The sequence below is a fragment of the Thalassophryne amazonica genome, chromosome 8, assembly GCF_902500255.1.
Source record: "Thalassophryne amazonica chromosome 8, fThaAma1.1, whole genome shotgun sequence".
Taxonomy (NCBI): domain Eukaryota; kingdom Metazoa; phylum Chordata; class Actinopteri; order Batrachoidiformes; family Batrachoididae; genus Thalassophryne; species Thalassophryne amazonica.
The window spans coordinates 109,454,909-109,558,324 of record NC_047110.1 but is presented as its reverse complement, the minus strand read 5'-3'; the positions used below and the strand labels follow the sequence as shown (position 1 = coordinate 109,558,324).

At 40.5% G+C, this 103,416-nt stretch overlaps 2 protein-coding genes and 1 long non-coding RNA gene across 3 annotated transcripts; 1 reads left to right on the top strand and 2 right to left on the bottom strand.

Annotated features, from left to right (window-relative positions):
• Positions 1-1,481: 1,481 nt before the first annotated feature.
• On the bottom strand, positions 1,482-69,569 carry slc7a5 (solute carrier family 7 member 5). The gene is made up of 10 exons (XM_034177244.1): positions 68,820-69,569; positions 64,739-64,864; positions 35,927-36,032; positions 18,785-18,829; positions 18,556-18,679; positions 9,299-9,402; positions 9,099-9,195; positions 6,165-6,314; positions 2,972-3,149; positions 1,482-2,885 (listed from the first exon to the last, which is right to left on the bottom strand). Exons 1-10 carry the CDS (start codon positions 69,370-69,372, stop codon positions 2,830-2,832), a joined length of 1,539 nt encoding a protein of 512 aa, XP_034033135.1. The 5' UTR covers positions 69,373-69,569; the 3' UTR covers positions 1,482-2,829.
• Positions 69,459-73,532, top strand: LOC117516301. The gene is made up of 2 exons (XR_004562357.1): positions 69,459-69,580; positions 73,050-73,532. It is a non-coding gene; the product is annotated as an uncharacterized LOC117516301 (long non-coding RNA).
• A 17,790-nt stretch (positions 73,533-91,322) lies between these two features.
• LOC117516299 (carbonic anhydrase 5B, mitochondrial-like) lies at positions 91,323-98,955 on the bottom strand. Its single transcript, XM_034177243.1, has 3 exons — positions 98,862-98,955; positions 96,214-96,372; positions 91,323-93,346 (listed from the first exon to the last, which is right to left on the bottom strand). The coding sequence occupies exons 1-3, from the start codon at positions 98,928-98,930 to the stop codon at positions 93,176-93,178; spliced, it is 399 nt and encodes a 132-aa protein (XP_034033134.1). The 5' UTR covers positions 98,931-98,955; the 3' UTR covers positions 91,323-93,175.
• Positions 98,956-103,416: the final 4,461 nt, after the last annotated feature.

Below are 103,416 nucleotides of genomic sequence, written 5' to 3'. Positions count from 1 at the left end.
CTGTTGCTATGGTGAGGGGACTGAAATCAAGACCATCGAAACAAAACCCAACATGGAACGGCCCATTTCTGGCAAAAAAAAAAAAAAAAATTGCATTAGTCATGAATTTGGATTTAGGGATGGTTCCATGAGGAATTAAACTTGAGATGTCAAAATGTTGTGGCTGATGTTCCCTTAAAATGCAAGTGGCAACCATTTGAGTGACATAAAGTCAGTCCAGCTGTAGCTAAGGCTCCTCCAAAGAGACAAGGTACCAAGGACATCCAGTTGTCTTCTTGGATCACTGGTCTTACAATCATACAGTAAGACAGGCAGCACCAAGACCCAAAAGTCTTGGACTTTAGTTACTGGCACCACCAAACACCTCTATCCAATGATCTCATGAGTCCATAATCTTTTTCCAGGCATCTCTCGATCTCAAAGGCTGAGGACCCCAAAACATGAACGTCACTGCAGAGATAAGTCAGTATCTCTACATACAGATGGCCGAGTCCAGGAAGTCACTAAAAGCTTGGATCTTCATCTTGAGGCAGGACAATCTCAAACCCAGACTGTGCAATACTTCACTTAACTTTTCAAGTGCTGCAACCAGGGTATCCACTGAAACCACAAAACTGTGGACAAAACTGGGAGTTATGGTTAGAGTTACAAATAGTAAAAACAAACCCAAAAAAATGCATCACAAAAATGTGACTAATTTCGTAACGGGAGAACGAAAAAAATGTGTGAGACTAGGCTGGATATTCACACTTGCATTCAAAGAGTACTTACAAAGATATTATATGGTACTTTTTGGGCATAAAACTAAGTTGCAAATAAGTGAGACTGAATTCTATTAAGAACAGTCCTTGCAAGCACCTTTTCTGGCAGAGAGCACCCTCTCCTTCCCAGTGTGGGACATAAAGTCCTTTCTTCTCCTCTGTGGGTATGATACCTTCCTCCCAGATTGAAAGAAAAAACTGTTTGCAATGGCAGGTGAACATAATTTCCATCCACCTTGAAAAGTTCAGCTCATACCATGGATCCCTGGAGCTTAGCCTATTCTCAGCTGTTTCACTACCTTTGGAGTTGCACTAATGATTGATGGGTTGCAACTGACTGGAGGAATGGCCACTAGAACCACACCTCTGGTCAGAGGTGGGACAAAGCACCATCAAGTCACTCTCAAGTCATAATGACCAGCAACTGTTTACAAGCTGACTTGAGACTTTACTTGGGACTTGCAGATTGATGACTTGAGAATGACTTGACAGTGACTTTGTCCCACCTCTGCCTCTGGTGATACCCGACAGTCATCTGTCAGAGCCGAGCCATTGCCCACAATGCTTTGATTCCCCTGTAAACAGACTGAGGGTCACTAGACCACAGGTGGTGAGAGACATGATCACAGATACCTCTAACAAAACTGACAACTTTCAAGGGTCTGTCACAGAAGAAGTCCAAAATTCCATTGGGTGACAGCTGTGTCCATGTGTGCAAGTCCTCCAAAACAGCAACTGACCACAAAGTCTGTACTCACCGGATACTTCTGTCTTTACAGTTCTGCATAATGTAGAGGTTACAGCTTTAACTCTGCACACCCACGTGGCTAATACATTCTGCCACAGCGAAGTCAACCCCATCACTATAGCCTCCAGTCTATGGAAACCTGCCTGTCACCATGGCCACTACAAGGTTTCAAATAAGGCTAAATGTGGTTGAAATGGTTTTCAGAGGTCTAGGGCTACAGTTACATATCATGTCTTGTTGACCACTTCTGATATTGTGCTGACACCTGATTTTTTTGTACAGTATTTACATTCTACAGAGTATAATAAGATGGACAATTTCATAAGGTTTTGCACGCCAGAAACAGACTGGCAGTTCTGGAAGGGTGGCAAACACCTGCATTTGGAACAAGGCTCTAATCCAGGGATGTTCATAAAGGGTCAAAACAGCACAGGTTTCCTCGCTACTGGTCAGCTCACCAGGTGATTCCACAGATGATCAAGACTTTAAGTTGAAGACAGGAGTTCATCAGTAAAACCACCTGAGGAGATCAGTTAGAAGGAAAACCTGCATTGTCTTGACCCTTAGTGGAATCCTGTGGCCCTTCCCTGGTCTAATCGGCTGCCTGTCTCTCTCTGAAATGGTTTAGGGTTTGGGTTTATTTTGAGATGTTGGCTGTTAACACCATTTAACGGACACAAAGTAGTAAGACTGGCAGCATGACTTTTAAGAAATGACACTCATGGTGGATCGCCAACATGAAGTGCGTCTGAAAGTGGCTACAGCAGCGCAGACGACCTGAGGTCAAAAAACACAGCAGGACAAATGGGTCCATGCAAAAACTCAGACGATCATGAAATCAACCCGAACCCAGAGACCAAATCTATCCCCACAGATTTCCATGCTTCTGTGTATAAGTGGCAGCTTGGAGGCTTTTTTCAGAAGCTACAGGTTGTAAAAGTCCCACATATTTGAAGACTATAGCTGTTAGCAGGTCAATACTAACAGGAAGTTGATGGCGGCCTCAGAAACAGAACAGGAATCAGTTCCATCTTCATTTGCCAAATAAGGCACAGTGTTATAAATAGAAGAGACAGTATGTGAACGTATTCATAACGGAAACGACCAAAATTCAAAGAAAGACATCAACAAAACTACAAAGAAAAGTTAATGACTGTACAAATACAAAACAAAAACATTTACTCTAAACAACGGCGAAGACGAGGTGAGCCCAGGTGTGTGTCTGTGTTGAAAAAGGCTGACAGAGGTCAAGCCTGATCAGGAGTGATGTCAGAGATCAGGGTTGGTGTAATCTGTTTGGCTGATGGCCCTCACATCTGTTTAAGTCTCCTGAGGCACTACCTCCATCACCTTCTGGCAAAACGTTGTGGTGGAACCTGCAAAACACACAATGCACAGGAGTGACAAATACCTAAACAAAAACCGTGAAATAATGGCAGCAACCATCAGGCGCACTACTCACAGAGTCCCTGTTGGAGCCACTGGGGTTTGTTCTGCCACCAGACACCGAAAAAGTAGACGGGCAGTCCAGTGCTGATGATGGCGAAGCCGATGCCGCATTCAATGGGAGTCTTCCAGAAGGAGACGATGATGAGGAAGAGGCAGGCGAGCACAAAACTCACGGGTAGAAGGATGTTCACCTGCAGAAAAGACAAAATTGTTTTTAACTCCCCTGTGCTGGGTGTCAAAATCCAACCCCTTGTCTACATTGTGACATCTGGGTAAGGGATCAGTTAGGAGATTGCCTGTTGAGGTGAAGTACAGTGGAGACCTTGTGTGCCCTGTGGCCACAACAGTAGCCATGACAGCCCAACAAGAACCCTGAACACGAGACAGCTAAAAGGGCTCTGACGATACAAGAAGTCCTCAATGGTGGAGGAGGTGATGGCTTGTAACCCAATGGCTGTGAAGGCAAATGAATGCTACAGCAGGTCTTCAGACCCCAATCGTTTGGGATTTCCCAGCCATTAATACAGGCGAAAGATCTGTCAAGGACCTTGTGTTTATCGGTGTGCAACCACATTCCCACGTTAAACATACCCACGCACAGGCTTCTCTGGATCAACCCTGGAGAATTCCACTATCCTGTCCAGCAAACAACCAAGAGAATCTTCCTTGCTACTGAGGGATTGCGGGGTAAAGCGTGTTGTAAACCCATACATAAGTCGTGTCTGAATATAAAACTCTGTACTCAACGTTAGACCAGGTTTTGGGTGGTCTGCCGTAACTTTCTGCTACCTCATGTCTTCTAAAAAGGATCTTTGTGTCATCGGTCATGCTTAGTTATAATACAGGGTAACAAATGTCATACATTTCAATGGACGCTGACTTTGTTTGACCGTTAGTTTGGAGAACAAACATTCAACAGTCAAAACTATTCCACTTATTAATCCTATGAGCCCACCAATAATTTTCCTCACTTTTTTACCAAACTTGGAGCATCTTTAATTTTTAACCACTGTACTTTGTCACCATGTTTGCAGTTTTTATCCGATACCTCCATAACATTTAGTCACAGACGGTCCAAAGTATACCCTTTTGGAACCTTTATCATCAGACAAATAATATGGTATACTTTTCAATATGATTTGATGATTTTAAAATTTTGACCGTGTCCCTATGTAATCCTTCATTAACCCACCTGGCTACAGCTGCCTACTTTTTTCAAGTCTGTATAGAAATGTGACTAAAATGGCATATCAGATGTTTTGCCACCCTGGCTGGTAGTGACCAACCTATCTGGCCCGGGGACTAACACCAGTAATGATTGCACTGCTTCATGCTGGGTGTAGTATCGGGCACTTGGCGTTGATCAAAGGCTAAAAACTCTGAATTGTGAAATGGTCATCTGGTCAAACAAAACTACTGATGTATCTCTAAAATACTGTGATAAATTAGTGACATCTTTTAGAAGCTCTGCTCCAAATCTGCTGCCCAGCAGGAATGTGACGGTCAAAGAAAGCAGAGAGAGAAACAAAGTGGGACAGAGAAAGAGAGATGTCGAGGTGTCGAGGTCAATAGACACACACACACACACACACACACACACACACACACACACACACACACACACACACACACACACACACACACACTGTTGTTGTGCCAACAAGCTCCGCCTCCTGCCAGCTGGCAGATGAACGCAATCAGGACAAACATCACAATCCAATAAGGGACAATCAGTGCTGCACACACTCAAAAATACAAAAAGCAAAACATATAAACACACACTGTTGTGTAGTTTTCTTCGATTCCTCGCGTGACGAGTCGTTGTGCAGCCACCGTTATAATCAGGAGCCTCAAGGTGCCTCCTTCTCTATAAACAACTTCACTACCAGCTGACACACACCCAGCCTCTCATGTCCTTTAAACTCTTTTCTGTTCATCTATTGAATAGATCTTTGTTGGTCGGACTGAGATATACAAGGAACATTTCATGCTACCAAAATGAAGCTGACTGGGAGTCAGCGGTGACATCATCAGACCTGAAAGCACAGTGTATCTGGAAAGTATTCACAGCGCTTCACTTTTTCCACATTTTGTTATATTACAGCCTTATTCCAAAACTAGTGCGCTACTAGTGGGGATCCATGGTCTTGAGATTGGGTCGTGTTTATAAAATAAGTACAGCTTCCTAAATGCATTTTTCTTAGCTTTTACCACTTTTCTTTTCATCTTACACCGCACCTTGTACTCCTGTCTATGTTTTATCAAGGAAATACATAAGCCTGGTACTTGTGATTCCCCGTAAATCATTCGGTGCCTTGTGGCTATAACTAATCCGTTACAAACATTAACGGAGTTTGTCCGTTTTATACGTCTAATGGATTTTGTCCATTTTATACAGATTTTGTCTGTTTTATACATTTAACAGATTTAGATTAAAACGGATAAAATTCCACCTGAATCCATTATATGTGAGTTTTACTTTATAGTTCTGGACATGACTAGATTATTGCCATGGACAAGGCCTGAAGTCCCACCTGGCCTGTTGCTCTCGGAATGAAGCCAACTGTTTATTTTCTCCAATTTTATAATAAGAATATGCTTGTGTTGTTTTTGCTGCTCAAATTTCAGTTAGAGAGATTTTATCCAAGTAAAGACAGCAGTGTGGTGGCATCACAGCAGGAAAAAGGACTCTGGGACAACTGAAACAGTAAATAATTGTCTACTTATTCTGTGTTTTGAAAGTTTTATGCTGGTTCTTGTGGTAAGTTTGTTAAAGTTTAGTCCATAAGTGACATTGGTCATTATGAATGTTGGCGGTCAAAACTACTTGTCGGGTCGTCACCACCTACTGTTGCTACTCGCTGCATTTATTGTTTTTAATCATGGCACTGTTAAGACCACACACAAGCGCGTTGATTTCTGTTTCAGAAATGTTTCTTTTCCTGCTCTTTTCGGATGCCATTATGAGGTGTTATATTTTTATTCCATTATTACCTTTACTAGTGGCTCATTTTCAAACTCTCATCATCCCCTTTGCTTTACATTAGTAATGTTTTCCTTGTTCCACTTTTTATCAAAAGAAGACTTCAAATTTGCCTTAAATGCGTTCCAACCGACTAAACCCATTTTTCGGTGTAAACTCGAGAAAAAGAGGAACCTGGTCAGTCCGTAATCCTGAATGTTTGCTCTTTAATCTGATTGCTCACCTTGATTGGCCTCTCCAGTTCAGGCTTCTTATAACGAAGCCACATCATTCCGATGATTGCCAGGGCGATGCAAAGCCAGTTGAAGAAGCTGAAGAAGTTTATGACGGAGAAGATGTCGTTGGAGAAGGCATAGAAGAGTGTCATCAAACACTGGAGAGAGAGGAAGAGGTGGGAAGAAAACAACAACAATTAGCTGACACTGGTTCAACTTTTCACCATGTTTCAAGACGACTGACTACCAAATTGTACAAAGGTCCCTCCCAAATCCCAACAGTATCAAATCAAATCAATTTTATTTATATAGCGCCAAATCACAACAAACAGCTGCACCAAGGCGCTTTATATTGTAAGGCAAAGCCATACAATAATTACGGAAAAACCCCAACGGTCAAAACGACCCCCTGTGAGCAAGCACTTGGCGACAGTGGGAAGGAAAAACTCCCTTTTAACAGGAAGAAACCTCCAGCAGAACCAGGCTCAGGGAGGGGCAGTCTTCTGCTGGGACTGGTTGGGGCTGAGGGAGAGAACCGGGAAAAAGACATGCTGTGGAGGGGAGCAGAGATCAATCACTAATGATTAAATGCAGAGTGGTGCATACAGAGCAAAAAGAGAAAGAAACACTCAGTGCATCATGGGAACCCCCCAGCAGTCTAAGTCTATAGCAGCATAACTAAGGGATGGTTCAGGGTCACCTGATCCAGCCCTAACTATAAGCTTTAGCAAAAAGGAAAGTTTTAAGCCTAATCTTAAAAGTAGAGAGGGTGTCTGTCTCCCTGATCTGAATTGGGAGCTGGTTCCACAGGAGAGGAGCCTGAAAGCTGAAGGCTCTGCCTCCCATTCTACTCTTACAAACCCTAGGAACTACAAGTAAGCCTGCAGTCTGAGAGCGAAGCGCTCTATTGGGGTGATATGGTACTATGAGGTCCCTAAGATAAGATGGGACCTGATTATTCAAAACCTTATAAGAAGAAGAATTTTAAATTCTATTCTAGAATTAACAGGAAGCCAATGAAGAGAGGCCAATATGGGTGAGATATGCTCTCTCCTTCTAGTCCCTGTCAGTACTCTAGCTGCAGCATTTTGAATTAACTGAAGGCTTTTCAGGGAACTTTTAGGACAACCTGATAATAATGAATTACAATAGTCCAGCCTAGAGGAAATAAATGCATGAATTAGTTTTTCAGCATCACTCTGAGACAAGACCTTTCTAATTTTAGAGATATTGCGCAAATACAAAAAAGCAGTCCTACATATTTGTTTAATATGCGCATTGAATGACATATCCTGATCAAAAATGACTCCAAGATTTCTCACAGTATTACTAGAGGTCAGGGTAATGCCATCCAGAGTAAGGATCTGGTTAGACACCATGTTTCTAAGATTTGTGGGGCCAAGTACAATAACTTCTGTTTTATCTGAGTTTAAAAGCAGGAAATTAGAGGTCATCCATGTCTTTATGTCTGTAAGACAATCCTGCAGTTTAGCTAATTGGTGTGTCCCCTCTGGCTTCATGGATAGATAAAGCTGGGTATCATCTGCATAACAATGAAAATTTAAGCAATGCTGTCTAATAATACTGCCTAAGGGAAACATGTATAAAGTGAATAAAATTGGTCCTAGCACAGAACCTTGTGGAACTCCATAATTAACCTTAGTCTGTGAAGAAGATTCCCCATTTACATGAACAAATTGTAATCTATTAGATAAATATGATTCAAACCACCGCAGCGCAGTGCCTTTAATACCTATGACATGCTCTAATCTCTGTAATAAAATTTTATGGTCAACAGTATCAAAAGCAGCACTGAGGTCTAACAGAACAAGCACAGAGATGAGTCCACTGTCTGAGGCCATAAGAAGATCATTTGTAACCTTCACTAATGCTGTTTCTGTACTATGATGAATTCTAAAACCTGACTGAAACTCTTCAAATAGACTATTCCTCTGCAGATGATCAGTTAGCTGTTTTACAACTACCCTTTCAAGAATTTTTGAGAGAAAAGGAAGGTTGGAGATTGGCCTATAATTAGCTAAGATAGCTGGGTCAAGTGATGGCTTTTTAAGTAATGGTTTAATTACTGCCACCTTAAAAGCCTGTGGTACATAGCCAACTAATAAAGATAGATTGATCATATTTAAGATCGAAGCATTAATTAATGGTAGGGCTTCCTTGAACAGCCTGGTAGGAATGGGGTCTAATAAACATGTTGATGGTTTGGATGAAGTAACTAATGAAAATAACTCAGACAGAACAATCGGAGAGAAAGAGTCTAACCAAATCTCCACAACGTTTTTGTGAGACTCTGAACTTGATCTTCTGGTGCCAATGTGGGAACTGGGAGTCATAGATGCAGGTTTCTCCCCCAGCCAAGGGCAGTACCCATTTACAGCTGGGTGTACTGGGATGATGCAGATGAAGTGACTTGTCCAACAACAGACAGGTAACATGACCGGGAATCGAACTGAGGTCTACTTATTAGTAGCCAAATTCCTATCCCATTGACCTACCTGCTCTACCAACTAGATCACACTTGTTCATGAATTTTAATCTTTCCATTCTGCACAAGGAGCTACATACAACTTGTCATTTGTAAGTTGCTGCATGTTCGTGTCAATCTCGTCTTGCACCTTCTGGATTCTGTTTTGTTAGACATGAAGTCTGCTCTGCTGCAGGTTTCCTCCTGTTAGATGGGACTTTTCCATGCCATTATCGCCGGTGTGGGGTGGGTAAGAGCTAGACCTTAAACTCTTTATGCACAGGGACTTTGGGACTCCTGCTCACTGTGACCTTCATGCTCTGCAGATCCATGAGTACTTAGCGTTTACTGCTTGGGGGTTAGTGACCCGCAGAAGGTTGCAGTGTCATGCATACATATAGTTTTCTGGTTTTGCATCCTATCTTTACTTATGAGAAAAATTGAAATGAACACATACAGTGAACAGAAGCGAGGGAAGTGGGGTCAGGAGTTTAGGGTGGATCATTGACAGCAAACAGGGCAGGTGTCCTTCCCGGGCACCAACGAAGAATAACCTGAGAGTCAGAGAAAGGAACAGGACTAAAAGATGAATCATGTTCTTATGAGCTCTTTTAACAAAAACACCTGAATCCGAATGTCTGTCTGTGTGTGTGTTACCTGGATGATGTGAACAAAGAGCCATTGACTGATCCAAAGCAGGAGAGACCGACAAACACGGGAATGATCCAAGCCATAACGCCCAAATGCTTATTTCCAAAATCCTGTAGGACACAGAAATCTGTACTCAACATTCTATACTGAAGCAATTCAATACATGTACTATACTTTGAGGGAAGACAAAGAGATTTAAACAACAGACCGACAATGTCCAATGTCCTATGTGTATCAGGTGTGGTTGACGGATAAGGCTGGACGCAAATGCAGGACTCAAACAAAAGGCTCTGTATGTAAAAATAGTTTACTGAGGTAGTAAACGGGGTCTGGTACACAGAAAAGCAGTCCAACAAGAGCAACAAAACAAGGAACATCAGGTTAAAGTGTGATACAGGCAGGTGGTCGTAACACACATGAGGCAAGCAGGTCTAGAATACAAAAACAGAGGTGGAGAGAAGGCACTAGGTGCATCAATCTGGTGAAGGAGCAGAGCAAAATGAGCAGTAAATATACACCCAGATGATGAGATGCAAATTGAGAACAGGTGTGTGTGGAAAGCACCAGAACGAGGGCGTGGCCAGAGAGAGAGAGAGAGAGAGAGACTCACCACCAAGAAGTGCACACATTACAAACACAGAAACCACCACCAGGACAGGTATATAAATAATTACGACAATACCTACATACGCAATTACATAACAAATAATGAAAATGAATAACCACACAACACAGAGTGACACGTTGGTCTGGGTGCTGAACGGACGGGGGGCGTGTCCGCTCACAGCTTCTGTTGTTGTGATATCTGCTCCTGGACATCCCAGATGGAGAACACATACTGTGTTTTGAAGGACATGAGCTTACGACATTCCTCCGTGAGGCGCGTGTCTCTGCCTGCTGTCCTCACGTGGAAATACATAAAACATCTTTTGCCTTTGCACCAGGCTGCAGTGGCCTCACACAGCACACCTCCTCCATGTCCTTGTTGAGGCATTTTTCTGCACCATTTACAGACTAGCAATGGTAGTGCAGTGGTAAAGTTTCTGGCGGAATCAATCACCCACTCACCTGGTGGAGTGGGTGGCTGCAAAGAAAACCTGCACCCTCTTGGCCCTTTCTGGAATCAGTTTGAGACCTCTGATTTCGACAAACCTGTGAAATACTGTGAGACACCGCTGGACTGATAGTATTGCACACGGGGCATTTGCCCAGTGGCCTGATGGCCTACAGATTTTTTTTTTTTTACGAAGTAAAGCGAGCTGTGAGCTTTTCATTCGCTTTTTTTTTTTTGTAGCAGCTACGACTCGTCCTCACCTCTTAAAGCGCGGTGATAACAGCACAGCTGTACTGAGCTTTACAAAGACATTTTTATGCTTTTTTTCCTCCTTTATTTAGAGCTGAGCTGAGCCGCTCCGTATCTGCACGTTAAAACAGCTGATCCTCCGCGACGCGTCAACAACTAACATTATTTTCCACTCAAATGCACCTAAACTCTCTTTCTGGAGAGCGCATGATGTGAAAATGCAATAAAACTTTCTGACCTGTAAATCTGGTCATGTTTTCTGCATAAATAAATGTTATCCATTCTTTGTGCTCAAACGCCAAAGCAGGGGCGAATCCAGATGGAATGGGGGCGTGGGGCAAGGATGCCCCCCCCCCCCCCCCCCCCCCCACCACCACAACACCGCCTAGATTAAAGGTCCAGTTTTGAAGCCTTTTTTACTACAACTACTAATACTACTTAAAATAATAATAATTTCGACACATAAAATGTTTAGAGAAAATTTAAATGTTAGAAAAATGTTAGAAAGAATTTAATAGTTACATTTATTAACAATGTAGGTTAGAAATTACACGTTTTACTGTTACAGTGCTGTCAACAGTTAAATATGAGGTCAAGAAAGAGGTCTTTATTTTACTTTTTATAAAACAAGTATATATTTTCATTGAAGTCAAGAAAGGGTGACTATAAAGTGAGGCGGGGACCACTACGGCCATGACGGTAAGTGAAGGTTAACTTCAGCTATTAATTGATGAACAGCAACCTAACTTGTTCATAAATCAGACATCTGTGTGTGAGACAGACATTCTGATCTTCTGGTCCGAAGTAAAGTGCTGTCTAACTGGGTCACTCAGATATGAATTAAGGTTGGATATTATTTTCGTTTGTGCTAACTCTGCCAGTCACGTAACCTAGCCTAGCAATGTAACCTGTGCAAATGGTGTGCATGGCTAACTACCATGCTGTCGCCGCCAGGTTGTTTCTTTATTCTATCTGTGTGACAGTCGTGCGTCGGTCATACGAAGTATGCTGTTTTGCATAGTCTGCGGTGTGGTGGCGTGGTATAACGGTGTCCCTGTCTAAAATGTATTTTCCCAAGTCCTGGCATAATTTCACATACCTAACATTTTACTTTAAATTGAGAGTCATTCTCTAAGTTGATTAGCAACACAAATTGGTAATAAAAGAAATCCTTGATGTTACTTGTAGCGAGATAGACAACTGTCTCCATCTTGTGGCCTTTTTGTGTATTGCAGTTTCAAAAGTTCAACCTTTGTATCCAGTCATTGGTCCAGTCATCCAGTCATTTCTTGCTTTATATGATGAATTGTATCACACAAGTAATGATATATTATTCATAGTATAGCCTACAGTATTTATATAACAAATGTTTTTATATAATTTCTATTTCTAAATTTAAGTAACAAGGCTGAATGAAATGACGGCTTATTATGTCTAAAAAATAATGTGACCTACTGTCAATAGATTGTACTTTTGATAAGCCTATGATAACTGTATTTCAGGAGAACTTTTCATAATGCTTCTTATAGTGTTAAAATGTATGTGTCTCCTGGTGCACATTGATCGGTTAAGGGACCAAAAAAAAAAAAAAAAAAAACACTGTCACAGCAGGGTAATTTTTTTCCCCTTCGAAACCTGGTGGTGGCCTGGTCTTGGTTAAAAATGCCCGGCCTGAAAAATTTCCCCAGTCCAGCCCTGCTGTGAGAATATAGTCCGGTCAAATGAGACCAAAACTGAACTCTTTCACACCATGTTTGGAGGTCAAATGTCCCCAAAAACACCAACAGTGAAGTTTGGAGGTGGAACATCATGGTGTGGGGCTGTTTTTCAGCAGATGACACAAACTTCATATAACTGAAGAAAGGATGAATGGAAAAAATGTACCGAGACATTCTTGATAAATATCTACCAGAATGATGACAATGAAAGGAGGTGGACATTTCATTAGGACAATGATCCCAAACACACAGACAAGGAAACTCAACTGGTTTCAGAGGATGAAAATAAAGCTACTAGGTCCAGCCAATCAGCTGACTGGAATGCAACTGGAAAGAACTAAAGGTCAGAGTTCACAGAAGAGCTTCATGGAACTTTCAAGATTTGAAGACTGTGTGTGTGAAAGAACGGACCAAAATCACACCTGATCAATGCATGTGACTAGTTTGTCCACACAGGAGGCGTCTTGAAGCTTCATTAAAACAAAGGCTTTTGTACAAAGTATTAAATACATTTCAGGAAGGGTGTTCAATACTTTTTCCACTGTCATCCCATTTTATTACACATAACTTAATTTCTGTACTTATTTGTCTTGGTTTCTTTGCATGTGTGGATTACTTTGGATGTTACAGACATCTGGTGAAAATTTCATGTTGGTAGCACATTTAGAAAGATATTTACTGAGAAAAATGGTGACGTGTTCAATACATGTTTTACCCGCTGACAGATGATGCAAACTATTCCTTTTTTGAAGGAAAAAATGAAAGAAAAAAAAGGTGAAAATGCATCTTGTGAAGAAGTGAAGTTATTATATGACTTTATGCCAGTAGGGGGCGTCCACTAATGTAGAGTTGTCACATGCCAGGAAGGATTTTTCAGTTGTGGAAGAAGGAAATACTGGCATAGTACTTTCAAAATAGTGTCAAGAGAACCTGAAGTCCATTGAACAAAAAAGGAAAAAAAAAGTTATTTTGACCAAATATAGAGAAAGTGGCTTTAAGAAAGTCGTTTGGATTTACTGACATGAAACTATTTACCCTTCTGGGGAGCAGGGATGGACACAAGACCACCTGTATCAGGTACACATCAAGACCAAGACATTAAAGGGTCGAATGTGAGTTAAGACCAAGACTTTTGGCTTTCTGAGTGGTTGAGACCAAGTCTCTGGAAGAGTCCAAGACCTAAACAAAAACCTATATCTGAACGTGCAGAACTTACATTCTATACTATGGTTCATCATGAAATATGTGCTACAAAGGATATTTTTGTGACAGGTGAAACCAGATTTAATGACAGCAGACTGTTCACTTATTCTTGGTGCTCAGTGGGACTAAGATTGAAGAGGGCACTGCATTATGGGATCTCCTATCAAATATACCACCAGCTATTTCAATTTTCAATTTATTTACCTTTATATAGCGCCAAATCACAACAGAGTTGCCTCAAGGCGCTTCACACAGGTAAGGTCTAACCTTACCAACCCCCAGAGCAACAGTGGTAAGGAAAAACTCCCTCTGAGGAAGAAACCTCAAGCAGACCAGACTCAAAGGGGTGACCCTCTGCTTGGGCCATGCTACAGACATAAATTACAGAAACAATTCACAGAACAATTCACGGACGAACATACAAGAATTGCTGTTGGTGCACAGGACAGGAGGGTCGCCAACACGAATACAACTCCCACCTCTGGATGGAGCTGCACCTTAAACAGAGAAAAAACAGAATCAGACATCAGAAAGACAAGAAATACGGTATAATTTGCCAGCATTAATCAACAAGAAAAACAGAAGAAATACTAAGGTGATCGCCGGCTGCTACCCTAAGCTTCACTAAAAGACCCAGAATTTAGGTGAAGTTGAGGCCGCGGCCCACTCCAATTACTAATAACATGAATTAAAAGAGTAAAAAGTGTCAAACAAAACTGTACCAGTATGCTAGCCATATGAAAGGGAAAAGAAGTGCGTCTTAAGTCTGGACTTGAAAGTCTCCACAGAATCTGACTGTTTTATTGACGCAGGGAGGTCATTCCACAGAACGGGGGCACGATAAGAGAAAGCTCTGTGACCCGCAGACTTCTTATTCACCCCAGGGACACAAAGTAGTCCTGCACCCTGAGAATGTAAAGCCCAGGCCGGTACATAAGGTTAAATTAGGTCAGCTAGGTAGGGAGGTGCCAGTCCATGAATAATTTTATAGGTTAGTAGCAGAACCTTAAAATCTGATCTCACTGGGACAGGAAGCCAGTGAAGAGACGCAAAAATGGGTGTAATGTGGTCGAACTTTCTGCTTCGTGTCAAAAGTTAAAAGTTAAAACTTAAAACTTTCCTTTTTGCTAAAGCTTATAGTTAGGTCTGGATCAGGTGACCCTGAACCATCCCTTAGTTATGCTGCTATAGACTTAGACTGCTGGGGGGTTCCCATGATGCACTGAGTGTTTCTTTCTCTTTTTGCTCTGTATGCACCACTCTGCATTTAATCATTAGTGATTGATCTCTGCTCCCCTCCACAGCATGTCTTTTTCCTGGTTCTCTCCCTCAGCCCCAACCAGTCCCAGCAGAAGACTGCCCCTCCCTGAGCCTGGTTCTGCTGGAGGTTTCTTCCTGTTAAAAGGGAGTTTTTCCTTCCCACTGTCGCCAAGTGCTTGCTCACAGGGGGTCGTTTTGACCGTTGGGGTTTTTACGTAATTATTGTATGGCCTTGCCTTACAATATAAAGCGCCTTGGGGCAACTGTTTGTTGTGTTTTGGTGCTATATAAATAAAATTGATTTGATTTGAAAAGTCTGGCTGCAGCATTTTGAATCAATTGGAGAGCCCTAATGCTAGACTGCGGTAAACCAGAAAATAGAACATTGCAGTAGTCCAATCTAGAAGAGATGAACGCATGGATCAGGGTCTCAGCATCAGCCATAGACAGGATGGGATGAATCTTCGCTATATTTCGCAGGTGGAAGAAAGCAGTCCTAGTAATATTTCTGATATGGAGGCCAAAGGACAACAAAGGATCAAAAATTACCCCAAGGTTCCTCACTTTGTCAGTGTGATGTATGACACATGAGCCTATGCTGAGTGTTAACTGGTCAAATTGATGCCGATGTCTCACTGGACCAATAACCATCATTTCAGTCTTATCAGAGTTTAAAAGTAGGAAGTTTCTAGACATCCAACTTCTCACTGCTGCAAGGCAATCTTCTAAGGATTTTATGTGAACAAGATTACCAGCAGTTATCGGCATATATAACTGAGTATCATCTGCATAGCAGTGAAAGGTAATCCCAAAACACCGCGATATGTTCTCAAGAGGTGCTATATAAAGGGAGAAAAGCAGGGGGCCTAAGACAGACCCCTGTGGAACCCCAAATTTCATGTCACTAAGGTTAGAGGTAGTGTTACTGTACAAAACACAGTGAGAACGACTGGTCAAGTATGATGTCAGCCATGCAAGGGCACTCCCAGTAATTCCAAAATGTCAGGATGTGAGGTTCTGCCTGGTTGTGTTTTCATGCTTTTGCTATGTTTGCCTCGCTGTTGTCTTATTCTCTTGTCTGGGTTTTTCCTTGCTTGGGTTTTTCTGTCCCTGTCTCTCTTGGTTGTATCTCCTGTCTCTTGGTGGTGGGTGTTTCCCTCTCCCTGGCCACACCCGCATTCTGGTGAGTTCCACGCACACTTGCTCCCAATCTACACTTCATCACTTGGGTGTATTTAAGATTCTCTTTTTGTTCTGTTACCTCGCCAGATTGATGTGCTCTATGCCTTCTCTCCAGCCTTCTTTGTCTTGTTCTCGACCTGCTTGCTTCCCGTGTGCTTTGACCTCTTGCTTGTATTTTAGACCATGCACCTGCCTGATGTATTTGCTCTTATTCGCTTTGTTGGATTGCCTGCCCGTGTACCAGACCCTGCTTTTTGCCCAAGTAAACTGTTTTTGCCTACCAAGCCTTGAGTTCGAGTCCAGCATTTGCATCCTGTCACACCCGTTTTCCAGTCTTGATACAAAATGATTTTCTAGCCTATCAAGTAGAATATGATGATCCACAATGTCAAATGCAGCACTGAGATCTAACTGCAACAGAACTGTAGTGGTGTCTGAATCCATTGTAAGCAGAAGATCATTCACCACTTTAGCGACAGCCGTCTCTGTGGAATGATATTTTCTAAAAGCAGACTGCAATTCTAATTTTTAATTACTGTCTAGTCAGAGACAAGGTCAAGACAGAGTTACTTTCCATTCTGAGATGAGACCGAGGTGGCCGTGAGAACAGTCTTACCTTACATTGACATGGTACAGTGGGTACTTACATTTACACTCTTTCGCTCGGTGTTAAAGTGTCTGATCAGCTCTCTGCTGCTGCAGATTTTTGAACAAAGCAACAAACGCTACATCCATCCAAGATCAACTTGTTTTTAACTTTATTTAAGACTAATATAAAACAAATGACATGAAATATAAAAAATAATGAAATATAAAGTGTGCATCATATTTAAATTAAATGGGCTCAAGTTGTGGATCTTACAATAGCTAAATATGAGGCAATGCTAAAATACCCTCAGCCATATGAGCATAAAAATAGGAAACAGAATATGACCTTTGGACCTCTTAAAATATGTCAAGGTTAGCCACCCTTTAACTTGTCCAAGGTCTGTGTCCCAGGAATGTCTCCTGTGAATTTTAAGACTCTGGAAGTAACAGGACTGAACTTATGCTGAGCACAGACAGACAGACAGACAGAAAGATGCAAAGACTTCACAATACATAATTGTATGGCCTTGCCTTACAATATAAAGCGCCTTGGGGCAACTGTTTGTTGTGATTTGGCGCTATATAAAAAAAAATTGATTGATTGATTGATTGAATACCCGATGAGCATATTTTAGCCTTGAGTAAAAACATTACAAGTCTTGAATTATTTATTTTATTTTATTCTGCTTTGCTTTAACATATTTCCAGACAATTCTGAATGTGCAAATAGAATAATAACTAGAGTCAACAAATGTTTCATTTCAAAAGATCTGTGGATTTACAAGAAAACCGAATGTCTAATTATATCTGAAGGGAAGCTTTGCAGATTTAAAATATTGGAGAAAAACACCACAAACCTTCAATAATTCAGCAAGTGTATTTTGTCAGGTAATGATAACATGGAATGGATATAGTGCTTTTCCATCTATATCGGAAGCTCAAAGAACTTTACAGTAATGCCTCACATACACCCATTCATAACCGATGTCAGGGTGCTACCATGCAATGTGCTCACTACACACCAGGAGCAACGTGGGGAGTAAGGGCCTTGCCATTGTGATTTTCTAGCCAGAAGGGGGTTTGAACCGAGGATTATTTGGTCTCAAGCCCACTGCTTAACCACTAGACCATCACCTCCACCATAACATTCACTACTTCAGATGTGTGAAACACTATATTGACTGAAATGTAATCAGGAATAATCTAATGTGTTTTTAACAAAAATATTAAAACGTCTCGACTGAAACAAGACTAAAATACATTCAGTTCTCTTTTTACTAAAACTAGAAAACATGACTAAAAACACTAGGTGAATGACTAAATAAGAGTAAAACTAAAAAGAACATCTGGCATACAACTAAGACTAAATTAAAAAACAGGTGACAAAATGAACTTAAATGAAACCAAAGAAAAGTTGCACCTTTTGTACCAGACTTCAACAGTGACACCCTGAGTCATGTGATATTCTGACCAATCACAGCTCGGTGGGAGACCAAAGGCGCCATAAAATAAAATGACTTCATTTAAAATATTGCTCAGAGTTCTTGACTGAAAGGCGAAAAAGACTACATTTTCTGTGTCAGAGACAAAAAGAAAGGAGCTTTTAAATGGGAAATTTAAAATTTGATATGGTTGCACATTACTGAATCGTCCAGCAGGTGGCAGTAAACTCTTTGCTATTTCACATACCCAAAGATGGTTTTTCGATTGATCTGGTGCATCAACGTTAATGTCCATCTCATCACTTCATCCTCATTGTGTGCTCTTTAAATCTGGTGAATTACAAGACGAGCGCGTTTATTGATTTTGAGTTATTGCTTAGGCAGACTGGTTGAGATGGACTCACCCACTCACCCATAACATATCTGTGAGTCCAACGGCAAAGCCGTCTTGAGTCTCAAATAAAAATAAAGATCAGAAATAAGATGTTTATGTGCTGCAAATTAACACCTATAAGATGTTAAAGGTAAAGTGATCGACGCCTGCTCCGTAATACACCGAGCACTCACCACAGCCACGGCCTTGGAGTGGATTATATCTTCAGGCGAGAGCGTGGTAAAATATGCCAGGTTGGTCAGAACGTACACCGACGTCACTATGGGCAGAGAGATAATGATGGCACGAGGAAGATTTCTGCAGAAAACAAGCAGAAAGACTGTAACATTCTGAAAGAAAGGCTCCACCCCCACATTCCGACTGTTGACACACGTGCAGACTTCCACTAAAATTGGCACTCACTTGTACGGCTCGATCATCTCCTCGGTAACTAGGTTTAAGTAATTCCTGGAAGTAAATAAAAACAAATGACATCATCGACAGCATGGCATAAAACTGATTATAAAAATCACAAATTATTTATAGTCAGTGTGCAAACTTTTTTAAAATAAAGAAAAGTTACTAATTATTGCATATTTATCAATAAATTCAAATAAGTAAAATGCATGAACACTTGTCTTGACTGCCTAAATTAACCAGTAATGGCAGAAAATTCTTTTTTAAGAGATCTAATACTGGTTTCTTCTTCTTCTTTTGTATTTGTAAATAATTGAAAATGTATTTAAATGTCTCTGATTTTCAATTTTGTGATAAAGTTTAAAATTACTCCATACACACACACACACACACACACACACACACACACACACACACAAGTTAAATGCATTAATGCAAGTTCAGTAGAACTTGCATTAATGGTAAATGTCCACCAGGTGGAGATATTGCTCCATTTCAAGAACGTTTGAATTACAGACTTCTGTGGGACAAGATGAACCTGTTGCTTATTTTATATATATATATATATATATATATATATATATATATATATATATATATATATATATATACGAGGTCTGTCCATAAAGTAACGTTCCTTTTTATTTTTTTCAAAAACTACATGGATTTCATTCATATGTTTTTACGTCAGACATGCTTGAACCCTCGTGCGCATGCGTGAGTTTTTCCACGCCTGTCGGTGACGTCATTCGCCTGTGAGCACGCCTTGTGGAAGGAGTGGTCCCGCCCCCTCGTCGGATTTTCATTGTCTGGAAATGGCGGAATGAAAAGGACTTTTTTTCCATCAGAATTTTTTCAGAAGCTGTTAGAGACTGGCACCTGGAAACCATTCGAAAAATTTATCTGGCTTTCGATGAAAATTTTACGGGCTTCACAGAGAATAAGGACTTTAACTACAGCTTTAAGGACCCCTTTAAGGACGGTCGGTGCGCCGCGCTCCGAGCTACGACGTCGCGGCACAAACCACTGGATCATTTCTAAGCTGATGGCTCTGTGGATACGAGACCGTCGTGTGCGCTTTCTCTGGTTATCACAAGAGTTGGACATCAGCCATTTTCCAGCAGATTTCACTTTTAACAAGAGATTTTGTCATGGAAAGCTGCGCGGAGGCTTCGTGCGTCACGAACGATTCGAAGCGAGACAAAGGAACACCTCCGTTTCGGAGTGTTAGAAGACAAGTTTGGACATGCCTCTATTGAGCCGAGTATTCCTTTAACTTTAACTAGTAATGACTTCATGACTTTCTTTGCTAATAAAATTTTAACTATTAGAGAAAAAATTACTCATAACCATCCCAAAGACGTATCGTTATCTTTGGCTGCTTTCAGTGATGCCGGTATTTGGTTAGACTCTTTCTCTCCGATTGTTCTGTCTGAGTTATTTTCATTAGTTACTTCATCCAAACCATCAACATGTCTATTAGACCCCATTCCTACCAGGCTGCTCAAGGAAGCCCTACCATTAATTAATGCTTCGATCTTAAATATGATCAATCTATCTTTATTAGTTGGCTATGTACCACAGGCTTTTAAGGTGGCAGTAATTAAACCATTACTTAAAAAGCCATCACTTGACCCAGCTATCTTAGCTAATTATAGGCCGATCTCCAACCTTCCTTTTCTCTCAAAAATTCTTGAAAGGGTAGTTGTAAAACAGCTAACTGATAATCTGCAGAGGAATGGTCTATTTGAAGAGTTTCAGTCAGGGTTTAGAATTCATCAATCAATCAATCAATTCAATCAATTTTTTTATATAGCGCCAAATCACAACAAACAGTTGCCCCAAGGCGCTTTATATTGTAAGGCAAGGCCATACAATAATTATGTAAAACCCCAACGGTCAAAATGACCCCCTGTGAGCAAGCACTTGGCTACAGTGGGAAGGAAAAACTCCCTTTTAACAGGAAGAAACCTCCAGCAGAACCAGGCTCAGGGAGGGGCAGTCTTCTGCTGGGACTGGTTGGGGCTGAGGGAGAGAACCAGGAAAAAGACATGCTGTGGAGGGGAGCAGAGATCGATCACTAATGATTAAATGCAGAGTGGTGCATACAGAGCAAAAAGAGAAAGAAACAATGCATCATGGGAACCCCCCAGCAGTCTACGTCTATAGCAGCATAACTAAGGGATGGTTCAGGGTCACCTGATCCAGCCCTAACTATAAGCTTTAGCAAAAAGGAAAGTTTTAAGCCTAATCTTAAAAGTAGAGAGGGTGTCTGTCTCCCTGATCTGAATTGGGAGCTGGTTCCACAGGAGAGGAGCCTGAAAGCTGAAGGCTCTGCCTCCCATTCTACTCTTACAAACCCTAGGAACTACAAGTAAGCCTGCAGTCTGAGAGCGAAGCGCTCTATTGGGGTGATATGGTACTACGAGGTCCCTAAGATAAGATGGGACCTGATTATTCAAAACCTTATAAGTAAGAAGAAGAATTTTAAATTCTATTCTAGTATTAACAGGAAGCCAATGAAGAGAGGCCAATATGGGTGAGATATGCTCTCTCCTTCTAGTCCCCGTCAGTACTCTAGCTGCAGCATTTTGAATTAACTGAAGGCTTTTTAGGGAACTTTTAGGACAACCTGATAATAATGAATTACAATAGTCCAGCCTAGAGGAAATAAATGCATGAATTAGTTTTTCAGCATCACTCTGAGACAAGACCTTTCTGATTTTAGAGATATTGCGTAAATGCAAAAAAGCAGTCCTACATATTTGTTTAATATGCGCTTTGAATGACATATCCTGATCAAAAATGACTCCAAGATTTCTCACAGTATTACTAGAGGTCAGGGTAATGCCATCCACAGTAAGGATCTGGTTAGACACCATGTTTCTAAGATTTGTGGGGCCAAGTACAATAACTTCAGTTTTATCTGAGTTTAAAAGCAGGAAATTAGAGGTCATCCATGTCTTTATGTCTGTAAGACAATCCTGCAGTTTAGCTAATTGGTGTGTGTCCTCTGGCTTCATGGATAGATAAAGCTGGGTATCATCTGCGTAACAATGAAAATTTAAGCAATACCGTCTAATAATACTGCCTAAGGGAAGCATGTATAAAGTGAATAAAATTGGTCCTAGCACAGAACCTTGTGGAACTCCATAATTAACTTTAGTCTGTGAAGAAGATTCCCCATTTACATGAACAAATTGTAATCTATTAGACAAATATGATTCAAACCACCGCAGCGCAGTGCCTTTAATACCTATGGCATGCTCTAATCTCTGTAATAAAATTTTATGGTCAACAGTATCAAAAGCAGCACTGAGGTCTAACAGAACAAGCACAGAGATGAGTCCACTGTCCGAGGCCATAAGAAGATCATTTGTAACCTTCACTAATGCTGTTTCTGTACTATGATGAATTCTAAAACCTGACTGAAACTCTTCAAATAGACCATTCCTCTGCAGATGATCAGTTAGCTGTTTTACAACTACCCTTTCAAGAATTTTTGAGAGAAAAGGAAGGTTGGAGATTGGCCTATAATTAGCTAAGATAGCTGGGTCAAGTGATGGCTTTTTAAGTAATGGTTTAATTACTGCCACCTTAAAAGCCTGTGGTACATAGCCAACTAACAAAGATAGATTGATCATATTTAAGATCGAAGCATTAAATAATGGTAGGGCTTCCTTGAGCAGCCTGGTAGGAATGGGGTCTAATAAACATGTTGATGGTTTGGATGAAGTAACTAATGAAAATAACTCAGACAGAACAATCGGAGAGAAAGTGTCTAACCAAATACAGGCATAATACGATAAAGATAACGATACGTCTTTGGGATGGTTATGAGTAATTTTTTCTCTAATAGTTAAAATTTTGTTAGCAAAGAAAGTCATGAAGTCATTACTAGTTAAAGTTAATGGAATACTCAGCTCAATAGAGCTCTGACTCTTTGTCAGCCTGGGCTACAGTGCTGAAAAGAAACCTGGGGTTGTTCTTATTTTCTTCAATTAGTGATGAGTAGAAAGATGTCCTAGCTTTACGGAGGGCTTTTTTATAGAGCAACAGACTCTTTTTCCAGGCTAAGTGAAGATCTTCTAAATTAGTGAGACGCCATTTCCTCTCAAACTTACGGGTTATCTGCTTTAAGCTACGAGTTTGTGAGTTATACCACGGAGTCAGGCACTTCTGATTTAAAGCTCTCTTTTTTAGAGGAGCTACAGCATCCAAAGTTGTCTTCAATGAGGATGTAAAACTATTGACGAGATACTCTATCTCACTGACAGAGTTTAGGTAGCTACTCTGCACTGTGTTGGTATATGGCATTAGAGAACATAAAGAAGGAATCATATCCTTAAACCTAGTTACAGCGCTTTCTGAAAGACTTCTAGTGTAATGAAACTTATTCCCCACTGCTGGGTAGTCCATCAGAGTAAATGTAAATGTTATTAAGAAATGATCAGACAGAAGGGAGTTTTCAGGGAATACTGTTAAGTCTTCTATTTCCATACCATAAGTCAGAACAAGATCTAAGATATGATTAAAGTGGTGGGTGGACTCATTTACTTTTTGAGCAAAGCCAATAGAGTCTAATAATAGATTAAATGCAGTGTTGAGGCTGTCATTCTCAGCATCTGTGTGGATGTTAAAATCGCCCACTATAATTATCTTATCTGAGCTAAGCACTAAGTCAGACAAAAGGTCTGAACATTCACAGAGAAACTCACAGTAACGACCAGGTGGACGATAGATAATAACAAATAAAACTGGTTTTTGGGACTTCCAATTTGGATGGACAAGACTAAGAGTCAAGCTTTCAAATGAATTAAAGCTCTGTCTGGGTTTTTGATTAATTAATAAGCTGGAATGGAAGATTGCTGCTAATCCTCCGCCCTGGCCCGTGCTACGAGCATTCTGTCAGTTAGTGTGACTCGGGGGTGTTGACTCATTTAAACTAACATATTCATCCTGCTGTAACCAGGTTTCTGTAAGGCAGAATAAATCAATATGTTGATCAATTATTATATCATTTACCAACAGGGACTTAGAAGAGAGAGACCTAATGTTTAATAGACCACATTTAACTGTTTTAGTCTGTGGTGCAGTTGAAGGTGCTATATTATTTTTGCTGGTTATTGGTAGTCTGGGAGCAGGCACCGTCTCTACGGGGATGGGGTAATGAGGGGATGGCAGGGGGAGAGAAGCTGCAGAGAGGTGTGTAAGACTACAACTCTGCTTCCTGGTCCCAACCCTGGATAGTCACGGTTTGGAGGATTTAAGAAAATTGGCCAGATTTCTAGAAATGAGAGCTGCTCCATCCAAAGTGGGATGGATGCCGTCTCTCCTAACAAGACCAGGTTTTCCCCAGAAGCTTTGCCAATTATCTATGAAGCCCACCTCATTTTTTGGACACCACTCAGACAGCCAGCAATTCAAGGAGAACATGCGGCTAAACATGTCACTCCTGGTCTGATTGGGGAGGGGCCCAGAGAAAACTACAGAGTCTGACATTGTTTTTGCAAAGTTACACACCGATTTAATGTTAATTTTAGTGACCTCCGATTGGCGTAACCGGGTGTCATTACTGCCGACGTGAATTACAATCTTACCAAATTTACGCTTAGCCTTAGCCAGCAGTTTCAAATTTCCTTCAATGTCGCCTGCTCTGGCCCCCGGAAGACAATTGACTATGGTTGCTGGTGTCGCTAACTTCACATTTCGCAAAACAGAGTCGCCAATAACCAGAGTTTGATCCTCGGCGGGTGTGTCGTCGAGTGGAGAAAACGGTTAGAGATGTGAACGGGTTGGCGGTGTACACGGGGCTTCTGTTTAGGGCTACGCTTCCTCCTCACAGTCACCCAGTCAGCCTGCTTTCCTGGCTGCTCGGGATCTGCCAGGGGGTAACTAACGGCGGCTAAGCTACCTTGGTCCGCACCGACTACAGGGGCCTGGCTAGCTGTAGAATTTTCCACGGTGCGGAGCCGAGTCTCCAATTCGCCCACCCTGGCCTCCAAAGCTACGAATAAGCTACACTTATTACAAGTACCGTTACTGCTAAAGGAGGCCGAGGAATAACTAAACACTTCACACCCAGAGCAGAAAAGTGCGGGAGAGACAGGAGAAGCCGCCATGCTAAATCGGCTAAGAGCTAGTAGCTACGCTAAGCTAGCGGATTCCTAAAAACACGCAAAGTGAATAATGTGTAAATAATTTAGAGGTGATTCAGCAGAAGGAGTGCTTTAGTTAAGGCACGTAAAGATTACACTGGGAAACAAATCGTAATCTAGATAACTAGATCAATCTAACTGCGCAGATTAAACAGCTAACAGATACAGAAAAACACCGCTGTGCTCCGGAACAGGAAGTGATACAATACCGCAGTGAGAGCCAACCACCAGTAGAGGCAAGCAAGCAAACAATGTATATCATAGTACAGAAACAGCATTAGTGAAGGTTACAAATGATCTTCTTATGGCCTCAGACAGTGGACTCATCTCTGTGCTTGTTCTGTTAGACCTCAGTGCTGCTTTTGATACTGTTGACCATAAAATTTTATTACAGAGATTAGAGCATGCCATAGGTATTAAAGGCACTGCGCTGCGGTGGTTTGAATCATATTTATCTAATAGATTACAATTTGTTCATGTAAATGGGGAATCTTCTTCACAGACTAAGGTTAATTATGGAGTTTCACAAGGTTCTGTGCTAGGACCAATTTTATTCACTTTATACATGTTTCCCTTAGGCAGTATTATTAGACGGCACTGCTTAAATTTTCACTGTTACGCAGATGATACCCAGCTTTATCTATCCTTTCAGTTTTCAAATTGCCTTTTTATGGCCTTGCCTTACAATATAAAGCGCCTTGGGGCAACTGTTTGTTGTGATTTGGCGCTATATAAATAAAATTGATTTGATTTGATTTAGAAAGTGTTTAACCCTATGTAATACAGCTATTATTTGTGCTACCTTAATTTTCACATAGTAAATATGTGATTTCCAGGTCAAATGCTCATCTAAAGTAACACCCAAAAACTTTACTTAATGTGCTCTTTCGATCTGTAATCCTTCAGTAAATAATGACACATCTATATCTTTTTATCTACTGCAAAAAATCATAACTTTTGTCTTGTCTATATTTACAGACAAACGACTTGAATTAAACCATGTTAATATTTTTTTAAATTTTCACTACAATTCCAAAAACATCTTTAATATTTTCACCGGAAAAAAATATAGTTGTGTCATCTGCAAATAATATTATCTTTAATAATGGAGACACTGCACAAATATCATTTACATAAATTAGGTAAAGTATGGGTCCAAGGACCGACCCTTGGGGCACTCCACAAACTATATTACAGTATTTTGATTTAATGTTATTTATTTCAACATACTATTGTCTATCTTTTAAAGTGTGCCACACCTCGAATACCATACTTGTATAGTTTTTTTCAATAATATTTTATGGTTCAGTGCGTCAAAAGCTTTTTGAAGGTCGACAAATATACTTACTAAATACTGTTTTTTCTCAAAGGTATTTGCAATTTCTTCCGTTAATTCCATGATTGCTGTAGCAGTTGAATAATTTGGGCGAAATCCATGTTGACTGTTCATTAAAACATTATATTTACTGATAAATTGAGTAAGTCTTACTACAAATAATTTCTCTAAAATCTTTGATAACTGTGGTAGAAGCGATATAGGTCTATAATTTGTGAATTCATGTTTATTTCCTTTTTTATAAAGTGGAATTATTATAGCTATTTTCATGCAGTGTGGAAATACCCCTTTACTAATTGATAAATTGCATATATGGGTGATTCTTAGACTACGGGCACTTATTATGTCCTTTGATCATATTGTATGAAAAACAGAAAAAAGGGGAAATTTCACACTTTTATAGTTATCTTTACAATGAAATTGTTTTAAGAAATTTGTTCTAGTAGTCTATGATGACTTTTTCACCTTTTTTCAGCATCATTATATGCAAATATTGCCGTTTTGTGCTTGTCCCACACCCAGACTTTTGATCTTCAATGATAAAAATGAATGGTAAAAAAACGTTTTTTTCTAATGTTTTAAAATATCTCTGAATAAAATATCAGTAAAATAATCAAAACATAATTGGGGTATTCAATGTCATACAACTGTTGAGTGTGATTTTTTTAACAAAATGTAGTTGTCCCACACTATTGCCGTAATTTCCACCACAACACTGTAATGTCCCTTTAAACAGTTTGTATGAAAGATTGTTTGGGTAGTTTCTATGGAGATAATCAGTGACATCAGAGCACATGTATATAGCGCCAAATCACAACAAACAGTTGCCCCAAGGCACTTTATATTGTAAGGCAATGGTGTGGTGGAAATTACATTTACAAGGCCAACAGTGCCCGTAGTTAAAGAATCACCCATATACCCACCACCCATTGAAAGGTTCAATTATTACATCTATAATTTTCTTAATTACCAACATGTTCATATTTGCATAGTCATTAGATTTTTTATTTGCATACTGCTGGACAATGTTTAATATTTCATTTCTATTTTTTCAAGAAAAATACTGTTGACATTGTCTTTTATAGTATCTAGATCAATGTTGTCATTTGGAATTTGTTGGGCCGAGGTAGGGTCAATGTTTTTAAAATAATTATTGAATTAATTTGCTATTTCTAATTTGCTACTAATTTCAACTTTATCTTTAATAAAATGATTTGGAATATTCTGTGTTGTCTTGCCTTTTTGCATGACTGTGTTTATTACACCCCATGTAGCTTTTGTGCTTTCTTTATTTTGATCTAACAATTTGCTGTAATAATCCCTCTTTTGTCTTCTTATAATTCCTAATAGTTTGTTTTTATATGTTTTATACCTAGCTTCAGCATCTTTTGTTCTTAGTTTAAGAAACATTCTATAGAGGAAGTTCTTTTTCTTACAGGCATTTTTCAACCCATTTGTCATCCATGGATTATTGATACTTTTTTCCTTTGCTTGAGCACTTATTTTTACTTTTTTACAGTGTTTGTCATAGAGGCTGACAAGTATGTTCAGAAATATGTTGTAAGATGTATCAACATTGTCAGTATACACCAAATCCGAATTCTGAATTCTAAGAGCTTCTCTAAATGCTTCCACTGCCTTGGTTGATCTATCTCTTACAAATATTATACCTTTATCCTGGGCAATAGTGCAAAAGGTATTTTTAAAAATTGCAAATACTGGAAGATGATCACTCACATCTGTCATGAAAATACCGCATTTTAAATTACTTAACGTATTTGTAAATATATTATCAAGGGATTTAAACCAACACTTTTCATATATTTGGAAATTCATTAGATGCAGTTGAGTTTCTGAAATCTATGTTGAAATCTCCACATAGAAACACTGATTTGTTGTTAATTTGGTCAAACATCTCTAGTATCTTATTTGTAAATATATTCATACAAGATCCAGGCGTTCTATAAACACAACTTACTATAGTATTCTTATCCCTTTCATTACAAATTTCTACAGTAAGAATTTCCATCAAACAATTCACTGTAAATGTTTTCTCTTCGATAACTTTGCATTTTATATTTTTATCTATGTAGAGGGCAACACCTCCTCCTTTTTTGTTTATTCTATTTAAATAAAACATATTGTACCCTTCTATCTGAACAGTATTAATATCATTATGTTTCAACCAAGTTGTTGTGGGCTGGGGTGTTTGGCTGGCTTGGTTTTTGTTTTCTGTTTCTCCCACCAGGTGGTATGCATTCAGGACTGAGTGGCTGAGCATTAGGACCTCACCCTGAACACCTGAGGCTTGTTTTCACATGCAGGTCATCAGGACTCACAGCTGTGGTGTATTCTGTCTTGATCAGAGATTGCTGCATTTAAACCTTGAATGCACAGTGTGTGATGGCCAGAGACTCGACCTTGTGAGCAGACGTGTGAGATCGACGTCAGGAGAACAATCTCACCATCACGGACGCAGAGACCGCTCCAGGTTTGACGCCACAGTCTGTGAAGGAGGATTGGGTGAGGTCTCACGCTCTTCAGCACACTTCCTGAGGTAATTTGGTTTTGGTGACTTTTATGAAGTAATGACAGTGGATTTGGTGTCCCTCACACCTTGTTGTATCGAGCTGTCACGTTATGCTAATTGTCTAATCAGCTTCTGCTGCAGTGGAGATTTGAACTGAGTTGTTCCGTGCCTGCAGGGTAAGAAGCTGATGTATAGATTTAAGCCAGGAAGTGTTTGCTGATTGCGTGCACCTTTGAGTTGTGTCTCTCTGTGTGGAGTTGGACTCACCTCCATGTTTTCTTTCTTCACAGACTTGGTTTGTCGCGGCCACCTGGGGGGTGTCGGCGGGGTCCCTGGGTCCAAACTGCTGTGGCTCCGGACCGTTTGCGCTGTTGAGAGCGCGCCGTGTTTCCACCTCACCAGACCGCGGACTTTTTAGTTGTTTAGCACTTCACTCACTGTTATGTTTATTAAATTCTGTTACCTTTTGAACCGTGCTCTGCTTATTTTATGCTGGGTCCTTTCAAACGCTGGGTCAGTGCTCCGACCGCGTCCGACACATAACACAAGTTTCTGTAACTGCATTAACTTCAAAATTTCTTTTTAACTGATTCAGATACTCAGTTATTTTTGCTAAATTGCATTTTAAACTTCGACTATTGAAATGAATGACGGACAGTGCTTTGTCCTCATTTTTACCCATTTCAGCATTATATTTTTGAGCTGTATAATATTCACACTCATTTTTGACCTTACACAGCAAAATGGATTCATCATATTTCTCTAAATCATAAATTGTGTCATCATCTATATGTATTATTCATGTATGTGTCCATAGGAGTGACTTTCCAGCCTGTTATTCGCTAATCAATTGTCCCAGTCCATTCCAGAAGCAGTCTTTTCCTCACTCAAGGCATTTATTGACCAAATTTAAACCTCTCGAGTTCTTTTATGTCATGTATCAGCTTAATAGATTCGTCCAGATCCTTCATGTACACATTCCCATTTCGTGTCCAAGTCCCAATGATTTTCTTCTGCTTTCGTAGCAGCCTTGCCTCCCTTGTGAGAGCTCCTTTTTTTTTTGTAAGGTGTTCGTTTATAAACACATTTGTTCCTTTCAGATTTCTTGCTTGCATTAAAACATTATTCCTCTGTTTCCTGCTAATAAAACGAATGACAACAGCAGGCCTTGATTTCTCAGTTTTTCGTGGCAATGTATGGCAAACAGATATTGCTTCCTTGCAGATGTTTATACATTTACTATTTAGGAAATCCACCACCTGTTGCTCCAGCGACTGCAGTTCTTCCCTCGGCGCATCTTCTGTTGTCTCTGCGTTAGCTGCCGCCCTGGCGTAGGAGTGGTGTCTCGTTTCGAGCCCAGAGATCAGTAGGTCGTCTCGCCTCGTATACTGCTCCAATTCATCAACACGTTGTTCCAGCATATATATTCGTTGGTCCCTTTCTCTTCTCATAGCTTTCAGTGTGGTTACTTCATCCAGAAGCTTGAGCAGACTCTGCTGTTGTGTCGTTAACTGTGTTAACTCGCCAGACATAAAGTTCAACGATCGTTTGATTTCCTCCATATCTTTAACAGCTGGCATGGTTTCACTTCTACCTTTATGTCCAGTTTATTTGTACTTCCTGTCCACAATGTTTGGGCTAACAGGCATCAGCGTTAGCCCAAAAGTGGCGATGTTGTGTACAAACCGGCAGTGCCACAGCGTAATCCAAATCCACAGGGGTAGAGCCCTGTGGAAATACTCGAGTGTACCTCTCAACGGATTTGCTGTTAGACAAAAATCACAGCTGCCTTGTTACTTTTCACAAACCCATCCAAAATCTTTCTCCTTCACGCTCACCGTGCCGTGCTGGCAGCCAGCCAGCACTCCACTTATTATTCCAAATTAAAAACACCTATTTGAGGTTGTTAGCTGCATAAAGACACCTGTCCACCCCACACAATCAGTAAGACTCCAACTACTAACATGGCTAAGACCAAAGAGCTGTCCAAAGACACCAGAGACAAAATTGTAGACAAGGCTGGAAAGGGCTACGGGGCAACTGCCAAGCAGCTTGGTGAAAAAAGATCAACTGTTGGAGCAATTATTAGAAAATGGAAGAAGCTAAACATGAGTGTCAATCTCCCTCGGACTGGGGCTCCATGCAAGATCCCACCTCGTGGCATATCAATGATCCTAAAAAAGGTGAGGAATCAGCCCAGAACTGCACAGGAGGAGCTGGTCAATGACCTGAAGAGAGCTGGCACCACTGTTTCCAAGGTTACTGTGGATAATACACTAAGACGTCATGGGTTAACATTACCGGCATCTTACCTGTCAAACGAAAGAAGAGACGTCGAGGGAAGCGTGGGGGTACACTTGTCAAGCTGAAGCTTTGGCTGACACATTCTGCAGATTTGTACAATATCCCCATTGAATATATGGACTGTTTTCGTCGTTTCACGTCGTGCCGCACCTTGATCTTTTCTGGCGCCTGGCTGGTTCCTGTGGTTCCTCCGATTGATGTGGAGCCCTGGACGCTACGTACCACCAAGCCACGTCAAGCTGAAGTCTCTCCAGGCATAAACCACGCCAACCTCTGAGGCCTTAGCCAGGTAGCTTCGGAGGCTAATACACAGATTATCAACTGTGCGCTAGTTAATGCGCGTTCCGTGATGAACAAGACTTTCATTTTGCAGGATTTCTTCTCCACACACTTTTTGGATGTATTGTTTGTGACTGAGACTTGGATCTCTGCGGGTGAGTCCTCAGCTGGTTCCTTCGAACTGCTCATTCATTAATGTTCCAAGAAGCAGTGGTCGGGGTGGTGGCATTGCTACTATTTTCAGAGACAGTTTGGCATATAAAAGTATTGTGCCTGGATGTTTTTCATCATTTGAATTATGCTGCTTTGAACTGGGACACCGCAATCCTGTGTTGTGCGCACTTATCTATCGCCCACCCAAGCACAACAAAGATTTTTTTAAATGATTTCTCTGACTTGCTTGCAGCTGTTATTCCACAGTATGATCGAATCTTACTTCTGGGTGATTTTAATGTTCATGTTTGCTGTCCGTCCAAGCCTTTGGCTACTGAGTTTTTAGAATTGATTGATACCTTTAATTTTATGCAACATGTTACTGAAGCAACGCACATATTTGGTCACAGGTTGGACTTGCTTTTAACTAATGGTTTTGATGTCAGTAATGTTCAGCTTTTGGATGCAGTGTTCTCTGATCACCGTTAGGTGTTATTTAATTTTATTTTGGACAGCAGTAATAAACCCAGTGTTTCTGCATGCTATCGGCGGCAGCTGAGGCCAGGAGCGGGAGATCATTTCTCCTCCCTTTTTGTGGCCTCAAAAAACAATGTAGCTGTCACATGCCAAAACACAGAACAAATTGCATCTACTTTTCTTTTGGCATGCAATACCATTATGAACACTATTGCTCCACTCAAAGCTATGTGCCCTAAACCCAGGCAGGAGCCCTGGTTGAATGAAACTGTGCGACAGGCCAGACGTGAGTGTAGGAAGGCGGAGCGCAAATGGAAGAAAGATGGACTGACCGTCTCCTATCAAATTCTTAAAAAAAGTTGGAGAAAATTCCAAAATATGGTCAGGTCTGAAAAGGCAAAATACTTTTCCAATCTAATTTCTGATAACTGGGACAAATCTCGTGTTCTTTTTAAAACTATTGGATCTTTGTTAAACCCTGGCCAATCCACCACTTTGGAAGCAACTCAAGTTGTTTGTAATCGCTTTTTAAATTTCTTTAGTGATAAGGTCGCCAGTATTAGGGCTGGGATGACTGTCACTTTGGCCGGTTCAATCATGGCTCACACCTGTTCTGCTGTGTTAGACCGGTCTGAACCTGTGTTATTTTCAGATTTATCAAATATTGTTAAAATCTCAAACCTTCATTTTGTCCCTCAGACTATATCCCCCCACGACTCTTTAAAGAGGTCTGGGGAACTATCGGCCCTGATGTTGTTGTTTTGGTCAACAGCAGCCTTATGTCAGGAAAAGTTCCTGCATTTTGTAAGCAGGCTGTAGTTGAGCCTCTTTTAAAGAAAGCGAGTCTTGATAACTCTGTTATCTCTAATTATAGGCCCATATCTAAGCTTCCTTTTATTTCAAAGATTTTGGAAAAAGCTGTTCTTGTACAACTACAAGAGTTTTTAGAAACGAACAACATTTTAGACAGTTTTCAGTCAGGTTATAAATTATTTCACGGCACGGAGTCTGCACTTTTAAAGGTTTTTAATGACCTGTTTTTAATCACTGATTCTGGTGATTCCGCCATTTTGGTGCTTTTAGACTTGACTGCTGCCTTCGACACAGTTGACCATGCAACTCTTTTATCTCTTCTTGAGAACTGTGTGGGTGTCAGGGGGACAGCCTTGGACTGGTTCCATTCTTACCTTACAGGCCGTTCATTTACTGTCAGGCTGGGGGAGTCCACCTTGTCTTCTGTTCCTCTGAACTGTGGAGTCCCCCAGGGTTCTATTCTTGGGCCTATTCTCTTCACCCTATACCTTCTCCCGTTAGGTCAGGTGTTTAGAAAACATGGCATATCTTATCATCTTTATGCAGATGATACTCAAATTTATTTGCCTATTAAGAAGAACGCTAGCAGCCCCCTGACACCCTTGCTTGTGTGCCTGGAAGACATCAAGGCTTGGTTGGCTCAAAATTTTCTTAGCTTAAATGAGAACAAAACCGAGGTGATGGTGTTTGGGCCCAGTGTTGGTTCCACAGTTCGATTAGACCTGGGGCCTCTCAGTCAACACATGAAGCCCACAGCCACCAACCTTGGCATCATTATGGACTCTGATCTTAAACTGGACAGGCAGGTCAAGGTGGTTGTTAAATCCAGCTTTTATCAGCTTCGTCTTTTAACCAAAATTAAATAAATTTTATCCTTTTCTGACTTGGAGCGCGTCATGCATGCTTTTATTTCTTCACGCCTGGACTACTGCAATTCACTTTTTTTTGGAATTAATCAAAATACACTTCACAGATTGCAGTTAGTCCAGAACGCTGCTGCACGCCTCTTAACTGGGAGCAAAAAACATGAACATATTACACCCATTCTTGCGTCTTTGCACTGGCTCCCTGTTAATTTTAGAATTGATTTTAAAATTTTATTATTTGTTTTTAAAGCTTTAAATGGACTGGCTCCACAATATATTGTAGACCTCCTCCAAATTTACTCCCCAACACGTGCTCTGAGGTCTGAGGGCCAGCTCCAGCTTGTGGTGCCTAGGACGAGACTTAAGACCAGGGGGGACAGGGCCTTCTCTGTGGCTGGGCCCAGACTCTGGAACGCTCTGCCTCTCCACGTTCGAACAGCCCCCACAATGGAGTGTTTTAAGTCTCATCTGAAGACCCACTTTTATTCTCTGGCTTTTAGCTCTGCATGAGTTGTATGGTCCTCTGTTGTCTTTGGCCTAGTGTTTTATTTATTTATTGTTTTATTGTTTTTATGTTTATTTATTTATTAGTATCTGAGTGGGTTTATTGTTTTGTACAGTTGTATAATCATTTTTATGTGCAGCACTTTGGAAACTGTTCTGTTGTTTAAATGTGCTATATAAATAAAGTGGATTGGATTAAAATCATGCATGGCACGGAAGGTTCCCCTGCTTAAATCAGCACACGCCCGTCTTAAGTTTGCCCATGACCATTTGGATGATCCAGAGGAGTCATGAGAGAAAGTTATGTGGTCAGATGAGACCAAAATAGAACTTAATGGTCTTAATTCCACTTGCCGTGTTTGGAGGAAGAAGAATGCTGAGTACCATCCCAAAAACACCGTCCCTACTGTGTAGCATGGGGGTGGAAGCATCATGCTTTGGGGGTGTTTTTCTGCACATGGGACAGGACGACTGCACTGTATTAAGGAGAGGATGACCGGGGCCATGTATTGCGAGATTTTGGGGAGCAACCTCCTTTCCTCAGAGCATTGAAGATGGGTCGTGGATGGGTCTTCCAACATGACAATGACCCGAAGCACACAGCCAGGATAACCAAGGAGTGGCTCCGTAAGAAGCATATCAAGGTTCTGGAGTCGCCTAGCCAGTCTTCAGACCTAAACCCAACAGAAAATCTTTGGAGGGAGCTCAAACTCCGTGTTTCTCAGCGACAACCCAGTAACCTGGCTGATCGAGAGAAGATCTGTATGGAGGAGTGGACCAAAATCCCTGCTGCAGTGTGTGAAAACCTGGTGAAAAACTACAGGAAACGTTTGACCTCTGTAATTGCAAACAAAGGCTACTGTACCAAATATTAACATTGATTTTCACAGGTGTTGAAATACTTATTTGCAGCAGTAACATGCAAATAAATTATTTAAAAAAATCAGAGATTGTGATTTCCGGATTTTTTTTTTTTTAGATTATGTCTCTCACAGTGGACATGAACCTAAGATGAAAATTTCAGACCCCTCCATGATTTCTAAGTGGGAGAACTTGCAAAATCGCAGGGTGTTCAAATACTTATTTTCCTCACTACACACTATAAGGTCATGTGATTTAACTTACATGCTATTCTTCATTTAGATGACGTTTAGCTAACATGTAATCTAATAATGTCTTAAGTCTTATGTGTCCATCATTATTGTGATTAAAGGGTTGTGGAGACTCAAAGTGGGCCACAGCAGTCTTATGTCTGGAAATGGCTGCTTGAGGGGAATCCCCAGTGACCTCATGGGGGAACCCCAACAATAAAAACAAATATGTCTGCTGTTGGTGATGACTCGTGTGTGGTTAAAACACTGAAACCACGCCCACTGTGTGTCACAAAAACAGTATGTTGTGTGACGATTTCTGTGCCAAATGCAAAACAGGTACTTTTCTTGGCATTTGTTACTTTTAAGTCTTAACCTATCAACTGTCATTATGCAAATGTTGGGGGTCGTGTGATGCACAACTGCTCGAAAAATATAGTTATAGGAGCTTAAAATGATTTTACATTCATAATTTAGGCGAATGTCTTCTACTGCTGAACTGCATGTACAGAAAATGTTTCTTAAATTAAACAACAAGAAACGGTTTCTTAGAAGAACCTTCCTTGAATTCACACATCAAAAAGTATTATTTTGATATTGGACCCATGTAAAATAGACAAATGAGGGCTGAACTTACCAGCCACCGTAGGCAAACAATCCGCTGTACAGGGCCAGACCAATGCTACCAAACTCGTATTTGGATTCTTTGAAAGAATTCTCTGGCAGAAGACCGTCAGTGCTACCTAGTGAAGATGAGGAAAGAATGTCAAAGGGCTGGTGTAGAACAAAGAAAACCCCAAAACCCTCTACAGATTAAAGCATCACTGCTTTGAGTCTGCACGGACATTAACCGACCTGCACAATCTGCACAGAAACTCAGACAGTTAATAATCAACAGGCATTGTGGAAAGACTCTGGAGAACAGCCACAGGCACTTAGCAACAAACAGACTCCTTTCCAACATGGAACAGGTTACACTTCCAGAAATCTCCTTAGCAATGGCTAAATTTTATTTACACACAAGTTTACAAGTTTTCTTCTTCTTCTGTATTAGTCTGTTTCCATTTTTCAACTGCAATCTGTGAAATCTAAGAGAGTACAATCTGTCTATCTTCCTCTTCTTCACCTCTGAAGTCATCCTACAAACCACAGTCCTGTGCTGCCTAGCTACACTTTCTTCTGCCACCACTTTACAGTCTCCAATTTCTTTAAGCTTGCATCTCCTACAAAGGATGTAGTCCACCTGGGTGCACCTTCCTCCACTCGTATATGTCATCCTGTGCTCCGTTTTCATCATAAAGTAAGTTAGTAAAGCTAAAGCTGCTTTAATAAGATAAGGGAAGCTGAATCAAGTCTCACAATTGTATCGGGCAGTGATCAATGCCTTGCTCAAAGCCAAGGGACTATTAGTTGATGGAAATGGAAGAATTCCGATCTTGGGGGACTAGGGTTAGGTTAAGAATGACTGATTTGGCATCAACACAATCACAGACTTAATAATTGCAGCCTATTTTATAATTTTTTTCTATTTATAATTCTAAAAGCCCTCTATGGACAGGTGTTGAAAATTAGCATATTTTGCTATAACACTTAAAACATTGCATCTGGTTTGTCCAATGTGAATGTTATGTCCATATTAAATTAATTTTTTTTTTTTTTACTGGGATTCAAACCTTCACCTCCTGCTTGTATTTTCAACCATGTGTCATCATGAACACTGTATTGTATATGGTTACTTAGTTACAGCATTTCTGTCTCTGCATGTTCTGACTCTGTGTTGTGTTTTTCTTCTATTTTGTTTGTATGATGAAAGCAGATGGTCACCCCTCTGAGTCTGGTCTGCTTGAGGTTTCTTCCTACAACCCCAATTCCAATGAAGTTGGGACGTTGTGCAAAATGTAAATAAAAACAGAATACAATGATTTGCAAATCCTCTTCAACCTATATTCAATTGAATACACCACAAAGACAAAATATTTAATGTTCAAACTGATAAACTTTATTGTTTTTGTGCAAATATTCAATCATTTTGAAATGGATGCCTGCAACACATTTCAAAAAAGCTGAGACAGTGGTATGTTTACCACTGTGTTACATCACTTCAAAAAAGCTGAGACAGTGGTATGTTTACCACTGTGTTACATCACCTTTCCTTTTAAAAACACTCAATAAGCGTTTGGAAACTGAGGACACTAATTGTGAGTGTCATGATTGGGTATAAAAGGAGCATCCCCAAAAGGCTCGCCCATTCCCAAGCAAAAATGGGACAAGGATCACCACTTTGTGAACGACTGTGTGAAAAAAACAGTCCAACAGTTTAAGAACAATGTTTCTCAACATTCAGTTGCAATGAATTTATGGATTCCATCATCTACAGTCCATAATATAATCAGAAGATTCAGATAATCTGGACAACTTTCTACCCTTAAGCGGCAAGACTGAAAACCAACACTGAATGCCCGTGACCTTCAATCCCTCAGGTGGCACTGCATTAAAAAACAACATCATTGTGTAAAGGATCTTACCGCGTGGGCTCAGGAACACTTCAGAAAACCATTGTCAGTTAACACAGTTCGTCACTACATCAAAGCGAAAGCCATACATCAACAACATCCAGAAACACCGCTGCCTTCTCTGGACCTGAGCTCATTTGAAATGGAGAGGCGCAAAGTGGAAAAGTGTGCTGTGGTCTGATGAGTCCACATTTCAAATTGTTTTTGGAAATCATCGCAGTTGTATCCTCCAGACAAAAGAGGAAAAAGACCATCCAGATTGTTACCAGCGCAAAGTTCAAAAGCCAGCATCTATGATAGTATGGGGGTCTGTTAGTGCCCATGGCATGGACAACTTACACATCTGTGATGGCACCATCAATGCTGAAAGGTACATCCAGGTTTTGGAGCAATGCTGCCATCCAAGCAACGACTTTTTCAGGGACATCCCTGCTTATTTCTGTAAGACAATGCCAAGCCACATTCTGCACGTGTTACAACAGCATGGCTTCGTAGTAAAAGAGTGTGGGTACTAGACTGGCCTGCCTGCAGTCCAGACCTGTCGCCCATTGAAAATGTGTGGCGCATTATGAAGCACAAAATACAACAACGGAGCCCCCGGACTGTTGAACAACTGAAGTCGTACATGAAGCAAGAATGGGAAAGAATTCCACCTACAAAGCTTCAACAATTAGTGTCCTCAGTTCCAAAAAGTGTTGTTAGAAGGAAAGGTGATGTAACACAGTGGTAAACATACCACTGTCCCAGCTTTTTTTAAACGTGCTGCAGGCATCCATTTCAAAATGAGCAAATATTTGCACAAAAACAATAAAGTTTATCAGTTTGAACATTAAATATCTTGTCTTTGTGGTGTATTCAATTGACTATAGGTTTAAGAGGATTTGCAAATCAATGTATTCTGTTTTTATTTACATTTTACACGTCCCGACTTCATTGGAATTGGGGGTTGTATAATTAAAAAAAAATGCTAAGGGAGTTTTATCTTACTGCTGTCACCATTGTGCTTGATCAGGGGGTGGGTGACTCTAGACCTTGCTTGAGTAGCACCTTGAGATGACTTACATTGTGATTTTGTGCCACATAAATAAACATTTAACATTTGGGTCAAATCCATACTCATGACCCTCGTGACCCTGCTGGTTACAGCAGCTCCTAAGTGTAGCTTTGTGATCTACATTCCTGTTGGTGCTGTTCCATACAACAGTCACATTCTCAGACATGGTGATGGTTACTAAACCAACAGCCCCAAGCAGTGTTGGTAACAGACTTAGCCTTAATCCACTGTACAGCGTGAGAAACACCCTGTTGCAGTTCAGTCCTTCTTTATGACCAGCTCGCACACCGGCCTCCCAAAAATCGAAGAGGATGCAGACAGCCCTGTGAGGTCACCCCACCTGGACTGTGCTGCCCGACATACCAGCCCGGCAGGGGATCTGGCTGGATCCAGGTGCATAAGATTGTCTTTATAGCCAAGGTTAACTGTTATTTATTCCACGTCTGGAGCAAAACTCCCAAATGAAGTCTGCAGGCTTGAGCCTCCACGATCTGCTTTTTCATCTGTCTGAAAATCCCCAAATTTTAATTTAAACATCAAGAAATGCACCTGTGGGCACAAGTCAGCTAATTAGCTAACAGCTAATTGACAAAAGTAACTATTTCATTCATGGATTATCTTTTCTGAAAACTTTGAAAACAATGAGCGGATTAATTCAGCTAAATTTACTTCTGCTTACATTTTTGTGTTTAACAGCCAACAATATTTGTAAACTCTAAAATCATACGTTTGTTCCTGTTGGAGCTCATACATTAATCCAATAAGCAAAACTGACATTTCTTATTTTTTATTACATTTTGATCATTATCTGATTTTAACATGTTAAATGTTTTGGGAACCTTCACGTTTACGCTACAGCATATTAACTTCAGCTCTTTCACTCTGTTTATTCAGGAGTTTAGATCCAAACAAACAGACAAACTGAAAAATCCCAGTCACAGCTCAATTCATACGATAAAAGTTATCAGTTGAACTTTATCAGAGTGAATTTCTTTCCAGTTAGCAGATCAGCCTGTTATTGAAGCTAACTTTTAGGCTAGCTGTGCCCACCACTAGACAAATTTATGGAATTTCAGGGAAACATATTAAAATTTCAGCTATTTGGGTATTTTTCAGGGTTTTAGCGAAAAGAAAGCTTAAGCCAAATGTTTAGCATTGTCACAGCTAACTTCTTTTCAGTTTGCAGATAAGAGGTTATCCAGTTGTTAAGCGCTGACATAACGCATCACATGATAAATCTGTTTCCGAGTCCAAAGACCTCCAAGTTTACAATTAAAGTTACTGTTGTGTGGGCCGCTGAAGAGGAGGTACTGCTGGCCCACCACCACCAGAGGGTGCCCTGCCTGGAGTGCGGGCTCCAGGCACTAGGGGGCGCTGCCGCCTTGCAGGAGCAGCCAGAGTGACAGCTGTCACCCCTCACCTGCGACAGCTGTCATCAATCATCGGATCTGCAGGGGTATATCAGCAGGACGGCATCTCCACCTCATTGCCGAGATATCGCTCTACCAAAGAGGTAACGTTCTCAGCCGATTCTATTGTCTTCCTGACAGTAATACTTTGTTGCTTGTGTGCAGACAGTGAGTAGTACAGCTGGAGACTGTATTGGACTTTTTGGATAAGTACTCACATTCTTACACTACAGTATTTTTCTGACGAGAGGTGGAGGTGGTGTTTCCACCCTACGTGTTGCTGGGTGCTGCCGCACCCACACCTGACTGTTTCTGTTCCTCGCCAGCAGTACCGGATCCGACGAGCGGAGGCAGTGGCCACCTGGGAGTTCGGGACTTGGCGGCTCCAGTATTCCCGGGGTTCGGTGGCGGAGGAAATCGGGTGGTTCCGGTTCGACTTGGACAGACGTCTCCTATCTTCGAGCCTGCCCACACGACACCGTTGACATTTGGCTTATTTCGACATTGTAATCAGTTGTGTGTGTTGTGCGTGTTTCACAACAGTAAAGCTTTGTTATTTGACTTCCTCCATTGCCCGTTCATTTGCGCCCCCTGTTGTGGGTCCGTGTTCCTACACTTTCCCAACAGTTACGTTTGTTTGATCCTTTTAAGGATCTACAGTTTAAGTTTAGTTTGTGTTTACATTGTGCGCAAACCTCCGTCCCTCCCTTCTCCACCTACGTTAACCACATTCGTCTGGTTCTATGGTCAGAACACTTAATAAAACTTTTTTTTCTTTTACTTTACATATTTTATTATGCACAGGTAAAATATACATGTCTGTTTGTTAATAAAAATTATTTATTACAATAAACAGGACGTTAAAGTGCAAACTTCACTTTCTCCCCGAACGACATGAACAGGAAGCGATCACAGCTCGCAGCAACTCCCATTGAAAATAACGGCGAAACAACCTGAGCGTCTGACATTTTTACATAAAACAAATGCAATAACAACGTCTAAAAACCCAGTTAATATATCCAGGAGAGTTTTAGGCACAATATACAAAGAGTTTTATGTTGCAATGTTAATGTTGTTGTCCATGTGCAACGGTGTAAGTGCAGCCTGATCAGATCGTCTCAGTGCAGTTCTCAATGTTAATGACAGCGCGCCTTTTTTGTTTGGAGCCGGAAGTCAAAAATCACATGATGTGTTACGTCACACTTAACAACCGGATTGAGGCTAACTTTTAGGCTAGCTGTGCTCATCACTAGACAAATTTATTGAATTTCAGGGAAACATATTAAAATTTCAGCTATTTGGGTATTTTTTAGGCTCATAATCAGTGAGCACAGCCGGGTCCTGAAGATCAGTTACGATTAAGGAAATGGTGTGTTCAGGGCTTGAGGTGTACGACCCCATACTCTCATGCGTGCCACTAGCTCAGGCAGTGGACGCTCTCATCTTAGCCGAACAGTGATATACAGTTTCAGTATATTCTGTGTTATACCATGGTCAGTGAGAATTCCATGTCTAACTGGCGTGCATTATTTTTGTGTATACGCACACGTAGTTCGGCAAGTTAAGTCACTGTAATATAACTCCGCTATGGTCGTCACCATAGCAACGCGCAAATACTTTGGCACAGATCAGCTGTGTTTTGACAGGTGAATGACAGAAACACGATAAAACATGGATTTCCAAGTGAATTTTAATATTTTTGACCAAAATAAAATGTTTGAGGAATGGAAAGAGGAGGACAGCAAACGAGAAGAACAGTAAACGCAACGGCGTAAAGATTTAACATCGGACGAACTGGACAAGATTGAAGACGGGAAAGAAGAAGAGAACGGTTCTATCCTTGCGGGCTGCCGGCGCGCTCCGCATCAAAACAGCGAGCGTACTTTCTGGACCTGTTGCCAGAGTTGGCCGCAGCTCCACAAAGCAAAGGGGGGGGGGGTGGTGTGAGTGGCCCGCTGCAGCGCTTACCGAGCCCGCAGACACGGTAAGTGTATTGGTGGCAAAATGTCTTGAGACTGGCATAAAATAGTCCCAAATACGAGGTCTGTTAGAAAAGTATCCGATCTTTTAATTTTTTTCAAAAACCATATGGATTTGAATCACGTGTGATTGCATCAGACAAGCTTGAACCTTCGTGCACATGCGTGAGTTTTTTAACACCTGTCGGTTGCGTCATTCGCCTGTGAGCAGGCTTTGTGTGAGCAGTGGTCCACCCCTCTCGTCGTTTTTTTGTGATTGTGCATGAGCTGGACATGCCAGAACATGTCCTGGAAGGCTTCATCACGGCGTTGCTTTGTGCCATGCAGCTCCACCGCGACGCGCGAAACTCCTCCGCACGTCTGTCTCAATGTGCCGAAAAAATGCTGATGTCCACGTCTTTTCACAATTCCTGTGCTAGTCAGATGACATACCGGATCAAGACAGCGTCCAGTTTAGAAATGAACAGCACATTCCACTGTTACAGGAGTTTTTGTCATGGAAAGGGCAGCATGGCACAAAGCAACGCCGTGATGAAGCCTTCCAGGACATGTTGGGGCAGGTCCAGCTCATGCACAATCACAATCGGATAATCACACGACTGTAAAGCAACCGACAGCCATCTGAAATCCACCTGAAAGCCGTCCTGTGAGACCAACACCGAGGTGGTTTTGTCCCGCGTAATGAACGGCTCCGTGGCGCGTCCCTCCGCTCCTCTTTCCATGACAAAAACTCCTGTAACAGTGGAATGTGCCGTTCATTTCTAAACTGGACGCTGTCTTGATCTCGTATGTTGTCTGTCTAGCACAGGAATTGTGAAAAGACGTGGACATCAGCATTTTTTCGGCACATTGAGACAGACATGCGGAGGAATTCCGCGCGTCGCGGTGGAGCTGCATGGCGCAAAGCAACGCCGTGATGAAGCCTCACAGGACATGTTGGGGCATGTCCAGCTCATGCACAATCACAATCGGATAATCACACGACTGAAAAGCAACCGACAGCCGTCTGAAATCCACCTTTAAGCCGTCCTGTGAGACCAACACGGAGGTGGTTTTGTCCCGCGTACTGAACGGCTCCGTGGCGCGTCCCTCCGCTCCTCTTTCCATGACAAAAACTCCTGTAACAGTGGAATGTGCCATTCATTTCTAAACTGGACGCTGTCTTGATCCCGTATGTTGTCTGACTAGCACAGGAATTGTGAAAAGACGTGGACATCAGCATTTTTTCGGCACATTGAGACAGACATGCGGAGGAATTCCGCGCGTCGCAGTGGAGCTGCATGGCGCAAAGCAACGCCGTGATGAAGCCTCACAGGACATGTTGGGGCATGTCTACAGCCGTCTGAAATCCACCTTTAAGCTGTCCTGTGAGACCAACACGGAGGTGGTTTTGTCCCGCGTAATGAACGGCTCCGTGGCGTCCCTCCGCTCCTCTTTCCATGACAAAAACTCCTGTAACAGTGGAATGTGCCGAAAAAGTGCTGCTGTCCACGACTTCTGCTTTTTTGTGAAAGTCAGACGAGGTCCCGGATCAACAAAGCCTTCACGTTGGAAATGATCTGGTTGTTTCAGCAGGGTGTCAGCCTGTCGATGGGGGCTGGGAGCGCGCCGCGCTCTCAGCAGTTGTGGGCCGTCCTTAAAGCGGCAGTAACACTCCTTAATCTGTATAATCCCCATAAATTCATCCCTGAAAGCCATATTAATTTTCCGAACGGTGTCCACCTGGAGGTCTCACACAGTTTCTGGAAAAAAAATTGATGCAGCAAAGCTCCAAATCGTTCAGACATTTATTCGCAATAAAAAAACGACGAGAGGGTGGACCAGTGCTCACACAAAGCCTGCTCACAGGCAAATGACGCAACCGACAGGCGTGAAAAAACTCACGCATGCGCACGAAGGTTCAAGCTTGTCTGATGCAATCACACGTGATTCAAATCCATATGGTTTTTGAAAAAATTAAAAGGTCGGATACTTTTCTAACAGACCTCGTACTTACGCATTTTTATCAAGTTCTGTTAGCTTAAATAAATATTTGTGTGTTAGCTCACTGTGTGGGATCATGGTATAAGCGGATTAAAACAACTCGAAGCCATGCATTATACGGTTTGAATGCACTTCATGGAGTAACACCACTCCACTTCGCGCCGTGGTGTTTTAGACTCCGCGTTGTGCATTCAAACAGTATAATGCACGGCTTCAAGTTGTTTAATTCTTACTTAGTACGCGGCCGCGGCCGCCATGCTTGATGAATTCCTGCGCAAAAAGTAGTTCCCAGATAATTGTGATATATTCCTGTGAGATAATGAATATATTTCATCTAAATCAATTCTAAAATTTACCAGTTATAAAATTATAAAGATAACTGAAGTTTTAAGAGTGACCGTAATAAATATTTACAAAACTTAAAGTTTTGGAGCAAGTTCACCAAATAAATAAATAAATAAATGCAGTTAACATTGTGTTAAAGTCAGAACATGAAGCTGCACTGAAAGAGATCTGTCTGGGAAGAGACACATTCTGTGTGTTGCCCACAGGAAGGCATTTGCTTTGATTTAATTTTCACCAGGAAAATCCTCATAGTTTCACCACTCATAATCATATGTGTTATACACACACTACTGCAATGATACGTGACCAATATTCTTGCATTGGGGCGTTGTGAAGGTTTAGGTGTGTATTGCTGGAGTGGGTGAGGTGAAAGTAGTCCAGCGAGCTATCCCATAATGCCAAAATAGCAGCGATGTGTGGTTTCCAACCATCATGTAAGGGTTTCGTCTTTGTGCTGGCTTCCTACAAAAAGTGCTTTAGAATGACTGACAAGCAAACTGCATACTATTAAACTTTAATAGGTGTGACTGGAGATCATTTCAAATTCCTGAATGACTCATTTCTCTGTACCAGTTACAAGATTCACACTCTTAACTTATTTTGTTTGCGCTAGACGTGTAAAGAGATGCCATAAAGGGTGACAATGTGGCTCTGCTGTGGCTCCGGACCCCAATATGTGACCATGACTGCAGTTCTGGGGCTATGTGGCAGTGATGCAATTTCTCACAACATCCCACCTGCTGCAATTATTTAAATTGACATTTCCAATCACTTGTACATTAAGGACAATTTTAAAAAATTGGATTAAAAAAATATGAATGTTTCGATTAAGATGGCCTAAAAATAAAATAAATGCTGCTGCGTGTGAATTATGACGCACACACACACACACAGCAGTAGTATCAAGAACCAGTTATTGTTAAGAAATTATTTGATCCACCGATATCAATAGTCTTTTTGCTTAACGATTCCCTTATCGGTCCTTCAGAGTGGCCGTTGTTTTTGAGAGTGTTTGTCGGGCAAATGATCACTCCTCTACGTTGATTGTAGACTCTGCAGCGGCTCTGTAATAAACTGCTTCTGTAGTGCAACTCCACTTTGAAGTGTGAACCAATGAAGCAATGCTTCAATCCGCTGGTTCATTGCTTCTTTGATTCGCTGCTCTTCAGAAATGGCAAGTCCGCTTCTTAACCCCTCTCAAAGCCATGAATATATGTTAATCGTGAGTCACTTTTGTGTGGATTAAAGTCACTAACTGGGACTCTTGTTGCCGTCAAGAAATGAGAATCATCCTGTGTTCCGCTGGCACAGCTCCAAACGCTGTGCGGCTCTCTGCTGAGACAGCGTCCGCTCAGAATTAATGACTTCAAAGCGAATAAAATGACACCTCTTTCCAAACGTTTTAATACAGGCAAACTACAATCGACTAAAACTTTTTCCCTCCCAAAATGTGTCGTCCTGCATTCTTTATGAATTACATCCTGACGTGCAGCACAGCCGGCTGCAGCCATATGGAAAGACATTCATGCCAATAATGTCTGACAGGAAACGCTTTTGACAAAAACTACAGATTTTGTTTATTTCTATTTATGTCCAGAGATCAAGGATCCACCATGTAGAGTTTATTATGTCTAAATGTAAGGATCCAGTGACCAATTTCATATTTATTTACTTTAAGACTCAATAAAATGTTGTTGACATAGAAAACCTGTAAAGCCTACGTTTAGTACACAGAAAATTCACAAGAGGTGTCGATAAGAGAATCGATAAGGAATCGGATCAATAAGCGGAATCGATAATGGTACTGATATCTATAAAATCTTATCAATACCCATCCCTGATAGACAAACAAACACATTCACACGTACAGAATTTTTTTTTTTAAGTTTCCAGTTCACCCTGACCTGCGTGTCTTTGGATGTGGGAAGAAGCTGGAGCACCTGGATGGAACCCGCACAACCACGGGGAGAACATGCAAACTCCACACAGAAAGGCAACAGGTGGGACTCAATCCCATGATCTTCTTGCTATGAGGTAACAGTCCTAACCACTAATCCACTGTGCTGCCCGTGCTGAAATATCTCCGGAACATAATTCCCCAAATTCCTTCTTCCAAAAACTCGGAGACTCACATGGTGAAACTTGTTCTCAATCACACGCCTGATGAAACCATAAACAAGTGCTGGAACATAAACCTATAAAATCACTATGAAAAAAAAAAAAGACCCCCTGGTCTACCAATCACTATCAGAGAGGCTGAAGACAGCCACTGGGATTGGAGGACTGTCAGCCAATCAGACTGCAGGTGGGTGGGTTTTTGCTTTAGTCTCTGCCACACACCCCAAGTATTTGCAGACATAATCTGTGGTGTCAATGGTAAACTGTGATTAGAGGCACTGAGTTGAAAAAGGGTTTTAAAGATGAAGTTAAGGTATTTACAAAACACAACTCCAGACCAGCAACTTCTGAAGTAACAATTAGGAAACAACTGCAGCTACAAACAGGCAGAATTACACTTAATGATGCACCTGGACAGGTGCCACATGTGTGCACTTTACTTTTAGATTATGCGGGTTCAAATCCCTCCAACACAAAGCTGACGGCAGTTTGTGTGTTTACAGAATAAAGAGTTGGAGGGCGAGCAGCTGGTTTTGACACCAGTGCCTGAGTGAGCAGGATTGGCTGGATCCCACTCAGTAAGTTCATGATGAACTCAACCAGCACTCGCTGTGTTAATCAACCTATCTAAATGATCAACAAATCACCCCTCAGGTCTTAATGGGGAAAGAGGACAAAAAAATCCAAACACCCAAAATATGACCAAAAAGGACTGAGTGGTGATTCCCAAAGTGAAGGAGACACCAGCCACCCTCCTGAGGAAGCCCATTTCGGCTGCTTGTACCCGTGATCTACTTGTTTTGGTCATGACCCAAGTGTCATGAGTCATGACGATCAGTGAAAGTAGGAATGAAGATTGACCAGTAGAACGAGAGCTTTGCCTTTTGGCTCAGCTCCCTTTTCATCACAACAGTACAGTAGAGCGAATGCAACACCACATCTGCTGCACCGATTCTCCGGCCAATCTCACGCTCCATTGTTCCCTCACTCGTGAACAAGATCCCGAGGTACTTGGACTCCTTCACTTGGGGCAAGACCTCATTCCCTACTCGGAGTAGACAATCCATCGGTTTCCTGCAGAGAACCATGACCTCAGATTTAAAGGTGCTGATCCTCATCCCAGCCGCTTCACACTCTGCAGTGAACCGACCCAGTGAGTGTTGGAGGTCACCGGCCGATGAAGCCAACAGGACCACATCATCTGCAAAAAAGTAGTGATGAAACCCTGAGCCTACCAAACTGAAGACCCTCCTCCCCCTGACTACGTCTCGATATCCTCTCCATGAATATCACAAACAGGATTGGTGACAAAGCGCAGCCCTGGCGGAGGCCAACCCCCACCGGAAACGAGTCTGACTTACTGCCGAGTACCCGAACACAGCTCTCGCTTTGCAAGTACAGAGAATGGATGGCCCTGAGAAGGGACCCCCTCACTCCATACTCCCACAGCACCTCCCACAGTATCTCCCGAGGTACCCGATCATACGCCTTCTCCAAGTCCACAAAACATATGTAGACTGGATGGGCATACTCCCAGGCACCCTCCAGGATCCTTGTGAGAGTGAAGAGCTGGTTGGTTGTTCCACGACTTTTGTTTCTGTTTTTATCAATCTTTCCTTTTAATTGCTGTAGCACTTTAAGATATATTGTAATCTCTCTCTCTCTCTCTCTCTCTCTCTCTCTCTCTCTCTCTCTCTCTCTCTCTCTCTCTCTCTCTCTCTCTATATATATATATATGTTACTAACCCTTTCAAAAATGTATTTGGGTTTTATTATATTTTAATAATATGCAGCTGGATATTGATTTCAAAAGCCTACATTTAGCATTTTTATCACTGATAATATCTAGACTACAATCTACCATCCAAAATAAAATAAATTCTTTTTTTACATCTGTCAACGGTTAAATGGGAACAGAATGAAGACGTGGTCCTTTAAAAGATGACCATTTACTTGTGCACTCTTGGATTTTGTTTATCTTCTCATACTGTCCCCATCAGTCAGTCAGTCTCCCGCTTTCCCAACAGCTCTGTTTATATTCTGAAATATTCCAGCCAGCACTGAGGTGCAGAGCGCACCAATCAGCTGACGTCTGACCTCTGACCTCTACCCAAAGACAACCCATCATGACGGCCCACAATGCAATGTCTGTGTGTGGTGAGAGGTTGAACTCTGTCTGGACCCTCATCAGGAATTTACCCCTCCAGAAGTTACACGTGCAAACATCTCATGAGACGGTCTGTTTTTGTTTTGTTTGTTTTTAAGTGGTCCTGTTTCAAAGACCTTTTCATGACAATCAAAACTTTACTAATGCTTTGCAAACCCTTCAAAAATGATGGATTATGACTAAAACCCAACTGACACAGGATGTTTTTAAGACAGATACTGATTTTGTTATTTGATGAATCTAAAATCCAATATGCCGATATATTAGCTGATATCTTTTCCCAGAAATGCATAGCATAAACAAAGATTTCTCCTAAAATTTGTTTTGCATAGTTTTTGTAATGCGTCCTCACCGAAACAACATAACACAGTTCAAAACTAAACTTGATTTATTGACAAACAGGATTTCTGCAATACTTGGAAATATTTGTTTTCATACATTACACTGCACTGCACTAAAAAAAAAATGCAACAAAACGTGATGGAGCTACTTGTAAAATCTCTGCATGTTGCTCCTGCAGTGACGATAAAGTTTCCTTAAACCCAAAAGTCCCCAAATTTGTGGATTTGCCCCGTTTTGGTGAAATAGGTCCTAGGGCTTAAGAGGTTAAACAGAATCCATAGGGGCGGACTTTACATGCCATTTATTCCCAGTGATGGTATACATTTCACATAATGACTAGCAACACAAACACAGAAGACCGAGCAGTGTAGAAATCATCTGTCAGCAGATTCCAAAAGTGGAGCTGCAGATCGCCCTCTGGTGGAGAAACTATGCTCTGACAATACCCATGTTATAGTTCAGGGGTGGCCAAGTTCGGTCCTCGAGAGCCACATTCCTGACACTCTTAGTTGTCTCCCTGCTCCAACACACCTAAATCCAATGAAAGACTCGTTAGCAGACTTTTAATGAGCCTTTCATTGGATTCAGGTGTGTTTGAGCAGGGAGACAACTAAGAGTGTCAGGAATGTGGTTCTCGAGGACCGAACTTGGCCACCCCTGTTATAGTTGTTAAAAACGCCAAAACCCATTTATCTGCAAGGATCTCGTATTGGCCAATTATATCGGCTTGGGGGTATATATTGCTTGGACTCTAGTTCTAACAGCACACCTTCAGTGTGAGGAAAATATTAAAATTTGCAGTGATAATATTTTTCCATTTCGAACAACTCTTTCATTTAAAATGTCAAACGATTGTGTTGATGTTAGAAGGAAGCTGGAAATAGAAACATTGTCATCCAACAGAGTCACTGTTGGATTTAATGCAACGCAACAAAGCAGCGACAGCCAGTAAAAACACTGTCACACCTTGGCTTTCTGTGACCTTTAACAGAGGTCACATTTGTTTATAAATTAAAAAAAAAAACCTGATGTACCTGTAGGGTAAAGTCTGACTAAATTTTTTGCAAAGTGGAACAACAGTGCACATGCAGTTTGTGTGTTTACCGATTTGTAAAAGCGATAGATTGGTTAAAGGTTAAAGGTGCAGTCGGGGTCTGTGCAGCTGTCTTTTGCAGCCTGCAGCTTCCTTTAGGGTTCCAGAGTTTGATTCCTTGCAGTGTAAGTTTGTAACTTCACTGTACGTGACAAGCTCAGACTTGTGCACTTTGTGCATCTTTGCGTGACACAGATTTCCAAAGAGGAATGAGTCCATTTCCAAGGGGGGGAGATAGAGCAATGATGTGCTTTCCCTGTGTGGCTCTGGTTTAGGCGGCCTGAACGTTGAGCTGGACTCCAGGGAGAAGGTGAACCCACCCACAGACTGATCGCTTGGGGAGAACAAAGAAACCAGGTTTGGTTGTTGTGATGAGACGTGTAATCCCAGAGGACATCGCGGGCTGAAACTAAAAGGTTATTGTTGATGTCCATCGAGGGGTTCATCTCACGGCAAGGGTAGATGATCCTTGTGAATAACATTTATCCCAGCGTTACTTTGGAATCTTACACTTTGCCACTGCGAAAACAGAACCTGGCTGACGTCTCTCATGATGATCACATGCAGAGCATCTTGCATCTATCAGAGTTTGACAGGCGCCTCACTGACTTTGCATCCAAAGAGCCTGTTGTGAGTTTTCTCTGTTTTCCATTTGGGGAAAATATAGATGTGGACTATATATGGTCCAAAGTGGCACCACTCTTCAACCAGGATCCTCACACTGAAAATGACACTGAACTCAAATCCAGAGCAACACCTGACATGAATGTCCAAATCTGGAATCTAATGCAGACAGAGAGTGTCTGAGTCCCTGATTACAGCTGCACTCAGATCCTACTGTCTGTGTTATATGGCTGGGGGGGCCTGGCTGCCTTTTTGTTTCTGTCCTTTGTTTCTCCTTCCAGGTGGCTTGCATTTGGGACTGAGTGGCTGTGTTGCTGAGGTTATCAGGACCTCACCCTGATCACCTGCGGCTCATCAGGACTCACAGCTGAGGTGCATCTATATGGATTGGAACATGGTGGCATTTAAGACTGGAGTATACAGTGTGTATTTGCCAGAGACTCGACCTTGTGACCAGACGGGTGAGATCGTCGTCTCGGGAGCCATCTCATCATCAGTGGATGCAGAGAACGTCCAGGGTTTGATGCACGGTCTGTGAAAGAGGAGGGGGTGAGGTCTCACGCTCGTCAGCACACTTCCTGAGGTACGTTAGATTTTGTGACTAACATTTATACAGTCAGTAAATGTGGTGTCCCTCACACCTTTTATATTGAGCTGTATGTTAGTCATGTATCGGCTTCCACTGCAGTGGAGTTTTGTGAACTGGATGTTCCATGCCTGCAGGTTGGGAAGCTGATTAGTAATCAAGCCAGGAAGTGTTTGCTGTTTGTGTACACCTTTAAGTGTTCTCTCTGTGTGTAGAGTGTGGACTCACATAATGGTTCCTTCTTTCACAGACTCGGTTTGTTGCAGCCACCTGGGGGGTGTCGGCGGGGTCCTTGGGTCCGAACAGCTTCTGGCTCCGGACCGTTAGCGCTGCTGGGAGCGCACCACGCCAGACCGCACTTTCTTTTGTATATTTTGTATCACTGTTATGTATTAAATTCAGTTAGCCTTTGTACCGTGCTCTGCTTATTTCATACTGGGTCCTTCAAACGCTGGTCGGTTCTCCGAGCTGCGTCCGACACATAACAGTCTGGACTATGAGAGACCAGCTTCCTCCTCTCGGGGCCAGAAGTCCCACTAAGGTAGGAAACAATTTTTCCAACTCGCCCTACTTGTGCTTATTCTTTTCCACCATGCACATTTACTTCAGTGACGCATTATTATTGTTAATACCAGCCAGAAAATTCCATTTCAATTTAATTTCATTTATACAGCGCCAATCACAACAAAGTTGGCTCATGGCGCTTTACACAAGTAAGGTCTAACCTTACTAACCCCCAGAGCAACAGTGGTAAGGAAAAACTCCCTCTGAGGAAGAAACCTCAAGCAGACCAGACTCAATGGGGTGACCCTCTGCTTGGGCCATGCTACCAACACAAACTACAAAACAGTTCATAATACAAAATCCTGTAGTGCAGTAGATAACTGAAACAATCGTGCAAATGGTGATACAAGCACCAAGGTTGGCACAAATACTCCTTAGACATTGCTCTTTTGAACAAACCGACTGGCCACTTGCATTTTCAGTAGGTGGCCAGGTAGGGGTCAATTGAAGAATTACACAGAGGTCAAAATTAAAAATGCTGAAATCATTTTGAAAACTACACCACGTTATTTGTGGGATTGTAAAGATTCCAAAAAGGTATAGATTGGGCTATCCATGACTGAATGATTAGGAATTATGGGGTAAAAACAGCAAAAATGGTGACAAAGGTCAGTTTCAGTTTGTACAGGGGTCAAAGTTAAAGTTGCACCAATTTTGGTAAAAAATGATGCAAATTATTAGTTGAGGTAACAGGGTTTTAAAAAGGAATAGTTTGCACCATGTACAAGGTCTATTAGAAAAGTATCCGACCTTATTATTTTTTTCAAAAACTATATGGATTTGATTCATGTTTTTACGTCAGCCAAGCTTGAACCTTCGTGCGCATGCGCGAGTTTTTCCACGCCTGTCGGTTGCGTCATTCGCTCTATTGAAGTTTATGTTGATGCCAAGCAAGACTCAGGAGATGCAACGACTTTATGCTAGACTGACAAAACGCAGGGCCAATATTGACATTGGTATGAAAAACATCAACCTTTCAGCTTTCTATCCAGCCATAAATTTATTTCCTAGACATATGCTTTGACCATTTTCTTTGCTGATAAAATGTTGCATATTTTTTGGGACGCCCGATGAATGAACTGAGCAAAACTTACGCATACATGGGTTAAAAATAAAAACCCTGATGTGGAGAAGCTGTGCAGTGATGTTCAAATGCACAGATCACAAAAAGCAGGTGAGAACTCTGAACTTTAACAGCTGTTATTTTCCAAAGGTATTTATTTGTTCAATCTTGAGCTTAATGTAGTGTTCAAGCACAAAACGTGACTGATGAGGAGAAAAAAAAAGGTGACTTCATCACACTAAAATGAACTGGAGTCAGAATAAAAATACAAGCTGCTAATTTTTGTTATTATTCAAAGTTGCAGCTATATGTTTTATTCATTTCAAAGTGAGTTACCTCTTATTTTATTCTGATTTATTTATACAAAAAATATGGGGAGTCAAACAGCCTGCATTGTTCTGTTCAGTTTATATCAAAGTTTTCCTGCACATCTGTGTATTTTTTCCTTCTTTCCAAGAGTTTGGTGTTTGCGATTGTTCTACAAAGTTTTAAAACACAATAAAATGTTCACTTTTCTTTATAGTAGTTCTGTAATTTCAGAAATGCAACAGAAACAACCACAAATCAGAAAAGTGGGGACTATATGTAAAATGAAGATAAAAATAAAAATGTTGCACTATTCCGTTTCTCCACTCACAGAAGCCAAACGTTCTTCCAGAGTTGTGTCTTGGTGGCTTCCCTCACTTGTCTCCTTCCAGCATGGACATTTAGATTTTGAGAACTGCCTACCTGACACAGATTTACTATAAAGTACCACACTGTTTGTATTTCTGAATGATTGATGTGAATGAAGTCTAAGAAACAGTCACTGATTTGGAAATGTTCATGTTTTAATTCCCTGACGTTTCTCAGAAAATGCTGCAGGCCTTAAATTTAGGAAATTAAGTATGATCTGACGAGTCAACTAATCGCAAAAATAATCACTGACTAGTCGATTATCAAAATAGTCGTTTGTGGCAGCTCTATTTTACAGGAGACACTTTAGCGTGTACACGAGTTACAAAGTCTTATGTCAGACTAACCACTTCCTGTTACAAGATACCAACCGGCAGTGACTGTGTGCTGCACCTTTTTGGAGGGTTTTATGTCTATTGAAAGAAAAGACGTTCACGATGTTGTCAGCAGAATTAAGATAAGAATTCTAAGCAAACACTCTCACTCATATTTAACCTCCTTACAGATGACAAGAACATTAATATATGCTGCATTCAATAAAGACGATAATGAAAATTATTTTGAAAATTCCTAATCTGCAGTAAAAATGATGATGTTGCATGCAGGTGGAATTTATTTTCAGCTATAAATCCATAAATAGCAACGTGTTTTAATAACTGGTGTAACAACCAAATAAGAATAGAAATGTTTAAATGTTGCAGGAATCCTCCTGCAAATGAACAGAACGAACTTTGGACTTGTAAAATGTGTTTTATCTCACGTTCCTTCAGCACTGACCTTTCCATAGAGGTGTCTGGTCATTTCAACCTGTAATGTCAACGTGACCGAAACATCATCTCTGGGCTCCAGGCCAAAATGGAATGTGAGCTCAAAGGTCACAGTAGAAGGTAATAATATGTAATGTAGCAATATCATAATATCGTAACGTAGCAATGTAGTAATATCATAATATTGTAATATCATAATGTTGTAATGTAGTAATATCATAATGTTGTAATGTAGTAATGTCGTAATTTGTAATGCAGTAATATCGTAACGTAGTAATATTGTAATGTAGTAAATTCATAACAGTAATATCTTAACATACGAGGTCTGTTAGAAAAGTATCCGACCTTATTATTTTTTTCAAAAACCATATGGATTTGAATCACGTGTGAGTACATCAGACATGCTTGAACCCTCGTGGGCATGCGAGAGTTTTTTCACGCCTATCGGTTACGTCATTCGCCTGTGGGCAGTCTTTGAGTGAGGAGTCGCCCACCCTCTCGTCGATTTTTTCATTGTTTAGGAATGGCTCAGAGACTGCTGTTTTGTTTGATAACATTTTTTTCAAAGCTGTAAGGCACAACTGAGTGGACACCATTCGATAAATTCAGCTGGTTTTCTGTAAAAATTTTAACGGCTGATGAGAGATTTTGGTCTGGTAGTGTCGCTTTAAGGACGGCCCACAGCGCCTGACGGCGATCTGCGCTTTGAGGCGGCAGCGTCTCGCCATTTCAAGTTGAAAACTTCCACATTTCAGGCTCTGTTGATCCAGGAAGTCGTCACAGAACAGAGAACTTTCAGAAAAAGTCGGCATGAGAAGTTTATTCGGACATTCCATTGTTAACGGACATTTTGTAATAAAAGAATGTACGGGCAGAGTCGCATGTCGGGCCGGACCCGACCGTGGGGGGTCACAACAGGAAAAACACCTCCGTTGGAAACCTTAACGGGCAAGTTGGAACATGCCCAAGCTGTTAAACAATTTCTCAGTTACTCACTTGTTGAAAGCCATCAAAAGCCGCCTGAATTTTACAAATGGTTTTCAACACGGAGGTGTTTTTCCTGTCGCGGCGCACACAGATTCGCCGAGTCGTCACGGAAACGACTCGGCGAATTTGCGCGCACGTCTTTCATTAAAAAATGTCCTTAAACAGTGGAATGTCCGCATAAAGTCCTCATGCCGGCCTCTTCTGAATCTTCTGTTCTCTCACGACGTCCTGGGTGAATTAAGCCTTAAATTAGGATGTTTTCAGGTCGAAACAGGCCGACGACGGCGCCTGGAAGCGCTGCGCGACGTCCTGCTCCGTGGGAAGTCCTTACAGCGACAGAAACACCCCATAATTGGCTCTCACTGCGGTATTGTATCACTTTCCTGTTCCTGTTTAATCTGCGCAGTTAGATTGATCTAGTTATCTAGATTACGATTTGTTTCCCAGTGTAATCTTTACGTGCCTTAACTAAAGCACTCCTTCTGCTGAATCACCTCTAAATTATTTACACATTATTCACTTTGCGTGTTTTTAGGAATCCGCTAGCTTAGCGTAGCTACTAGCTCTTAGCCGATTTAGCATGGCGGCTTCTCCTGTCTCTCCCGCACTTTTCTGCTCTGGGTGTGAAATGTTTAGTTATTCCTCGGCCTCCTTTAGCAGTAATGGTACTTGTAATAAGTGTAGCTTATTCGTAGCTTTGGAGGCCAGGCTGGGCGAATTGGAGACTCGGCTCCGCACCGTGGAAAATTCTACAGCTAGCAAGGCCCCTGTAGTCGGTGCGGACCAAGGTAGCTTAGCCGCCGTTAGTTACCCCCTGGCAAATCCCGAGCAGCCGGGAAAGCAGGCCGACTGGGTGACTGTGAGGAGGAAGCGTAGCCCTAAACAGAAGCCCCGTGTACACCGCCAACCCGTTCACATCTCTAACCGTTTTTTCCCACTCGACGACACACCCGCCGAGGATCAAACTCTGGTTATTGGCGACTCTGTTTTGAGAAATGTGAAGTTAGCGACACCAGCAACCATAGTCAATTGTCTTCCGGGGGCCAGAGCAGGCGACATTGAAGGAAATTTGAAACTGCTGGCTAAGGCTAAGCGTAAATTTGGTAAGATTGTAATTCACGTCGGCAGTAATGACACCCGGTTACGCCAATCGGAGGTCACTAAAATTAACATTAAATCGGTGTGTAACTTTGCAAAAACAATGTCGGACTCTGTAGTTTTCTCTGGGCCCCTCCCCAATCAGACCGGGAGTGACATGTTTAGCCGCATGTTCTCCTTGAATTGCTGGCTGTCTGAGTGGTGTCCAAAAAATGAGGTGGGCTTCATAGATAATTGGCAAAGCTTCTGGGGAAAACCTGGTCTTGTTAGGAGAGACGGCATCCATCCCACTTTGGATGGAGCAGCTCTCATTTCTAGAAATCTGGCCAATTTTCTTAAATCCTCCAAACCGTGACTATCCAGGGTTGGGACCAGGAAGCAGAGTTGTAGTCTTACACACCTCTCTGCAGCTTCTCTCCCCCTGCCATCCCCTCATTACTCCATCCCCGTAGAGACGGTGCCTGCTCCCAGACTACCAATAACCAGCAAAAATCTATTTAAGCATAAAAATTCAAAAAGAAAAAATAATATAGCACCTTCAACTGCACCACAGACTAAAACAGTTAAATGTGGTCTATTAAACATTAGGTCTCTCTCTTCTAAGTCCCTGTTGGTAAATGATATAATAATTGATCAACATATTGATTTATTCTGCCTAACAGAAACCTGGTTACAGCAGGATGAATATGTTAGTTTAAATGAGTCAACACCCCCGAGTCACACTAACTGTCAGAATGCTCGTAGCACGGGCCGGGGTGGAGGATTAGCAGCAATCTTCCATTCCAGCTTATTAATTAATCCAAAACCCAGACAGAGCTTTAATTCATTTGAAAGCTTGTCTCTTAGTCTTGTCCATCCAAATTGGAAGTCCCAAAAACCAGTTTTATTTGTTATTATCTATCGTCCACCTGGTCGTTACTGTGAGTTTCTCTGTGAATTTTCAGACCTTTTGTCTGACTTAGTGCTTAGCTCAGATAAGATAATTATAGTGGGCGATTTTAACATCCACACAGATGCTGAGAATGACAGCCTCAACACTGCATTTAATCTATTATTAGACTCTATTGGCTTTGCTCAAAAAGTAAATGAGTCCACCCACCACTTTAATCATATCTTAGATCTTGTTCTGACTTATGGTATGGAAATAGAAGACTTAACAGTATTCCCTGAAAACTCCCTTCTGTCTGATCATTTCTTAATAACATTTACATTTACTCTGATGGACTACCCAGCAGTGGGGAATAAGTTTCATTACACTAGAAGTCTTTCAGAAAGCGCTGTAACTAGGTTTAAGGATATGATTCCTTCTTTATGTTCTCTAATGCCATATACCAACACAGTGCAGAGTAGCTACCTAAACTCTGTAAGGGAGATAGAGTATCTCGTCAATAGTTTTACATCCTCATTGAAGACAACTTTGGATGCTGTAGCTCCTCTGAAAAAGAGAGCTTTAAATCAGAAGTGTCTGACTCCGTGGTATAACTCACAAACTCGTAGCTTAAAGCAGATAACCCGTAAGTTGGAGAGGAAATGGCGTCTCACTAATTTAGAAGATCTTCACTTAGCCTGGAAAAAGAGTCTGTTGCTCTATAAAAAGCCCTCCATAAAGCTAGGACATCTTTCTACTCATCACTAATTGAAGAAAATAAGAACAACCCCAGGTTTCTTTTCAGCACTGTAGCCAGGCTGACAAAGAGTCAGAGCTCTATTGAGCTGAGTATTCCATTAACTTTAACTAGTAATGACTTCATGACTTTCTTTGCTAACAAAATTTTAACTATTAGAGAAAAAATTACTCATAACCATCCCAAAGACGTATCGTTATCTTTGGCTGCTTTCAGTGATGCCGGTATTTGGTTAGACTCTTTCTCTCCGATTGTTCTGTCTGAGTTATTCTCATTAGTTACTTCATCCAAACCATCAACATGTTTATTAGACCCCATTCCTACCAGGCTGCTCAAGGAAGCCCTACCATTATTTAATGCTTCGATCTTAAATATGATCAATCTATCTTTGTTAGTTGGCTATGTACCACAGGCTTTTAAGGTGGCAGTAATTAAACCATTACTTAAAAAGCCATCACTTGACCCAGCTATCTTAGCTAATTATAGGCCAATCTCCAACCTTCCTTTTCTCTCAAAAATTCTTGAAAGGGTAGTTGTAAAACAGCTAACTGATCATCTGCAGAGGAATGGTCTATTTGAAGAGTTTCAGTCAGGTTTTAGAATTCATCATAGTACAGAAACAGCATTAGTGAAGGTTACAAATGATCTTCTTATGGCCTCGGACAGTGGACTCATCTCTGTGCTTGTTCTGTTAGACCTCAGTGCTGCTTTTGATACTGTTGACCATAAAATTTTATTACAGAGATTAGAGCATGCCATAGGTATTAAAGGCACTGCGCTGCGGTGGTTTGAATCATATTTGTCTAATAGATTACAATTTGTTCATGTAAATGGGGAATCTTCTTCACAGACTAAAGTTAATTATGGAGTTCCACAAGGTTCTGTGCTAGGACCAATTTTATTTACTTTATACATGCTTCCCTTAGGCAGTATTATTAGACGGTATTGCTTAAATTTTCATTGTTACGCAGATGATACCCAGCTTTATCTATCCATGAAGCCAGAGGACACACACCAATTAGCTAAACTGCAGGATTGTCTTACAGACATAAAGACATGGATGACCTCTAATTTCCTGCTTTTAAACTCAGATAAAACTGAAGTTATTGTACTTGGCCCCACAAATCTTAGAAACATGGTGTCTAACCAGATCCTTACTCTGGATGGCATTACCCTGACCTCTAGTAATACTGTGAGAAATCTTGGAGTCATTTTTGATCAGGATATGTCATTCAAAGCGCATATTAAACAAATATGTAGGACTGCTTTTTTGCATTTACGCAATATCTCTAAAATCAGAAAGGTCTTGTCTCAGAGTGATGCTGAAAAACTAATTCATGCATTTATTTCCTCTAGGCTGGACTATTGTAATTCATTATTATCAGGTTGTCCTAAAAGTTCCCTAAAAAGCCTTCAGTTAATTCAAAATGCTGCAGCTAGAGTACTGACGGGGACTAGAAGGAGAGAGCATATCTCACCCATATTGGCCTCTCTTCATTGGCTTCCTGTTAATTCTAGAATAGAATTTAAAATTCTTCTTCTTACTTATAAGGTTTTGAATAATCAGGTCCCATCTTATCTTAGGGACCTCGTAGTACCATATCACCCCAATAGAGCGCTTCGCTCTCAGACTGCAGGCTTACTTGTGGTTCCTGGGGTTTGTAAGAGTAGAATGGGAGGCAGAGCCTTCAGCTTTCAGGCTCCTCTCCTGTGGAACCAGCTCCCAATTCAGATCAGGGAGACAGACACCCTCTCTACTTTTAAGATTAGGCTTAAAACTTTCCTTTTTGCTAAAGCTTATAGTTAGGGCTGGATCAGGTGACCCTGAACCATCCCTTAGTTATGCTGCTATAGACGTAGACTGCTGGGGGGTTCCCATGATGCACTGTTTCTTTCTCTTTTTGCTCTGTATGCACCACTCTGCATTTAATCATTAGTGATCGATCTCTGCTCCCCTCCACAGCATGTCTTTTTCTTGGTTCTCTCCCTCAGCCCCAACCAGTCCCAGCAGAAGACTGCCCCTCCCTGAGCCTGGTTCTGCTGGAGGTTTCTTCCTGTTAAAAGGGAGTTTTTCCTTCCCACTGTAGCCAAGTGCTTGCTCACAGGGGGTCGTTTTGACCGTTGGGGTTTTACATAATTATTGTATGGCCTTGCCTTACAATATAAAGCGCCTTGGGGCAACTGTTTGTTGTGATTTGGCGCTATATAAAAAAATTGATTGATTGATTGATAATCTCTCATCAGCCGTTAAACTTTTCACCGAAAACCAGCTAAATTTCTTGAATAGTGTCCACTCGGATATTCCTCACAGGTCCAGAAAAAATTTTGATAAAGCAACGCGCGCCGTCTCGAGCAGCATGTGAAACAAAGGAATTCAACCGAGAGGGCGGGACCACATCTCACTCAAGGCCTGCCCACAGGGAAATGACGTCACGACACGCGCATGCGCACGAGGGTTCAAGCATGATTGGTGTAATCGCACGTCATTCAAATCCATATAGTTAAAAAAAAAATAAAAGTGTCTGTTTCTTATCTAATACACCTCGTAGCAATGTCGTAACACAGTAATATCATAACATAGTAATATCATAATGTAGTAATGTCGTAACATAGCTATATCCTAACAGAGTAATATTGTAACATAGTAATGTCGTAACACAGTAATATCATAACATAGTCATATTGTAATGTAGTAATGTCGTAACATAGCTATTTCGTAACATAGTAATATTGTAATGTAGTAATATTGTAACATAGTCATATTGTAATGTAGTAATGTCGTAACATAGTCATATTGTAATGTAGTAATGTCGTAACATAGCTATATCCTAACATAGTAATATTGTAATGTAGTAATGTCGTAACATAGTCATATTGTAATGTAGTAATGTCGTAACATAGCTATATCCTAACATAGTAATATTGTAATGTAGTAATGTCGTAACATAGCTATATCCTAACACAGTAATATTGTAACATAGTAATGTCATAACAGTAATATTGTAACATAGTAATATTGTAATGTAGTAATGTTGTAACATAGCTATATCTTAACACAGTAATATTGTAACATAGTAATGTCATAACAGTAATATCCTAACATAGTAATATTGTAATGTAGTAATGTCGTAACATAGCTATATCCTAACATAGTAATATTCTAATGTAGTAATGTCGTAACATAGCTATATTCTAACATAGTAATATTGTAATGGAGTAATGTCGTAACATAGCTATATCCTAACATACTAATATTGTAATGTAGTAATGTCGTAACATAGCTATATCCTGACATAGTAATGTAATGTAGTAATGTCGTAACATAGCTATATCCTAAGATAGTAATACTGTAATGTAGTAATGTCATAACAGTAATATCCTAACATAGTAATATTGTAATGTAGTAATGTCGTAACATAGCTATATCCTAACATAGTAATATTGTAATGTAGTAATGTCGTAACATAGCTATATCCTAACACAGTAATATTGTAACATAGTAAAGTCATAACAGTAATATCCTAACATAGTAATATTGTAAAGTAGTAATGTCGTAACATAGCTATATCCTAACACAGTAATATTGTAATGTAGTAATGTCGTAACATAGCTATATCCTAACATAGTAATATTGTAATGTAGTAATGTCGTAACATAGCTATATCCTAACATAGTAATATTGTAATGTAGTAATGTCGTAACATAGCTATATCCTAACATAGTAATATTGTAATATAGTAATGTCGTTACATAGCTATATCCTAACACAGTAATATTGTAACACAATAATGTCATAACAGTAATATCGTAACATAGTAATATTGTAATGTAGTAATGTCGTAACATAGCTATATCCTAACACAGTAATATTGTAACATAGTAATGTCATAACAGTAATATTGTAACATAGTAATATTGTAATGTAGTAATGTTGTAACATAGCTATATCTTAACACAGTAATATTGTAACATAGTAATGTCATAACAGTAATATCCTAACATAGTAATATTGTAATGTAGTAATGTCGTAACATAGCTATATCCTAACATCGTAATATTGTAATGTAGTAATGTCATAACAGTAATATCCTAACATAGTAATATTGTAATGTAGTAATGTCGTAACATAGCTATATCCTAACATAGTAATATTGTAATGTAGTAATGTCGTAACATAGCTATATCCTAACATAGTAATATTGTAATGTAGTAATGTCGTAACATAGCTATATCCTGACATAGTAATATTGTAATGTAGTAATGTCGTAACATAGCTATATCCTAACATAGTAATATTGTAATGTAGTAATGTCATAACAGTAATATCCTAACATAGTAATATTGTAATGTAGTAATGTCGTAACATAGCTATATCCTAACACAGTAATATTGTAACACAGTAATGTCATAACAGTAATATTGTAACATAGTAATGTTGTAATGTAGTAATGTCGTAACATAGCTATAACCTAACACAGTAATATTGTAACATAGTAATGTCATAACAGTAATATTGTAACATAGTAATATTGTAATGTAGTAATGTCGTAACATAGCTATATCTTAACACAGTAATATTGTAATGTAGTAATGTCATAACAGTAATATCCTAACATAGTAATATTGTAATGTAGTAATGTCGTAACATAGCTATATCCTAACATAGTAATATTGTAATGTAGTAATGTCATAACATAGCTATATCCTAACATAGTAATATTGTAATGGAGTAATGTCGTAACATAGCTATATCCTAACATAGTAATATTGTAATGTAGTAATGTCGTAACATAGCTATATCTTGACATAGTAATATTGTAATGTAGTAATGTCGTAACATAGCTATATCCTAACATAGTAATATTGTAATGTAGTAATGTCATAACAGTAATATCCTAACATAGTAATATTGTAATGTAGTAATGTCGTAACATAGCTATATCCTAACATAGTAATATTGTAATGTAGTAATGTCGTAACATAGCTATATCCTAACACAGTAATATTGTAACATATTAAAGTCATAACAGTAATATCCTAACATAGTAATATTGTAATGTAGTAATGTCGTAACATAGCTATATCCTAACACAGTAATATTGTAATGTAGTAATGTCGTAACATAGCTATATCCTAACATAGTAATATTGTAATGTAGTAATGTCGTAACATAGCTATATCCTAACACAGTAATACTGTAACATAGTAATGTCATAACAGTAATATCCTAACATAGTAATATTGTAATGTAGTAATGTCGTAACATAGCTATATCCTAACACAGTAATATTGTAACATAGTAATGTCATAACAGTAATATCCTAACAGAGTAATATTGTAATGTAGTAATGTCGTAACATAGCTATATCCTAACACAGTAATATTGTAACATAGTAATGTCATAACAGTAATATCCTAACATAGTAATATTGTAATGTAGTAATGTCATAACATAGCTATATCCTAACATAGTAATATTGTAATGTAGTAATGTCGTAACACAGCTATATCCTAACACAGTAATATTGTAATGTAGTAATGTCGTAACATAGCTATATCCTAACACAGTAATATTGTAATGTAGTAATGTCGTAACATAGCTATATCCTAACACAGTAATATTGTAATGTAGTAATGTCGTAACATAGCTATATCCTAACATAGTAATATTGTAATGTAGTAATGTCGTAACATAGCTATATCCTAACACAGTAATATTGTAACATAGTAATGTCATAACAGTAATATCCTAACATAGTAATATTGTAATGTAGTAATGTCATAACATAGCTATATCCTAACACAGTAATACTGTAACATAGTAATGTCATAACAGTAATATCCTAACATAGTAATATTGTAATGTAGTAATGTCATAACATAGCTATATCCTAACATAGTAATATTGTAATGTAGTAATGTCGTAACATAGCTATATCCTAACATAGTAATATTGTAGTGTAGTAATGTTGTAACACAGCTATATCCTAACATAGTAATATTGTAGTGTAGTAATGTTGTAACACAGCTATATCCTAACATAGTAATATTGTAATGTAGTAATGTCGACACATAGCTATATCCTAACATAGTAATATTGTAATGTAGTAATGTTGTAGCATAGCTATATCCTAACATAGTAATATTGTAATGTAGTAATGTCGTAATATAGTAAAATTGTAATGTACAGCTTCAGAACATGGGGGGGGGATCAGGGTGAGAAGGTCAAACTCGCAGTTTTAAAACCCTCATGTATCATTTACTACCTCTGATTATAAGTCGCAGCTCTAAAGAAATGCCTCTTGAAGAGAAAAACCTCAGACATAAGTCGAACCTGAGTATAAGTAGCAGGACTTCCCAATCTAGTTGAATATTGTCCTGACAGTACAACGTGTGAATCTATGAACTTCTTTCTGAATGTTGCGTGCGCGTGCGTGACGTCCGAGCTGGCAGGTACCTTGTCCAATCTTGACAAAGCCGATGATGATGATGAGGCTGAGGGCCAGGAGTTTTGCTGCAGCAAAGAAGTCCTGGACTCTGGTGGCTGCCTTCACGCTGTAGCAGTTCACAAAGGTCAGCAAGACTGCAGAGACACAAACACACACACGGTGCGTTCAGTGGACACAAACTTAAAAAAACCCTATGGTGACCGAGAGTGAGACCACGACACGTCCAAAACCAGACAACACCAGCAAATACAGAAAAACACACACACAAAAAGACACCAACATCAATTCTGCAACGGGAAGATACAGCTTGCAAAATGAGAAAAAGCAGTAAAACACAGAGAATACAAAAAAATATCATCTCCAGCACATGCAACACTTTACTTTGATGACGTGTGCTGCAAATTCGTAAGATGCACACACAGAGAGACGAGCCGCAAACCTCCACAACACAAAAAGAGGCTTCAACCCAGCGGACTTTTACTGACAGACCTTTAGTACATCGCAGAGCTCTACTAGCTCTCACACAAACTGCTGTGTCGCAAACTCTGGCACACTCCCATTCAGTCAATCATTACTGCCCATTGCATTCCACTCAATCAATTAATCCTCATATCTAATGATGGTTAAAGTGTGGGCCGCAGCCCCCTGGTGTGCTGTGAAAATACTGATGGTGGGTCATGAACGGTTATTTAAAAATAAATAAATAGAAACGTGTTTGATTTTCAATTTTGAAAAAAAAGTTTACAATCACCTACATTTACTATAATACATGCATGGAGATACATCATCTCACCGTTTCTGGCCTTTCTGAAGTACTTTTGATGTTTTTGAATGGGGGGGGGGGGCAAATCACACATAAAAACACGTTTAACAGCAACGAAGCCCCTCAGACGCTCATATGTGTGCAGGAGTATCTGCTCCTACGTGCAGTTTGGTGACAAGGAAACAACTCACTGAACTAATAAATAAATATATTGTGAGAAGAATCGACTGGCTGATTATCATCCAGGGATCAGCCAATTATAGGCACCAATTATCAGTGCCGGTAATTAGTGGACTCCTAAAACGTAAGTCACAGTACCCGTCTGTGAATCCCTGCAGGACAAACGCAGTCTCAAAACTGGAGCCCATTAAACATGATTAACTAAAGCAGCAGGTCCCTTCAGAGCTGCTGAATCAGGTCGAGACCACAATAGAGAAGCAGCAGAGCACAAAGGGGCTTTGTCCTAAAGACAGAACACCAGAGTACAGTAGAGGGCTGAACACACACACAGACACACAACTTTCTAATACATGTCACATGCGTACATGTTCTCACAGAACCAGGTCAGACAGAACAATGAGCCAGAGACCTGAGTGGACGTGAGGGCTGACTTGGCCCTCATCCTCACGGTGACCCGGACCACCCCACCGCCCACACTACAGGCACGCATAACCCTGATGAGATATACGAGGGCGAGCCGCTCCACAAGAAGCCTTATCATGTGGTCTCAGGCCTTGTGTCGGACTCAAGATTAGGTCCGAGTGTTACCACACAATCATGGCACACAGACTTCAAAGAAGGACCAAGATGGAAAAACGCAGGATGCTTCTCAGCTCTGCTCAGGCAAAGTCTAAAACAACAGCCAAGCGGGTTTTTTTGAAACACAGAATAACCCTTTAAAAAAAATTCTTCTTAACTGAGTCACCAGCTGTCTGCTGGGGGCTGCTTTGATGAACATTTTTGCTTTATGACATAACAAGGGGATCACCTCAGGAAAACAGAAAGTCTGGATTCTGTCCACCTGCCTTCGTCAGCATACCCAGTGAGACATAATGTCAAATTTTAGACAATGCCACATGTTCATTCTCACACATTTTACCTGTATAAATATTTTGAAGTAATTATCTTCAAATGGTTGGCACATGATAAATTTTTGCAGAGTAAAATAGGCTCTGCAGGAGTGTGTTTTGTCCTGCTCCAAACACAGTTAAATCTACTCTATCAATGTATCAGTGAACTCTTGTGGAGTTGATCAACATGATTCAGGGCTCGAAATAGTACGTGCATGTGCTAGTTTGTGCACGTATTATTCGAGCGGTGCACGTAATTTTATACTGCACTAGCACTGGTGCAAGTAACTTTATCCAAGTTTTATCAACTATAAGCACCAGTAAAATTAACCAATAAAGGAATAAATAAGGGAAAAAAAAACAATTTCCAGTGTTGTCTTCGTCTTCCCTGCGTTTTATGACTGTCACACACGGAGCGAGTTGCTGTGCTCTATTTGTTGTGTTTGCATGCACACATGTAAACAAAGAAAAGAAAAAAAACTGGCTGCCACTGCGGTTCCAGTCACCATTTGTTTTATTATACATCTGTGTAGTTAATAAAATTATCTTCACAGACGATTAGTTCACGCACGCATGTGAAAAAAAAAACTGGTTGCCGCTGCGGCTCTGTAGTTCCTCGCTCTCTCTCCCCTCAAACTCTGTCATAATTGTGTTATAAACTAGTCACCATTTGTTTTATTATACATCTGTGTAGTTAATAAAATTATCTTCACGGACGATTAGTTCGCGCACACGTGAAAAAAAAAAAAAAACTGGTTGCCGCTGCGGCTCTGTAGTTCCTCGCTCTCTCTCCCCTCAAACTCTGTCATAATTGTGTTATAAACCAGTCACCATTTGTTTAATTATACATCTGTGTAGTTAATAAATAAAATAATCTTCACAGACAATTCGTTTGTGCGTGCATGTGAAAAAAAAATGGAGGGGAGAGCAGCAGCAAACTCTCCCCAGAGAGGAAGAGTCTGACACATCAGAGGAGGAGTTTTAAGGTTGATATAAGACTGACTATTGGTTGTGCAAGTAACTTTTTTTGGTGCAAGTAATTTTTTTGTTACTAGCACCAGTGCAAGTAGGTTAAAACATGTATTTCGACCCCTATGATTTAACACTACGATAAAAGATGATTTAACATGACTTGAGATCACGTGTGCAGGGTCCGTTTCACTCTGCACAGTGTGATAGACACACTATGACAATTTACAATTACACTATGTGGAGTTAAAAGCAGCTCAAATTTTTATCTTACAAAAGGACAAACTATTTATGTTTTCTTTCTGTCTTTTTCCCCAATTTCTTCTTTTCAACTTAACATTAACTTATTAGTTTAATTTAACTTTATTGTATTCCAGCACTTTAAATACACACACACACACACTAATCTTCAACTGCTTAGTCCAATCAAGGGTCGTGGGGAGCTGGAGTCTATCCCAGCGGTCATAGAGCGCGAGACGGAGTACACCCAGGACAGGACGCCGGTCTGTCACAGGGACACAAATAAACAAACAAACACAGTCACACCTACAGGCACACCTACGGACAATTCAAAGATTTCAATCCACCTAACCCACACGTCTTTGGATGTAGTTCCCACGCAAACACAAGGAGAACATGCAAACTCCACCCAGAAAGGCCACAGGCGAGAATTGAATCCGTGACCTTCTTGCTGTGAGGCAACAGTCCTAACCATTAAGCCACCGTGCTGTCTGTGCTGAAATATCTCCGGAACATAATTCTCCAAATTCCTTCTTCCAAAAACTCGGAGACTCACATGGTGAAACTCGTTCTCAATCACACGCCTGGTGAAAGTGTAAATGAGTGCTGGAACATAACCTACCGTGCTGCCCCCGCACTTTAAATACTAAATTTGTTCATGCTGAAAGTTTAGAAAAAAGTACAGTAAACCATCTTGTGTGTAAAGAACTTTTGGATACAATTTGAGCACTCAAAAAATAATAACAGTAATTTTATATATATATATATATATATATATATATATATATATATATATATATATATATATATATATATATATATATTACAACTCTGAAACATATTTGTTTATTAGTAAGGTCTAAATAAGTAAACAGAATTTAAATGTGTTTTTTTATCCTCCATCAGCGCGCGCGAGCTGATGAAATACCGCCGGATGTTTCGCTACCGTGTTTGCGCGTGCGCAGCGCGCGCGACCCTGACAACTTCTGATTATTTATTGATTTGTGTGTGTGTTCGCGTATTTCCCCGTTTGTCGGTCCAACTCACGGATGCACAGGCAGGCCACCAGCTTGGCGCCGGTCTCCGGCACCGCGCACACCGGGAAGAGCGGCTTCAGCAGGTTGGTGGCGAACACGTAGGCGATGATGTACTGCGACGAGGGCCGGATGATCAGCAGCTCGATCCACAGCTTGAGGAAGGCCGGCAGCGAGCCGTACACCTCCAGGATGTAAGCGTAGTCGCCGCCGGACTTGGTGATGGTGGTTCCCAGCTCGGCGTAGCAGAGCGCGCCCACGGTGGAGAAAAGCCCGCACAGCGCCCACAGCACGAGCGAGAGCCCGGGCGAGCCCGCCTCCTTCACCACGCCGCTCGGCGTGATGAAGATGCCCGAGCCGATGATGGTGCCCACGATGATGGCCACGCCGTTCAGCAGCGTGATGTTTCTCTTCAGCACCACCACCCCGTCCTCGCCTCCTCCGGGGCTCTGGCCGTCGCTGCCCTGCCGGGAGTCCCCCAGCAGCATCTTCTCGGTCACCTGCGGGTCCTCCTCCTCCTGCTTCCCCGCCGAACAGTTCGAGTGTCTCTTTTTCAAAGCGTACATGGTTCTCGGTGTGTGTGGTGGTGGTGGTGCCGCCGGCCGGGCTCCACCTCGAGGAGTGCGCGGAGTGTCTGCTGGGAGTCCGCGGCGCGCTGCTTCCTCGACGAGGCGACGATACCAACTGACATGACGGAGAAAACCAAAACCTGCCCCCGCTTCAGCTCGGCGGCTCGCGCTGCTGCCTGTGTGCGCCTCCTAACGGCTGGTTACGGTACTGCGTCGCCCTCCGAACAACATAACATAGCATTTTATTGTGTGATACAAATAGTACATAAAGGCACACATCAAAAGTTAAAATCCATAATAATACTAATTATACCATTAGTACATAAAACACACATCCAAAGTTAAAGTAGTAACAGTTAAAAAACAACAACAATTTTAAAATGCTATCGATATGTAGCAAGGTGAAGTCCGGATTGAAAAGATGTTCCCGCTAGCTTGGCTAACAGGGAATTCCCCTTTGGCTGACCTGGTGGAGTTCTGGTCTTTAGTTTGAGCAGTCCGGGGTTCGATCCCGCCGCCATCCCAGCCACAAAGGTCCTCCCGTCACAAATCCATTGAGGCGTCCCCGCACAGGTTCGAATCCTGCCGACAACGGCAGATGTGACCGGAGGACCCTTGTGGCCGGGACGAGGGAGACGACGGAACATCCTTTCAATCCGGACTTCACCTTGCTACAGATACAAAAGCACACCTCCTAAGCTAAAAACCATAACAATACCTTAAATCCATAAAATACCAATCATACTTTTCTTTAAAAACATTGATGCTGGGCGAGTTAACCATGGTTAGGTAAACTGTTCCACAAGGTGACAATTATATTGCAAAAAAAAATTCTTTCCGACGTTGTCTTGACCTAATAACCTTTAACATAGTTGGTCCAGATTCTGTCTGATCTGATTTGATCATGTCACCCAGCAAAAAGCACAATTCCTTTTTCACATGTGTGTAGCGGCTGCACTCTGCGTTGTGTTGTTATGACTCCACACATTCACTCCCCTCGGGACGCGAACTCACGATCTCTGGCATGGGAGTCGGACTCTAACCAGAAGGCTAAAACCAGGGCTCTGGCCTTGTGACCAGAGAATCCTTTTAAGCAATTGGGAGTGAGGTTTACTCACTACAGCTGCACAGCGACACCTGCTGGCCTCCGTTGCATATGGCATCCAATAATAAACTGCTGTGATCGCACAGCATCCAATAAGAAGCCACTGTGGTTATCGTGACATAAAGAGGGACATCATGGCGTCGAAAACCAACCCCTTGGTCACATTAGCTACAAAGCAACCAGCTGCCATTCATTTTCAGTCAGAGTGGGTGTTTGATCCAACAGTCACATTAGCCAAAAGCGACAGGGACAAAGGGCAACAATCAGTCGGCATTTGCCACTTGAAGGCGGTTCCAAAGGCGCGGTCAGCTCTTGTTTACTTGTTGTTAATGGGTGCAGTGTTTAATGATAGATTGGAATTGTGGGAAAACCAGGTGCCGTCACTTGATTTCAGTCCGACACCTTTCACAGTGACATTCCTGTGTCGCTAGTTAGCATGCTAACATCTCTAAGATGTCTTGTAAATCACCTCAGAAGTATCATCTGGTTACAAAATAAGGGTTTTAGATATAGAAGTGTTTATTTCTCACTAACCTTTATAAAATCTGTGAAAAAAAAATGATAGCATATTAGATTTGGACAGAAATATGGCTGTTTTGGAGCATATTCTGCCATCTTGGATTATTTTGTTCGTGTGAACAACCAGTTGATGCCACGCTGCCTCTTAACTTAGATTGGTAGTCTCTGTGTCGTGTCACTCAGCATTTGCAAGAAATAGACTTCTCGTCTATTTTGGTTCTGCCTAGCAGGCGGCAGAGCGACTGCTGTCGCCTGTCACTACGGAATGTCCGTTTGTGTACGGTACCATATCAACAGTAATGGCTAGAATTGTTTGCACAGTGACCCAGATTTAAATGATCACATTACTGATATTTTCCTAAAGGGGTCATATGAAAGAAAATTTATTTTTATCTAACTTTTGCATTTAAATGAAAATGGGGTTTCATGATGAACATCCTCAAAGTACCAGTTTTGTAAGTCTATGCTAGTTTAAAATGTCCTGCTTTAAGCAAAATTCAGGCCTGAAACATTTTGATTTAGGTTTCAGTGACATATGTGTAGTGTCGGTCATATAAGTGACCTATGTTAGCTTGTTGAAGAGTGTACATTGTCATTGTTTGAAATAATAATTAAGCTAAAAAAGTTTTCAGATGTTGCAATCTAAAGATGTGTTTGGATGAAAGCTGTATGTAATATTTGTAATATTTCACATAGTGTGAAAGCTAAGGTGGTAATGCTTTTTGTTAATGTTGGCTCATATACAAAAAAAATGCATAAATGTTTTGAAAAGCTATTGTAATGTCTTTAAATAATTTTGTGAACAAATTGACAAGAGCCTTTGGCTGGGCTAGGCTAGTTAGCTAGCTAGCTCATGCAACTGTTGTAGCTTAATGAGTTGGTGGTGTATCTCCTTTCTGCAGCTCTGTCCCATTAGTGGAGCTCTTCTTCCTCATTTCCATCCTAGTTTCCCTTCAGTAACTGCCTGATATGTCCTAGCCACTTCTTCTTCCAGTCTGTCAGTTTTCACTAATTCTCTTTCAGTTTCAATTTGTAGTCAGAGACTATGTAGGATTCATCATATTTTCTGGAGTGTAATTCGCACCAGAGTAAAAAAAAAAAAAAAAAAATCACACTTGTCAAAAAATGCCTCTTGAAGAAGAAAAACAACAACAGATTTTTGTTATTGTTTGTTTTGTCCAAGTCACATCCTTATTTGCGTGAAGCAAATAAGGATCCATGACTCACCCTACCTATCTTGCAACATAAGGACTTTTAAATTCCAAAAATTAATCAAGATTGTCACACTCTGCATAAACTATGAGTCCAATTCACATTTTAGGGGATATATCTGATTCAGGTTGGGTCTGGCAGCCATCACCGATGTCACGCACCACTACGTCAACCACATCACGGAACCGACGTTTATCATCTTGATTAATCGCAATAATTCTAAAATACAGAAAACCTGTCTGTGTCCTCTTCAGTTGTATTTGCAAAGTTGTAACATTTGTGATACAAAGTGTTTGATTTTGTTCCTTCATCGGAAGCTGATAAGATAAACGTGTGTGAGAGAGAGGTTTCCTTGTGTGTACTGCATTTACATAGCACTTTTCCGTCTGCATCAGATGCTCAAAGCGCTTTACAATAATGCCTCACATTCACCCAGATGTGAGGGTGCTGCCACGCAAGGCGCCCACTACACACCGGGAACAACTAGGGGATTAAGGACCTGTGTGGAGTCTATAGTTATCAAAAACTGAGTGACTGTGCAGGAGAGCCAGGTTGTCTGGGTGTCTTGGTGGCTTTCCTCACTCTGCTTCTTGCACAATCTTCCAATACTTTTGGAGGGCACTGTACATGCCTGTGAGCTGCAGCAGTTAGGTTTCCTTCTTTCTGCTTCCCGCCCACTTTCATACTATCCAATGAAATTGGAGCCTAAACAAAGCCCTGTGCAACACGCCTACAAGGCGTGACCGAACGTTGAGAGGCTCCAACTGCTGTTTCAGTTTTCACATCAAAGTTTCATCATCTTTTTTTTCCTCTTCATCTTTTCTCCTCCTCCTCTCAGGTGAAGGTGTTCTGTGTCTTGCTCAAGGACAATTTGACAGTGTTCATGGACCGCCTGCTCTGCCGCCTCAGAGATATTGAATGAAGGCCAACGATGAAAATGTTTCACCGGGATGGAGATCTGTTTGTGTCGGCCGCCGTCTTTAGTGATGACCGGCAGGTTGCAGCAGGTTTGGCTCAAAGTTCTGTATGACATTTGAGCTCAGTCCAGATTCAAACATAGAAAAATTCAACGTGACAGGCGACCACAGCTTACACGTGTCATTATGTTTGATTTAAAGCCTGTTTCAGGAGCGGACGTGTTCAGGGAGATCTGAGGGCGCGGCTCCACTCCAGCGTGTGGAATTTGAGAGGCTGGATTACAAATGTGTGTCAGAGTAAAGGTGATGTGACAGAATCTTGTGAGCGTAGGAAGGTGTTTGGGATCCGTGTTCCCCAACCGGGATTAGGTCAACTCTTCCCAGGAATACACAAGAAGTTTCAAAAAAATATCCTGGTTTTTGCTTAATAATAATTTGCAAATATAGTAACTGTTGGCAAGAAGAAGTCTGATCCAAGTCCGAGCCTGGAATAGTTTGAATGCTATTTCCTTAAATAAACCTAGTCACACTTTACACAATAAGCACACATTAGTTGGCATGACTTAATGCAGTAATAAGCATTAACTAACCATTAATTAAGAGTTAATTAATGTTTAGAAATCATATTAATGTGTTGGCATCTTCATAAATTATTAAATGTATAAATTAATACATTATTTAATGTGAACACCCTTAATAAACTATTAAACGTAAATCCCTGTTATTAACGCTTAATTACTGCATTAATTCAAGTGCCCTCACTGTGTGTGACAATAAAACCCAAACCCTTCTGGAAATCACGGTTTCTGATAGGTCAGGGGTAACTTCAGGTTACATTGGGGGTACAGGACTGAAAAGGAGCTGAGAAGGTCTGTCCTGGGTCAAGACTTTGTTGGGCGTCAATCCAGCACCAACTCGCCGCTGTAATACGACTCTGACGAGGCTGCAGCTGACTCTCAGATGGTTTCTGTGCCAAACCCACAAGGCAGATAACTCAAGTTTGACCTCTGTGTCCCAGGTCAGGACGCATTTCCATCGAGCAGATGCTCAAAGCGCTTTGCAGTGATGCCTCACATTAATCTCAGTCAAATCTGGTACCTGTTTTTATCGTTGGGTGGACAATGCAGATGAGGTGTTTTGTTAAATGACATAAGACAGGTAGCACTAGTGGGATCCAAACCCTGGTCTGTATATCAGCAGGCCCGCTCTTCATCCACAGCTGTACCTGCTCTACAGATATGGCAAATTATGCCAAAGTATTTCACAGTCCAATCTGTTAAACATCAATCTGCCATATTTTAAAGGGGTCATACTGTGTTGGGATTTTGATAAACAGTTGAATGTGTTTGAGTTTTCACATTAAATATCTTCAAAGTCCCACAAGTCTGCCATCTACGTACAGACTAACCCAGTATAAACAAAACAGTGGCCTGGAAAAGCTCATTTTAAACTTCTGTGACATATGTCACAGATGCTCCGCACTCATGCCACACAACAAGAATGTCCTGGGTTCAGTTCCCCGGGTGGCTCCCTCCTTCCTGTGTGGAGTTTGCGAACTCTCCTCACAACACTAAAACGTGCATGTTACACTACAGATGCTAAACAACTAGGGATGGGTATTGATAAGATTTTATCGATATCGATGCCATTATCGATTCTGCTTATCAATTCGATTCCCTTATTGATACCTCTTGTGAATTTTGTACTAAAAGTAGGCTTTACAGGTTTTCTGTGTATTTCATTGAGTCTTAAAGTAAATAAATATGAAATTGGCCACTGTATCCTTGATCTCTGGACATAAATAAAAATAAACAAAACGGTGTTTCGCTTTGAAGTTATTAATTCAGACTGGACTCTGTCATTCTAACTTGACTCTTCAGAGAGCTGTGCAGTGTTTGGAGCTGTGTGAACAGAACGGAGGACGATTCTCGTTTCTTTCTCACAACAAGACAGGAGTCCCAGTTAGTAACTTTAATCTGCACAAAAGTGACTCACAATTGACATATTCAGGGATGAAAGTGGTGAAAAACAAAAAAAAAGCTGAAACCCAAAATTACCCCCCAACACCACGTGCACAAAAATGTTTGAATTCTAGAAGCTCTGAAATACAATCTGGGACTATTCCAGAAGATAAACTGGAGTGAGTGCAGCATCCATTTAGTGAGGAAAAAAATACAACTTTCCTTATTCAAATTCATTCCAGTAGTATTCTGTTCTTACTAGGATGCAGCAGTTTTCTAGTTTGTCAGATAGTTCTGGAGGAAATCACTGAAGAAATTAACAAACTGAAAATATGGTTTGACCAAAACAAACTGTCATTAAACTTAAATAAGACAGAGATGAAATGGAGGTGTGAGAGTCACTAGGTGTTCACAGGAAACACTTATTTCTGTATGTATTTATTTATTTATGTATGTTCATTGTTAGTTGGTTTTATATGTTCTGTTGTGTTTCTATTCAGGTTCTTTTTGTCTCTTTCACTAAAATTGTATATAATAACTAATCATTAGATTAGTTATTAACAAAAAATAAATTTTAAAAATATTACAATTTGTAATACATTTTGACTCTTTTACGACAATGGGAATGGGAGGCAGAGCCTTCAGCTTTCAGGCTCCTCTCCTGTGGAACCAGCTCCCAATTCAGATCAGGCAGACAGACACCCTCTCTACTTTTAAGATTAGGCTTAAAACTTTCCTTTTTGCTAAAGCTTATAGTTAGGGCTGGATCAGGTGACCCTGAATCATCCCTTAGTTATGCTGCTATAGACGTAGACTGCTGGGGGGTTCCCATGATGCACTGTTTCTCTTTTTGCTCTGTATGCACCACTCTGCATTTAATCATTAGTGATCGATCTCTGCTCCCCTCCACAGCATGTCTTTTTCCTGGTTCTCTCCCTCAGCCCCAACCAGTCCCAGCAGAAGACTGCCCCTCCCTGAGCCTGGTTCTGCTGGAGGTTTCTTCCTGTTAAAAGGGAGTTTTTCCTTCCCACTGTAGCCAAGTGCTTGCTCACAGGGGGTCGTTTTGACCGTTGGGGTTTTACATAATTATTGTATGGCCTTGCCTTACAATATAAAGCGCCTTGGGGCAACTGTTTGTTGTGATTTGGCGCTATATAAAAAAATTGATTGATTGATTGATTGATTGACAAACGCTTGACAGCTGCAACTGCTATATGCTAACTTTAACATTGAAAATGCCATAGACATGCTAACGCGTTAGCATCGGTCCCGTTGTTACGTTATAAAATACATCTATCAAATGTTTCAGAAGACCATAACAGGTCTTTAGGGTTTTAGTGGGGGAAAATTAAGATAAGCGAAAGAAAAAAATGAATCAATGAAGCAATGATCGAAGCACTGCTTCGATTGGTTCAAGGTTCAAAGCAAAGCCACACTGCAGAAAAGTTTATTACAGACCCGCTGCAGGGTCTGTAATCAATGTAGAGAAATTATAATTTTCCTGACAAACACCCCCCAAAAACAACGGCCACTCTGAAGGACCGATAACAGAATCGTTAAGCACAAAGCTTATGGGTGTCGGATTGAATCATTTCTTAACAATACCCGAAAGGAACCGGTTCTGGATACCCAAACCATCGGCTAATTCGCACACGCCGTATGTCTGTTAATGTGCACCGTCCCTGATGAAATAAAGAGATTTAAAATGGAGTTTGTGTTTCTTAATGATTGATGGAAATGAATTCTGTGAAGGCTTTCAGTTGTCCAGGTGGTTTCCATAGTAGAGAAGCCTGAATTTTCGACTGGACTGGGTTGCTTGTTCTCTACAAGAGTCAAGACAGAACTCAGACTACCAGAGCAAGAATTTTAGCCGAGGAAGCTTCTGTGATTTGAAGCAAAACGTCCTCACGTCAAGTAACCCAGTCCAGTCGAAGATTCAAGCTTCTCTACTATGATGAAAATGAACTAAAATGCACATTCAGTGGTTTTGAATTTTTTGTTTGTTTTTGTTTTTTAACTGGCTGTAAAAGTTTTGATTTCCTGCGACTTCATTGACAGCTTAGGCATAATTTTATTTGTTTTTGACCAGGTGTGTACTTTGTACCCAGACAGGTAATTTGTTGCTCTCTGGTATTTGTTCTGCACAAAGCTTCAGGATGCAGAAGCTTCGTTTGAATTTGAGCCACAGATGAAAAAAGTGCAAATGCAGTTTTGTTCATCTGTTGTCTTTGGCTCATCTTGTGTCTGCAAAGGGCCTGGAGTAACAACTCTGTCATTGCACTAAAAGAGTCTGGTATCAGGATTTTGCAGCCAGTTCAAGTACAAGTTAGAATTGAAAAAAGTGATAATTTAGCCAATAATTGCTTTTGCATTCCCAAGTTTTTTTTTTTTTAATAATGTGCCAGGTTGGACCACCTTTTGCCTACAGAACTGTCTTAATTCTTTGTGGCATAAATTTAGTAAGGTGTTGAAAACATTCCTCAGACATGTTTGTCCATATTGACATGATGGCATCACACAGTCGCCCATTCAAACAGTCTGTCCATTTTCCTCTGACCTCTGACCTCAACAAGGTTTTTTTGTCCACACAACTACCACTCACTGGATATCTTCTCTTTTTCTGACCATCCTCTGTAAACCCTAGAGATGGTTGCGAGTGAAAATCCCAGCAGATCAGCAGTTTCTGAAACACTCAGACCGAGCCATCTGGCACCAGCAACCACACCACGTTTAAAGTCACTTAAGTCCTCTTTCTTCCCCATTCTGTTGCTCAGTTTGAACTTCAGCAAGTCGTCTTCAACGCATCGAGATGCCTGAATACATTGAGTTGCTGCCATGTGATTGGCTGATGGGGTTAACAAGCAATTGAACAGGTGTACCTAATAAAGTGGCCGCTGTGTGTATATTACAATATGAAATGAAGCAATGAACTCTGCAATGAAATGGAAGTCAAAGAACGTAAAATCACTGATTTGTTTTATTAATTGTAATTTGCATATATATATATATATATATATATATATCCCAACGTTTTCTGATTTTGGGGTTGCAAACCAAAACAGTTTTATGACTCGCTTTGGAAAATGGCCACACTATTGTGCATCACCTCAGAAAACAGGTCGCAATAGATTTACAGGGGTCACAGTTCAAGTGATGTCATCGCCACCATGTTAACCAACTCAACAGATAACAGATCCACTGGATGTTGTGTGTGTGACTAAGCATATTCCATTATCTTGTGCAAACAATGGGGGGAACTGATTGTCACGTTTTCAAAGGAGCAGGTAAACTTCGACGGTCTCAGATGAAACCACACACCGAAGCAGAAAAAGTTGCAGTTCCTTGACTGGCCACTTGAGGCTGCCTCCAAACGTGAGTAAGTTCCCATTCAACTCCATGTTAAAGTGTCCAATGTGAGAGCAGGAATAAACGCGTTTACAGCCTGGTCAAAAACAAAAAACAGTTTTGGTCTTGATAGATAGTTTCCCCTCCATGACGACCATACAGGGGGTGAATTTTTTTCAAACTGCTTAGTTTAAGACATTTTAAGCCATAACGCTCTGTATAATTGGAGACGTGGTTGCTTTGAGTGACAGGTGCTCATTCAATCCAGACTCAGTAACTTCGCGTGATACAGCCGCTAGCTGTTGGCAACGCCGTTTATTTTATTTGGACTGTGCCTTATTGTGTGGTAAAACGTCGTAATGGATTATCTAAGATGACCCTGCTGCAATATTTTCTCTGAGTAAAATTCTTGTCATATTTAATGATGTAGGCTAATGATGTGAGCACTTTTGGCAGCTATCGGTAACCTGATCTGTTAGTGAGAAAATAAGCGGATCATAACTTTTAATGTCTACACCGGGGTGACCAAGTTCGGTCCTCAAGAGCCACCTTCCTGACAGGTGTGTTGGAGCAGGGAGACAACTAAGAGTGTCAGGAAGGTGGCTCTCGAGGACCGAACTTGGCCACCCCTGGTCTACACCAAAGCAAAAAGTTATGGGAACTGTTGCACAGTGCTTAAAAATATTTAAACACCAGAACCAAGGTTAGCATGTTAGCTTAGCTAATTCAGACTTGAAGATAGGGGAAAGTTCAGGCTTCTTTCATCACACACTGAGCCGCCCATGCTCTGCCTTTTTAGACATTGAGGAGTTCATTGTGATGTAGCCCAGATTAGCGCAGCTGCTGCCACCAACATGGCAACGCCCAGGCACGGGCTTCATATTGGCTGTTCCGGGTCCAAAACCTACGGGTGATGGCACGCAGGCTTTTTCCAGGATATATACAGTATATATCATCAAAAGTGGACATAACTTTACGCTGCTTTGACTGATAGCTGAGTTTGCAGAGTCGCAGAATCTAAACATCTTTCTACCTCTTTAATCTTTTACTCAGCAGCATCGAGTTTTTCCATCTGTTCTTATTGCAGCAGCTGACAAATTAATGAAGCCGTCTGTAAACTGGAGAGATCAGTGTGAACTGTTTTTAGTCTCAGCAGGCTGAGGTGCAACGCAACACGTGTGAGTCATTAGCTAAAAAAAGCTAACGCGATGGTGGCTGTATATTTACAGGACCGAGCTGGCTGTGAAGGGTCGGCATCGGGGCCAGTTTTAGTTTCAATGCACGAAACAGCTTCCTTTTATTCCTAGGCCATTTTAGATTAATGGATAAATTCTTTTTTTTTTTTTTTCCCCCAACCCTTGTCATGTTAAAATATATGTTAGCAAACAAGGCTTTGAGTTTTCTACTCCCCCCTTTGACAATTCTGAGAAATGTTTTGTGAAAAAAAAAAATTGTTTGGGATGAATGAATGAGTGTATGGGGCAGTTAAATCCAAGGTATCCTCAAAACAGTGAGAAAACAACGACGACAACAAAAAAATAAAATTGATTTGATTTGATATAAATATATATACTCATAACAACAATGCAAAAATGTGCATGAACAATTCAATGTAATCAATCACTAAAACTTCAAAACATAACCAACCAAGTAATAGTGCACAATCCCAAGCACAAACACTTAATCCTTCAAACTTTTACGGGTTCTTTTTGTAAACAGGCCATTTGATACACACTTTACAGTTCCTGGTCCATGTCACATGCCTTCTTTTTTTTTTTCGAAGGATTCTGGCTTGTCTTGCAATCTCCGCATTTTTCTTTGTCATATGTTTGTTCACATACACCTCGGTTCCTTTCAGCCTTTTTGTTTGCCTTAACAATTCATTCTTAAACTTGCTGTTCACAAACCTGATGATGATAACCGGTTTCGACTTTTTGTCTTTTCTTGAAACTAAATGTCATTCAGCAATATCAGTACTATTAAAGTCGATGTCCATGGAGGAAAAAACTGTACAACGTGTTGCTCCAGGGAGTGAGTTTCTTCTCGCGTGTCCTCTACGAACAGGCTGAGCGTATGTCCGATTCTTAATGTTCAGTCCTGAAACAATTACTTCCTCCATCCTCATTTGTTTATCCAATAAAAATTGGAATTCTGAACGGTTAGGGAAAAAAGGCTTTCCCTTACAGGCAGTAACTACACCGACCGACCTCGGGGGGATCGTCCCCGATGTTACATCGCCGCTGGATAGTGGCTGAACAGGCCGCCGCCACCACCTTCATTCTCCAGTGCCTCCGATGCTCGTCAGCCTGTTGTCGAGGCCCATCCTGCCCCGCGGCTGCTGCTGGAAACTCCGTTGGCACTAATTACTTAATTACATAATTACTTAAATCGTTATATTCTTAGGTTGGTATATTTTTAGGCTGTTATTTGCCTAAACGTGCATATTGAACTGGGCAGAAATAGTTTGTACTTTGTAAGGACAATATTACAATAAAACCGGGTGAAATTAACATAAGTAAAATGGGTACAACATAAAATACTTTGCACGCCACTCTGGTAAGTTAGCAAAAGTTTAAATGACAACTATCAGCTGAACCAACTATCAAAGGTGAACCATTTCCAACACAAAATCCAAGTGTAAATTTAATAGCAACCCCTGAGGGGATAGCAACCTTCAAGGAAGGCAACTGGTCGATCCCTACTTCTCAAATGCCCTCATCTACAGTCACCGGCCACTTTATTAGGTATGATTGTTCAATTGCTTGTTAACCCAATCAGCTAATCAAATGGCAATGCATTTAGGCATCTAGATGTGCTGAAGACGACTCGCTGAATTGCAAACTGAGCATCAGAATGGGGAAGAAAGGGGATTTAAGTGACTTTGAAGGTGGTGTGGTTGTTGGTGCCAGACAGGCTTATTTCAGAAACTGCTGATCTACTGGGATTTTCACACACAACCATCTCTAGGTTTTACAGCGAATGGTCCAAAAAGGAGATGATGTCCAGTGAGTGGCAGATGTGTGGATGAAAATACCTGGTTAATGTCAGAGGAGAATGGACAGACTGGTTGAATGGGTGACTGTTTGATGTCATCATGTCAATATGGACCAACATCTTTGAGGAATGTTTCCAACACCTTGTTGAATCTATACCATGAAGAATTAAAGCAGTTCTGAAGGCAAAAAGGGGTCTAACCCGGTACTAGCAAGGTGTACCTAATAAAGTGGCCAGTGCTTGTATGTTGTGTTAGTCCATGTAAAAAGAACACATTAAGAACTACACGATGTAATTTTAAGGTTTGGAAAAACATAGTTTCATATCATATCGAGGTCTACTGCAGGTACCCACATATTTCATTTTCAGATATTTTTTGAAAATGCTAATTTTCTAACAAACAGAAAAGGTGAGCAGAGCACTCACAAGTCTGATTACCAACAATGTTTTAATAACTAAGTAAAAAATAATTAACTTGTCCTTTAAATCAATTATTTTGCTGTACGCACACACAATCACAAAATCCCCTAACAGAATTCTGACTGACAGGGGCCACTATCATGAAACTAAACCCACTGAGTACTCTGAGAAACGCTGCAGATGCGACATCTGTACTACTGTCTATTGAGATTCTGTCTACTTATAAGAATAAAAGACTTTTAGTGATTGGTATGTATTAGGCGTGGCACAAACCGGGTGGACACAAATGCAATCTCACATGACTGATAGAATTCAAAAGGTTTAATAAGAGAAACAGGCGGGAGGTCGGTACATGGGGAATTCCGCAGCGAAGCAAAGGTATCAGAATGGTGAGAGGCTGAGACATAGTTCAACAACAGGCACAGGTCAAAAACATGGTGTATGGGCAAGGCAGGAACAAGGTCAAAAAAACGAGGCAGAGTCAAAATACAGGTAAGCAAAACTGAGCGAGGAACAGGGCTGGAAAGTGTACAAAGACAACAATCTGGCGAGGGACTGTGAGAGTGTGAAGGTTTAAATGCTGGTGGACTAATCAGTGTGAAACAAGGAACAGGTGGTGTTAAGGAGGTGCATGTGTGAAGTAATCTAGAAAGGGGGTGTGGCTAGTGGGCAAAGATTAAACACAGTGCAAGCTAGTGAAGGATGGAAAACACAGAGTGGAGTGATGTAATAGACAAAGACATGTGAGCTGGTGCCAAAAGTGTGAGGGAAGATACGAGACAGGTGCAGTGAAGTGAATCAAATCAGGTGGGCATGAGGGCAAACTGAGAACAGAGGTCAAACGGAACAGAGACTATGAACAGAGCATGAACAGCAACTGAGAACAGAATAAAATACTACAGTGAACAAGATCTGAACTAAGCATGAACATGAGAACAAAAAGCGAACCATCAGATAATAAACACACAAGATAAATTACATAAGAACTGAATAGGAAAATAAACACTAAGACAAAACTGAACTGGAACTGACTGTGACTGAAGAATACAACCAGATGACAAAACAAAGACTAATAATTAACAGAAAACAAAACCCGATAACCACCCGATAATAACAAAACCGCATAACTGATAACACAACTGAGATTAGAAACACAGAATAAACAAACCCAGTGAGTACAGAATAAATGATAACCAAAGAATGAATCAGTGCCGAAAGTGTAACACAAAGAAAAGCAATGAATAACTGAATGACTAACTAAATGATAAGGTAAAGAATGAAAACAGTAACTAAATAGTAAACAAAGCAAAGCAATAAACACAACCAAACAGACTAACATGATAAAGTGCAAACTAATGAAAGGAAAAACCAGAAAGTCCACACAAAGAACGAAGCCCTGACCCCTGAGCCGGGGCTGAGCATGACAGTATGTTAGGTTTGAGAAGTAAAGATGGACCACAGTTGGTCTGCAATCAACCAAAGTACAGTTCTCAAACCTCAACCTGTCTCAGACTGTAAAATGTGAAGATCACATAGATTTCTCAAAGCTTCTGATGGAGAAAGGCCTCTCAGTGGAGATTCCTGTTTACATTTCTGACGAACCGGCTTGGGCTGTTGATCTAAACGTTTTACCCCAAACAGAAGGATGCTGTTGCAGTTAGAAGCTGCTTTCTTCAGCCTGTGTGGTGCAGACAAAACATCAGGGGAATGTTTGTTTGTCAGTGGACAGAAAATGGACGGAAGTCACATGAATATCCCAAGACCTGTGTGACCTGTTTTGACTGGAAGTCTTAAGAAGCCCTCGAGCAAGAAAGTCGTGTTTAACTTTTTGATCTTTACAAAACACTGATTTTAAACATTTGTGTTAAGTCAGAAGCTAAATGTTCCTGACAAAAACTGGACAGTAACAAGATCAGACTGTCTACAAATCTGATCAAACGTTAATCTAATTCAATTGGAAAAAGCAGAGTTTCAAAGGGAACTGGTCACAGTCCAGTTGCAGATGAAGACTCTGGACAAGGGCCTGCAGGAGAATCACCAGGGCATCAGGAACCAAAACGACAGCCCCAGCTGATGACAGTGATATTGAGGGTTTCCTCAAGTCCATCTTTGGCTTTGAGGACAATGGGAGATACACTGAAAGGAGTTGGCTGAGGTGGTTTGGTCCTTCTGTTGTAACAGACTTTGGACTAAATCTCAGGGTATTTCAGCAGATACCCTCATGGATAAGTTCAACTTTGTATTGCGCAACCTGTTGGATTTGGTTGCACCAGCCAATCGTAATTACAGATTTATTTGATACTGTGGCAATACTAACCCGGCACCAGTAGTCTGGTGGATACAAGTCTCACAGGAGATGATTTTATGGTTTTTAACAAATAAGACTGATAATAGCGGGTTACCACAGTGTTTTGAGGACGTGTTGTGTGGTTATGATGACTGTTCTGATAGTTGTGTTAATGGCAGACAGGCATTGACTGATTTTGTGCCTGTTTCTGTTGCTGATCTTTCCAGGATAGTCATGAATGCCACAAGTGCTACCTGTATTCTTGATCTGTTGCCAGCTTTGGTATATTTTAGCAGCTGTTTTTCTTAATATGGGTTAATCTGACACTCTCCACGGGAGTATTTTTCCAGCCACCTTTTAATCCAGCAGTTGTTAAACCTCTTCTTAAGAAACTGGGCCTGAACTGAGAGAGTCTAGAAAATTACACTGGCCAACACGATTTTTCTTGCATGGAGTTTTTCAATGGATTTTGAGTAATTCGGAGGTGCAGAATCTGAATCAGGTGTTAGTTTTTGCCAATCACATCACATTTTTGAGATATGAAAACATTTCTCGTATCAAGCATTGAAGCCAAAGCTGCAGTCTCGCACACCTCTTCAGTGCCATAAACAATATTATGGCTCTTTGTTCACATTTCACAAACCTGGTTTAAAAATGATGCTTTTGAAGCTGCTTTGTGCGATTAGTAGTGTAAAACCATGAGTGAATGAACAACCTTTGCATAATCCATCAATACGAAACATGCAGATTGCAAAAAATGTGATGTGATAGAGGAAATCTGAGCTCAGATTCAGATTCAGCACCCCAAAATTACCCTAAATCAGCTCTCAAAGTCCATGCAAGAATTTATTTATTTATTTATTTTGACCAGTGTTATAGACCTGTGTCTACGTTATCATTTGTAATAAAAAAAATTTTGAGCTTATGGTTTCAAATCAAATGTTAAAATGTCTGAAAACAACTTATTTGAGCCACAACAGCCTGCTTTCATAGTGTTTCACTCTGCTGAAACTGCACTCTCTGAAGTGGCAAATGATCTGTTCATTAATATGGACTCAAACTCTGCTATGGTGTTATTGTTGCTGGACCTCAGTTTCCTATGGAGGCTACAGGATTATTTGGGTTTCTGGGAAAGTGATCTCCTGATTGAGGTCATGTTTTTAGGGTCAGTCCCAGTGTGTTTTCCAAAAATATGTCATCTGGATTTGCCACTGTTATGCATGGAGTCCCTCAGGGTTTGGTTCTTGGCCCATTGTTATTTTCAGTTGTATTTGCCAGTGTTTGTCGGAGATGGGTCTAATTTTGCTATGATCAACACTGAGGCCTGTGTGGTTGAGGTGAGGAGTTGATCTCAACTAATCGACTTTTCAACTTAAACAAAACAGAAAAGATGGTCACTGAGGAAGCGAAGTTGAGAAACCTGTTGGATCGGTTCACTATTTCATTTCGCAATTGCTGATTTGGCACAGTGGGCATGTCGGTGTTACTCTTTATGAGTCTTTATCGTTTGATGCACATCATTTTGTCATTGATTTGTAAGGTTTTGCATGGCAGTGTGCCATCCTGGCCGATTTGATTTGGCCATATGTGCCGGTGCATGCCTTGTGATTGGGGGGGGGGGGGGGCTGGCCTGTTGTGTGTTCCTATGGTTACCAAGAAATCAGCTGCTGGCTGATAGTAGGTAGTCGAGTTTTATTGACATTTTCACATCCACACTAAAAACCCACTTTTTCTCAGCTGCCTGCACTTGTTGATGGTGGGAAATATTTATTGTTAAGTGCAAGATTGTTTTGTTTTTTAATGAATTTTCCTAACTATTAAAATTTTTATGAACGAGTCCTGGTGCATATTTTGTGAAGCACATTGTGGGTGTTAAAGTGCTATATAAATTAAATTATTACTACTTCTACCAGATAGAGTGTTTTTGAGAGCAATAACTGGGTTAAATGTCTTTGCCTTTGGACACTTTTTTTGCACGGTTTAAACAATGACAGATCAGACCTGAAGTATTACATTTTTTTAAATAGCAGCAAGAAAATCAGGTTATCAGCATACGGATTAGTTTATGTGGTTAAAACAACTTTGTTAATGTTTCCTTCTGCTTAACGAGACATGGAGGTTAGATACATGTTAATTACTTTCTAATACCACAGTTAACTTGCTTTAAAAACTGTTTTATCTCATATGTGGGAGTTTGTTTACAGCCACACGGAGCTCCAACAGGCTTAAAACAGTTTAAAAATGTTTGATTCATGATGTTTTTCATTCAGAATTTAACATTCAATGGACAGATTTAAAAACGAAATGGTCTTGGAGCCAATAAGATTATTTTTAAAGGGGTCGCCTTGTGCAAAATCACCTTTTGCAGAACATCTCATGACAAGTCTCACAATTCCAAGTGTTTTCACAGACGTTCTCCTGATTTAAGATGAATTTATGTCACAGCTTGTTTAACATCGCTGTGACATATGTAACAGAAATAACTCAGGTCATCTCATTTTACCCGAGAATATTACACACAAATCTATACAGCACATTTCCATCTGAAACTCACTTGGGGCCTTGGGCAAGATCCTTAATCCTCAGTTGCTCCCACTGTGAATAAATGGGTTCATTTATCGTGAGGCCATTTCATTTCAATTAACATTTTGCTTGTAAATATTCCTGGATGCAACTTTCTTCCACAGCTTTCCACCTGTAATTTATGTAGCCAGAGGGAAAATCTTTCTGTTGTATGCTGCCATCTAGTGGAGGTATTGCGGTATGAGTTAATCAGCTAACAGAAAATTGAAATGATTGTCTTGCTTAATGTATTTACAGAATGGGTCTCCTTAATTATCAGAAAAATTGCCCCTCCTGAGAAGTTTCTCAAGAGTTGCCACTACTTCTAGCAGAGATGCCAGTCTTTGCCTGGGTGAAACACTCACGAACCTCTCTTGTTCAGTCTTTTAAAAATGCCGAGAGATTGTAAGAAAGCTCCAACTTGTGCTGTTTCCAGTGTTGTTTTGTGTATTTTTTATGCTAGTGTGTCACTTTCTGTATTGTATTGGCTTAGAATAATTTATAGCATAAGTTATACCAGGTTTTGGAATAATTGCAGCTGTGCAGGAGTGGTGAACTTCAGCGGCTCCGATTGGACAGACAGACGGTGCATACGTCAGCCTTGTCGTCTCGTCATAACAGAAGTGGCATAAAATTAAAAATGAAGACGTGTAAAATCTCGTCTCGTTTTAACCTGAAGGCACATGGAAGATGAAAACATAGTAAAACGTGCAGTTGTGTGGACACACTGAACCAACAATCCTTGACCTTCTGCGAGCTCAGGGCTCTCCAGTCGGTCCGTTCAAGTCCATACAATCAGGGGAAGCCCAGGACAGACTGACTGGTGTTTGTCCCCTGCAGAACAGGACAATAAACACCCCCAGAGGTATGCCTGTATTGGCTTTGATTTGAATCAAGCGGAGGTCCAACCGTATAAACACCACACCCTTCTGACCCCAGGTGTCCTCCAAACATCAAAAGGTTCAAAGGTATCACAGAGACAGGACCGGACACTGTCTTTATTTTTAAAGGAGTTCCTCTCCTGCTTCAAGCAGGACTTTGGTCAACTGGAAGAACAATGGTGACCGATTCATCTTCTCAACGGTTTGTACAAGAGCAGCTTTGAGAGATTACAGTTTTGTACTCCTGGACTGAGTTGGGTAGGTTTGTGGAAACCTACGGCTTCAGTGAGGACAGGTTTACAGATGATGCTATGATCTTTGTGGAATCAATGGAAACCCTAATTGCAGTGCCTGAGAAGCTGAGCGATGACTTGAAGTGTCAGATTAGCTCAGTTCCATGACTGAGCTAATCTGTTCTGATTAGTTCAGGGACAAATGGAAAATGTGCAGTGCTTTGGGTCCCAAGGTCCAGGATTGGGAATCACTGACCTAATGCAATCCGGCAGCCAGGAGACATTCACACTGCAGCAATAAAGGCTGCAAAGTAACTAATCCCTTAAATCAATGGGCATGCGAACGCAGAAGGCAAAATCCCAGGAGTTAAACTAACTCGAGTGAACATGAGGAACTTCATAACAAGAACACAAAACAGTGACTACCGAATGGCACAGAGGGAAACTACCAAAAAAAAACACCCAAGATGAAATACTAAATGTCTCAGAGAAAATTACTACAAATGACTCAGAATAAGTCACACAGAAAATCAAAACAGAACCAAAGCCAAAAACAAGGTCTGCAAAAATGGTTGTGAGACTTGGATGTTAACCAGTGACCCATAGCAATGACTGGCGGCCAAAACGGCCATCTTATTGACTCACAATACAACGTGACGACAACTATGAAATGTGTAACCAGGTACATATCACAAACATGAAAGTCGTATACACAGAGCTGCCAAGCGAGTAAACGAAAAGAAAATTTATACACCTCAGTGATTTTACAGTAGACACCTGATACTTATACTGCAAAGATGTATCATTTGTGGAATAGAAGTTACATTTCTTTGTTTTTGTAATTCACAATGCGGTTTATTTATGTTTGGGGGCAGTGACATGAATGTCAGGAAATTTATTTGCTGATAATTTAACACATTATTGGTTTATTTTTATTCCACGTTCCAACAGCCAGGAGCTGAGACTGTGGAGTGGGCCGCCGGGCCACCCGCCCTCGACTGCCACCCAATCCTCTCTGCACCCAATCCCCATGGCCCCCCTCTGAAATAAATATTTTTATTGGTAATTTTTGAGTTGTGACATTTCGCCGGTGAACATAAAATGGTCAACAAACACCTGAATAATTTACTACCTCGAAATGGTTAAACATGAGGTTTTATATCTCAGCACAGCCGATAAATTCCACCGCGCGGACAATAAAATATCGTACTTTCTAGAAGGAAAGAAAGAAAGCACGTAAATCACAGCTTCAACATTCTGTAACTTTATTATTCATCACTTAGAAATATGTCCAAGTCAGATTTACATCGACATCTCCGTTTGAACATTAAAACACGTGGACGTACAGCTGATGAGGCAAATGAGAAAGGCATTATGGGAAAGACGAAGAGTTTAACAGAGCCCCGTGAGGCAGGAATGTCTGCTTCCCACCAGAAAAATAAACCCATAAAATATGACACTTTAATGTGCAACAAGACATTCAGTTAGAATGAGCTCCAGAAGACAGAGATAAAGCACAACAACGACGACATTATACAACAGTTTCCAGTTTGTAAAAACCAGAAAAATCTCATCCATGATGCAAAAGAGATTTTAAAAGTCACAAGATTTCTTCCACCGTCATTACCATCAAATTCAAAAGAATCCAATTACACAACATCATCATTCCTGCAGAGTTCCAACTATAATCTGAACAAAGGATCTGAAAGGAGGAAGCTGCCAACGGAGACATGAAAGTCATGAAATTTCCAAATGATCTTCTGAATTAAGCAGCTTCATCAGTAACACCACTTCCTCAGTGGTGTTACATTTGTAACATTAACACTTTGTAACACTTTGTAATCTTCAGATTTTAAATTGTTTTTGCATGAAGCTGTAGCAAACTATTTACACCCTTTCTAATATTAATATACATATATAGACAGGCGTGCACACAACTGGTACTCATGGTGCTTGTGTGTGCTAAAAAAAAAAAAAAAAAAAAAAAAAAAAAAAAAAAAAAATCAATGATGCGCAGCAGAAAACACAAAGGAAGCCCCGCACAGGAGGAAAGCAATGACAGATTGCAGGAAAAGTGTTTCCCTCTGCCTGCTGTGCATCAATGAGTTTTAGCACACGAGTACCAGTTATGTGCACCCCTGTGTATAGAGAGTGAGTTGCTAAACAGTGACTGCAGCTGGAATTAAAAAACAAATAATATAAAATTCAAGTGTCAGATTTTCCCCACACTCAAAAAAAATTTAAAATAAAAAGCATGAAAAATGTGAAGGCAGACAGTTGTGCAAAGGAATCAAGGCAACAAACATCCGTCATAATCTGATTCATTACATGTAAAGAAAAAAAAAAAAATCCCAACACCAAAATTCACTATAAATCCTCAGAATCACTCACATATTTCAACACTTACTCGCCAGCTACAACAACATACTTGAGATGAAAACAACATACAAAGTCACTGTGTAACCTGTTGGCAATCTGAGAGTAATTACATCAAAAATCAAGTAGACAAATTATTAACCCATTTTTAAGGCGTCAGTAACTTGCAATCTGATGAATGTGTGATTGGTGAAGCAACAGTCAAAATAATGTGTCTTTGTGCTCCGCTTCAACAGCGAGGGGAGGTACTGTGGAGCTGGAGGGCGGGGCTACATCTGATCTCTGCATGGGGGGAGGGGCCAGGGCTTTGGAAAAGGGGGCGGGGTATATGGGCAGGTGCATAGTTATTGAAGGATTACAAAAACAAGTGCGACCTTTCAGCCCCGTCATGACCTAACTGTATACACAGACGGGTGCTAACAATATACACGGACACTTTGATGTTGGTTCCAACACGCTGTAGTTACAAAAAATAAATAAATAAAAAATTTAAATAATAATAATAAAGATTTTATAACTGTCCATTTAGGACTTTTTTTCCCATTTCAGATGACTAAAGCACCATAGAATCTGTCTTCTGCCTCATTTTCCTTCCACGTATACACACAGAGGTTTGTTTGTTTGTTTGTGGTGATGCAACGTAGCGTGTGCTGGTATTTTACCAACATCCTCAGTGGTTCCTTGGTATCATTTCTGTATCGTATTACAAATGTTACTGTTAGGGTTTCTGGAAATCCATGAAAAGTGAGGTGATCCTCTAGTGGTTAAAGCGTTGGGCTTTAATCACTAGAGGAGCCTCGGTTCAAATCCCAGCCTGACCGGAAAATCACTAAGGGCCCTTGGGCAAGGTCCTTAATCCCGTATTTGGTCTCAGTGCGTGTTGAGCACAATGTATGGCAGCAGCCTCACATTGGGCTGAATGTGAGCCATTATTTGTAAAGCGCTTTGAGTGGCTGATGTAGATGGAAAAGCGCTATATAAATCCATTTAAGTGAAACAAAGATGGGAAAATATCCCATTTGAGACTGACAGGGAACACGGCAGGATGTCGCTCATCTTTTGCAGATTGTGTTTAGCAAAACAATAACACTGAATGTGTATTTTGCCGACAATCATCTTCTAGCAAATAAAGAGATAAACATAGAAGACAGACTAATCAATAACCCAAATCAATACGCTGATTGAATCTCATTGGCTGAGACGCGTTGGCCTTTGTTCCGTTTCAAACGACTGATTGTATCGACTTCATTCCAAAGAATGATCAATGAACAGAAGAAATGACCTAATGCAAAACAGACTTTTCATACAGAGATGAAAAGAGAAAAAAGTTAAGGTACCTTACATTTATGAAAAATAACTTGCTTATTTTAATCAGACACTTTACGAGGGTGCATTAATTACCGCAGTAATGAACATTAATTAACGTAACACCATTAATAAATATTTACTAAACACACTCTTAATGCACTGTTAAATAATGTAGTAATAAGCATTAATTATAGTTAATTACATGAATTAAAGGTCATTAAGACTTAACTGTGCTTAGTAATTATTAATGGTGTTCATGTTAATGTGTATTAATTAAAGGGCATTAAGACTTAGTGTTTAATGAATACTTAAGTTGTTCATGTTTGTTAATGATTACTGCATTAATTTACAATTAGGACCGTTTAAGTGTGTTCATGTTAAGGTATTAATTCATTTAATAATTCTTAAAGATACTGAACAACATTACTAAATGATTAATAAGGTGCTAACTCTGAATTAACTTTTAGTTAATACTTATGACAGACAGAATTAACAAATGTTAACGTACCCTGAGTGAAATTACGAATCATGATCAATCTCTATTATAAGTCAGCATTTGTTCCATGTTGGTGATGAAAGTTTCTGGGTAGAGAGCATCACTACTTACGCTGTACATCGCTACAGTTGCGTTTCAGCACTGGTGGGCCGCGCTAAATAGTTACCATGGTTAGTCTGGGTGATCACACAACCATCAAACACAGTCAACATCAACACAATAATGCTAATAATAACCGCGAACGTGCAGCCACATACACACAACCCACGGTTAACATTTTAAATACTGCGTTGGCGAACAACACCGGAACAGCAGCACACTCCTCCCTGAAAACCTTTATCATGGTATGTAGATTTGTAGTCAAACTCTAAATGTTAGATGTTGAAAAGCAGAACGGAAGGAAGATTTTAAAATAATTATCTCAGCCTGTAGCGTAGTATTACTGCAAAAAAATTGAACAAAAACGCATATTTGTCACGTATAAATGACCCAAATTAAGATGTCACAACGTGGTACAAAAAGTTGATTTTGATAATTGTATCGTGGGGTCTGTATTGAATCGTATCGATTTTTGATATTCGTATCGTGATGCTAGGAAAAGTCAACTACTGCATGGCAGAAATCATCTTTTGCAGGCCCCCCCTCAAATGACTCATAAAATATACACATCAAGATAGTTAACATCAATGATAATTTGCAGTTCAGAATAATTTCTTTCTTTAACATCCACCAGATTTCTTTCTACATGATTAGTGTGAATATCCTAATGATTTATTGTGTTATGTATTGAACTGAGATAGGCGGATCGTATCGTTGTTCCACCCTGAGTATGAAACCATCTGCAGCACCTGCCTGCAGACAAGGATTAAAACAAACAAACAAACAAACCTGAGAACCAGATCAGACTCTGCTTGCAGGGAAAAAGTTTAAAAGGAAAAAAAAATCCCAATACCCAGTAACATGTTTTACAAATGTTGTTCAACCCTTGACATTATCTGTGAAAAACAGCTGTACTGTACTGATATTTTCCACAAATACTGGAAATAATTAAAAATGTAAAAATGTAGATGTTTTGCCACATATAAAAAAATTTAGATTTTCTGTTCCAAAGGAATGAAATAGTTTTCAGTACAATATTTGTGTTGCGGTCACCAGGTGTGTGTGTGTGTGTGGGTCGGGCAGTGTCAGTGAGCGTGCTGGTCGCCTGCAGCTGGTGGCGCCTCCTGCAGGAAGGGAGTGAAAGACGATCGAACTGTGCGACCTCGCAGAGGCTGCTGCACACGGAAGTTGTTCACCATACTCTTCTGCACTTCCTCCTCCGCCGAGGTGAAGAGGAGGCTCCGGAAGACCGCCAGCTGAGGTGGACACAGAAAGAGAGAGAGAGAGAGGAGTCAACGGGCTGCGAGCTTTAAAGGCAGCAACCCGTATCACTTTGGAAACACAAAGACATGAACAACAATGAAGTCCTATCACCATCAGTCCCATCAGTTATTTCTGTGTAGGCTCTCAGTTGTCCAGGTGGTTTTTCCATAGTAGAGCAGTCGAAGATTCAAGCTTCTCTACTCCCATCAGTTTAGATTAAATTAGATAGAATTTCACTGATCTGTTGGAAAGACTCCCTCAGGAAATTGAGGCTCCAGCAGCATTGTGTAGCTGCACACAGGTAAGAAGCACACAAGAGTATCAAAAGTGAAAGTAAAAAAAAAAAAAAACGACAGGCGTAAAAAAAAAGCAGCTAATTATCTCTTATCTATCTATCTATCTATCTATCTATCAGAACTCAGATCTGTGGTGACGGCAGAGATTCATTTGGATTGAAGCTCTATGTAAATGTTGTCAAATTAGTCTGATGCCTTCAAAAAGGTCTAAAATATTATTCGACAGCCTGAAATGATCGTGAAGAACGCCACCTTCCGGCATCATGAACCTGTTTTGCCACTTAAGAAAACCTGATGGGTGCACACTTATTTAAAGAAACAGCTTCTCACTGTGGTCCTGCTGATTTACAGCTGCCTGCATATTTTTATTTTTCTCTGCTCTGCACAACTTTTATTCGCTAACTCAGGCGTTCAAGCCAAAACAAAGACAATATTTTCCCCATTTCTTGACTGGTTGGAGTCACATAATGCAAATAATCTAGGTTGTGCAGAAGCAACAGCAGAATTGCAATTTTGTTCTACTTTTTATATAATTACAATAGAGATTTCTGAAATGCTGTGCTGAATATGCAACAGAAGCCCTCTAGTGGCAGGGCAGAGAATTACATTAGTACAACATTCAAATCAGAGCTTCATAAACAACCTTTTGTTTTAATCAGGACTGCGCATGAATTTTGTAAAACACTAGGTGGTTTCTGGTTGTACAAGAGTGAACATAAAATTCCCCTAACTTCAATGTTTCTGAAAAATTTTCGAAATGGTAAAACTACTGAAGATTTTTTTTTTTTAACTTTCTTTGTTTTTGTTTTTAAACAGCTATAAAACAAACATTCAGAATTTTATTTATTTAAAAAACCCACACACAAAACAAGGGAAAATATTTCAAGTCACAAATCATTTGCTCCAGTGTTGTCTTTTCAGTGTCATTAGACGCGTCTCCTCTCAGTTCTCAGTGCCGCTGCTCTTATTTCTTTATATCGTCCATTTCTCCCATTTATCTTCCAGCTGGGCTTTCTGTAGTCTCACCATATATGTCAGTCTCTCCACCAGATATAATCTCTTCAATAAATTGTTGTGTAGTTTTTTGGTGCCATTTCCTTATTATTTATTTTTTTACATGACACTGTCAAAATTTCACCCAAATATTTCCCTTTCCTTGTATGTATTTGGCTGAAAAGTTACGCAAGTACAGTATAATAGCATTCAATGACAAATTATATCCCAAGTTTTTGTTGTTGTTTTCCCAGTAATTATTTATTTTTGAACATTTCCAGAATAGATGACTATGATTAACATCTACTGATCCAGTCTCTCCAGCATGTTAGCAGTTAGTTAAAATACTATTTGCCCCTAATGAAGACGTGAAGCAGGTTTTTCCACGTTTGAGAACCAGTGGTTTTTTGGTGGTTTGTCCATGTTTAGCCAAGTCATTACTCCTTATTTCAGTAGTTAATTCCTTTTCCCACTTGTCTTTATGTGTTCTGTTGAATGTTAGTGTTAATTATAAGTGCATGCTAAAATTTAGATACGATCCCTGAGGGATTTCCCTGAGGGGACTCTTCCCAAGGCATCAATAAAGTTCTATCTAATCTAAATCATCTTTCACTGGTGTTCTCTTCCATGCAGGGAATCTTCTTATTTCCCTGTTATAATAATCTCTTACTTGCAAATAATGTAAGAAATCATATTTGCAAAGACCAAATTTGTCTTTCATCTCTTCAAAACTCATTAGTTCCTCTTCCTTTTCCAACACTTTCCATGTCGTGATTCCTTTTATTAACCACTGCTTAAATCCCAGCTCTTGTTGAACAGGTTTGAAACTGGTATCATATACTATCCATTTTAATGTGTTAATATATTTCTGTTGTTTATATTTTTATAATTTGTCCATATTTCTAGTGTGAACTTGTTACTGCATTGTGTGATATATGCAGGCATTAATCAGAGTCATGAATCAGGACTACGCTTTAGAAAATATAACAGAATAGTCTATAAACAACACAAACACCATAATGAAACTACAGGTCTATTTGGAATCGTGTTATTAAAAGCCAGTGGCCTCTGTGTACTTTGATCACAGTAGAAACCGGGGAGAGCTGACATTGCCCTTTGGTATGTTTATGTATTTTGGGTCATGGATGAACGCCGTGAAAACCAAAGGTTGATAGAACTAATATTTTTGGAGAAATCAGAGATACTAGGTAACACAGTTGAACAATGGACGTTGATCTTTCCCTTAATCAGTCCCATGTACCAGACAAGCTCTGAACAAAGGAAATATCTCAACCTCGCCAGTGTAAAACACAACTAAATGTGGTTGAACTAAATGTGCCAAATAAATAAATACAATGATTACAAAACTTTCTCATTTTAAATTCCTGCCTTTCAGTTCAAATCATTGTAGAAATTTTGCATAATTTTTACCACCCTTGAAAAATGTCAGCTACCTATTTTATAAACATGGCCCAATCTAGAGCCCGTGGATCCCCATGGACAATGCGCTGGTAAGATCAATAATTGGATTATTGCTGTCTAGTCATTGATCGCGTTAAGCGAAGATTTACCTGGTCATGGCTGACTTCTATGTGCTGCTTCATAATGATCCAGGTGACGGACTCCGTCAGAGGAGGCGTGGTCAAAGAACCGTGGTAGGTCCAGTAGTCGTCTTTGTTGGTGGGTAATAGACAGGCCGGGTCAAATCTGTTAAACTCAACCACACTGCCCTAAAGAACACACAAACAGCACAACACACCTGTCACATCACAGTTTTAGATTTTTTTTTTTTGGGGGGGGGGAGCAGTGTTAAACAAACCACTTAAAATTTAGAATTCCTTAGTAAAGTTTGTAATGTAAATATGACAAATGCACAATGCAGCTAGCACTTTTTTTTTAAACCAAAAGTCTCCTCCGGGGTATGTGAGCAACACCTGGGTGTGACATTTCTAGACATGGATGAGCATTTCACCTCTGACAATCGAGGTTTGTAGATGACAGGTCCATGAATTCAACAATGTAACAACAACAGGTTGGTGGGGGGGATAGGCGGACACATCCGCACACCAAATTTTTGTCTACAACATGAATTTAAACCACATTAAATAATTACAATTTAGGAAACATATGAATTATCGCAGTTATAAAATCATCTAGTGATTGTTGAGTGTGTGTAGAAAATGTCTGAAAATAGCAAAAACTACATAACAGACTGTCCAAATTCACCAACTTTGCTTAATGTTGAAATACAGTTGTTTAAAGTTCACAATGTGTTGGATGGAACTGAGAATTCCCGACTTACGACTAGGAAAAACGTAATAAAGTGATAAGAAAACATTACACTACCAACTGACTCATTTTGCCAAACCAAGAAGTAACATTTTAATTGTAGCTAATACAAGCAAATGTGTGAGATGCATCCAGATTTTATCCAGAGTTTTCCCTAACGGGAATGCTGTTTACCACAGTGTCCATCACTTTCTTTCAGATTTAACTTTAGATTTGTTTTCACTTTATTAACCCTTGTTATCAGACATCACTGGTGATAAGAAGTGATGCCACACTGTGCAAATCTACAGTCGTGTGTCCACGTGGACCTGAACCAATCAGGAGCATCTGATGTAAAAATTATCTCTGAGGAAGAAAAAAATTCCCCCATATGCAATAAAATGCCGACGGATCGATGCTACAAGAACAGTGTCATCATAACTGTGAAACAAACGGTGAGAAAAAGTGTTCAGCTACAACAAAGTCTGAATCCGGTGTCGCCAACCAAACGGTCCCCCCTGCCTTCACTGCACGTGTCATTAGCCGCGGTTCACCGATCATCACCTCGTTTCTGCTTCAAACTGCTTCCAGTCATCATCTATCTCAGTGACAGATATCTGAAGCTTTTGTACAACAATTATTTCCACATAAATTCAGCATTATGTCATAATAAAAGATGGAGGACGCGATCGGAGCACCGCGGCTACACGAGCTGCTGCTGCTGCGTTCACTGCGCCTCCGTCATTTCAAAGTGTCGGTAGCGACTCACCAATTATCGCATCGTTTCTGCTTTAAACTGACTTTAGAATGATTTAAGAGGTTTTACTTTGTCATCTGATGGTTAATAATCACATTAATTCCTTTGGGTGAAGAGAGTCAGACTCAGATGAGCTGCTGTGGCCCCAAATGATGGATACACAGTGAAAGCAGGGCAGACCAATTTTTAGGGGGGAAACTGTTCGGGTCTAAATGCTGTGAGGAGTAGAGGGCGGTGCTTATGATGTCATCCAACAGGGACACAACAATGCACACATTAATGCACCCCCCCCCCCCCAAAAAAAACCCCAATAAATAAATAAAAATGAATAAAAGTACCAGTATGCCAAGGCATGTACCAGGACAATTCCACGGTAACAGAATGACAAAATCTAGCCATATTTTATCTCATTATTCCAAATTTGCAGATTGTAATTCTGTTACCAAAGAATCACTCACCTGTGAATCCATCATTTATAATGAAGACACAGATTTTTGATACACCAGATGATCTTGTCACATGTATGACAGAGATCAGGAGCAGGTGTAGTTGAAGTGATTTTTTGTAATGCTGAAATGAGCTTGTTTCAGTTTTGGTATGGACTAAATTTTAATCGATACCGAGCAAAATAATAAAATACCTCAACACACTGTAGAAGAGTGAGATTATGAATCTACCTGGAGCAACGCCTGTGTTTTCTGATTACAGGAAGAAACCTGCAGCAGATTGGACTCAGTGTGAGTGTGTGTGTGTGTGTGTGTGTGTGTGTGTGTGTGTGTGTGGGGTGAGCGACCATCTGCTTTTAGTCAGGTTCCCGTATCTAATGACTCACAGGTTTGTTAAACTATACATTTTTAGAAAGATTATGAAATGAGGGATACAAAAAAAGAGTTCCAATCAAATGTCAGATTTCTAAATGTTAGAAATGCATGATTTTTTTTTTTTTTTTAGGGCATGCATAGCTTTTGCCTACCAGTATTAATGTATAAAAATTTAAATTTTCTGAGTTCTACAGTTCTTGAATTAAGATACAAAAGCTTGTCGGAAGGAAGATATTTCTCCTGGCAAACATAAGCTTTCCAAAAAAAAAATGTATACTTTATCAAGTTGCAGATAAAACCTTAACGAAATTACACAAGGACATGACTGTTTGGATGATCTAACAAAAAGAACTGTGTGTGCGCGCGCTCCCACCTTGTGTCGGATGGCAGGCAGTGCATCAACCAGCTTCTGCAGGCCGTTGTGTCTCTTTCCCACCTGCATGAGGATCGGACAGAATCAGGAAAGCGCCACAGTGCAAAGCTTCATGCACCACTCGTACTATGTAACAACACAGCTTCAGTCACACAAATGGTGGTTATCACACAGTTCTTACTTCCTGCTGGGATACTGTCACGAGTTATTGTTTGTTAGCAGAGTTACGACAGTTGTGTCAACCTTTGAGTACCAAAACCGAGGATCAGGGAGTGGGTCTGTGATGAACAGACTTTCAAGAAGAATCCCGCCCATGAAAACATTGGTAATCCCGTGCTATCTCCTGCTAAATCTGGAACTTTGATGTACATGCTGGTTGTGTTCCCGGAAAATTTTTTTTCAACATACTTAAAATCTTCGATGTTCGTGCCAAAATGCCAGCAAGAGTTGAGCTCCATACAGCTCCGTCACACCGCCAGTACACCCAGTCCCGTACGTTCCCCCTCCACAGGAGGCTTGATTGGATGCAAACTGGGTCAAGACTTTGTTGGGCGTCAATCCAGCACCAACTCGCCGCTGTAATACGACTCTGACGAGGCTGCAGCTGACTCTCAGATGGTTCTGTGCCAAACCCACAAGGCATAACTCAAGTTTGACCTCTGTGTCCCAGGTCAGGACGCATTTCCATCGAGCAGATGCTCAAAGCGCTTTGCAGTGATGCCTCACATTAATCTCAGTCAAATCTGGTACCTGTTTTTATCGTTGGGTGGACAATGCAGATGAGGTGTTTTGTTAAATGACATAAGACAGGTAGCACTAGTGGGATCCAAACCCTGGTCTGTATATCAGCAGGCCCGCTCTTCATCCACAGCTGTACCTGCTCTACAGATATGGCAAATTATGCCAAAGTATTTCACAGTCCAATCTGTTAAACATCAATCTGCCATATTTTAAAGGGGTCATACTGTGTTGGGATTTTGATAAACAGTTGAATGTGTTTGAGTTTTCACATTAAATATCTTCAAAGTCCCACAAGTCTGCCATCTACGTACAGACTAACCCAGTATAAACAAAACAGTGGCCTGGAAAAGCTCATTTTAAACTTCTGTGACATATGTCACAGATGCTCCGCACTCATGCCACACAACAAGAATGTCCTGGGTTCAGTTCCCCGGGTGGCTCCCTCCTTCCTGTGTGGAGTTTGCGAACTCTCCTCACAACACTAAAACGTGCATGTTACACTACAGATGCTAAACAACTAGGGATGGGTATTGATAAGATTTTATCGATATCGATGCCATTATCGATTCTGCTTATCAATTCGATTCCCTTATTGATACCTCTTGTGAATTTTGTACTAAAAGTAGGCTTTACAGGTTTTCTGTGTTTCATTGAGTCTTAAAGTAAATAAATATGAAATTGGCCACTGTATCCTTGATCTCTGGACATAAATAAAAATAAACAAAACGGTGTTTCGCTTTGAAGTTATTAATTCAGACTGGACTCTGTCATTCTAACTTGACTCTTCAGAGAGCTGTGCAGTGTTTGGAGCTGTGTGAACAGAACGGAGGACGATTCTCGTTTCTTTCTCACAACAAGACAGGAGTCCCAGTTAGTAACTTTAATCTGCACAAAAGTGACTCACAATTGACATATTCAGGGATGAAAGTGGTGAAAAACAAAAAAAAAGTTGAAACCCAAAATTACCCCCCAACACCACGTGCACAAAATGTTTGAATTCTAGAAGCTCTGAAATACAATCTGGGACTATTCCAGAAGATAAACTGGAGTGAGTGCAGCATCCATTTAGTGAGGAAAAAAATACAACTTTCCTTATTCAAATTCATTCCAGTAGTATTCTGTTCTTACTAGGATGCAGCAGTTTTCTAGTTTGTCAGATAGTTCTGGAGGAAATCACTGAAGAAATTAACAAACTGAAAATATGGTTTGACCAAAACAAACTGTCATTAAACTTAAATAAGACAGAGATGAAATGGAGGTGTGAGAGTCACTAGGTGTTCACAGGAAACACTTATTTCTGTATGTTTATTTATTTATGTATGTTCATTGTTAGTTGGTTTTATATGTTCTGTTGTGTTTCTATTCAGGTTCTTTTTGTCTCTTTCACTAAAATTGTATATAATAACTAATCATTAGATTAGTTAACAAAAAATAAATTTTAAAAATATTACAATTTGTAATACATTTTGACTCTTTTACGACAATGGGAATGGGAGGCAGAGCCTTCAGCTTTCAGGCTCCTCTCCTGTGGAACCAGCTCCCAATTCAGATCAGGGAGACAGACACCCTCTCTACTTTTAAGATTAGGCTTAAAACTTTCCTTTTTGCTAAAGCTTATAGTTAGGGCTGGATCAGGTGACCCTGAACCATCCCTTAGTTATGCTGCTATAGACGTAGACTGCTGGGGGGTTCCCATGATGCACTGTTTCTCTTTTTGCTCTGTATGCACCACTCTGCATTTAATCATTAGTGATCGATCTCTGCTCCCCTCCACAGCATGTCTTTTTCCTGGTTCTCTCCCTCAGCCCCAACCAGTCCCAGCAGAAGACTGCCCCTCCCTGAGCCTGGTTCTGCTGGAGGTTTCTTCCTGTTAAAAGGGAGTTTTTCCTTCCCACTGTAGCCAAGTGCTTGCTCACAGGGGGTCGTTTTGACCGTTGGGGTTTTACATAATTATTGTATGGCCTTGCCTTACAATATAAAGCGCCTTGGGGCAACTGTTTGTTGTGATTTGGCGCTATATAAAAAAATTGATTGATTGATTGATTGATTGACAAACGCTTGACAGCTGCAACTGCTTAATGCTAACTTTAACATTGAAAATGCCATAGACATGCTAACGCGTTAGCATCGGTCCCGTTGTTACGTTATAAAATACATCTATCAAATGTTTCAGAAGACCATAACAGGTCTTTAGGGTTTTAGTGGGGGAAAATTAAGATAAGCGAAAGAAAAAAATGAATCAACGAAGCAATGATCGAAGCACTGCTTCGATTGGTTCAAGGTTCAAAGCAAAGCCACACTGCAGAAAAGTTTATTACAGACCCGCTGCAGGGTCTGTAATCAATGTAGAGAAATTATAATTTTCCTGACAAACACCCCCCAAAAACAACGGCCACTCTGAAGGACCGATAACAGAATCGTTAAGCACAAAGCTTATGGGTGCGGATTGAATCATTTCTTAACAATACCCGAAAGGAACCGGTTCTGGATACCCAAACCATCGGCTAATTCGCACACGCCGTATGTCTGTTAATGTGCACCGTCCCTGATGAAATAAAGAGATTTAAAATGGAGTTTGTGTTTCTTAATGATTGATGGAAATGAATTCTGTGAAGGCTTTCAGTTGTCCAGGTGGTTTCCATAGTAGAGAAGCCTGAATTTTCGACTGGACTGGGTTGCTTGTTCTCTACAAGAGTCAAGACAGAACTCAGACTACCAGAGCAAGAATTTTAGCCGAGGAAGCTTCTGTGATTTGAAGCAAAACGTCCTCACGTCAAGTAACCCAGTCCAGTCGAAGATTCAAGCTTCTCTACTATGATGAAAATGAACTAAAATGCACATTCAGTGGTTTTGAATTTTTTGTTTGTTTTTGTTTTTTAACTGGCTGTAAAAGTTTTGATTTCCTGCGACTTCATTGACAGCTTAGGCATAATTTTATTTGTTTTTGACCAGGTGTGTACTTTGTACCCAGACAGGTAATTTGTTGCTCTCTGGTATTTGTTCTGCACAAAGCTTCAGGATGCAGAAGCTTCGTTTGAATTTGAGCCACAGATGAAAAAAGTGCAAATGCAGTTTTGTTCATCTGTTGTCTTTGGCTCATCTTGTGTCTGCAAAGGGCCTGGAGTAACAACTCTGTCATTGCACTAAAAGAGTCTGGTATCAGGATTTTGCAGCCAGTTCAAGTACAAGTTAGATTGAAAAAAGTGATAATTTAGCCAATAATTGCTTTTGCATTCCCAAGTTTTTTTTTTTTAATAATGTGCCAGGTTGGACCACCTTTTGCCTACAGAACTGTCTTAATTCTTTGTGGCATAAATTTAGTAAGGTGTTGAAAACATTCCTCAGACATGTTTGTCCATATTGACATGATGGCATCACACAGTCGCCCATTCAAACAGTCTGTCCATTTTCCTCTGACCTCTGACCTCAACAAGGTTTTTTTGTCCACACAACTACCACTCACTGGATATCTTCTCTTTTCTGACCATCCTCTGTAAACCCTAGAGATGGTTGCGAGTGAAAATCCCAGCAGATCAGCAGTTTCTGAAACACTCAGACCGAGCCATCTGGCACCAGCAACCACACCACGTTTAAAGTCACTTAAGTCCTCTTTCTTCCCATTCTGTTGCTCAGTTTGAACTTCAGCAAGTCGTCTTCAACGCATCGAGATGCCTGAATACATTGAGTTGCTGCCATGTGATTGGCTGATGGGGTTAACAAGCAATTGAACAGGTGTCCTAATAAAGTGGCCGCTGTGTGTATATTACAATATGAAATGAAGCAATGAACTCTGCAATGAAATGGAAGTCAAAGA

Coding starts and splice junctions, on each gene's coding strand:
- slc7a5 (XM_034177244.1), bottom strand. CDS start 69,372: ATGTACGCTTTGAAAAAGAGACACTCGAACTGTTCGGCGGGGAAGCAG. Junction 18,830..35,926: donor TTGTTTGCCTACGGTGGCTG/GTAAGTTCAGCC, acceptor ATTTACTTCCAG/GAATTACTTAAACCTAGTTA. Junction 3,150..6,164: donor AACTGGAGAGGCCAATCAAG/GTGAGCAATCAG, acceptor TCTTTTCTGCAG/GTGAACATCCTTCTACCCGT.
- LOC117516299 (XM_034177243.1), bottom strand. CDS start 98,930: ATGCAGGTGGGAAAGAGACACAACGGCCTGCAGAAGCTGGTTGATGCA. Junction 96,373..98,861: donor TGCCTGCCATCCGACACAAG/GTGGGAGCGCGC, acceptor TGTGTTCTTTAG/GGCAGTGTGGTTGAGTTTAA. Junction 93,347..96,213: donor TAGAAGTCAGCCATGACCAG/GTAAATCTTCGC, acceptor TGTCCACCTCAG/CTGGCGGTCTTCCGGAGCCT.